The sequence below is a fragment of the Quercus lobata genome, chromosome 2 (genome assembly GCF_001633185.2).
Source record: "Quercus lobata isolate SW786 chromosome 2, ValleyOak3.0 Primary Assembly, whole genome shotgun sequence".
NCBI classification, from domain to species: Eukaryota; Viridiplantae; Streptophyta; class Magnoliopsida; order Fagales; family Fagaceae; genus Quercus; species Quercus lobata.
In genome coordinates, this window is record NC_044905.1 from 34,904,822 (window position 1) to 35,049,000 (window position 144,179).

At 35.7% G+C, this 144,179-nt stretch overlaps 3 protein-coding genes across 3 annotated transcripts; 2 read left to right on the forward strand and 1 right to left on the reverse strand.

The window, feature by feature from the left end:
* Positions 1-3,021: 3,021 nt before the first annotated feature.
* Positions 3,022-55,086, reverse strand: LOC115975447 (exocyst complex component SEC6-like). The gene is made up of 25 exons (XM_031096226.1): positions 54,896-55,086; positions 51,877-51,915; positions 51,623-51,711; positions 51,397-51,487; positions 50,890-50,979; positions 50,673-50,752; positions 48,291-48,383; positions 45,440-45,466; positions 42,942-43,049; positions 42,608-42,749; positions 42,483-42,527; positions 41,455-41,510; positions 35,582-35,690; positions 34,857-34,997; positions 34,541-34,720; positions 31,640-31,723; positions 31,425-31,511; positions 17,994-18,038; positions 15,572-15,650; positions 8,423-8,492; positions 4,991-5,078; positions 4,782-4,871; positions 4,435-4,551; positions 3,933-3,995; positions 3,022-3,434 (listed from the first exon to the last, which is right to left on the reverse strand). Exons 1-25 carry the CDS (start codon positions 55,022-55,024, stop codon positions 3,303-3,305), a joined length of 2,274 nt encoding a protein of 757 aa, XP_030952086.1. The 5' UTR covers positions 55,025-55,086; the 3' UTR covers positions 3,022-3,302.
* A 33,952-nt stretch (positions 55,087-89,038) lies between these two features.
* Positions 89,039-94,025, forward strand: LOC115963628 (laccase-14-like). Its single transcript, XM_031082715.1, has 7 exons — positions 89,039-89,143; positions 90,369-90,520; positions 91,634-91,878; positions 91,995-92,117; positions 92,462-93,092; positions 93,214-93,590; positions 93,678-94,025. Exons 1-7 carry the CDS (start codon positions 89,039-89,041, stop codon positions 93,809-93,811), a joined length of 1,767 nt encoding a protein of 588 aa, XP_030938575.1. The 3' UTR covers positions 93,812-94,025.
* Positions 94,026-123,084: 29,059 nt separating this feature from the next.
* LOC115978036 (putative laccase-9) lies at positions 123,085-129,017 on the forward strand. The gene is made up of 8 exons (XM_031100067.1): positions 123,085-123,122; positions 123,985-124,100; positions 124,456-124,610; positions 126,573-126,820; positions 126,927-127,052; positions 127,470-128,073; positions 128,182-128,555; positions 128,636-129,017. Exons 2-8 carry the CDS (start codon positions 123,999-124,001, stop codon positions 128,767-128,769), a joined length of 1,743 nt encoding a protein of 580 aa, XP_030955927.1. The 5' UTR covers positions 123,085-123,122; positions 123,985-123,998; the 3' UTR covers positions 128,770-129,017.
* Positions 129,018-144,179: the final 15,162 nt, after the last annotated feature.

Below are 144,179 nucleotides of genomic sequence, written 5' to 3' on the forward strand. Positions count from 1 at the left end.
GGGGTGTAGGAAAACGTAAACTGGTACGAACATCGCGAAAAACCCACCGCCTATCGATCAAGGCCTAGCCTTCCAAACCCACGCTCTACAAATGATGTTGTTAGGGGTCTTTTCACGTGCGAACCCGACACTGTTACGGTCCGCCACGAATCGCGTCCTTACAAAATCTGATGCAATAAAAATTATTTCCATCAGACATTTAGAGGTAAAAAATGTTATTAATATTATTATTTAAAATCTGCACTTAGTTTTCACGTTTTATGACGGTTTTATTTCCTTGCATATATATATATAAACATTTTTACCTTCTTAAATACTTATAAATTTCAAAGAAAATAACATATTAATTAGAGACAAATAATTATGATTGAGGTTGGGTTTGTATACTAGGGAATTTTCAAAATGATTGAAATACCTTTTAATCTATAAAATGACCAAAATAACCTTGAAACGTTCAAAAAAAAAAAAAAATCCTAAAAAGTTCTAATAAGACTAAAATACCCCTAAAACCAACCATAACCCCAAAATCATCGAATTAACTTAAGATAACTCATCCAAAATGACCGCATTATGCCTTAAAATTTATGGAATTTCCCTCAATTTTTAAAAACCACACAAAAACATCTTCTAGGATCCTCAAGCTATTTAAGAGGTATTTTATTTACTTTAAAGGTAGTGTTATTTTGATCATTTTGAAGTTTTGAGGAGCACATGGGTCATTGTTGGGAGGTGGGGTACTTTGGTCACTTTAGAAGTTAATAAGTATCTCGGTCATTTTAGAGCTTCATATTTTGGTCATTTGAAGCTTCGAGGGGCACTTGGGTCATTGTTGGGGGTATTTTGGTTATTTCAAAAGTTTACAAGTATTTCAGTCATATTAGTACTTTTATAATGTATTTCAATCATTTTGGAGATTTTAGAAGTCATTTACAGTCATTTGGTGATATGAAAGATTTTTCAATCATTTCGGAAGTTTAAGGTATTTCAATCATTGTGGAGTTCCAGGAGTATTTAAGTCAATTTAGATATTTCAATGGGTATTTGGGTCATATTGGGATTTTTCAAATATATTTTGATAATTTTAGGTATTTAGGGATATGTTCATCATTTTAGAGGTTTAAGAGCACTTCAATCATTTTTGGAGCTTTTAACAGTATCTTTATCATTTTAGAGATTTTGGGAGAATGTCAATGATTTTGAGGTTCAGTATTACTGGTAAATGGTGTTCCAATGTGATAATGAGTTGTGATTGTTTGAATTTATATATTTTGATGCAATTGAGATAGTCAAATTTTCTTTGAAAGTGGGTGTCTTTTATTTCAATTTTGAAAATGATGCTATTTTGAAAATGATGCTGGTGAGTGTGATCATATATATTTTTTTTATGGGATCATATTATGCAGCATGAATATTGTCTTACACCCCTATTTGGCTAATTACTATATGAACAACTTGATTTTTTCTTCATGGCACAATTGAGCTTGTTGCAATGGACGCTCGTAAATAAGGTTGTTTTTAGAAAAACTTTCAAAATTTCTATCTTAAAGCAAATACAAAACAAAAATTTCAATGCAGATCAAGACATGGAATTGTTTGTACAGTTGCAGTTGTCAAGTCACAATATGGGTGTGGGTTGTATCCCTAAACCACGAGATCTAGACCGATTATGGTACTGATGTTGTTTTCTTAAAAGACAATGAATTGGAAGTCATCCAGTATTCTACAAAAGTAGTATATGACGAAGGGTGCAACAAGCGTGAGGTGACAAAAATGTGTAGACAAATTGGCCAAGATCACACATAGATGTCGTTCTATGGGTGTCATAGAAGAGCATTAGCACGGCGCTCTTCTTCAATAGATAAGCATGTTGCTTATCTTCAATAAACAGTAGAGTATATTCCCCTAAAATCTAGTTTTAAAATCTTGTTTAGTTCCCTCTCACATGTATATAATCTATTTTGCTCTTACTCAACTTCCATGTGCGTGTGAGAGAGCATATATATATATAAGAAATTAATTACCATTTATTTAATTAATAAGCTGATCATAAACCCGAATTAACTTAAAATTGAGTTTATAAAACAGCATATAAAATCAAGTTTGCGGTTATGTGGATTCATTTTTCAAACTTGGTCTAGAAATAAACTCAAACATTTCTTTTTAACTATTGAATATCACCTATTGTGTCTAATTGCCCTGCTTGGAAGTACAATCCCAGCTTTGCCAATGCCTATATTAAAATATTTTCCAAGGTTTTGAAAAACATTTATTACACAAGAAATTAGAGATTTAAAAAAAAAAAAAAATTTATTTTCCTTTGACAAAACACAGCCATGGAAGACCTTTCTAAAATTAACCACATCTTAATTGTAAAGAGATGAACAGCAGGAATTTAGAGACCAAACAGTTCGAGTAATATCAAATAAATCCCAAACAGGGCTGCTTGAGACATATTATCTGACCAGGCTGCCTAGATAAATACCATCACTTTCGTCTTTATCTCTGATCATATGACAAACCAATTGATTAGTTCTCCCTCTTTTCGAACCTATATCAAAGAGGGCTACAGGAATCAAGAGTTAAAATAGATAAAATCTTCAGCTGCACAAAGATTCCTCACATTTTTTTTTTTTTTTGAGAAATAATTACAACATGCTGCTAACTCCACAGCTCGAATCCTTTCCCCCCCTAGACCACCAAGCACTTTATATATGATAGGGTGCCAATTCAACTACAAGGCCTTTGACCCTCACATTTTCAATCAACAGACTGATATCAATAGTTACATTTTATTATTATTATTTTTTAAAATCTCCAATTTAAAACTGATTTCATGCCTTGTGAGGTCAAAGAACAGTTGCAACAAAAGAAAACCTGGTGAACCTATGTAGCTCATGAATCTTGATAACATAATCCAGCACTTATTCTAGATGCAAAATCCAGGCATAAAATTTTCTTTCCGCCTTTGATTGAGCTCTTTAGAGAAGCTTTCGAATAGGAAGTAAATGTAAGAATATCGTTGCAAGTAATTTAATAAACTTTATACAACTTGAATTTCATTTATCAGAGAGAGACAGAGAGAACAGCATGCGCACAAGATAGCAAAGACTTCACCATTAATAAAAAATAAAAACTAATACAAATGTAACCTTTCCTTAAAAGAAAAAAGATTTACAGCTCTATAAAACTAACGCCTCTTCACTATTTATAAAAGCAATACCCTTCCATCACAAAGAGATTAAAGGTCTATACAACTGATAGCATGGTCATCCGATCCAAGCAAGGGTATTGAAATTGCATTACTAAGTCAGCTTTCGCCATATAGATCCCTTGGAAGCTGATAAGAACTTCACTTTTGGGAAAACAAACCCTGCCTTTGGGGGATTTCCATCAACAAGAGAATTCTCGTAAATCTCTTTGCACTCTTGTACTACCTGTTTGACAGAAATAACAGAAATATCAAACCTGCAGAGGACAGAACTCAAGCACTTCTCCAAAGCACCATTGGTAAATGAAACAAAAGCAAAGAAAGTTTAAATTCTGCAACACAAGAAATAATTTAGCTCCAAGTCACTCTAGGTAAAAATTTCTGTAAAACTTTGGGACACTTCCTAAATCAATGGGGGATGTAAAGTTCCCTAAAGTTATATGTTCAACATATGACAGATTAAATACATTCTACTGTGGTTTATACCCGTATAAATTAGTGAACTTGGTCCTTGTGACATTTATAAAGCAGTACACATCTCATTAGCTACTGAATTGCACCATTACTTAGGAGTTAGGACCCTCCTGTAAAGCACTATGAAGTGATTTGATTTCCATTAGACATCATAACACACCCTGAAGAAACTAATTTCACATATTTTAGCATCCAACAGTTTAGCTTTGATTTAAAGCTGAGGAAAAGAACTAAAACATTGCGCACATACCTCCTTTGCATCCTTCCTTGGTATGCCTTCCCGTAATGCAACAAGTTTCTCAACAACCTCAGGCTGCAAGAGGAAAATATCGATAATTTATTAATGGAAGAATCTGAAATCTTCAGGTACTTTAAAAGATGTCAAGATTTCTATGCCTTAACTTCTGTGGCAGAAAATTAGCAATAAACTTAAAAAGAGAGTAATGAAACACTGACCCAATATTATCTCAGGGTAATGCTTTCATTAGCAGTTGACAGATAAACCATGATTTATAAAAATACAGTAAACCAGAAGATAATTCTAGGAGCACCTTATTGTTTATTAACAATAAGTAGGGGAGAAACTAGAAGAGATGGTCACTAAATATATAATTTATTTATATCTAGATTACTTAATTATTTTATTAACCTTAAAAGATTAATTGATTTACTTAGGAGGTGCATTTTAAAATATCTAGTAACAAAACTGTGATGGAAAACTCAGAGATTTCTTCATTAACAAAAGAGATTACCGGGCAGTCAGGTTGATGTTCAAGAATATTCGTGTAAATGAGCGTGAAGGTATCCAGGCTTTCTGCTGAAGCAAGTTCTCTTAAATCACTCAGTATCCTGACTCTGTTTTCGACTTTCTGCAACCCAAGTGAGGAAAATTGGGATAAAGAAGCATTGGAAGAAATTGAAAGAAAAATCTAACCAAGAATTAAAAAAAGTTAATCTCTCTTTGATAGGAATTCCCTTCAGCAGATAAGCATACCTTTTGGAAATTCATCCAAAAAGAGAGGGGAGAGTGTGTTTGGGGGGGGGGGGTGTGGGGGTGTTGAACAAAAGATAAACTTTCCAAAACATGTATAAAACTTACAGAAACAGTTATATATTCCCTAAAAAAGTCCATCAGAACTTCTTCATCCAGCCTCATCCGTTCTATGGTTTCTTCCCTGATATAGCCTCTCTACAATCACAAGCATCATTAGGTTCATCATGTCGTAAAATACAAATAACAACATAGATATAAATTACAAGAGAGTACAAACAAAAGCATAATCAACTTTTAAATGTGAAACAAAAAACCTGTATTAAAAGATGATCGACGTAAACAATCACTGTTTCCTCCAGGCAAGCTTCAACAAATCTCCTAAATGATCTTTCTTCAATGTACCTTAAATACCCAAAATAACATGCCAAAAATAAATGTCTAATTTGTATGAGACATACAGCAGTAACATAATCACCATAATATCAAACCAAAGTATAAAACCTTTAAAAGGGGAAAAAATCTGTATTCTACAACGTCAAAATTGTTCAAAATGCATTCCTACTTAGTGATCGGCCTGCTAGTTCATGCAAATCTGAAGAAGTTACCACGGATGAGCTACATGCAGGGAAACTTGCACGTGTGGTTCTGGCCAGGCTTTCCTGAAGCCAGAGTTCCAAAATTGGTGATACTCAAACAAGTCTAAGGCAAATTAATGAGTAGTTTTTGGGTTAATTAAAAACAAAATGATCAGATAGAAGACTCAGGCACAAGCATGTTTAAAACACATAACAGAAGTTCATCTGGAATGTTCAAGGAACAGAACTATTCATTTCTTAGATTCAAGGATTTATTGAATTTTAATAGACACATTTGTTAATATCAAAACTAGTAGAAGAGAAGATCATAACATGCACCAACCATAAGGGGGTCTTGGGAAAAATCCCGCCTTTCTTCAAAATTCAGAAAGGAAAATATCCTTCAGAAATAAAAGGCACAAACCGTCACTACTATCTTGGGAAGAGAGGAAACTAAAAAAAATATCATATGATCAATGCGGTACAACACGTACAATTGTAATAACATGAAGTAACTTGCAAAAACTGGTTTTGTGATATTGAGGATCAGGCGTTCCTTACTACTGGTGTCAATAAGACAATTAGGTGGAGATAAATTCAACCTACATATTATACCCAAGCAAGAACTAGGAGACCTATATCATCCTACATTTCATCCCCTTTTCATTGGTTATCATACTAAAATTTTGTTTTCATTATTAAAAAAAAAAAAAACTCAGTTTTTTTTTTTTTGGTGATAAATAACGGAAGAACTTTTTATTAAAGGATAACCAACCCAAGTACACTGGAAATCATTTTGAGTCCTCAAAGCATCTAGCATTCCATTCCCGCCATAAACTCCAAATCAAACAATTTGGCACAAACCTCCAGAAATCTATATTTCTATGTCTTCCAAACTTGCCTTGCCATGAAGCCAACTACTCAATAACTTTATATGGCATAACCCAATGGATGCCAAACAAATTGAATACCATAGACCACAACTCATATGCTATCGAACAGTGAAGAAGAAGATGATCCATCGATTTCCCACACCTTTTGCACATAGCACCAATCATGCACTACAATATGCCTATTCTAAAGATTACCTGTAGTTAGAATCTTATGTAAAGAGGCAGTCCAAGAAAAGAATACTACTCTAGGAGGAATCTTCGATTGCCACACTATTTTCCAAGGAAACGAAATGTCAGAAGAAGGGGATAGAGCATGGTAAAAATCTCTAACCTCAAAACCTTTACTCACTGTTGGTTTCCAACAAACCTTATCAGCACCAAAGCCCTGTACATTTGTGGAATAAAGCATAACCCAACACAAATCCAACGCTTCCTCCTCCCAATCTTGCATTGGGCGACATAACCAGATGTCCCAATGAATCCTCCCATGAGAGAAACGCATGACCTCTGACACAAAAGCCTCCCTTTATTATGATTTTCTCATTAAATCACTATATTAAACTTATTAATTTATATCACTTGACTATATAATAGCAATTAGTAAAAATATTATTTTATTAATTACTATTAAATTGGTATAAGTTTACCATTATATGAAAATATATGCTTTGCAATAGATAGAATATATAAATAAAAATATATTTAATAATTTATTAATAAACGTATCCCGCCGCACCCACACCCTATTTTTTCAAAAATTGCCGAGTTGCCGCACCACACCCAAACCTAAACCCAAATCTGCAACCATGCTTCCTAGATTTCCACACACTAAAAGCATTTGTAGCAGTGGAGCTAAATAGCTATAATGCTATTTTAGCTCCACCAAAATACCAAAAAGGGCCACGCAGTTATGGAGGCATAGCAATAATTTTTAGCTGAACTGCTACAGTGCACATCTATTTATAGATGTGCATTGTAGTAGTCATCTAAAAAAAATAAAAAAAATTTTATTCAGCCCCCGGATTAAAATAATACTGGGTTGTTTATTTTTTTCATTCTTTTATTCTTCATCTCACCGTCCTCTCTCTCATCACTCTCAAGCTCCCATCTGAGAAATTTCTCTCAAGCTCTCACCTCTCTGAAACTCTCAAGCTCACTCTCACCATCTCACCTGAAACTCAACATCTCTCAAGCTCAAGCTCTTAGACCGACGCCGTCCAGCCGAAGCTCGACCCACCGTCGTCCCAGCCGCCGATCGCCTCAAACCGAGCCGTCCTAGCCGCCCATCTCTCTCAGATCACCTCAGTGCTTGCTCGCCGATCAGTGCTGCTTCACCAGACCCACGCCGGCATCAATATTGCTTCACCAGACCCATACTGCCGATCGGAGCTGCTTCACCAGACCCACGCCGGCATCAGTGCTGCTTCACCAGACCCACGCCCCCGATCGGAGTGCTTGCTCTCTGATCGGGTGGGTTTCTAGTGATTTTTTATTTTGTTTGGTTTGGGTTAAGGAAAAAAATTGAAGATTTGGGTTTTTTATTTTTTTTTTTTTTTTGCCTGCTATGTACTGGTGGTGGTGGTGGTGGTGTTGGTGTTGGTGGTGGTTGTGGGTGTGGCTAATGGTAGAGGTGGTTGTGGCCGGTTCTGTGTATGTTTTTTTTAGTGGGATATATTATTTTATTGTAGTGGTTATATTATTTTATTGTGATGTTTATATTATTTTATTGTGTTGAAAGCTAAAATAGATCCACTGCTGCAGCATGTGTGTAGGTAAAATAGATAAAATAACTTTTGGTGGAGCTAAAATGCTAAATTTTTAGCTCCACTGCTGTGGATGCTCTAACACCATATGTCCCTAATACCGGTTTAGGGAATCACTAAAGTTAGCTCCAAGCTTTCTTCTTTTTATTGAAGAAAAGAAAAGGCATGTTGAAAATCCAATCAAATATGTTGTTTAATCTGAATGTTGGTCCCTAACCACCTCAAATAGTTGCCAGTCCCATCTTATAAAGGCTATGCTCCAGAATAAAACTACTTAGAAAAATGATTAATTTAGGATGCCATCCTAATGCACACAAAACATATCAAGGATAATAGATGGCCGTAAGATAGAAGGGAGCACACTAAAGGCTGTAATCCTGTCCATGTCAAACACTACTTTAATTCAAAACAATAAAGGTACACAAATGTATGTTGAACCAACAAAAGCCTGCAGTATTGAAACCTAAAAACAGTGAAAAATAAGGTTTCCAAGGACAGAGAGGAAGAAAACTCACATCTTCACATCTGTAAAATAATCACTGAATGTTGCAACCAGGTACTCTGTAACTTGTCCTTCACACCAATCTGGAATATGCAAAAGGTGAAAACCCAACTCAGATACAAAGACAGTTGTTTGAAGAATAAGTAAGAAAATCAATGAAATCATTTCCAATTAAAACAGTTTCATCATTAACAAGTGCATAAATTGCATAAGAAAAGCAATGACTGCATGATTTAAAATCACTAATTGATTAACTTTGAAGCAATATGTATCAAGTTGTTCCATGGGATCCGTTGGGCACATACTCAAAATTTGTCAAGTTGTTGAAAAATAATAAGCATAAATTTCTTATACACTTTTTATTTACTGGGATACTTCCTGATCTAATATATAAATACTATGAAAAGCCCATGTCACTTTTTTTTCTTTTCAAAATGCATCTACTGATGGTCTGGTTGTCTCTTGTACATAATGACATCCATCATGAAATCTTTTCTTCAGTGATAGCATATGTTCCAGAGACACTGCCTTCTGCCTACCTAATCTATTTTTCCCCAAGAGACAATTTGAACTTAACTCAATGACAACTTAATTCCAATTACATGGGCTTGTCCATGCGGACACTTTTGCACAATTCTGCACTAATCACAACAATATCTGCTGTTAGGTCTTTAGCAATGTATAGTTTTTTTCTCAACGTCTCTGTCCATGTCATTTTGGACATTACATTTGTCCTTTACTCCTTTTAATCAAGGAGAAATTTCCTTAAAATTTAAGGTGAAATATAACTCAGTACACATTTAGAACCGACATATATAATCTTATAAATATGGGGACAATTAACCAAATTGAAGCCTGATATACTAAATTCACACAAAACAATAAGCATTTAGGTTTTGGTTAAGATGAAAGCGTGGTTTAGTTTAATGATCCACATGTGACAGTGGCCATTAGGCCCATTACACAACCAACCTGTGACTGTCAAGAAAATAGTCAAAGGGCCCACAGTCAGGCTGACTCCAATCAAACCATAGTTACATTCTAATGTTAGAAAAATCTTAATTGTTGATTACACATTTAATATTACATTTGATTGGCAAGAAAAAATACTGACATTTACATACTAAATTTTAGATTTTTGGAAGCTGCCACATTTATATAACCTGAAAGCTTAAGGGAATAAATTCCGTGTGTTTATTCTCTATTAACCTCTATAAATAAGAGGCTTCTCAAAAAAAAAAAAACCTCTATAAATAAGAGTATAAAAAAGATAAAAGTTTGACAAGCATGCAAAGATAACATAGTTTCACAATTTTGGTATCAAATCCCTATCGCTTATTATGAGATATTTTAATAACCTGCACAAAAACAAGCCAGGTCAAGTGAACTGCAGTAACTCATTGCTTTTCTGGTCCTACCAGTGTTTTAAATGGTTCAGAGTAAATTCAATTCAAAAAATAAATTGGAGGGTTAAACAGTTAACTCTGGTAAATATGAAGTTACACCATGGTCTAAATGGTATGTCAAAATATGCTTCCAAAAGTTTCTTTTGACTTTATCAAAACTATGATGCATGGATACGGTAAAATTGGCAAAGTACCTGTGATGCAGGATACACAAGGAGATTTCAATTTTAATTTAGTACTATTTATTTTTGAAAGTCGTTTGTATTTTTTGTTTTAGTCCTAATAGTTTATTAGGCTATTAGTATTTTAATATTTGGAAGAAAGGTTTTTTTTTTTAAGGTAATTAGGGTTTTCTCCGCCAATTAAAATTAATGTTTAGTTTATCTATATAAGCAACTATTTTTACTCCTTTTGGAGATGATTTTGATGAATGAAAAAAGTTATTTTCTTGGTTTGGTGCTGACTCCTAGTGGTTTTTTCTTCGCTTGGTGCTCACTCCAAGCAAGCCTAGTTGCCGACTCCAAGGTTTCTATCCTTTATTTTCCAGTGTACACTTGAGGCCCCAGTTTACAATCAAGGCCCTACACACTTCAAAAATAAAACCACCTCTTGCTGACCACAGATCCCACAGCCTAAAAACCACTGGACTCAGCCGCCACCCATAACCATAACTGCAAGACCCAGCCCAGAAACAACCACCAGAGTTCAAGCCTGGTTTTTGGATCTGATGACCGGCACTGAAGGGCAGCCCTGCTTCGGTTTGATCTAGGTCCTCATCCACATTGCGCTGCCACACACTGTCACTGTCTCTACACTGCACTGCCGCTATCCCTTTGGCAGGCCTCGCTTTCACACAACGTTGCTCAGTCATGCCAAACCCACCGACCAAATCTCAAAAGGTAACCCAATGGTCTCCCATCTGAGTTGTTCCCGTAACCCGGCTTCTTTAGATAGCCTTTGATACCCGACCCAGTCCATTTTAGATTACAACCCCACCTTAACGACCCCTCCCACCCCCCAAAAAAAAAAAGTGAACTCAACAACAACAACAATAATAATAATAATAAATCAATAAACCAGGTCACTCCAACCAGCACACATGCATTCATTTGAGTCACTAGTTGCAATTATTTGTTGAAGATTATTCCAGAAGAACCATTGTGGTATTGAAACCACCTATTTTTTATGGTTTTCCAAACGACAACCCATGGTTTTTCAGAATTGGTTATTCGATGTGGACCAATTATTTGCACAAGTGAGTTTATCAGATGCAAAGGAAAAGGTTTGGTATGTCAAAATGAGAGTTTCTGGTATAGATTCAGAGTGTTATGACTTAGGACCATTATGAGTGGCTTCACTTTAGTTGTCACCAGTCTCAAATTACTTGGGAAAAAATGAAAGAATACATTTGTATCGTATTTCACAAGGATCTACCTCGATCTTCTCATTGCAATTTTCAAGATCCAAGAGACATTATAAGGCAATGGAACAGACAACCAATTGCACAATTTGAAGAAAATAGGATGAATGTTTGTGCAATTTCTAATCCTAAGCCCACTCCAGTGCAGTCTACCATGGAGAAAGTCATAGAGAAATTGACAAATGGCCTCCAAAATCTTTCTGCAAACTTAATTAAAGTGTCTCAAAAGGTCAACAATAACTTCAAAGATAAAATTTCAATATGCGAAAGACAATATTGTAGAGCCTAAACAAGAAAGTGAGCAATTTAAACCATTCATAGTAGATTTAATTCAACCTATTGAAGAGTCAGATATATTGCCCATTGTTGAGAAGGACGATTCCATCATACTTGACAAAGAGAAGGTTCAACAAGAGACTACCACATTAGAGGGTGTACATGATGTGAAAGTTGAAGTTGTTGAATTTGCTATAGATCAACACTCTATAGTGCCCGAAGATCTATAACTTGGTGATGTTAAAAAGGTTGATACCACAGTGGTCCCTATGGTTCATAACGTTCAAGATAAGATTATGTTGATTTCACAAATTGATTTTGTGATTCCATATTGTGTTTAATGATGTGCTAGAATGCAAGGATTTTCTATTCTCAATGTTCCCCAAGGTGATTCCAGACTTGAAGCAAGTGTTACTTAGCAGAATTTTGATCCTTCAGCACTTCAAAAGACAAGGTTGAGTTTTCTCCAACCAGGGAGGGGAGAATGATGCAGGATACACAAGGAGATTTTTATTATAATTTAGTATTATTTAGTTTTGCAAGTCAGTTGTATTTTTATGTTTTAGTTCTTAGTAGTTTATTAGGCTATTAGTATTTTACTATTAGGAAGCAAGGTTATTTTTGTAACAAGGCAATTAGGGGTTACTATGCCAATAAAGTCAAGAAGGCCATAGCCTTTAAATACGGGAGTTATACAAGAAAAAACACCAAAGTAAAATACTAAGATCTAAAATTACAAAAGTTTTCAAATTTCAAGAAAGACAAAGATCTCTCAATTATCCTCATCCAATCAAACAACCACCTCAGAGAAAGAGTATTCAGTTTAAATATTGATAATTGAGTCCCATCAAAGGTCCTAACCTCCCTCCCTCCAGATACTTACATAAGGCATAGAGGTATAGAAATCCAAAATGATGCTAATCTGATTTTTACTAACATACCAATTACCCAACCACTGAGTCAGTAATAAAAACTCTACAAATCCCAAACAAAGAGAATACTTGTGACCATAGCTCCCAGGCAAGTTAACATCAAACAAGGCAGTTCACAGTGGCCCCTCATTATACAAGTAGCATTAATCAGTTATAATCTTTCTATTCTTCTTGAGATTATTGACTGTCAATATTTTACCGTGTTGCTGCCCAAATTAAAAGAGCCACCTTTACAGGCTTTTGCCTTCCAAATGGTGCCAAGGAAAATTAACATGCCCTCCCCTCTCTCTCTCTCTCTCTCTCTCTCTCTCTCTCTCTCTCTTCCCGGATAAGTGGGAAGAAGATTTAACTAGCAACCTCCACTTCATGAGGCATGGCCCCAGCTGATTGTGTTACCACTTGAAGTTAACCTCTGCTCCTTTTCTTATTGCCAGATAGTTGGATCCTTCCAACAATAGCATCCCATCCTATTCATCCCCACTCCAATTAACTCAGACACATAAAGCAAATCAAGGAGATGTTGAACAGATTCAAGCTCGCAGTCCAATAATGCCCACAATGCATATGGCATGCTATGGCTACACCTCAATTTTATGTCTACTGTAATTTCTAAAACCCCAGAAATAAGAGTTTCTAGGATCTTCTCCGCACCATAAACCACAAGTCATGTAAAAACAGAATTATTGCCATCCCTAAAATTAAACCTGATAAAAAGTTGAAAATTTCCCAAACAAATCTAATATTTTTTTCAAATTTCAGTCAGTGTGCTCCCCTAACTTATTTTTCTAGAGTTTTTTTATTTTTTATTTGTTTTAGTGCATCCCTAACCTCACTGGTATACCATTTACTGCAGTCCTCCCCATATTTTGCTCTTACTGCCCAAACCTTTTGAAGGAATTTGAGAGCAAGCCATCTCCCAATTCTTGAAATGATACACCACTGCATCCCTTTATCTGTTCCCACAAAAAAAGATTAAAAAAAAAGAAAAAAAAAACTCTTTTGACTTATATTCTCTTACCAACATAAAGTAGGTAAGTAAACTAGGCACTATCCTCTAACTAAATCAATGAAAATGGGACCCAATTGAGGTCTTTGCCTGACTAGCTCATAATACCCTAGCATCTAATCTCCTCTACAAGGGCACATTTCTTAACACACATGTCAACAAACTTCCTCCTTATTCCACATTTCTTAACACGCACGTCAATGAGTTTAAGTATCACTTGGTTAAGTGGAAGACCGTTTGTATAATGGTTCAATATGGGAGTTTGGGTGTGTGAAATCTGGTTTTATTTAATAAGTCTCTGTTGGGAAAATGGCTATGGAGATATGCTATGGAAAGGAATGCCCTGTGGAGAAGGGTAATAGAAGCTAAATATGGTAGCATGTTGGGGGAAGGGGTGTTCATGTAATGTGCAGTGGCCTTATGAGGTTGGTTTATGGCATTACATCAGGAAGGGGAGGAATGACTTTTATCCTGTTATCATCTTTAAGGTGGGAGATGGTTCTTGTATTAAATTTTGGCATGACCCGTGGTGTGAGGGGCTTCCTTTGAAAAATATCTTCCCAGAACTATACAATATTGCTAGCAACAAGGATGCTTTAGTGGCTAGTTGTTGACATCCTCAGAGGAAAACTACCGTTGGAATATCAAATTTACTCAATCAGTTCAAGATTGGGACTTAGAGTTGGTCGCATCATTTATGGACCTTATATATTCTGGATCTTGGAGAAGGAATGGGGGTGGATAAAATGTGTTGGAAACTCTCTCCTAGGGGTGTTTTTGATGTTCGTTCTTATTATAGGGCCTTACAACCCCCAAACCCATATTTTTTTTCCATGGAAACCGCTGTGGAAACCAAAAGTGCTTACAAATGTTAGTTCCTTTATTTGGACAACGGCTTTGGGTTAAAAGTTTTAGCTATATTGACCGCATCTTTTGGCGTGACTGGTTATTCCTTACCTTGGGACCAAATTGGTTATTGGGCAGTCAAAATTGTAACAGGTGTACCAAAAGCTATTCCTGTAATAGGATTGTCTTTGGTAGAGTTATTGCGCGGAAGTGCTAGTGTAGGACAATCCACCCTGACTCATTTTTATAGTTTTCACACTTGTATTACCTCTACTTATTGCCATATTTATGTTAATGCACTTCCCAATGATACATAAGCAATAGTATTCTGAAAATTTTAACTGTTGATTATTTGAGGGGACAAGTGGTGGTAGTAAATTGGTGTTGCATGTGTAAGAGGAACATAGAGACCACTGACCACTCACTCCTACACTACCCAATAGCTCAAGAGTTGTGGAATATGATGTGTTCACTATTTGGGGTTCATTGGGTCATATGCCACATAGTGTTGTGGGACTTTTAGCAAGTTGGTCAGGCAAGTTCAACAGACTCAGATTTATGGTGTTTTGGAGAATGATCCCTCATTGTCTTATGTGGGTCATTTGGAGGAGAGGAATACACGTGCCATTGAAAGATTGATTCATGAGTTGAAGCTTCTATTTTTTCAGACTTTGTTTGATTAGGAAAATGCTACGGGTGTTTTTACTTTTATTTCTTTACCTAATAGCTTTTTGTACTTTCTTTAGTAGTTAGATTTTTCCCCGTTGCCTCTAGCACACGGTCTGTATTTTTTTACAAATTTTTTCAATGAAGTTTATTACTTATCAAAAAGATCTAGATTCAGCCCCTTGAGCTTCCTACCTAAAAAAGAAATGGGGTCCTTTTGAAACTAATAACTACACCATTGTTGCACTCTATCCAAAAATCCTTCTGCCTGGAGACACATGGTTTGGAACCTAAAGTCTTTTCCCAAATGCATACCCCCCCCCCCCCCCCCCCCCCCCGTGTGCCCACCCTTCCCGAAATCCTAAATAATAGGAGAGTGATCTACCATGAACATACCCTTGCCAATTGCTCCCAAAGCCCTCATCTAGCCCTATCGTCACTAGGACAATGAACACATGAAAAATTCCAAACAAAACTGATCTCCATTGTATAACCGAGAAGTAACTGTAAAATTACTTGGCCTTTCTGAAAAAGCTTAATAGTTAACTCCAGCACTCCTGGATCTTCAAATGTAGTAACATAGGAACCGCAAATGGTAAAAATAATTTACCTTTCTGATAAAGCTTTACGAGTAACTCCTGCACTCCTGGATCTTCAAATATTACACGAACTGTTTGATGGACAGCTTCCTATCATCAATGCAGAATTTAAATATTAGTTCTAAAAATCTATTTCAAACACATTATACCAATCAGGATTTACAATGTATGCTAACAGCACATATAACAACTTTATCGAGTACGAAGAAATACACAAGGGCCAGTTTAGGATTGAACTGATCCAAACAGATCCCGTAAAAAACTCACTACAAAAAAATTATAGTTGCATCAAATCTATAGTACATTGGCCGAGTACAAGGCCATGGCACATATGTCATGTGAGCTTATTTGAATTAAGTACCTTCTCATGGAATTAGATTTGATATGCAATTGCCTATAGCCATGTATTGTGACAATCAAGCAGCAATTCATATTAATTCTAAGCATGTGTTTCATGAGCAGACAAAGCATATACAGGTTTATTGTCAACTTGTTTGAGAAAGAGTGGAAAGTGGAGTAATTCCCAACCATATGTCACAATATATATATATTGTGAACTAAAAAAAGAGTCACCCAAGAATCCAAGAAGTTTACCATAATGGCCAATACAATCAAACACACAAATTAGAAAAATCCATCAAATCACAAATCAAACAAAGATAATGACCTCCTACAATTGACAACCAATCCAACAAAGTTTTAAAGAAAAAAAGTTTAAAATCCGGTATAGTCCCCCTAGAGTCCTAAAGCTCTGATTATTCCTCTCCCTCCAAACACAAACCACATCAAACAATGAGGGACAGCCTTCCAAATAACACCATTACGATGATGCCCAAATCGCCCCTGCCAACAAGCTAGTAGATCAACCAGAGTCTTCAGCATTACCCAAAAAACTCCAAACATACCGAACATCATAGACCACATGATGCAGGACGTGTTAAATGAGTAACAAAAAGGATAAACAAAACAGATCCTAAGCTTCACCATCTAGAATCTGCCTAGAAACCTTAGGTATCACCACGTAAGGGTGTCTGGCATCACCACCAAACAAAAGAGGAGCTCATTCTCAACTCATTAAATTCTTATTCTAAAATATACTGCCTTTCACCATTACAATAGCCTAGTTTTATAGGGTTCAAGGATTACATCAAGAAAGACATGCTGAAACAAAATTGCTGCACATCAAGCTGCAAAATTGCCACACATCAAGCTTGCTTTGAAAAACAAGTCAACAATTTCAGCTAAGCATGCGTGTACCATGCATGCTTCCAAATTAAAATCATGCATGCTTCCAAATTAAAATCAAACATAAATGCTCTTTTGACTTTGGTGCTCCTTGCATCACCACAACTTAGTAGCAATAGGGCGATGAAGTAAAAGGTGGTCTACTGATTCCCCATTACTTTTGCACATGTAACACCAATCCAAAATCCAAACATTCCTTTCCGGTAAATTATCAATCATCAAAAATTTCCCCAAGGCAGCAATCTAGGGAAAAAAAAAAAAAAAATCTCTAGAAGGGATCTTTGGCTTCCATCTGCTTTTCCAAGGTAAAATGTGATCACTACAAGTCCAAACCCAATAATAGCCACTAACCTCAAAAGCCCTTCTCTTATCTGACTTCCAACACATCTTATCCTCCCAACCTCTCATAGAAATGCCATAAATAATATCCATAAAATTGGACAAGACTCCAACCCCAATCCTGAACAACTCTCATTAAATTCAGATTGAAATAAAGAACCCTATTACAGAACTTCATAAGATCTGCCACAAAAGCCTCCTAATCTCAGCTGATCTTGAATATCTTTGGAAAACACATATTTAAAGGCTCTCCCTGCAGCGAAAATCCTGCCAAAACTTCACTATAGACCCATCCCCAACCTCAAACGAAATGTAGTGTGAAAAGTCCTCAAACGAAATGTAGTGTGAAAAGTAAGGCCAACCCCGATATGTCACAAGATATATTATAAGAAATAACATACATTTTAAGCTTTTCAATATGCCTTCAAGTACAATTCACAAGTTTAATTATAAAGCATTTAAGTTTTGTTAAAGTATTGGATTTATGTTGACGTAATGGCCTAAGAGGCCCAGTTATGGTGTAACCCAATGTTGGGCTAACCCTAGCTTCTAGTCTCTCTATATATCCTATTAAGGGTGCAGTGTAATAGTTTACTTGAGTATACTATAAAAATGTAGCTGCTAGGGCTTTATCTTATGGCTGTAGGCCGTTGGCCGAACCACGTAATCCCTTATGTTCTTCTCTCTTTCTTACTTCCGCTTTTCTATATTATTTTATTCTTGTCTTTAACAAGTATATGATGCAATAATAGAATAATAAATATATAGTATGTAGGGTATTGTGCATGTGAAATTTGAAGGAAAATACACCAAAAAATATATAATGAAAACCTTCAAATTTGATCATACCTTTGCAAACTCTAGGAAACCCTTGCAAGTGTCTTCAAAATTAACCTATATATGAAAAAGGAAAAGCAAGCTTAAAAAAGGAAAAATTCTTGGCATATATTTTACAATTTCTAACATATAAAATTTGCATTAACACAAAAAGATAAGAAAGGCCAAACAATAAAGTCAAGGGGAGAGATTAAAATCTTTATAGCAGGAGCTCAAGTCAACTACAAAAATAAAACCAAGAAAAAATATAAATAAATACAGTAGCCGTCATTCCTTTTCAAATTTGATTATGTATATTGATTTTTTTATTGTTAGGTACACTAGTAGATTATTGGTGTACCTATTGCATATGTCCCACGTATTAGGATTGTACCCTTTGCTGCACTTTTTAAATAAATTTCTTACGTTTAAAAAAGGTTGTTCATTTTTTTGTTGGCAATTAGCAACAACGGATTTTTAGATTGGTATCACAGTAGCCATTTGGTTGGGTATTGGAGCAACATTACTGATTGATAAAACCTTAACTTTTGGTCTTTTTTTAATGCTTCAATTGTGAAATAAAATATCAAGACATGTATATCTAGGGATTAGTTGCTGCAGAGTGAATTCTCCCTAGATACATCTACACAATTAAATTTTGGATCTAATCTGAGTATATGGATTGTTCTAAAGATTCAAAACCCAATTTTTTTCCTAAAGTATTTTTAAGACATAGAAATGGTCCAATTTAGGGCATTGCCCCACTCTGCCTTATGTGAACAATTTGGACAGAGAAACAATTGTATTTTCAACAGCTCTAATTATCTACTTCTGAGTAGAAATCCATATAAATTTGTGAGTGGTCGAATGTGATTGGCAATGTCTCTTCTCTCTTTTTTAGGTTTTCTTGATGATATTCAATTCTAATTCTTTAAAACCCTTATTACAGCTTCTATTCTTAGGCTGTTCATCTTTCTAATAAAATTTTCACACTAGTTATATTAAGAAAGCATACACGTACAATTTTCTATTGGTAATCTGCACACGCACCTAGTGGATCTTGAACCCGTGACCTCACCCTCCATCTCGTTATTATGGAATAAGGAATAACTGATTGGCTATACATATACATACATACATACATACATACAGACATACATATACACACGTGTGTGTGTGTGGATGTGGAAAGGTTTGAAGTAATGATTATTGGTTTTGTGTGTTTTGAGCTTAAATTATGGAACTAGAATGAAGGTATTTTTTTTATTTTTTATAAGTAATAAGAATAGTGTTAATCATGAAGAAAGAACGAATAAAGCAAATACAAGGTGTTCATGATAGTGAACACAAGAAAAAGCAACAAAAAACAACAAAGATAGAAAAAGTAGCTTAGGGGATAATACTAAGGGAAGAAAGAAACTCAATGATGGAAGAACAAGTCGAAGAACCCCAACCCCTAGACCAATCAAACAGGGTACTCTGGCATAGAGCTTGTAACTGAACAATCGATTTCTCTTTAGCCTCAAAAGTGTGCCAATTTTTTTCCATCCAAACAACCCACATCAAACAACCAGGAACCACATTCCAAATGTCAGAAGTAAATTTCCCCAACCAAAAACCAAACTCTCCATAGAACCTGGCATGACCCATTGGATCCCAAATACCTGTAACATTTGTACCCACAACAAGTGAGCTATAGGATAGTGTAGGAGAAGATGATCCACAGATTCCTCATTACAACAACATATACAACACCGATTTGCCAAAGAGAGACCTCGGAGCATCAGATTATCCAAAGTAGGTATCTGACCATGAGCTACTGTCCACATGAAAAAAGCCACCATTTTAGGAACCTTAACCTTCCAAATACCCTTCCAAGGGAAACTAGGGATAGAACCATCCTAGATCTTATTGTAATAGGACCGAATATCAAAATTGTCATTCCAATTAAGACACCAATGAGAACTGTCACACCCAACACCCCTAGGAATCTGAGCTTGAATGAAATCAAGGAAAGAGAAGGCAGCTTCTAATTCCCTCTCGTGAAAGTCCCTATAAAATCTCAAATTCCAAAATCTATCATTTCCACCCTCCTAATGACACAATACATCAGAAATGCAAGCTTCCTTGTCATTTGAACACGCATATAACTGAGGGTAGAGCATTTTAAGTGAGATATCCCCAACCCACCTATCATGCCAAAAAAGAATACAAGAGCCATCACCCACCACTAGGGCCAAATGTTTGGAGAATCTCTCCCAACCTTCATTAATACCATGACAAAGACCACACCCATGGGCCCTTTTACATACTTTAGTATTCCACCCTTCTTGACCCTCAGCATATTTAGTGGTAACAAACCTCCGCCAGAGATGTGTTCCTTCTTGTCCAAACCTCCATAACCACTTTCCTAATAGGACTTGATTGAAATGCACTAACTTCCTAATCCCTAAACCACCCATCTCTAAAGGTGAACACACCTTCTCCCAAGCCACCAAAGAATATTTGAAACACTTCTCTGAAGACCCCCATAGAATGAAGGTATTCTTGGATTGAAATATAGTTTCCAAAAGAATTGGATGGGATGGGATAGGTTTAAGGATGAAACTTTTTAAACGGGACAGATGTGGGACTGTATTTCCAAATCTACGTTGGATTGGGACAGGTCTACGGTGGGATAACTGCCCTCAATAATGTAAGTAATGAGAAGCCAATTTCATGTTAATTTTATTTTAAGTGTAAGCTGTAATCTTTTTGTTTTTGGACGTGAGATGTATTTTTGGTTGATTGGGTCTTATTTTGGGGTTTGTTTATTTTAGTGGGATTTATTTGTGAGTTTATTCATTTAGTTTGGACTTAGGTATCAAAGCCAAAGGAGCCAAAGTCTCAGTAGGGTTAAATCTGTCATATATGACTCATTGAGCTTGATAACTAGCGCAGATTAAATAAATAAACTCACAAAGAAAACCAAATCAAATAATGATATGGGAAGCGCAAAGAATATATATATATATATATATATATATATTTTAATTTAGTTTTATTTCTTTTTGGAAGTCAACTGAATTTCTAATTTTCAATTCAATTTTAGTTTAGGTGTTTGTAGTTAATTAGGTTATTAGTATTTTAATTAATTTCCTAAAGTCAAGGTTATTTTTGTAATTCACTAATTGGCTTCCCACCAAGAGCCTTGTAGCTTAATAGCATTGTCTAGTCTCCTTTATAAGGAGAACTAGGGATCAAATCCCCCCTTCCTCCACTTGTTGTAACAATTATAAAAAAAAATTCACTAATTGGCTTTCCTAAGTCAACTAAAATTAGGGTTTAGTTCTAGCATTCTATATGAGCATGCTATTATATTGCAATGAGACAAGTGTGCCTGATTAATAACATTTCTCTTGAAAGTTTTCTTATGGTTTTATGTTAAACATATCAAACACTAGGTACTGACTTCTAGGTTTGTTCTCTCTTACTTGATGCTGATTCCAAGTAAGTCTAAGTGCTGACTCCCAAGTAATCTATCTTTTTTATTTTTTTGTTCTTCAATTAGTTTGTCACATCCATTTTATTTTTGTCCATGTCCTGTGTCAGATAGTTAAACACCAAAATAAGGCCAAGGGACCAATAGTACAACCCATGTACATAAACCAGAATGTTACAGAATTACCCATAACACAAAAAATAAATAATTAAAAATTAAAAAGAAATTGGCTTCTCACTGCTTGCGTTGTTGTAAGGTTGAATTTATTCAACCATCTTGTTGGCTTTATTCAGTGTCAAATTTGCTTGTATTTCAGCAATTAGTAACCCTGTATTTAGGTGGATTTGTTGTAAGGGTAGTGAGTGAGATAGTGTTGAATGCTCAAGAGTGTGCAAGAAAACAGAGTCTCGCGGCTGGATCTCGCGGGTGACTCATGGCTGCAAGCCGCCAGAAGCAGCACATGTGCCAAGCATGTCAGAAGTTGAAGCGTCATGCTAGCTGGAGCACTACAGGACAAAATAGGACAACTGGCCGTTCTGTTATCGCGCGGCTGGATCTCGCGACTCAGTCAAGCAGCGAGGCCAAGCCGCGAGCCAGCCCTGTTTTGAAAAACCTGACGTTTCACATTCCTTTCTCACCCTAATATATATACCCCTTATACCCACTAAAGAAAGAGAGCTTCTAGAGAGAATTTTGAGAGAGAAACCTTAGAGTAAAACAAGATTGATTCATCAACGATCTTTACATAAGAGATTCTTCAAATTCCTCAACTCTCTTCCTCTCCATTATTAAATCCTTGAGAGGCATTTTACCAAAACCGTTTCTCACCATATCCATTACTGTGAGAGGGCTGTTTGGTGTTCTGGGAAGCAGTTAGGAAGGAATCAATTTACATTGGTTGATGCTATGGTCAAGTAGCGAAATCCGGGAAGTAGAAAAGAAATAGGTTCGGCGCAACCTTGTTGAAGCAAGAAGCTTGGAGAGCTTAGGTACACTGGGTAGATTAGGCTTGGAGGGTCTATTATTGTTCATGTATCCTAACTACATTTTCTAGTGGATTGTTTACCGCTTGGAGGGCGACGAAGAGGTTTTACGTCGAGGGCTTCAGTTTCCTCTTCGATAACACATCGTGTGTTGTCCTTGTATTTGCATCTCTCTTCCCTTTATCTTTGCCTTTTATTTTCTGTTGTAGATGTGATTTTAATTGGCATAGATTGTTTACCAATTCTGTATTAAGATTTTGTTCATGTTCCGCACATTAATTGTTTGATATAAAGCCTGAATTGGTAATTTGTAAATTGAGAGTCTAAACGTTCAAGGGTGTTTTTACATTATTTGAACTTTCAATTGGTATCAGAGCAGGTACACTTTTGTTGGTTTCATTACCATAGTGTGATCCTTGACCCTTTTTAATATGGACCAGTCTCAATCCCTAAATGTACCTTCATATTTTGATGGTAGTAATTATGCTTTTTAGAAGGTTCGTATGAGAGCATTTTTATGTTCCATTGAAAAATCCATTTGGGATGCGGTTGAGATAGGTTGGACCAGACCTGAGGCAACCAAATCCACATGGGATAAGGCAGCACTCGCCGCATCTAATGATAACAGTAAAGCACTCAATGCTATTTTCTGTGGTGTGTCTCCAGATGAATTTCACAGGATCTCTCAAATTACCATTGCCAAAGAAACATGAGAGATATTGGAGACCACTTACGAAGGCACGAAAAAAGTAAAAGACACCAAGCTGCAAATGCTGACCACTCGGTTTGAGGAGCTCAAAATGGGTGAGGATGAGTCCTTTGACTCTTTCTATAGCAAGCTGAATGAGGTGGTTGTCAGCAAGTTCAATTTGGGGGAGAAAACAGAGGATTCTAAAATAGTAAGGAAAATCTTTCGATCATTACCGGAAAGCTTTCGTGCCAAAGTAACAGCAATTGAAGAGAGTAAGGACCTTGATGACATCAACGTCCAGGAGCTGGTTGGTTCTCTTCAAACTTATGAAATGTCACTGCCAAATCAACGGAGGAGCAAATCTTTTGCTCTTAAGACCATTAATGAGAAGGTAGAAATCCATGTCTCATCAGATGAAGATGTAGTTGACAAGGATGTTGCATACCTTATGAAAAATTTCCGAAAATTCTTAAAATTCAAGAATAATGGTTAATTTGGGGATAAAGGAAAATTTCAAAGTTCAGGAAGGGAGAAAAAGGAATTTAAAAAGAAAAATGGAAAAGAATCCCAATCTACACAAGGTGTCACTTGTTTTGAATGTAACGGGCATGGACACTTTAAGAAAGAATGTCCAAATTATTTGAAATCAAAAGGCAAGGTGTATGCCATGACACTGAGTGACTCGGATTCATCCAACTCTGATTCTGAGGAAAGCTGTGACGGAGAAGGGAATTACTCCACTTTTATGACTATTGCTCACGTTGATTCTTCAGACGAGTTGAATCTACTTGTACAAAGAGTTTGGAGTACATAGTGATGAAGAATCATTTGGAGCTGTTGAGGAATCAGATGCAGAAGAAGATGGAAACACAACCAATCTTCAAGACAATTATAACTCACTCCTGGAGAGGTCGGATGAGTACACAAGGGTGGCAAAGGCAGCTGTGAGAAAGATAAAGAAGGCAGAGGAGGACTATAAAAGTCTCCTAATTCGATATAAGGAGGTCAAATGTGAGATAGAAACACTGAACGGTGAGCTGTTAGAAACTTACACAAAAGTGAGATTTCTAGAGCAAGAGGTTATGCAAGCAAATGCTAAAATAGAGAGGATCACCACCAAGAAGCTAGATGATGTTATTTCATCACAAAAGAGCTTTTCAAACAAATCCGGATTGGTATATACCAAAGGGAGTAACTCATCTGGCAATATCACTAAAGAAGTGAAATTTATAAAGGCCAAAGAATCAGCTGAAGTTGGCCCTACTGCTGAGAAGCCCAAGATTGAGGAGAAAAGGAATGTGGAGAACCAACGGATGTTGAACAATCCTCGTAATCAATCTTTGGGCAAGTCTGAATCTCGAGCCAAGTCTCGTCCACGATCACAAAGAGGTCTTAGATTGAACTATGTGTGTCATCATTGCGGACTTCAAGGACATACTCGGCCAAATTGTCAAAAGTTGAGAGCAATGAATAATGCAACTGCTCTAAGGTCACGAGGACCTAGAAATGACAGGAGAAATTGGGTTGGTGAACCATAAAGAGATCAAAGTGGTGATACCGGAATGATGGACGTGATGAAGATGATTGGTGCTTTCACCAACTGCTTGGAGAGCTTCACACGAAGGTTTGAAAGCCCTAACTCTCGTACCCAATCCTATAAGGAAATCACCCCAAACGCAAGTGACGTGTGGGTGAAAAAGGGTACTCATACATAAGCATTACAATATGTCCATGCATCAATACTTCCTATGCTTTGTGACTTAGTTTGGTTGTTTGTTTTTTAATTGTGTTGGTTGAATTGTGTTTATTTATTTTTGCATTCTATCATTTATTCCTTTTTGTTGTTTTTGATCAATCTTTTCCTTCTTATATGTCAAAAAAAAAAAAAAAAAAAAACCACATAAAAAGTAGAAAATCAAAAAGTTTGATCGACATTGTTGAGTTGTCTCAAAACGTGTTTTGCCTTGTACCTTTGTGCTAATGGCTGTGTGCATTTACGAGCGTAGCTTGTTTCTTTGCACTCTTATCACTGTGGAAGAAACTTTGAAATCTATGTGACTGTTGTAAATAGATCTTCAAACTTGTCATGAATGATTAGTGAATGGTTATGTTGATCTTGAAACATGCATAGACTTGAGCCTATATATCTTCCCATTTTTTATTTTTGTTTTTGCTAAAAAGAGCTCACCAAATGTAAATCTCCAAATGAAAAGAGATATTGAGTTGCAAAAGCCTGTCGCACATACTAGTATTCGACTAAGAAAAAGGGAAAGCGACCAAAAATTAAAGTGAATGATTATTCAAAAAGTCAAAGGCTATCTCATCAAGGTGAAATATCATTTATCTCTCACAATGAGAGGTGATTGTATCGAAAAGATCAAAAAGATCAAATGTTATGATTGAAAGTGGAGTCAAATGTAAAGTTCCAAATTATGTAATCAAGTCTTGTGGGAGGTCATATATGCATACTTTTGTAATTGAGATGGGTCACATGATCTAGTGCTAATTGTGTATGTCTTGGTTGAATTGATCATTGAAGCTTCACATTAGACAAAAGACTATCTCATTGTTGATACTCACACACAACACACAAATTTATGTTCAATGAATGCCATATTTATTTGTGTGATTGTACTTGATAAAATGTGTTTTCACATGCTCAATCTTTATTGATTCAAGCACAAATTTTTTTTGAGTGTTTTAGGTGTTTTTAGAAAGTATTTTGTTCTTCAAAAACTGAAAATTTCAAAAAACAGTATTGTCCTGTTTTGGCGACTCAGTCGTGGGTAAGTCAAATCGCATGCCACAGTCGCGAGCTCGAGGGTCAATTTTGGCGACTTGTTCGTGAGTGGAAGGTCCAGTCGCGAGAGGTACACAGAGATTTTCGCGACTCAGCTCGTGACTCCCTCGCGAGTAAGACTTCCAATAGCGAAAAACACTTAGAAATTTTTTCAAAACTTTTGGCTTGAAGTGTTTTGGCGGGTGGATCTGGCGACTATCTGGCGACTTACCTCAGCCGCGAAAAACGCGTGTTTTGCACAGTGAGGGCAGTTTTTAAAATCTTTTTCAGTTTTTCCTCGAACTTTTTGTGACTGTTCATCTTTTCTCTCAACTGTCTCCTTCCCAAATGCTCCGTGTAACCCACTTCGAATTCCATTGTTGCTTCATTTCTTCTCAAAACCATCAAGAAAAGGTATGGGTCTTCTCTTCCTCACTTCATATGTTATGTTTTGAGTATTATTTTCTTGCCGTTTGAGTTGTTATTGGATTTTGTGTTCGAACATTCTACTCTTAGATTGCTGGGTTTGGAGGGTTGTGTTTGCTGCAGATTTCATCCGTTTTCATAGTATTGGTCTCATTGTGTTTTTCTTTGTTCTGTACTCTGGCTATTGTTGGATTTCATACTCATTTGGTTAATGGGTTTGGTATTTTTTTGTGTTTTACTCCGTTTGTATGTGTAAGTGTTTATGTTTGTCAAAGGCATTGGATTACTTATCTTATATTACTGTGTTTTTATGTTTGACATAACATGTGTGTGCTTATGTCTTGAGAGTATTACTTTAAATCATTTCTTTTTCAGAATGCTGTGCCTCACTGCCGTGTGCTCTATCTTGGGTGTGTGTGGTTTCCACTGTTCTTCCATATTGTTGTTTTATGCCTGTTCCTATCTTCTGTGGTCTTATTTGTGCTATCCGTCCTTATTTCACCAATATTCTTGATCTGTGCACATCATGCTCATGGTAGACTGTCTCATTGACAGTTATTTATAAATTTGTGTTTCTCTGTGTTCTCTTGCAATATCACCAATTTGATGCACCTGCCTCTTTCTGCACTTCAGTGTTGCTCATGGTTTTGTTTGGCGCTGACCTGACTTATGTTTGTATTTGTGTATGATATCTCTGGTTTACACTCATATCTGAATCTAATCAAGCTGATATCTGTCCTTTGTGGTGTTGTTTTTGGTTCTTTGCTGTGTGTCTATTCTCTTGCAGATGTCTCGTTGATCCTCTAAGGGCAAAGACATTGTTACTGATGATCCATCAACCCCAGTTGCTAAAAGGACTCAACTCTCATCCCAGTCATCTCAAGACTCCAATTTGGAGAGGTTCAGAACCTCGCTTACCTCACACATATACTCAAACATTTTTGACAGAGCATCTCCTATAGTGGAACGGGTGGTTGAATTTGATACCTTAGGGACCACTTTTATCCCTCGAATCTTTGAGCCAAGAGATTGGGCAAACTTATTTGGGAATTTTGTCGATCTAATGGATGAACTGGTTAAGGAATGCTACTCTAATTCAAGTGATCTTAGAGTTGCGCTAGTTTGCTGGGTAAGAGGAAAGGAATTTATCATCACCCCAAACTCCATAGCCGAAATTCTCCGCATCAGAAGACCTACGGATGTGGACCTAACTCCATATGATGATCGAACGCCAGAGACTCAAGACATTCTACAAGTTCTAGGACCTGATCATGAAGTATCCAGTACATGCACATCCATAAGCACCCTAAAGTTTGCACTAGAGTTGACCACACTAAAACTGATCATGTTCTCTAATCTCTACCCACTGTCCAACACTACCTTCATAAATCTTGGAAGAGCTCAATTCCTTTGTGATCTTATTATAGGAGCCCCCATTGATATCTGTGCCCACGTCTTTCAAACCATGAGGAAGACCGCGGCTCGATCTGCAGCTCGAGGATGTATTCCATTTTGCAGTCTCATCATGAAGTTCATTCTTCGTGAAGGCATTGTTCTTCCCTCAGATGGAAAAATGATGACCCGTCTGCGTCCAATTTCCATGTTCACCCTACAAGCCAACAGAAATCATTCCTCTAAAACACCAAAGAGTGCACACATCTCTCCGGTTACTCCATCTGCTCCTGAGTCAGAGACACTTGTACATACCACACCTACTTCACGTGTCATCCCTGAAGTTCAACAAACTAGCATTCCGCAAGCACAATCTGATCCTTAAACTGATAGAGTGGGTAGTTTGCTTGAAAATATTCAGAAACGCATTGAGGAAATGGTGACACTTCTCTACTCCACCAACAACCATGTTCAAATGCGACTCGAGACCATGGAGAATCAGCTAGAAGCTATTCAACAAAAGTTAGACGACAGCCTTTACCTATTTGTGCCAAAAAGGAGAAGAACATTCAGTAAGGGGGAGAAAGCTCAAAGGGAAGTGTGCATAGTAATAGGGGGAGTACACATACTTTTGTTTTAGTCTTATCCTTAATTTATAGGTTTATGTTTTTGGATATTTATTGTTACTATGGGTTTGATACACTGTGGTTTTGGTGTATTTTTGTTTCTAACTCATAACACATGGATGTTTTTTAAACTTGGTCTACTTTATATATATATATATATATATATTGTTGATGTTTTTCAGTTTATATTTGTTTTGTACTCATGTTGCTTTTGTAAGCTTTTAGGGTTTCTTGTAGGTTTTATGGTTTGTACCATGCTTTATGCAGCCTCTATGTTTTTGTTAAATCAATACTTCTATCTAAATGTCATGCATTTTCTGGTTAAGTACTGTCACTCTTGTGCTCTTGTAGGATTGTTCCTAAATGCATATACTTAGTGTATTATGCATTGGTTGAGTGTTGGGCATACAAGTAACTTGCATTATTCTTGTTAGCTTGTATGTTCAAGTGTTCATTTCAAGTGTGAATGAGCATTGTGATCACTACCTTGTAGTGATTACTTGTTTGATCAAGCCATGGTTTGTTTCTTAACTTCATCTTTGCTTGATTACTTTATACTTGTTTCATATGCATTTCATGTTTTCTGCATACAATGATCATGGTGTATTGTTGTGTTTCAGGAGTTTCATGTTCATATGATTCAAGTGCCTCACAGTTTCTAGAATTAGGTGTGAGTGAGTTTTGCTCAACTGTTCCCACCTCACATGTTAAGTCTAGAGTCTGTTTTAGGGTTTTGTCACGGAATAGCCAAAGGAGAAGATTGTAAGGTTGAATTTATTCAACCATCTTGTTGGTTTTATTCCGTGCCAAATTTGCTTGTATTTCAGCAATTAATAACCTTGTATTTAAGTAGGTTTGTTGTAAGGGTAGTGAGTAAGATAGAGTGTTGAATGCTCAAGAGTGTGCAAAAAAACAGAGTCTTGCGACTGGATCTCGCGGGTGACTCGCGGCTGCAAGCCGCCAGAAGCAGCACACGTGCCAAGCATGCCAAAAGTTGAAGTGTCATGCTAGCTGGAGCACTACAAGACAAAATAGGGCAACTAACCATTCTGTTATCGCGTGGCTGGATCTCGCGACTCAGTCAAGCTGCGAGGCCAAGTCATGAGCCAACCCTGTTTTGAAAAACCTAATGTTTTACATTCCTTTCTCACCCTAGTATAAATACCCCCTATACCCACGAAAGAAAGAGAGCTTCTAGAGAGAATTTTGAGAGAAAAACCCTAGAGTAAAACAAGATTGATTCATCAACAATCTTTACATAAGAGACTCTTCAAATTCCTCAACTCTTTTCCTCTCCATTGTTAAATCCTTGAGAGACATTTTACCAAAACCTTTTCTCACCATATCCATTACTGTGAGAGGGCTGTTTGGTGTTCTGGGAAGCAGTTAGGAAGGAACCAATTTACATTGGTTGATGCTATGGTTAAGTAGCGGAATCCGAGAAGCTAGAAAAGAAATAGGTTTGGCGCAACCTCGTTGGAGCAAGAAGTTTGGAGGGCATAGGTACACTGGGTAGATTAGGCTTGGAGGCTCTATTGCTGTTCATATATCCCAACTACATTTCCTAGTGGATTGTTTACCGCTTGGAGGGCGGCAGAGAGGTTTTACGCCGAGGGCTTCGGTTTCCTCTTCGATAACACATCGTGTGTTATCCTTGTGTTTGCATCTCTCTTCCCTTTATCTTTGCCTTTTATTTTCTGTTGTGGATGTGATTTTAATTGGCATAGATTGTTTACCAATTCTGTATTAAGCTTTTGTTCATGTTCCGCACATTAATTGTTTGATATAAAGCCTAAATTGGTAATTTGTAAATTGAGGGTCTAAACATTCAAGGGTATTTTTACATTATTTGAACTTTCAGTTGTTGTTAGGAGGGGGATTGAGGGGGACGTCACAATCTTTTCTCCAAAATGTTTATGAGACATGAATGTTTGAGAAATCTTTGAATGCTAAATTCATCACCTTGATGCCAAAGAAGATGGAAGCTAGGAATATTAAAAATTTATGCCTGGTTAGCTTGTTGAGGAGTGGCGCCAACAGTTTGTCAGAAGAAGACTCACTAAGCCGAAATAATAAGTGGCAGTAATATTATACTTTATGCCTGGTTACTCCTTGGGTTTGTTGTAACAAGGCTTTATGCAACTAATCCCTCATAAATCAGAAAACGACTAATACAAACACTTCTCTTAAAAAAAGTTACTCTAGGGATAATAGGCTGGTCTTCCCCTAGAGCTCACATCGATGGGAAAAAATGGGAAACAAAAAAAAGAAAAATGGAGGAGCCTATGATATGCTAATTACCATTCACACCAAGCACTCACACGTAAAAAGATTAAACCCAATACACAAGGCTCTCGCTTATGTTGAACCCATAACCACAACACATCACTAGGGCAAAAGCACAATAAAAACACACACACACATGAAGGAAAAAAAAAATACAAAACAAATGAACAGGGAAAAAAAACAACAAAAAATAAGGCACTCAGTTTCAATCTGTTTGGGTCAAGCAATTTGATTCATTTGAAGAGTGGGAGAACAGTCATCCATTTTTTTTTTGTATAATTTGATAGTTACAATGGGGGAGGAGGGATGTCCATCTTTTCAGCCTGTTATCTTAATTTTATTTAAAAGAAACAGAAAATTAAAAATTAAAAAGAAGATGAAAAATTGCTTCTCCTTTGCTTGGAACATATTGCTGACTCTAGAGATGATGGACAATGTTTTTTCAGGATTACCAACAGACATTCCTACCTAAATTATTGAACAAAGTATAACACTGATTAATTAATTTATATGAGACTGGCCAATAAACCCAATTAAGAAAAAAAGAAAGGCAGCAAAGTCATACATTCACATGAATTCATGACATGCTTACTCCAAAGGGATATACGTAATATGAACAAAAGTTCAGGAAATACATTAGAGTACTAAAGCTAAAGGAACCAATTGATATACGGAATGTAGCAGGGTCATGACTTATTTTAGCATTGCAGTAATCAGGAACCCGAGAGAGAGAGAGAGAGAGAGAGAGGAATAATAAAAGACGATGAGGAGAAAAGAACTTGGATCAATAAAAATATAACCTGTTCAGCATAGTTTTGTGGAAGAGCTTCCATAGTGCTATTACTTAGCTCCATTGCAAGATCATAGCAGCGCAGATTGTTGTTAATCTGTACACAATAACAATAGGAGATTTTTGTTAATATGTACACAGTCAATAGCAGAAACATATAATAAGTTAATTTCAATGCAAGTGCCAAACATTGTCCCAGGCTAAATGATCAAATAACTCACACACCATTGCACACAAAGGTTCCAGACCAACTTCAGAAGCAGGTTCTTCAAGTCTCTTCCTCTCAGCGGCTTGAAAATCAATCATGACCTGAAGCAAGAGAAACCATGAGGTCCAAAAATGGGGGAAAGCAAAAAAAAAAAAATCCACATCAAAGCTTTTAATCATATAATAATGACTTCTAGCAATATTAACTGATCAATTAACCCACTCACATAGTAAAGAACTGCATAAGAGTGAGCGAAGCAATTGAATACATTCATATTTGAAAGAAGTAACTTTTTTTTTTATAAGAATTTTATTGATGAAAGATTGTACAAGTAAATAGGGAACAAGTGGTGTATATTGGCTGTATACCCAAGAGTTCCGCTACAAAGATCATGAATACATTGAATCTATGAAATCATACAAATTTGAAGGTCTATGATTTAGGGCATGATGATGTGGCCAACCATTCACATGGCATGCTGACATGGCCGAATAATCTACATGGGCATAATAAGTTGGCCTACTATTCCTCATGGGATGATGACATGGCTGAGTAATCTACATGGCAATGGACGTTCTTTTAAAACATGTGACAAATTGTCTTTACTGTGCAGGTTATAGTTATGATTTTTGATAATTCGATAGTAACAATAGGGGAGGGGGGAATTGAATCTTAGATGTCGTGAACACACTAGGAGATGCCAATCAGTTGAGTTACAAGGCTCTTGGCAGGTTATAGTTATGATATTTAAACACGTGCTAGCTATAGTTTGTTATGATTTAAAACATGATTAATTGTTTTTGCATCTGCTAGCAATAGTTTGCTAAGGGGTTGTTATTAGGGGTGATGTCCACCTGTGGTTAGCATAACCAACTCCTTAGCGTATAAATAGCAAGGTTGGACATTGTAAACTCAACTTTGTCATTGAATAAAAATTTCCTCTAGAATCAGAATTGAGATTTGACAGAATTCCAGAAGTTTCAAGGGATGTGAACAGAATATACTTGAAATTAAAGCCTTCTTCCTTCATACTTTATTGGATTAGAGTGTTGCTTTTATTTTTCCGCCTTGTTTTTCTCTCTAAAATTGTTTGATCATTGTATTTTGAACTGATTGTACTTCTCTCTAAGTACACCGCCGGTGTACTAGGTTGTTTTCTTCCTAATAAAATTTTTCGTTCCAAAGTAGCATTCATTGTTTGGACAGCTGCTTTGGGGAAAATTTTGACAATTGATAACATACACAAGAAAATTATGGATTCTAGATTGGTGTTAAATGTGTAAATGCATTGGGGAATCAATAGATCATCTTTCATTGCATTGTCCTACTGCAATCCAGCTTTGGTCTATGGTATTCACATTGTTTGGTCTCTACTGGGTAATGCCGAAGTTTGTGGTTGAACCTCTAGCATGTTGGCAACGGAAGTTTGTTCGTCATCACAACAATATTCTCTGGATGGCTGTCCCTCCTTGTTTGTTTGATGCGGTGCATTTCACAGGAGCAGAACAACCAATGTTTTGAGTATTCTGAAAGGACAATAATGAATCTAAAACTTTTATTTTTTAAAACACTACTAGATTGGATGTCTATTGTAGAAAGCCACTCTATCTCTTCAATTTATGATTTGATGGATGCTTGTAATTTTTGTTCTTGATTATATTGATCCCCAGCTGTATACATCGTGTATACTTGGGTGACTCTTTTTTTTAATGTTTAATAAAAAATTTATTATTTATTTAAATAAAAATAAAAACTGTTACTTATGAAAAAAAAAAAAAAATCAGAATTGAGATTCGAGAATTCTCTCTCATTATGCTGCCACTTTCTTTCTCTTTCTTTGAAATTCCTAAATTTTCTTTTGTATCATTCAACTGCCATCCACTGACATCAAATAGAAGAGAGATCCATTGGAAGGTCTGCTTCCATCCAATGTTGTCAAATAGAAGAGAGATCCAACACAATGAGATTTTACTTTCTCCATAGATGGCTCTTGCCCCTCAAAAGTCCTCCTAATCCTTTCCCTCCAAATTTGCCACTTCAAACAAGATGGAACTATAATTTTCTTTATAAGTAATGAAACTTTATTGATGCCAGAAAAAATAGTCACCCAAGTATACAGGATGTATACAAATGGGGACAGTACAATCAAAGTGCACAGATTACAACGATCAATCAAATCATAAATTGAACATAAAGAATAGAAACCCACAACCAACATCCAATCCAACAAGGTTTTAAAGAAGAACAGCTTAATGTCCGGAAAAAAACAGTGTTGAACTATATTCCACACTCTAATTCTGTAAGTTTTGTAATGTCAAAGTCCAACTTGATGCAGGACAGTCTTAGAATACGTGTGGTTTAGGGGCTTTCTTTCTAGGAATGTGGTGAGAATCAAGTGGGTAAGATTTAGAATCTTAGGTTGGATATGTAGAAGGCAAAAAACTTGATTTGTTGGAAATCAGGTTAGGAAAGAATATGACATGAGAAAGCTGAGAAAAGCAAGGAGAGATAAGATTAGATACGAAGGTAGAGGGAAGACAGTTCCAAGAAAAAATTTAACCAGCTTAACTTTCAATTCATTTCATCCCCTCAACAAAGAATACCGAGCAGACATTTTTTATGGCCAAGATTACTTACCAAGGAAGTATTCGCTCTTTAAATATAATATATATATATATATATATATATAAGAAACTTACTTTATTAATGTGAGTGTATGTTGTTATGGCTGCTGCCTAGACTGTGAAAAAATCATATACATGCAGAAAATTGAAGAAGAAAAAATTGTTCCATGCACACTTTATAATTACTAAATTATGTGAACCAATTCAAAAATTATTTTGAACTTTAAGAGTTGTATTTAATTTTTGAGGGATTAATGCATATCAAATATGTCTATGAAAGTTCGGCTTAATCACCTGAATGATTGCCAAAGCAATTCTGTATAGCATGACATCAGTGCTATTATCCCGAACAATTTGCACTTGCTCTCCTAGGATTCTGAATAAATCAACTGCAGCTGGTGTATACAGCTTTCCATCCTCTGTTTTCTTTGGTGGCTGCACCTTATCAGCCTCCAAGATATTCAAGTACCATTTCTAGAAAACAGAACCAGTAAAAAGCAATAGTTACATGGGAGAAGTGGTCTGGCTCAGCAAGAGAGGTGATTTGCGCAATATCATAAATGATCAAATATGATTTGCAACAGATTGATAAGGCAGGTAAATAATTTACCCTTGTTGTAGCTTGCATTCTCTCTACATATGCATTCATGAGGGGATCCATGGCACCACTCTCAGAACAAACTTGAGCCAAAGAGTCATCAACACCAAGCCCAATCAGGTTATCTTGGTATTCAACTACCCAACCAGTTACCTAGTTGTAGGCAATAAGAAAGAGAAACAAAAAGTCAGGAATAAGAAATTCAAATGATAATATGAAACACATTATACCTAAAAAAGTCAGAAATAAAATATGCTTCAATAAGCAAAATACTGAAACCATTTTTCCACCCCCATATACTTTAACTACAGTTGCTTCTAAGAAAAGTGCCATGTCTGATGTAATTATTCAGCTGTAGGGCACTCCAGTGATGTAATTACCCAATTGTAGAGCACTATGAAAGACCTCTGGACCAATAATTACATCAATCAGCAGCATCAGAAAAAGCAAGGTGGAGCTTATCATCAACTAACCAGCAGTTTTTATGAATTTAGATCATTCATCACTTGATAAACAAAGGAAGTGCTACAATGGAAACAAAAATTGAATTTATCCAAACTAGACTCCGTCAAAATCCAAAGTCCAAGTATAGCTACAATGACACATCTTGGTATGAGAAAACTTGCAAATGGCCAAGTTGTTCCATGTGCCATAGCACATGGTCTGTTTACTTCTGTAAAGACTATTTGCAAAAATAAGATGCTTGCTTGAAAATCATAAGGAATTGAGCAAAATACCTTCAAAATCTCTATATTTGTTAATTCATTCGCCCTGTCACTGAGCAATCTAAGCATCTGAATGAACCTCTCAGTATACAGATTTACCATGAGTTGGAATATTTCATATCTGCCAGCATGGAAGACTGAATCAGTACAAATAAAACATTTACATGGAATATATCCCTCAACACAAAAAATGCTTCCTAAGTTCAACGTAAGTACAGGCAGATATGATGACGGACTCATCCATGTGAGCTCACGCACACACATACAACTGCACAAACTACAGAATGATAATGCTAGCGGAGTTAACCTTTCCAATAAACTAGAACCTTGTTCACAAAAGTTCTGACTGGGCTTTGACCATTGGCCCACACATGTAGCACCAAAGTAAACCATATAATTACCAGGAGCCTATGTAGCCCAAATATAAATTAGTAACAGTTACAAAGACAATCAGTACTACAACCAAGCCTTAATCCCAAAATTTTGGGGTCAGCTATGGATTATCAACAAACTAGTCAAGTATGGCACAAACATTCCTTTCCACCATTTTATTCTATTTAAAGGCATACTCTTGGTTACCTCCTTAATTGACGTGCTTTTTTACTTCTACTAATGCCATTCTAGGACTTTCTCTACCTATCTTCGTTCTCTCAATTTGAATCAACTCACTCATTCTCACTGGTGCATTAATCGCTCTCCTCTATCAAACTTTTTTTTTTTGATAGGACCTCTACCAAACTATATCATAGACAATCAATCTTTCCTTTTAGATTATTACATTGCAACCCACTAGAATTTGCACTCAGTAGTATTGGATTGTCTGTAAGGTGTATGGCTGTTAAGAAACCTTTTTTTTTTTAATGAAAACAACATGATAAGATGGAACAAGCTACAGAACCATTCATTCCCATATTCCTCCAGAAATTTTCAGACTGCTGCCTTTTAAGAGTTCGAGGCAAAAATTGTAATGCTTTGCTGAAGGTGAATTATAGAAAATAATGTGACTTTGGGCCTACCTCGAATTAGCCATATATTTTTTCTCTGTTATCCTGTTTTCTTTTGTGTTTTTTTTGCTTCCTTTGTTGTTTTCTTTTTCAATATGGGAGGCTCTGTGTTCTTCTTCGTTGAATCAAAAACCTTTGAGTTTACAGTTGAGGAAGGTGGTATGTTTTACCAACTTCGTATTTATGAGAGAGGTAGAGATTCTTTAAGATCAATTTTTATGGGAAAAGGATGTGCAAAGAGATTGCTGTTCAATGTGGAAGAACTGATCGCTGGACAGTCTCGTGGTTAGTTTGCGAAATCCTTCCGTGAGGGTGACAAATGTTTTATTCTTCAGTTGGGTTCCAACTCTTACTGCTTCTTCTTTGTAATTTCTGAACTCATTCATGGTCGCCGTAAGGGTTCTATAGTGGTGCCAGAAGGGAAGTTGGGAAGTGGCTGGAGAGGTTTTGCTCCACCTGAGAAAGGCGACAGACCCGGAGTCTCTAGCTCCCAAGCAAGCAATCACAGGTTTTCCCAATAGAGATGCCTCTAAATCCTTTGCGTCGGTGGTGGTGGGGAATCGGAAATACAGCGGTGGCGGAGGAGATGAAGGAAAAAAATCTGTCTTGGTTCAAAATTCAAAACTAAGAGATTTCAGCCTCAAAAACTGTGATACCTGCAAGGATAGGCTCTTGTCAAATCTTAGCCGTAATAACCGTGTACCTGCAAGGATTGTATCTCGGGACAGAGGAAGCAACCAATAGCGACGATTTTGTCAACTATAAATGGAATTGAATGTAATGATGTAATATCTGAGTTGTCCTTGGATCTTTTTATGCGTTTAGAGTGTAGGCAAGATGGGAGACGGGATATTGTGTGGTTTGAGGTTAATGAAAAGGGCCCAAAAGAACATGGGCCTAAAGGTAAGTGGGGATTAGCTGGTCCAAGGCTTTTGAGGAGGACCCTTCGGTTGGCCAAGTTCCAAACCCACACCCAAAGCCCAACAACAATTATAACCCCAAACATAAAACTCTTTTTAAGTGGCAGCCCAAACCTTCCCATCCCACTATTCCTCTCAACAATTATAATCTGACCCACCCACACTCTATGCATTCCTTGCAAGTTCCTCCCTCTCACCCAACCACTTCGGCATCTATAAGTGCTTCTCTGGTGGGTAGCGATAAGTCCGAGGCTAAGCTAACTCCGACACACATGGTTCCGACATGCACCGAGAAGCTTCTCTCAGTGGTCAACGTCTCTGACGCTTCTGTGGCTCGGTCTCTGTGTTCCGATGCTTCCGTGGATGAGCCTCTGTTTTCTGATGGTGATGTGGCCTTGCAACGTGACATCCAACAGATCATCCATGAGCATTCAGACAATGTCATCAAGAAATCAGGGAATTCTGAGCAATGGGTTCTCGAATTGCGTGATGGGAGGAGGGTGGAAGTCCTGTTTCAAATCTCTTTGCCACTGGGAGAGGTAGTTGACGGAGTACTTCTTGAGAATGTAACTAGGAGTCCCTTGAAAGTGGTAATTCTCCCACCAGGACTTCACCTTGTCTAAGAACCCCTCCGCCTTCAACCACATATTCTCAAAACGAAAAGGAATTCGCCCTCTTCAATGACTCCCACTCTCCAAAAGAATTGGAAAGTGATCAGATAACACTCTAGGCAGCCTTTTTTGGGAGAAATGTGTGAAATATTCTGCCAATACCGGAGAGAAGAGAAACCGATCTATTCTAGAAGTTGAGGTAGAGTTAGACCATGTGAAAAGACCTCCCTCCAAAGGATAATCCATTAGCCCATAAAGAGATATAAAATCTGAAAAATCATACATGCAGCAAGTAAATCTTCCCGCCCCTAACCTCTCCGATGGGAAGCGGATAACATTAAAATCACCTCCCAAACACCATGGCAAATTCCACCAACTGTTCAAGCCTGCCAATTCCTCCCACATAAATTGACGCTCTCTGTTCAAATTTGGACCATAGATGCCTATGAAAGCCCACTGAAATTGGTCATTGACGTTTTTGAACCTACAAGAAATCAAAAAATGCCCCACTGCTTCGTCTATCTTTTCAACCACCCTTCTGTCCCACATGAGCAGAATTCCACCAGAAGCACCCTCTAAACCCAAATATAACCAATCTATATAAGGACAACTCCATATACTTCTAACAAGTCCTCTTGTAACCCATTCCAATTTTGTCTCTTGCAAACAAACGATATCAGCCCTCCAAGTACGTAATAAATTACGAATCTTGAGCCGTTTTTCCTTCTCATTCAATCCTCTAACATTCCAAGATAAAATCTTCAAATTCATTGGGAAATAATTAGAGCCCTTTCCTTACCATTACCAATGTGCCTTGTTGAAATTGAACCATAATTGACAGAGCTAAATAAACCCCTTAATTCCCTTATTCCTTTCCTCCCTAAGCTCTTCACGGTTTGTTCAGTTTTTTCCTTAAAAGACCTCTACTGTAACTCAACTTCAACAGCCAACAAAAAATTGGTTGTTGGCTCTTCCAAACCTTTGAGGGATGTCCCAAGAAAGTCATCAACCCACTGAATTTTTCCTGAAACCATTCTGAGTAATTGTCCTTACCTAGCAAATTCTTCACAACCAGAGTTGCTAACCCATCACCATTATCCATAGGCAAAGAGTAAGCCAGTGGTTCAACAGTTAGAGGAAGCGAAGGTACAGTACACTGAAAGGCATCCTTGGAGCAGATATCTGAAACCCAATCCTCCACAACAACATCATCCCCTTTTTCCTACTCTAAAATCAGATCTAAAACAATGGAACGAATCAGATTTTGGCAACATCTCAGCCAAGAAACAGCAATTATGGAGTAAGTTGAATGCTTTGGATGTAAAAGAGGACAATCAACCTCTTTTAGAGGAGGAAAAATTGGAAAAAGCATCCTTTCGCGCTGATCTTGAGAAGATAGCCTTGTTAGAGGAGATTAGCTGGAGGGAAAAGTCCAGAGTGTTGTACTTAAAGGAGGGCGACTCCAATACGAGGTTTCTTCATAGGATGGCCAAGGGAGGTAGAGCTACTGAATTAAAAGCACTCTCTCTAACCTTCCTACGTATTTTCTTTCTTTATTCCCTATTCCTGCTTCGATGGCCAACCGAATTGCAAGACTTCAGAGGGACTTTCTATAGGGTGGCCTAGGGGATGAGCCCAAATTTCATCTTTTTAATTGGTCTACGGTTTGTACTCCTCTCTCTTTAGGTGGTTTAGGGATTAGGAACCTAAGAACCTTCAATGTAGCTTTATTAGGGAAGTGGTTATGGAGATTTGGGCAAGAAAAGTGAGGCTCTATGGCGTTAAGTGATAGAGGCGAAGTATGGTTGTGATTGGGATGGTTGATGTTCTAGCTCTTTCTTTGGTCCTTATGGAGTTAGTTTGTGAAAAAATATTAGAAGGGGGTGGCCCTCATTATCTCGGTTTTTTCTTTATGAAATTGGAGATGGATCAAAAGTGCGGTTTTGGCTAGATAGATGGTGTGGATCATCTCCTCTCGCTGACTGCTATTCTAATTTATATAGGATTTGTCGAAACAAAGAGACAAGTGTGGTTGATCTAATGAGGTACTCCAATGGAATCCTTCATTGGGAGATGCATTTTTGTAGGGATGTTCATAATTGGGAACTGGAAGCTTTCTGGAGCTTCATAGATACCATTTATAGCACTCCTGTAAGGGGGATTGGAGAGGACAAGAGATGTTGGCTACCTTGTAAGAGTAAGGGGTTTATGGTTAGTGCGTACTACCATCTTCTAGTTGGCCACAGTAATCAGTTTTTCCCTTGGAAAAGCATTTGGAAGCAAAAGATTCCCTCTAGAGTGGCTTTCTTTGTTTGGACCGTTGCCTTGGGGAAATGTTTGACAATTGACAATTTAAGGAAAAGAAAGGTTTGCATTTTGGATTGGTTTTATATGTGCAAGTGTAACAGTGAAACCGTTGACCATCTATTCCTTCATTGTCCAATTGCTCTAGAGTTGTGGGATATGGATTTTGGTTTATTTGGAGTTTGTTGGGTTATGTCAATGTCTATTGTTGAGCTTTTTGCTTGCTGGCAAGGTCAATTTAGTCGCCATCGCAATGGAGATATATGGATGGTTGTTCCTCATTGTTTGATGTGGTGTATTTGGAAGGAAAGAAATAGTAGGTGTTTTGAAGGCAATGAGCGTTCTATGCCTAATCTCAAGCTTCTTTTTTTCAGAACCTTATTGGACTAGTTCTCAATGTGGAGAAACCATCCTTTTTCTTCTTTTTTGGATTTTCTTGATTTATGTAATTTTTGTATTTGATTTGTACACCCCTGTATACTTCCTCTGTACTTGGGTGTCTCTCTTTCGTTATCAATAAATCCTTATTACTTATAAAAAAAAATGTGACTTTGGGTCTCCATTGGTAAAATGTTGTGAATTGAAGTTTGCATAGACTTGGAATTTGGATCAGCAAAAGAGGGATATAGACTCAAATTGACCCAAAAAACATTTCTTAAGCCCTGGAAGAACAGAATTACATTTGGAGGGCTGAGCCTTCAATACCAGATTAACAAACAGGGAAGCCAATTGTTTGGCATCTAACTAGTACCAACACCAACAAACAAAACCTTTAGTAGAAGGTAACAACAGGTGTAAAATCAAGCATATTTAGGTCAAAAGACTGAGACATCCAACAGTACACCATAAGGGAATAATTAAGGAGTAAAAAGATGAGAAAGAGAAAAGCTAATCTTAATGACAAACCTCAAATCAAGAGAAAGATGGATGCATTAACTGAAAGCTCACTAAGAAAACAGATAAAGTTTAAAAAATAAAAAATAAAATTTAAAAAAAAAAGGAAGAAAAAGACGAAAGAAAGAGGCAAATTTTGACACAGTGCAAACCTTGGAGGAAAACAAGGGGCAACATAGTCATAAATATCTCCGAGCTCTTCTCCAATCTGAATGTCAAAAAAGAAACAACCAACATTATGAATGAAACAAAAATCTAAATCAGGTTTTTTTAAGGCTCATAATAGTAATTGAATACTGTAATCATTATTTCTAATGCTACCTAGCATGAAAAGAATGAAACAAAAATCTAAATCAGATTTTCTACAAGCTCATAATAGTAATTGAATAGTGCAATCATTATTTCTAATGCTACCTACCATGAAAAGAGCAAAGTCATGTGTTGTATGTTCCCTAATGATGCTAATTTGTTATTCATTGCCTACTGTTCATTTGAAGAAAAATTCACAAGTTCAAGTTTTTTTATGCATAAAAATCTGATCAACTTATTGAAGCTAAGGAGCTTGCTCTATATTGAGCAAGGTGACAAAGAAAGAAAGGACAGCAAGGATTATTCAGAATTCCAATAGACAGCAGGATATTGAAAACAAACTCGAGTACAAGTTGTCTTCCAACATGCGGAGAAATAATGTGGAACACAATCTGAAAATGTATAACAAAGAAATAATGTTTGTATAGCTATATTGTTCAAGTGGAGATATGGCAGCCTACTTTATTTTTAAATTATTTAAGGATATTTGCTTCTGAATTATTTTTATTACATACAACTAGGATTAGTCTAAATCAAGGGACATGATTATTTATTTTTAGGGATGAAAAATTTTATGTTCTTATCAATAAGAGATTATGATATCTTTGTAAGACAACTTATCTTATAACTAACTTAAAACTCTCTGACATAATAATTTACATGCACAAACACACACACACGTGCACACGCGCACGCATATATATCTAAACAAACACACACACACACAGGAATGTGTGTCCACTCAATAGTACATACACTAGTACTTTGGTTTGATAAAGAAAAAAAAAATACAGAAAAATTCTTTTCTTCAGTCTCCACCTAGAAGTAGAGCACAAAAAATATAAATATTGTAAAGTTAAGTTGTACTTACTGTTCGAGCTTCCTCCAACGCTGCTTTAAGGTCCTCAATAACAAGCTAATGCACATATTACTGTCAGAATAAGAGATACTTAACATTTCAATTTTTATATAACAGAGCAACCATTAAAAGAATACCTCTGTCAGAAGTTTGTTAAATCGTCCTTCAACAGTCTTCCTTATTTGCTCATAACATTTATCCTTATAGCCTTTTTCCTGAACCTTCAATTTCTGCTGTGGTGTTATATTTTTTGAAGCAACTTTTACATTGGTTGACTTCCTGCAGGAAATAAGAAAAAAGTAACAAAAGTATATGTGCACCTTAAAAAATAAGGTTGTGATATAAAGTTTAAGAAAGCTTCTGTGACAGACTATACACAATATGAATATAAGGAACCGTGACTTGAAATCACAATCAAACTTCAAGGTGAAAAAAAGTAACCGAAATAGAAAATTAATTCAAAATATTTACTTGGCAGTTCTACGAGGATTTGCAATTGATGCCAGTGCCCCAACTCCCTCGGCCTCAGCGGCTTCCTCAGCAAGTTGTTGATCAAGGATTTCTTGCATTTCAACAACCCTAGAAGGGATAGAAACAGAAGAGGAAGATGATTATACACTACAAGACTAGCACAAGAGTGAAATGAACCAAAATGACCTAAATAAAAACTCCTTCCATCCCAAATTCTAATTTCTTTATTCCACTTTTGGACATCCCAAAATGTAGTCCTCTTTGAAAAATCAATAGATAAATTTCCTAACTTACCCTTTACTTTATTTAAAAAGTCAATATACTTCCTTCACTAGTATTAAATTAATGAGGGTTGTTTTGAAAATTTGTTCCTTTTATATAAAAAAGACAACGCATTAAATGATGTTCACTTACACCCTCCAATTGTTACATACAAGAAAAGAGGGAATCGATAAAATCTGCAACAGAACTCAGGCAAAAATAAAGATGGCCAACAAATGAATACATCTATGACTCTTAGGCGTTACCACCATACCCCGAACAGCAAAAATAAAGCGAACAACTCATAAGAAACTGTGCAATAAATTAGCATATGGTCCACTGTTGCAATAACAATAGTGATACCTCTTTTAATTACATTATGCCCCATCAAAATCTTCCCCAAAGCCATTTTCTCTAAGAAAACAACTTTTTTCTTAGGAACCTTTGTACACCCTACACTCTTACATGGAAATTGCATGTCAATGGTGGTTGACCGGTACTTGTGCAACTTTCTGGGCATCTCCCATTCCTGTTTTCGTGTGGCATCTTTTTTTTGATAAGTAACAAAATTTTATTGATAAAAAAGAGAGGAAGCCCCTGTTTACCGAGGTGTACTTGGGGAGCAAAACGATCAAGTTTTCAAATTACAATTCCCAAGCAAATCTAAAAGGTTAGAACAGGGAAGAGTTGCAAAGGCTACACTACAATCCCCAAAAAAAAAAAAAAAAGAGAGAGAGAATTAATTTCAAGGATGGACCGTTCACAACCCTCGAAACATCTCGTATCCCATTTTCGCATGGCATCATATGGATGGCCTGATACCCATCAAAAGAAAAAGATATGCAGGGTGAGTCTATTACGTTGAAAGCCCATGAGGCAATGACTCACAAGAGGGTGCATTTAACAAAGGAAAAAGTTTGACTCCAAACATGTTTAGAGCCTTGGACTCCAACCACCAATAGAAATATGACGTGTACCATTATATGCAATGCACAAGACTCACTTGGTTGGTTGGGTTAAGTGAGTCATGTGCATTGCACATGACAAGGACTAATGCCATCTTTGCATTGGTGATTGAAGCCAAACTATGTCCTTTAAAAAATAAAATAAAAAACCTGGGTCAAAAAGTCAAAATCCCAAATGATAACTCTAGGGTTGCAAAGTCCCCACTCTGGACCAAATCATCCCAAAATCTAAGTGAGACCCACTCTACTAACATAAGCCAGTTTCCTAAATTGGGGTTTCAGATAGGGGCATAATAGTTTAATTGGTTTTTCAGATAGAGGTATAATAGTTTAATTATGATGTGAGGAGCAAAAGGGAAGGAAGAAAAGGGAAATCAGAAATGATGAGGGGTTGGGGAGGAAGAAGAGGGACATCTAGAAGTAATGAAGGGTTTTATGCATGTTGAAGGAGTCCAGAGCATTTTTCTGGTGTTTCTGGGTTTAGGGGTTTTTTTTTTTTGGGGGGGGGGGGGGGGGTATGGAATATACAGGGCCTCTCAAGGGGATTGATATGGAATTTTTTTAAAAAAAATTGATAGGTAATAAGACATTTATTGAAAAAAATTGAACATCATGTTCACAATGATGAACACTCTGAACAAGAAACAAATACAATCTAATCAAGAACTAAAGGAAATAGAGACTAAGAATTCATATAAAGAAATATAATTCGTACACCCCCAAATACAAGCTCAATGAAACAAAGTACCAAAGAGGAGGGATTTTAGGTGATCTAATGTTCTCTCCTTTTCTTCAAAAATGCGGGTATTGCATTCCTGCCAAACTAACCACATTAAATATGCCGGGACCATATTCCAAATGGTTGAAAGACGCTTTCCAAACCAATTTCTCTAGATAAAGAAAAAAGAACTAACTGACCTCGGCATTACCCACTGGATCCCAAACACTGCAAAACTTTAAATTATTTTCTATTACCTATAAAAAAAAAATGCACATGTCATTCTCCAAAGGGGATTGATACCTAATTTTCAACTGGTATATAATTTTATATTATTTTTCTATTTTTTAATAAAATCATCTATGATTCTTAAAAACAAAAGGCACATCATTTTTTTAATTAAAAAAAAAATTAGTATTACCAAATTAACCCCACAAAACTAGTTTAGGAAGAATGAGAGGAAAGAAAGAAAGCAAGTCAAAACAAAATCCAAAAATAATATACAAGATTATATATAAGAAGATAAAGACTAAGGATGTTCATCGCGGACATACCTTAAAGCACGAACCAAAGTTTGTGGGCTGCAAAAAAGATCAAACATAAAACAATTAAATGATCATCAAAAGAATCACAAAGCAAATTCCATATGTAACTTAAGCAATAATGATTTTGAAGCATGTGTACCAAAAAGAGAGGAAAATAAATCCATAACAAAATGATACCCTTCAACTCCGAAGACGCATGGCATGGGGTGGGGGGGGAAGAAGGCAATTATTAGAAGGCAGGGCCTTTTTTGGTTGGACCACTACTCAGAGAATAGATTTTGGTCATACTGGTGCAGCATGCCTAACAAAGATGCTAAAGCAGTTACAATTCACGTATCTATAGGAGATTAAACATGTGACATAACCATCCAACCCTTCTTTATGAAGGAAATGCCATTTGATCAAAAGAACATTAACAAGCTTACTCTATCCCAAAATAAATGTCTTCGTTTGAAATGACACAAAGTCTAATGACCAAGAAAGAGACCATTAACAACCTTAATCCTCTATTCCAATTTAAATGTCATAGTTTGAAATGAAACAATGTCTAATAACCAAGAAAGAGGATAATAACCTTACCAAAAGGCCTGAAGGTGAAATGAATTTTGTTTTTAATAAGGGAAAATATGGGAGTCTTAAGTTAAAAATGCTTTTTATTTTTGGAAGTGAACATTCCTTTTAGAGAGGCATGTAAAGACCTTAATATGGTTTTGATTGAACTAGAGAAAGCATATGATAGGGTCCCTAAAGGGGTTATGGGGTGGATTTTGGAAAAGAAATGAGTCCCTCTGAAATATATTAAGTTGATTAAGGATATGTATGACGGAGCTATAACTAGTGTGAGAACAAGTGGAGGAATCACAAGTGAGTTCCTATCACTCTAGGTTTGCATCAAGGATCAACACTAAGTCCATGTCTCTTTGCACTAGTGATGGATGAGCTCACTAAATCAACACAATAAGAAGTCCTTTGGTGTATGCTTTTTGTAAATGATATAGTTTTAGTGGATGAAACTAGAAGTGGAGTTAATACCAAGTTACAAATTTAGTGAGAAGCTCTAAAATATAAAGGCTTTCAATTAAGTAGGACTAAAACAGGGTACACGGAATGTAAATTTAGTAAAAATAGAAACAAAAACGAAGAGGCAAAAAGACTTGATGGTCAAGTGATACCAAAGAGTGACAACTTTCAATATCTTGGATCAATAATTCATAAAGATGGAGAAATTGAAGAGGATGTGATGTGAATCATAGGATAAGAGTAGGGTGGATGAAGTGGAAAAGTGCATCACGAATATTGTGCAATCATAGAATACCTTTTAAGTTAAAGGGAAAATTTTATAAGACTGTTATATGACCAGCTATGCTCTATAGAGCTGAATGTTGGGTTGTTAAGATGCAACATATTGATAAAATGAGTATAGTTGAAATGAGAATGTTAAAATGGATAAATGGATATACACAGAACGATAGAATTCGAAATGAGGAAATTCACTTAAAGATACGGATAGCCCCTATTGATGAAAAGATGAGGGAGAGTTGTTTAGGATGGTTTGGTCATGTTCAGAGGAGAGCACCTAATGCACTGATAACAAAGAGTGAGTTAATCCAAGTTGTGGGAATTTTTTTTTTTAAAAATGTAGAAGACGACCAAAAATCACATTAATAGAATTAATAAAAAATGACATGTTAATTAAGGAAGTAACAAAGAGTATGACTTTAGATGGAATAGAATGGTGAAAAAGATAGATGTAGCCAACCCTAACTAATTTGTTGAGAATCCATAGCTGACCCCCAAAATTCAGGACTAAGGCTTTGGTGTTACTGTTTGTTTTTATTAATGGAAGCAAACACTACTTTTAGTGCATCCCAAAATGGAAAGCAAGATCCTCAATATGGGACAGAGGAAGCAATTAATAATTTCGTTAAAAATAATATATATTTTTAGATTAATTATGATTAAATGGTTGCCTATATGAGTTAGTTAATACAATCATTACAATGGGCATGAGGGACTGCAGCAGTTGTACATGAAGTATACGAAATGCTAGTAATTCATCTAAGCTAAGCATATTCTTCTGCTTAGAAAATCTAGCCCAAATAAACATGAAATCACAAAAATGATCAACAGCCTAAACCAGGAAAAATAAAATAAAAATAAAAGCCAATCAGTCTCCACGCCAAATATCAACCCAAAACTGTATCACAGCCATCGACTTTCACATTTTTAAAGCTTAAGCAACAAAAGCTTTAGTATTCGGCTACTTGCTGCACAAAATTGCGAGATCAAACAGATCTCTCACTACGTTGGGCCTAATTTTGGTCATCAATGCAGTGTGCCATTCTCAATGGTCTCCCTAAAAAATTAGTTGCCTGTATATCAAATGTACGCCACCTTCAAGCAGAGAAATTTAAAATAATATATATGTTTACCACCTCTGGCCCCGCATGCATCTCAATTTTACTTTTTTCTTCCTTGGGTGGGGCAATGATGGAAGAGAAAGATAGAGATGACTCTTAGCAAGCCAGAGATAATTGCTAACATGCTTATCATACTAATTTCTCAGCACATTTTTACTTTGTGGCATTTGCAAGTAAGATAAACTAGAAGGCAAGTAAATACCAATAAGCATTTCCAAAAACGTGGATCAAAGCCAAATCTCAGGCCAGTTCAAACCACCAAACACAAAGTATTATATCAAATCCCAAGTATTACATAATTTATAAAGGTTGAATAAGTACAAAATCAATATCAGAAAGAACCTCATTAAAGTTTGGTGCAAGAAATAAAAGGAATTTCATATGGCAAAAGGTACTATCACAAATTCCAGGTTTTTCCAGATTAGAAAAAAAAAATGTACCTTTCCTTAGAAAGTTTATAGAAGTTGGAAATATGACCCCATAATATCTTCTCAAATGTCTCCCAAGTCTGATCTACATCTTCAAAATATTCTCTGGTTCATGTTCCAAATAAGAAAGAGAGAGAGAAGTCACTAAGCCTCAGAGTAGCATTAACCAAAAAAAATCATGGAAATAAAATTATTGAAGTTAAAGGTTAATATTAAAGGCATCATCATCAAAGCCAATTTCTACTTTCTACACTAAGGTTGTTCTTGCAGCCAAAAAAAAATCATTCACATTTTCAAAGTAATTAAATGCTGACTACATCGAAGACAGATAACTTGAACTTTAATTTATAAAAATAAAAGCACCAATGCTGCTTTGAACCAAGAATTAAAAACCACCAATCATCAGCAACTCTAGATTAAACTAGCCACTCAATTGCATCTTTAACGTCAAGCTCATTGATACAATCATTAAAAAAAAATTAATTCGGATGTAGAGTCATAGTAATTGCCACAACAAGAATTTTCCCAATCCTCATAAATAGGCTATAGTATTAAAATTGAAAAATATCAAAGAATTGCTGGAAAACTGGCAAGTACTGACAGCTTACAATTAACTTAACATTTTTTTCCCCTGTTCTGCTAAATAGTACCCAATAAGTATAAGTAACTTTTTGTCTAGGACAAAAGTTATATACAGTAACTTGGATCATGTTCCTTAGGTACCCCTTTTAAGTTTTAGACATCTGTCAATTTTAAACATCTCACCAAACGTTGTTTAAAACATAATCTTTTTCCATTTTCTTTCTCTCTGGTTCACATCAGTTCTCTCTCTCTATGTGAAAACCCAATGGCTTCAGATCTCTCCACATCTCAAACTGAATAAGAAATTTGGCTTCAATAGTCAACAATCCTTTTGTAATCCTTCAGATTTGGTCCATTGCAAGCTTGAAATCTGCCAGGCCTTCCAACTTGTTAACTGCATTGGTCATTCCTTCAATTCTTTTTTTTTTTTTTTTGATAGGTAAGAAAAATTTTATTAAAAGAGAAAAAGCAAGAAAACAATACAAGATTCACGATAGTGAACAAATAGAAAGGAGGGAAAAGAGCAGCAAACAGGCATTAAGTTAGACTAAGAGACAAAAGAAAATCCGTGGAAGTAGAACAATCCGAAAGGCCCCAACACCGAGACCAATCGAAGAGGGTCCATTTGCATAAATCTAGCAACTGATCCAATGATATCGCCCTATCCTCAAAAGAACGCCGATTCCGTTCAACCCAAATATTCCACATTAAACAACCCGGAACCAAATTCCAAATATCAGTATTATGTTTCCCAAGCCACTAATACCAACAAAAAAGTAAGTCTATAACAGAACCTGGAATGACCCAATCAATCCCAAACAGCCGAAGCATATACATCCACAGATAATGAGCAACGGGACAAGAAATCAGCAGGTGATCCACAGATTCCTCATTACAGAAACACATACAACAACGATTTACCAAAGTTTGGCCTCAGAGCATAAGATTATCCAAAGTAAGGATCTTACTCCGCAAATATAATAAATTGGCCAGTGAAAGACATCCATTAGAGGTGGTAAGGCAATTTTTGTGATAGTTTCTCTAGTGCCGTCAATGGGAGCTTCTAGAGTTGAAATTGTCAGTCCAATGAGAGAATTAGAAACAGAGTTCAAGGAACCATGAAGTTTTTGTACAGCAAAGCTCATCTCTCCAACCAAGAAATATATTTTGGATAAAAATTGAAGTCAAAGCGTTTCATAATTTCAAAAACAAACCATGGGTGGATTTTACTGAAGCGATTTCTTCTTCAGATGAGTGTGAGAAGTCTGAATAAATCTAAAGTCATTGGATTTTTATGTGCTAGGGAGCAAAATAAAAGTAAAAGAGAGGGGATGTTTAAAATAGACAAATGTCTAAAATTTAAGAGGGGTACCTAAAGAACAATACCCAAGGTATTGTATCTAAGTTTTTCCCTTTTGTCTACTAATGTCGAATGATAATTGTTGGAGCTGTTTCTTTCTTATTCTTCTACAAATTAAACTAACTTTGGCTTGACATATATAATCTCCTATAATTGTATTTATCAATATTAACATGTGAAGGAAATACAAATGAAAATAAATCACCTAGTTTTGAAACTTTTGATTTTCTGTTACCGTTCACTTATTAGAATCACCCCAAGCTTTAAACAGATTGTGAGCTTGTAGGAAAGTATCATTGTAGTTGGGTGAATATGACAAATAAATAGAAGTTGACGGAAGGGTGGGAGGGATGCATAGAGCCTCTGTTGATAGGAATGACAAAAAGGGATCCCCTGGCCCCTACTAGCACCAGTCAAGAATGTGACAAAGAACTTTACAAGACAATACAGACCTTAGTCTGCCAACCTCTTCCTTGTGAGATGCTGCAGCTGCTAATGCAAACCTCCGCTTCCCATCAAGAGCTGTTAACCTCTAAGACAAATTTAAGGACGAAATCCAAAGAAAGTGTACATAAGATAAATATAATAAGAAAGAAAGTGTACTCATACACTATAGTATTTGAATTTAGTTCCAAGCAATGATAAGTACATAAGAAAGATAACTATTACCTCATAAGTGTTAACAAGTTCCTTATCATCGCTCAAAGAATCCCGTGCTTCGGCTGCTTCAACAGAAATGGACATCATGCCCTCAACATCCTATCAAAAGATCAAGACGTCAGCTAGCAGCAACCACACCGCAAAGTAGAAAAAAACAAACCATTAGATTCTAAAGCTTCATGCCTCTAGATTTAAAACATAAATAGGCATGCTTCACAAAAAATCAAAAACATGAATAGTCAATGGCCTCTTGGTCCACTGGCTATTCCAATTCCACTTGATTGCTGATTAGTTGCATGGGACTGGTGGGGTTTGAACACAAGTGCTGAAACACCACAGGAGTTACTGGAACCACTAGGGTTTTTCTTGAGCCCCAAGATAGAGGGGAAATTTTGAAAATGGAACAATATAACTCCTTTTCCAGAGTGTACAAATTGTATAGATAAACTAACACACACACACACAGACATAATAGTCAGGAAAAAAAGCTTATTCAACTCAGCCGAACATACCCACCTTCAAGGTTGTATTTAAGTTGTTCCTTGCATTGCTAAGGAGCTTTATTTGATCATGGTTTTCAATTAAGTTTTGGCATTCTTGACAAAGCCTGATGCACAAGGCAATAATATTAACCACAAAGTCAGATACGTAAATATTGCAATGGAAGTTTACAAATAGGATGCCAAATTAAACCCCTTATAATGTTAGAACACCCCCTCAATATATCTCATCAACAACGTACTTTTCAATAGAAACAAAGTTTTCACGGAGATGGTCTATTGTCTTCTCAGATGAGGAAAGAGATTCCAGCCCAGCTTGTGCCTGTTCAACCTGCAGAGTCAAAGAAGTATCATGTAAGTGCATTGAAATATGAGACTTGTTAAGCTTCCTCAACTCTGTAAATGTCTCTGTATAGAACATAAGAGAAAAGACATGGTTGAAAATAATTATGACAGCAACTTTCCCCATGAAAAGGAATGGAATTTGTGTATAAACCTGCTCTGCAACCATTGTACTAAGCTGTGCATCATTTGCCTGTCAATAAAAACAATAGCAACATTCAGAGTTGACAATCTAAAGGTTAATAAAGAAAGTCATTGAAATAAAAGCCAATATAATACCTTTTCTAACTACGATTATACTTTAACCAACTTTTTAAAACATCTCTTTTCCAAGTACAACTGTATCTTGACCAAATTTCACAAATAAGCAAATAAACTTCCAACAAAAACTATGTCCAAACTATAACAAACTAAGAAAAGCGCTAGCCAAATTTGCGGTTACACCCCAAAAGAAATAGTCAAGTTGCAATTGAGCTTCTTGTAATCACTTATAAATCCAAGATCCACCTAGTAAACACCCAATGTAGGACTCAGCACATGCCCGCACAACACACACTCATACAATCCAATTCGATTAAAAATATACACAAAATGGGGTATCACAATCTCTCCCACTTAAATTTCTAACGTCCTCATCAGTGCTCACGTTGTGCTATAGTGCTTTTGAGCCACATGGCATTACCATTTGCTCTAATACAATTTATAATGACATGAGGAAAGTGCTAACCACATCTACGCTTATACCCCAAAAGGACTAATCAAGTTAAAATTTGGGCTCCTTGTAGTTGTTACCCATTCTATGCCCGATGTGGGACTCATCATACACCCACACAACACACTCAAACAATTCATTCCAATTAAATCCACACAATTTAGGGTATCCCAAAAACGTGCTCTAATCAGCTTTTTTTAAATAAACAAATAAAATTCGATCCCAATGTTTTTCCATAAACCCACTCCATAGGCACCTCCTACACCAGCAATATTAATCACTGTCCATCCTACCTGCCTTCATAGATGATATCATTCATTCAAATATCCCCCACAACCTTTTATCCAATAACAATAATGCTTGATTGAAAACATGACGGTTTCCGATACCCGAAATCCATTTTGTAAAATGGGAAGACACCTTTACCAGTTCACCAAATGATATTTGAATTCATATCCTAGGTAAGCTCAAGAAAATATCTTTGTAATTTCTCGATTCTATTTTCAATAGGATAGGTATAGAAAAGAGGTGAGAAATGTGTGGGCCAACTCAATAAACTGCCCTTGATCAAAAGTCACCCTTTAATCTTTCAACAAATACAGTTTCTTTCAACTCAATATCTTTTTGCTTTTCAATCACCCTATCCCCTGGATATGTTGTTACTAGTAATGAACACCTTGTTTGTCAACTTTGAAAGGCTTTGTATGGTTTGAGGCAACCTCCTCATGTATGGTTTGACCTATTTTCTACCCTTGATAGCAGATTTCTCCCATCCAGCCCTTATAACCTTCCATAGGCTACACCCATAAGGCCTTACCACCAAGCATGTGGTCCAACCACCCCATGCTTACCCATATCTTATACCAATTAGACATCTTTGAAAGCTTTACCTTTCCTCAACAAACCTCCATAAACACCTAATAAGAAAAGCTTGATTAAAGGTTATCAAGTTCCTCACTCCCAGAACACCAAATTTTATAGGTGAAATCAACCTAATGAAAATTGAACTCCTTTATTTGAACCTTCTCCATCCTATTAAGTTATTAACTACATGCATGGGAATATTACTTGCAAAAAAGTAACAAAGCATTGCTCAAAATCTCACAGTTGACATACAAAATGCTATTCACTTCTTCCATTTCTCACCAACCAATCAAAAAATTCATTTGCTATTAAAGAAATGAATTTCCTTTCTTGAACTAGTCATTAAGGAAACAACCTCACCAATTCCAGATATAGAGAAATTTGAAGAGAAGTATTATTGACCAATATTTTCTGGGAAAAAGTGTCCCAAAAAACATTTACCGGAAAATGTTCTGATAATATTTTCCAAGGAAAAACCACAAACTAAGTGCCTCAAACATAAAAAAAAATTAAGTTGTGAAAGTGGGTGTGTTTGCCTTAAAACTCTGCAAGACTAAAAAAACTGTAAAAGTTGCTAGGATCACCATCAATCCAAATAGAAACTATACATGTTGAAATACAAAGTAAATCTGTAATCTCTAATGGTCTCCAAAACTTAAGACACCACACAATTGACTTAATCAGCTCTTTAAGATCCACCCCACACAAATCTCCAAACACAACTTCAATCTACTATTCAAACACCTATTACCCACTAACACCAAATCCATAATTTGACTACATCTCCAAGTAGCTTTTGCAATTTACTAGCAGGTACTTCAGCAAGAAATTTGTAAACACTACTAGCCAAATTTTTGTTAATTGACAAGTTTTGAACCTGCAACCTTACTTTCCACCTATACTTGTGGGAAGAGGAAGTGTCATTTGAGTCAGAGCACACTAGCAACACTACCCACCAAACTAGTAGGCCTAAAATCCTTAATATCTAAGGCAACAACTATCTTCAGAATAAGTCGGATTAAAGAAGCATTTAACGTAGTGCTACGCTCTTGATTTCAATAGACATCATATAGGCATCCCATTCCCACCCAAAGCAGGCAAATATATTTGTGAAATCAACCTATTTCTTCGTTCACCTGCTATCGCTATGAAGGACAGACACTTCATTTGGAGTGTCATACCAATGTCATACCAGCCGTGTCATGTTATAATTTTTCAGAATTTGCTCGTGTCGTACCCATACCCATACCCATACCCATAACCATGTCTGTGCTTCCTAGGCCTATCATTTGATAAAAGATATACCATCAACAGACAAATATTCCCAATGAAGACCCAACAAATATTCTCCAATGAGAGAATTTGCAAACCAATGCAAGAACATCACATATCAATCAAACACATCTTATCTCTTCCATCATAACTAATTTCTCTCTGACTACAGTGATTGAATTTCATCAATTAAGTTGCAAAATCAGATTTCAACGCCTTCAATTTATGAACAAACAATAAACTAGGAAACCGTAGAATTAACCAAATTGTAACGCGATAGCTAGATAGATAGATAGATAGATAGATAGAGGAATGGAAATGGGACCTGCTGGCGAGTAATGTAATCGGCTTTGATGGATGCGATGGACTGAAGAAGCTCCGGCAGCGGCAATAGCTTCGCGACCTCGCGCACCGCCGACTCCTTCGCTTCCACACCCAGATCCTCCGCCATCATTTTTCCTATCTGGTGTCTACACACAAATCCGGTCTGTTTGTTTCTTCAAACATAAAAAAATATATTGATGTCGTTTGAATTTTTTTTTTTTTTTTTAACATAAATATATTGACTTTTTAAAGAGTTTTATTTATTATTTTTTCAATAATTTAGGATCCAAACTCCAAAATAAAATTTTAAAAAATTAAAATTAAAAATTTAAAGATGAAAAAAAAGTCTTTTAATAGGAAAATAGGTGTGGGTACCTAAGGCATGCTTGGCAACATCCTCGGCATGCTTTGCAACATCCTCGGCATGCTTTGCAACGTTCTCGGCATGCTTGGCAATGTCCTTGGCTGACCTCGGCATGCATGCAAAGTCCTAATCGTCCCACATCGAATAGAAATCCCCCTACTTTCTACCTTATAACCTTTGAAGCGAATGAGTAGTGTTGCAAAGCATGCCGAGGACGTTGCAAAGCATGCCTTAGGTACCCACAATAGGTATATATTTCTTTTCTAATAAAAAAAAAAGGCATATGTTTCTTTAGTTATTGGGATGAAAAAAACTCTTTTTAAGTTTAAGGACAAAAATATAATACTTTTTATAACTAGGAATAGAAAACAAACTTTTTGAAATTTGAAAATGAAAAAAGAATTTCATGTAAGGCATGGTTAAATTAAGAATTACATATATAAGTTAAATAAATATTTGTAATAATATAAATATAATTTAATAATTTAATAAATAGTAAAAATGAAAGAACATAAATCATTAAATAATATAAAAGAAACAGAAAAACCTATTTTAAAATTTAAAAACTCTTATTGTAGTAGAATTTTATTGAGTGTAATTGTTTTATACTTTTTGAAACTTTGGGAGTAAAGAGAAAATATTTTAATTAATTTGAAATCCTTGGAATGATCTAATGAAGAAAAAAAAATTGAAAAATTTTAATAATGAAAAAATAAAAAAGGGCATTCACTTTTTTTTTTTAGAAGGGCATTCACTTTGTGTAATGATAACATGCACAGAAGTGCGACGTCCATAATATTTTCACAATAAATCATAAGTGGTTAGTTGTTATTGATTCAAATTTGAACCTACCACTAAAATTACTTTTTTCTCCCAACAACAACAACCTTCCACTTAGAATTTATTGAAAAAATGTTATGAAAATGTTGTATGCATTTTTTATTATTATATAATATATGATATTTCATTGCATTTAACTTGTATTGCATTGTATATCATCACCATATCATGTCATAAGGGCAGAATTGTAATTTTTGCCATTTGATCTCCAAATTCATTTCATGAAAATAAATCTTGAAGTTATAAAGATCAAAATAATAGTTCAAGGGTCTTAATTGGACAACTGAATTAAAAGATATCAAGAAGACAAGTTTTAACGGTAATGTGCACTTGCATAAATTAAGTTCCAATCACACATGATTATAAACTCTTAATTCTAATTGGTCTAATTTTAGTTTAATTTAAATTAAATAATGTGTCATAACACTATTGGCTGAGGATAGGGTTTATGGTATTACATGTACCCAATTTAATCCGAAGACAAAACATTTATTGATTACTTGCAAAATTGGTAAAAATTTATTAATTAATTGGACACGTTTGAAATGAATTTACTAAGCTTGTAGATTAAGAAATCTAGAAAATAGACTTGAAATTAGGAAGGAATCAAATTAAAAACTGAAATGGAAACAGACGAAAGGTTGGGCCGGAGGCTATAACATCAATGGAACCTCTACCCTTGAGAGGCATTAACACAACTCCACCACTTCATGTGGATAATGATAAGCCTTTTAATTTCAAAAGGTTGGGCCGGAGGCGTAGTCTCTCATAAATACCAATTGATTTTTTATGTAGGGGTTTGAATCACAAATTTCTTATTCGACAATAAAAAACTTTACCAATTGAGCTAATTAGAACCGATATCGTAATATAATATTTGAACCTATTAATCCTGATTCCTAATCGTGGACAATATTCTTTGAATGTCAATATTTATATTCATATATTATTGACACGTCAAAGATAAATTGAAATTTTATATACAAATTAGTAAAAAGGCTAGCCTTATTGTGCACAATATTCTAAATAGAAAAAAATTGACTCCAATCACTAATAGGAAGATGACATGCATCATGTGTAATGTACACGATTTATTTATTTATTTATTTATTTTGATAAACATGTACACAATTTATTTGGTTGAATGTGTTAAGTGAGTTATGTATATTGTATATGACAAAAATTAATGTCATTTTCTTATTAGTGGTTGGAGCCCAACTTTGCCCTTCTAAATATGTGGATAATAACATCCTCAATATATGGACATGTCATAGGTAATGTGCATTTCTTATCCGCTCATTTGCTTCCCTTCTAGAGGGTCAATCCAGAGGGCGGCTATCTCAATTTGGTCTGACAAGTGTTATGTTATTGGACAACCATTCTTGGTTCGTTGAGCGTGATAAGCCATTTTGCAAAGTTGGGCTCTGATCTTGAAATTTTCAAAAACTCAGTTCTCTCTCTCTCTCTCTCTCTCTCTCTCTCTCTGTTTTTATTTTATTTTATTATTTTTATAAGTGATTTTATTGTTTCTTCCTTTTTCTCATATGGGTATTTGCTTTTAATTTTAAAATTTATATTGTTTGCTCCTTTTCTTTTTCCGAGTAGATCATTTGAATAGGAGTAATGTTTGGGACATCTTTTCCCATACCTAAATTTATACTTTATTTATGTGTCAATTATTGAATGAATTTTAGCATCTTCAAGTATATGTGATTGATACATGTAAAAGTGCTAAAATCTAATTAAAAGTTGCCGCACAAATAGGGTGTGTCTTAGCATTACTTTTTAAGTAGATAAAGTTTTTGTATTTGTGGTGATTTTTATTTGGTATTTTGTGGCAAATATTTGGAGATATTAGAATATCTTTTTCCTCCAATAATTGGTGATGAAACAAGAAAGAGTAGTCAATGGCTTGTAGCTTACGCCAAGGAGGAGATTTGTCGACATGGGCCCGTGTGACTTGAATTGCCAAGCCCAAGTCAGCCACAATATTGACTGAACTCTCTCTCTCTCTTTTTTTTTTTTTTTTTTTTTGCTCTGATATATTGACCGAAAGTTACACAATAACCCGAAGCGGTTCGAGTCGGGTTCGGGTATTAGGCATACCCGGCCCGAACCCGACCCGTATATATAATATTAAAAAATAAAAAATAAAACCCTGACTATAAATGCTCACTTTTCCCCTAAATCCCTTAGACCCATTCTCTCACCCTCTCATTCTCTCCCAAGCCGCCTCCCATTCTCTCCCTCACCCTCACTCTCACTCTCACTCTCACTCTCACTTGAGCAAGATCGCTGGTGCCGCTGCTTCGCCTCCCATGCTCACATTGCTGGTGTCGCTGCTTTGCCTCCCATGCTCACATTGACGGCACCGCTTCTCACTTCGTCGACGTCGCTGCTCCTTGCATACCTCACCTCACCGGCGTCACTCCATTCTCCACCTCGCTAGTCTTTCCTCCTTGCCTCCTTCACCTTGCCGCAGCCTGCAGACGCCGCTGCTCCTCCCTCACCTCGCTAGGCCCTCCTCCTCCACCTCACAAGGCTGCAACTCTCTCATCTCCCTCACCTCGTGAACTCAAGCTTTTGTTCTTTTTGTTCTTTTAGTGAAAATCGTTCTTTTTGTTCAAAGAATCAAATTTGTAATTTCTAGTTTTAGTGCTATTTTGGTTGAATAGATCGGCTCGTTTGATTTGATTTTATGGGGTCTTATTGTTCAGACCTAGGGTTTGTATGTTAATTCTTGTTTTTGCTTTTGATGTGGGAAAATATTGTAATGAAAAAAAAAAAGGGTTTCCGATCTGTTGGTTGCTGAGAAAATAATGGGTTTTCTTGAGTATTCTTTTTCCCTTTCTGTTTGGTGGCTGAGAAAATCAATATTAGGCAAACATTTTTTTTTTTTTTTGATTGGGCCACAGAATGGGCCCTGAAGTACCACGGCCCAACGGGGCCCGTGGAGCTCGTAGGGCCCGGCAGGGCGGGTCCGGGCCCCGGAAAAAAAAAAAATCCGTTTAGTAAACGGGCCGGGTCCGGGCCGTGGGTCTTGGCCCGCGGGTCGGGTCTGGGTATGGAAAAACCTAGCCCGAACCCGACCCGTTGCCATTCCTATCTACAATACCCGAACCACATCCCTTCAAACCCATCTCCCTTTTCTTCTCTTCTCTCACTCAACCTCACCTCCGAGATCACGCCGCCAAGATCGTTGCCCATGATCCACCCATGACCGATCTCTCTCTTTCTCGATCTACCTATCCCTTTCCCTCAATTTTTGATCACTTTCTCTTCCTCCCTCTCTCAGTTTGACCGAATTGTTTGAGTTTAACGAATGATTTTGTTTTGATTTTTGTTTTTTTAAGTTTATCTATTGAAATTTTCTATTGTAAAATTTGTTTGGAAGCTGAGAAAATGACTGAGAAAATGTGAGAAACTAGTAGAAAAATAGCATTTTCAGAATGCAACCAAACACATGAAAACATTTTTTAGAACAATTTTCATAATGCAGCCAAACACTTGAAAATATTTTCCTTTCTCGAAAATATTTTCACCTGAAAATATTTTACACTCGGAAAATATTTTACATTCAACCAAACGCAGCCTTAGCAACATGTGTGGGAGAAACAAGAGAGGCAGTCGCTTTCTAGTTTTGTGAATTATGTGTGAGAGAGAGCAGGGGTGTATTTATGGGGTTTGAGTTTCTTGAAAGTGCTTTTATGCATCTTTTATAATGAAATTTTTGCCACCCGTAGATGTAGGTAGTTTGCGAAACCACATAATTGTGTGTGCTTATTTAATTTTGTCTTTTTATTGTTATTGAATTGAGTAATGGGTACTATTTGCACAGCAATTAGGATTTATCTTAATATTTATAAATGTCATGATTGGCATTCTAGCATTTCATGCATATTCACATGTTGAGTGAATCAAGTACACAACAAAGGATTTCCATCAATCTCCAGAAGACTAATCTACGGAATGGGTGGAATAGGTGATTAACACATTCTCACTTCCATATATAACCTAGCCTGCGACTTTGAATATCAAGTTTGTCAACCATTTCCTTATCATTTTTTGTTTACTTTTCCATATTGTAACTAGGAAACAATTAATACTGAATTTCTTGTCATAGAATACTAGGATGAAAAGCAGGGGCTGGCTACCCAAAAAAAAAATTATATATAAAATTTTTATTTTAATTTTTTTGATAACCCCTAAAATAAAAATTTAAACACTTTAACCCTAAATTTTGTTTAGATCCAGCTAAAATATGATTATCTTAGTGCTACTTTTACAATATTTTTACAATAATTTTATAATAAAGGTTAAGTGGCAAGTTGTAATTGGTTTTTATTGAGACTCACAATTGACATCACTTTCTTACATACCTTTAACAACTTGCCATGGCAAGTTGTTAAAGGTATATTAAAAAAAAAAAAAAAAAATCTAAGTGGCCACTTAGATTTTTTTTTTTAATTATTATTTATCTAATCAAATAGTTTGATAAGTGCTCTATGGATTTCCAAGTCTAAGAAGTCATTTGGTGTTAGCTATAATTCCAAGAGAGTGACCATGTGTTAAAATTGTATTTAGGATACTATTATAGATTATTTTATATAATATGAAAGTTGTACATACAGGGAAAAAAATTAATCATTTTATGTTTTACTCTCTCTACACCAAAACACTATTGATCCCTTAGAAAAAAAATCCTAGAGACGCCATTGATAAAAAACATTGTAATTTTATATTTTATAGATTGTATCTAGGAACAAAGTATTGGAAAACACATGCATCTCATGAAATATGAAGTGGAATTTAAACAAGATCTACTCCACTTGTTGCATAACCACATGTTTCTCATGAATATGAAATTAGAGTTAAACTTACCTTGATGCTTTAAAATCTGAAATTATATTTATAAATGGTTTTCTTTTTTTTCTCTGAATAAAATACGTGGCAACTCTGTACACATACACACACAACAAGCATTGTCTAGACTCTAGAGTTTGTTAAAGAGAGAAAAACATAGTGTTCAGTTTGCTAGGTGCGAGTAGTGAGATTAATTTGTCTTAAGAACATAGTGTCAAAGGCTTATCAGTTGTTGTTTTCATTATTTATTTATATTAAATTAGTTCTATTTGTAAGTTGTAGGGACACGATTTTTAACGGCCCGGGAATGACCTTGGGCTCGTATGTAAAGGGCCCCACACAATATGATTTGTAGAGAGTGAGCTTGGAAAGGCTGGACCTTGATCATTGGGCGGCGGTTTGGTCGGGATTTTCGTGGAAGCCCATATGAAGATGGGTTCGGCCTGTATGGCTTAGCCTTACGCGGATGTGATGTGAAGATCTACCTCCTCGGAATTAGTCCGAGGAGCGTCTCATCCTCGCCATCCTCCTTTTTTGAGTTCGTGCTCCCCCTTTTCTCTGGTTCCTGGGGAGATCCCCTCCTTTTTTCTCTGCAACGAGCTTCCCTTTTATACTAGTATTTCCTTCCCATTCTTCACTTACGTGTCCGTTTCTCCTTGTTCGGGGTGGTTACTTGTCTTGTAAATCCTCACATCAGAGTGGTGGGGAAAAGCTGGATAGCATGGTATGAGTATGGGTTTGTCAGGCGCTGGGCTCCACATTAAGGTATTGGCAGCCTTCTCCCTCGTGCTGCTCTTGTACTAAGTCTGTCCTTTTCTTCAGGCGTTTTTGTGAGATGTTTGGACGTAAAGTCGTCCTCGGCCACATCCTTGGGCTTTCAAAAGAGTTTTCATTGTGCGTCCTTGACAGTAGGGCTCCTCGGCCTGGGTTTTGGGCTCTTAATACAAAGTGGGCTGGGACCCCAGATTTCGGGCCCCACATAAGTCATTAGTTATATTTTGTTATTAACATTGATTAATATTCATAGAATTAATTTTGCAAAAACTCACAAGTTGCAATAGTGGGTTCTTGTAATCACCTATAAACCTAATATCTTAATGTTCACCTAGTAAACACCCAATGTGGGACTTACACGTGCTTGCAGAATACACACTCAAAGAAACCAACCAAATCAAATCTATAAAATTTTGAGGTATCACAACCTCTCCTACTTAAATTCGGACAAAATGGGCTTCTGCCCTTTTTGGGCAAATTAATTAGCCTTTTGCCCTTCTTCCCAAACTAAATAGGAAAATGCCCCTCTTTTGAAAATCTAGTTTCTCAAAATCGAGTTAAAAAAAAAAAAAAATTCTTGAGCCCTATAGTGACGTTTTTAAGGATCTATAGTGACATTTTAAGAACCTATAGTGACGTTTTATAACTTGATATCCATAAAATCGAGTTATAGGCAATTTATAAGTCTTTATAAACGTCACTATAGGTCCTTGAAAACGTTACTATAGGGTTTAAATCGATTTTGAAAAACTCGATTTTCAAAAGAGGGGTATTTCCCTATTTAGTTTGGGAAGAAGGGTAAAAGGCTAATTAATTTGCCCGAAAAGGGCAAAAGCCCATTTTGTCCACTTAAATTCATAACTTCTTTGTCAGAAATAACGGGATTACTAAATATGTTTGGAAAGCTCCAATTATATTTGCGCTATACCTAAAAGAACTAGTCAAATTATAATTGGAGTTTCTTGTAATTGCTTATAAACCCAAGTCTACCTAGTAAACACTCAATGTGAGACTACAAGCTTGAACAACACACACTCAAACAATCCAATCATATAAAGTCCACAAAATTTCAAGATATTACAAATTTATTTTCAATTTTGTCTCTTTATCTTTTCATTCATAAACTGAATCTTGTGTTTATCATTATATATGATGCTTGGATTATAAGATGTACCATTATAAATCACCATATGATTGTGTAACTAAAAACAATAAACTTTATAATAATTCTATTATAGATGAAATGAGGTGAGGAATGTAAGGTGGCATCATTTTTTTCTTGATTTTGGATAAAAACAAGTGGGGTACCCAATTAATGTTTCATAGTCACATAACCGATGAAGTACATGCTTTGTACTTCATTTTCTGTACTACAAGGAGACGATACCCGTAAGAATCATGCAAACCACGGCCTCACCTACGTACAATGATTTCAATGCTCGTGATTGGTTGTCCTTCAATTGCTTTCAATTTCCAAAATCTTTCTCTTTCGTCCTGAGTTTAGTTTCACATCGCATACATACGTGCCAAAATGGTGGAGTCATCCACCCCAATTTTTTTTATTTTATTTTATTATATACATTTATTTTGTTCAGTTTGTATATCATTCCTTTTTATTTTGTTTTAATTTACATAGTAATACAAATTTATGGTTTATTAAATTATATACACTGTTTACAAAATTAATTACAAAGGGTAAGATTCAAGTTATATATAGTGTAATTCTAAACTATGTTACACCATTTAATAATATTTTGTTGGATTGATATTTCAAAAATTCAATCGTTGGATTATATGTTTACTATATTCTTAGTACGCATATAAAGTTTCGTGCCAATCAGATGTTATTTATTATTTGATCTAAAAACCCATATTTTATGCACAATTTTAAATATAAAAATATGAAATTTAAACATTTGATTGATAACATGGTTATTGATTTTAGATCATCTTATAATTTTGCAAGAATGTAGAGTGTAAGAATAAAATCTAATCCAATGGTAGATTTATAAAAATTCGCATCAAATAAAAAAAAATTGAGTGATGTAATATAGTTTAGAGGTATACTAAGTGTAACTTGAATCAATTCCAATTACAAATAGTAGTTTCATTTATCTAAAAATTTCAAAATATAAAAAATTGCCGGGGGCATCAAAAGAAATTAACATAGGTATGAAAAATAAATTACGTTTTTATTTGTTTATATTGCAATTTGTATAACAATTATATTATTATATAATGTTTATTATATATTAAGATTAAGCAGCACTCAAACCAATGGTGGCTCCAAGATTTTTTTTTCCTAGAAGGGTAAAAAAGAAACGTAAATTGTACAAAATCTAAAACAAAAGACAACTTAAATATATCAACATCACAAAAAAAAAAAAAAATGCAAATATATGAAATTTTACAATTGTCTTCTACAATATTTCATATTTTAAAATCATTTCATGATATCTTCATTGTCAATCTTATGAGCTATATGTCTTTTAATGTACATAGCCAAACAATCATTCATCCACTAATTTTCCATTTGATTGATTATAATTATTTCAATTTTAAGATCTAAATGGACTTTTTCTAAGGTTTAAGATCAACAAATTTCTACTTTTGTTATTGTTTACTATTTTTTTTTTTTTTGCAAGGTTTTTATGCAATTTGGGTTGCAAGAATTTTTGTTGCAACCCACTACATGGCGGTAAAAAAACCATTAATGTGTATTTATAGTCACATGATATTTTTAATGATTTTTAATAAGTCATGTGACTTGCTTAAATAATATATGTAAAAGGTTTTTTTTTTTTTTTTTTAACTGCCACGTAGTGGGTTGCATAAAAATTTCTAGGTTACATAAAAAGCTTGTAATTTTTCCCCCAAATTTTAGACCAAATTGGTTTGTTGTTGGGGTTTACTTTTGTGTGTGTTTAAAAATGCCAGTTAAGATGATCATATTCAAGTGTATTTTAGATGAGCTTAAAAGAAAATAGGGTCAAGACATTCAAAATTCTATTTTAGGGGTCAAAACAATATGTATAACTGAAGAATTTGTGAATTGATAAAACCAGGTGGTTGAAATTTTCCATCTCCAAGGAAAACCACTATGATCCCTTATTAGAAAAATTCCCAATTCCCCTTTAGGGGCTTCTACTCTCACATAAAGTTCTTGTTTCAACAATTCAAGAGTGGGGGAGAGTTTTTTACTAATGAATTGATATTCAAAATCATGCCATTATGTATACCTTTTTCTATCAAAGTATTGTATTTCTAAATTCTCGTAGGTGCCCCTGGAAACTAATAACTATCAAACTAATAACCAACTCATCGTTTCATATTATATTTTAGGGGTCAAAACAATATCTCTCTCTCTCTCTCTCTCTCTCTCTCTCTCTCTCTCTTTTGAGAAAGTTTCAACCTATGGCGTCCACTCATGATGATAGCTTTTTATTATCAGACCAAGATACCAATCAGTTTTTGGTGTAGGTGGGAATTGAACTCTAAATATCTTATATAACCATCAGAGATTTTATCAGTTGAGCCAACTAAAACTCACACACACACACACACACACATATACAACTCTTTTATTTTTGGCCAGTTCAGGGGATTCATTTGAACCCCTGGGCTGAATGTGGCGCTCGCCATGACCCAAACAATCCAATCTTATCAAGTCCACACAACTTTAAGGTATCAAAAATTTGCTTTCAATTTTTTCCTGTAATCTTATCATTCATAAATTGAAATCTTGGATTTATAAGTATATTTGATATGTGGAGTGTATGATGTATCATCATAAATGACCGTATGATTATGTCACTAAAAATAGTAAACTCTATATAATAATTTTTTTTTTTTAGAGTTTCAACTTATGACATTCGTTTCTAATGATTGCATTCTTTATCATTAAACCAAAATATCAATCGGTTTTTGGTATAGGCAGTAATTGAATTCCAAATCTCTTATTCAACCATTAAAAACTTTACTAGTTGAGTTAATTCTAACCCACCTCTATGTAATAATCCTATTATAAAAGAAATGAGCTAAGGTGATAACATTACTTTTCTTGACTTTGAATAAAAACAAATGGGGTGCCCAGTTAATATTTCATAGGCACAGAAGCGATGTATTACATGCTTTTGTACTTCATTTCCTGTACTACAAGAGACGATATACTATAAAAATTGTAAGGTTGAATTTATTCAATCATTTTGTTGACTTTATTCCGTGCCAAATTTGTTTGTAATTCAGCATTTAGAAACCTTGTATTTAGGTGGGAATCATGTAAGGGTGGCGTGTGAGAAAGTGTGAAGAAAAGCTTAAAAGTGTCTTGCGACTAGCGAGTCACCAAATGTGGAACACGTGTGAAGCATGCAGGGGAGCCAAAGGGTCACGCTAGCTGGAGCACTACGGGACAAAACTTATAAACTGGTTAGGCAGTTAGCTCGTGACTCAAACTTGCGATTCATTCCAGTCACAAGCCTGAGTTGCTAAAATGCTCTGTTTGTTAGAAACCTGACTATTCGCATTCCTCACTCACCATACTATAAATACTCTTATACTTACGAAATGTAGAGAGCTTCCAGAGAGAATTTTGAGAGAGAAACTCTAGAGAAAAACAAGATTGACTCATCCACAATCTTCATCATTTGATTCTCTAAATTCCTCTACTCTCACCTTCTCCATTGTTACATCCTTGAGAGGTACATTAGCCAAATCCTTATCTCACCATACCTATATCTGTGAGGAGACATTTTGGTATTTGGGAAGCAGTTTGGAAGGGACCAATTCATTTTGGTTGATGTAATGGGCTATTGCGGGATCCAGTAAACTAGAGAAGATAAGGTTTGGCGTAATCTTGTTGGTGCAAGAAGCTTAGAGGGCTTAGGTGCACTGGGTAGATTAGGCTTAGAGGGTCTTCTACTATTCATGTATCCCAACTTTATTCTCTAGTGGATTATTGATCGCTTGGAGGGCGGCGGAGAGGTTTTTCGCCAAGGACTTCGGTTTTCTCTTCGATAACACATCGCTGTATTGTCTTTGTGTTTGCATCTCTTTTCCCTTAATCTTTGCCTTTTAATTACTACTGTGGTTGTGATTAATTTTGGTTTAAATTGTTTTACCAATTCTGTTTTAGCTTATTTTCATATTCCGCACATACATTGTTTGATTATAAGCTTGTGTTGGTAATTTGTAAATTGGGGGTCTAAACGTTTATAGGCGTTTTACACACTATTTGAACTTTCAAAAATCATGCAAGCCATGACCTCCCTACAATGTTTTCAATGCTCTTGATTTATTGAAGTGCTTTCAATGTCCAAAATCTTTCTCTTTCGTCTTGAGTCTAGTTTCACATCACATGATACCAAAATGGTTATCATATTTAGAGTCATCCACCCCATTTCCCTTTTCTTTTATTATTATTATTATTATTATTTTGAATTTGTTCAATTTGTAAATCATTCCTTTTTATTTTTCATTTTTAATTTACATAGTAATACAATTTTCTGGTTTATTGAATTATATATTGTTGACAAAATTACAGATAGTAGTTTAATTTATCTTAAAATTTCAAAATATAACATATCATCAAGGGCATTACAACAAAATAAAATAGGTATGAAAAAAATACATTACAATTTATATTTAAATTTTGTATGACAAATGATTTACTTTTTATTAACGTCAATTAATATTTTTTGGATTAATTTTATGTTCGATTTTGTCTTTTAATTTTAATATTCTTGAAATGAAATTCCCAGCTTTGTCATGGCATATGATGTTTGGAGTGTAAGATGCATATATCATCATAAATCACCATATTATTGCTCCCCCCCCCCCCTCCCCCAAAAAAAAAAAACATATTATCATGTGTTACTAAATTATAGTAAAACTAGTATTATGCCCGTGCGATGTACAACTTAATAAAAGAATTATATATAAATTTTTAAAAATATATATTTTTGATAATATAATTAAATTTAATAACAAATAAAATAGTAAAAATATTTTAAAGATTATGGCAAGTTTTAAATTTTTAAAAGCTTTTAGTAGTAAACGGGCTGGACTTTGCACAGTTTTGGTCATAAACTTATAACATGAATAATTTTATTAAGAAACACTAATTAATGATTGAAGAGAAACAATTAAGGTGAAGTAAGGTGAGGAACAACAAATGATAATTATAACATACCAGTATAATAATATTTATATTTAATTATAAGGAAGTGCTTGCATCTCAAAGTGTCAAATTAATATCAACACTAAACATGCTAAGATGTTTATGTTAATTAATGTAAATAAGCATAAAATTAATATCAACATCTAACACCCTACTATTGCATGAATTATGAATAAAATTGACATAATATTTTTACTTTAACCCCAAGCAATCATCCTGAATTTAAAAATTAAAACTACCTAAATTTATAAAATTAAAAAAAAAATGAAAGCAAAATTCACAATAACACACACATAAATATATAGACACAAAGAAACTCTGAATTCAATAATTACAAACAATATTAATTTCTAAACATTAAAAAAAAAATCTGGAAATAGAGTTAAAAGTAAAGATACTCACATGAAAATTGAATTAACTTTGACAAAAGGGGGAGGCGGCGAAGTCATGGAGATTTCACATCAACTTAAATATCCATTATTTTTACATCACCTTATTTATATTTAATCAATTTTCTGTTTCCATTATTTATGGAGTGATGTTCATTATCATGGTTTTGGATGCTAAAATCTTGGTCTCATGGCTACCTGTGGGATCTACACATATTGGAAAACAGATCTTTCAAAAAGTGAATAAAATTTTTGTTAAAATTATTTTGTTAGTTTTCATGGAAGATATACAATTGATTCTGAAGACCATAATAAGCATATAAATTAGATCAAATGGTCCATTTGGATACAACTTATTTTGCTGAAAACTGAAAACACTGTAGCAAAATAATTTTTAAATGTGTGAAAAATTACTGTTCATTCTTTTTTTACTGTTCATATGCCTTGGTGCACTGTTCATGTCCCATGAACAGTGCACCAGGCGCTGGTCTTAAAAAAAAAAAAGCTGAAAACGCGCAAGCCTGTAAAATGTGAACGTGTATCCAAACCGGCACAAAGTTAACAAAAATAACTTAAACAAAAGGCAACCTGCACACAAAACATATTCAATTTGATGAAAAAAAAAAATAAAGAAGGAAATTTTATGAAAAAACAAAAAAGAAGAAGGCAAATATATACATGCAAGTTTCATAGGTAAGGTAAGTATAAGAAGCGAAGAATACATAAAGAAAATGTACGGTAGGAAAAGGGAAAAATATACCAAACTGTATATATACCCCTACTTTTATATTAACTTGATATGAACAGAAAGAAAAAGGAGTTTACGTAATTAAGAAGTTTATGTTAATTACATATTAGGTTGTTTTTTTTTTTTTTTTAATTTTTTTTTTATAACTTTGTGGGGATCGTTCGATTAATGGGCCCGTAGGGTTCAGAATTGGTTCAGAATTGTTGGGCCCGTGGCCCATCCGAGGCCGTATACCCGTTCGAGGACACCATGCTCCTCGGCAGTACGCGTCCGAGGACGATCGCGTCCGAGGACGATCAGGACGTGATCTCACTGCGATTAGATCTCAGAATTAGGTCATCGCAAAGGATAGAGTGGCCGACTAAAGATGAAAGAGATAAGGCAAACAAATATCTGAAACTACAGCTGCCTCCGCATTAATGACCTCTCAACCAACTCTCTGGCCGCATTAATGTGGAGGTGATACCTGAACAGTAGGGAAACAGCCTTACAGCTGCCCATAGGAATTTCCAGGAGGAGCCAGATGGGACAGAAAGAAATCCTCCGGACAGAAAGAAATCCTCCGGACACAACCTACACGTGTGCGGCAAGGATGGAGCGCAAAGGGGAGTATATAAACTAAAAGAAGAACATGAAGAAGAGGATCGGGACAGAAAAAGAGGAAGAAGAAGAACAGACATAAACTGGAAAGAAGAAAGTAAGAGAATAAAGAGAGAGTTGCGCTAGTCACTAGAAGAACAAGATTGATAGACCAACTTTGAAACTTGAACGGGCTGAAGAGCAAATCTTTGGAGGAGATACCGCAGTTAACCTAGTTCTTTACACCCACGCTCTACAAATCATATTGTCTGGGCCTTTTACGTGCGAACCCAATACTGTTTAGGTTCGTTACAAAATCGTGTCCTTACAATTGGCGCCGTCTGTGGGAAGAGCTTGTGTTAGCTTGTACAATCTTTGATACAACGTTTCCGATGGAAGGAGTGGAATTACCTCATCCTGCAGCGGGGCTGCATTAAGATGATGTCAACCTGCATCAGGCGGAGTCAAGGGGCTCTCAGCATGGTGGTCCTCGAAGGAGTCCAGAACAGAGGGAAGTCCGGGAGGGGAGTATACATACCACTCATACCACAAGGAGCCATACATGCGGGAAGAGTCACGTTTCCCACGCGAAGCATGGTGGGGATCTGCAACGTGAGATCGCGGACTTGAAGAGAGAGTTGCGCCATGCACGACGGGAACGTTCCCCACTTCGCTCTGAACCATCATCCGGGGAGTCGGATGGAACTAGCTACAGGCGGAGGTCGAGGACTCCGCGAAGCGAGACTTTCTCCTACGAAGAGGAGCGTCGCCGTAGGCGTAGGCGTAAAAGTCCAACTAGCAGAGGCTTGGGAAACGACGCCATGAACAAAGCCTTGAGTCAAATTTCCAGGTCACCCTTTACAAGAAGCATAGATGATGCTACCCATCCTCGGCGGTTCAATCAACCTACGTTCTCTCTGTATGATGGCCATTCGGATCCGGTGGAACATGTAAGCTATTACAGCCAGAAGATGGCTATTCATTCCAGGGATGATGCTCTGATGTGCAAGATCTTTCCGTCGAGTTTGGGTCCAACGGCGATGAGGTGGTTCAATGGCTTAAGGGCCAATTCTGTTGGATCTTTCAAAGCACTGACCCAGGCTTTTGGTGCTCGTTTTATTACATGCAGCCGGACCCCTTTGCCTCTGGGATCCTTGTTGACCTTGTCTATGCGAGAGGGCGAGACTCTCAAGAGCTATTCGGATAGGTATTGGGAGATGTTTAATGAAATAGGGGGGAAGAATGACGCTGTAGCTATAACCACTTTCAAAGCCGGTCTCCCAGCTGATCACGACTTGAGGAAATCCTTGACGGGTAAACCTGTTACCAGTGTGCGCCAGCTGATGGACAGAATAGAGAAGTACAAAAGGATAGAGGAAGATCAACTTCAGGGGAAAGGAAAAGCCAAGATGATCCCTCAGGAGAGGAGGGATTTCAGGTCGGATCGTTATAATAATAACCGACCGAGGAGGGACTTTGTTGGGCAGTCGGCCTCGGCGGACGCCCAGGTTGTTAATGCAGTATTTCGGGAGCCTGTTCAGCAGGTTTTGGAGAAGATAAAGGACGAGCCATTTTTCAAATGGCCGAACAGGATGGCGGGAGAGCCTGCAAAACGCAACCCGAGTTTGTATTGCCATTACCATCAGGACCATGGTCACACGACGGACAACTGCAGGAATTTATGGGACCATTTGGAGTAGTTGGTCCGGGAAGGGAAATTAAGGCAACTCTTGCATCACTCCAGCGGAAGGGCGAGCTAAGCAGGTTCCGAGGTGCGTGGGGATGCTTCATCAAGGCTCCCTCGGGGTACGATCAACGTCATCTTTGCGGCCCCGGGAAGGACTGGATCTTGCCCCACCAGAGTGTTGTCGTTGACCAGATCCCCGGCCGAGGATCGTTCTTAAGCATCGAAGAGAGCCAAGAGGCCTGTCCCCTTGATTTTGGGTTTTTCAGACGAAGATTTGGTTGGACCCATACAACCCCATGAAGATGCCTTGGTGGTAACACTGAGGATTAGTGGGTACGATGTCCGAAGAGTGATGGTTGATCAGGGAAGCGCAACGGATGTGATGTATCCGGATTTGTACAAGGGGCTGGGTCTGAAACAGCAGGACTTGACAACCTATAATTCCCCTCTAGTCAGTTTTGAGGGAAGGTTGGTCATTCCTATGGGGCTAATCAGGCTGCCCGTGCAGTCAGGCACGGAGGTGGTGGAGGTGGATTTTATTGTCGTAGATGTTTATTCTCCGTATACGGCCATCTTGGGCAGACCTTGGCTTCACACACTTAAAGCGGTTTCATCCACCCTACATCAGAAGGTGAAGTACCCATCCGGAGACCAGGTGCTGGAGATAGTAGGGAACTAAACGGCTGCTCGGCAATGCCAAGTAGCGGCTATTCAGCATCGGCCAGAGGCAGAGACCTCGGCTACAGCCGATAATGAGTCATAGCAATTAAAGTCCCCAGCATCAGGTTTGGACGTACCAACCAATGGGGTAGAGTGTGAAGATCTGGAAAAGGCGACTGTTGCTGGTGATTTAGAGAAATTCTTCCGGGTTGGGGCCAAGTTGCCTTTGCAAGAGAAAGCGAGTTTGCTGGAGTTCCTTCGAGCCAATGTGGATGTCTTTGCATGGGACCCGTATGAGGCCCCAGGAGTAGACCCAAGTTTCATTTGTCACCGACTCAACGTAAACCCTGCCGTTCCCCCCAGGAGGCAAATTCCTCGGCGACCATCGAAAGAGCATGCCGAGGCAGTCAGAAGTGAAGTTGCCAAGCTAAAACAGGCTGGGGCTATCAAAGAAGTCTTTTACCCCCAATGGCTGGCCAACACGGTGGTAGTAAAGAAGAAAACAGGGAAATGGCGAGTGTGCGTGGATTTCACGGATCTTAATAAGGCATGCCCTAAGGACCCATTTCCTATGTCGAAGATTGACCAGTTGGTGGATGCGACCATGGGCCACCCTAGGATGAGTTTCTTGGATGCCTTTCAAGGGTATCACCAAATACCGTTGGCTGCCGATGATCAAGAAAAGACCGCTTTCGTGACCCCGGTTGGGAACTACCATTACAAGGTGATACCTTTCGGTTTGAAAAATGCTGGATCTACCTACCAACGCATGATGACAAAAATGTTTGAGCCACAGCTGGGCAGAAGTATTGAAGTTTATATTGATGACATGGTGGTGAAAAGCAAGGTAGTAACTGAACATGTGGGGGACCTCACTAGCATCTTCGAGATACTGAGAGAACACAAGTTGCGCCTGAATGCTTCGAAGTGCTCTTTTGGTGTAGGTTCCGGGAAATTCTTGGGATACATGGTGACCCATAGAGGAATTGAGGTGAATCCAGACCAGATTAAGGCTATTAACGATTTGCAAGCGCCTCGGAATCCAAAAGAGGTGCAGAAGCTGACTGGGATGACTGCCGCGTTGAACCGGTTCATCTCAAGGTCGGCTGAGAGGTGTCGTCCTTTTTTTCGCCTGTTGCATAAGTGGCAAGGATTTGAATGGACCGAGGAGTGCGCTGAGGCGTTCCAGCAGCTGAAAGACTATTTATCCAAACCGCCGATCATGTCTAGCCCTGAGGTGGATGAGGTGTTGTATGCCTATCTGGCGGTAGCTCCTCACGCAGTCAGTTTCGTCTTGATGCGAGAAGACGGTGGTGTCCAGAGGCTAGTTTATTATGTAAGTAAATCCCTCCATGAAGCTGAGGTGAGATATCTGTCATTGGAGAAGGCCATACTAGCGGTGGTCCATGCAACGCGTAAACTTCCGCACTATTTTCAAGCTCACACTGTAGTTGTTTTGACCCAATTGCCTCTTAAATCCATACTTAGAAGTGCTGACTACACCGGCAGAATTGCCAAGTGGGGTACGATCCTGGGTGCTTTTGATATCAAATACCTGCCCCGCACCTCTGTAAAGGGTCAAGTTCTCGCCGATCTGGTAGCTGAATTCGCTGAGAGCCCTGAGGAGGTTAGTAGGAATCAAGATCACATGGGTGAAAAATCGGTTGGTGTGATATCCGCACAAGGAGGGTCTGTATGGAAAGTCTATGTGGATGGGGCCGCAAATCAACGGGGAGCTGGATTGGGATTGGTTTTGATATCCCCTGAAGAGGTCATCATCGAGAAGTCGCTAAGACTAGGGTTCTCGGCTACTAATAATGAATCAGAGTACGAAGCTCTGATAATGGGAATGAGCATGGTCCATAAAATGGGTGGAAAGGCGGTGAAACTGTTCTCGGACTCGAGGTTGGTCGTTGGCCAGGTGATTGGAGAGTTGGAGGCCAGAGACCCAAGGATGCAAGGGTATCTGGACCGGGTTAGGCGTATACGAACAAAGTTCGAATCTTTCGACGTATTACATATTCCACGAGGTGAAAATACCCATGTTGACTCCTTAGCGACCCTTGCCACCTCTTTAGTACGAAATTTCCCTCGGGTGATTATCGTCGAAGACTTGCGTACTCCCACTTCACCAGAAAAGGAGGTTTGCCAAATTCGTCAAGCTAGTTTGCTGCCATGCTGGATTGACCCTATATTAAAATTTCTCGACAGTGACGTGTTGCCCGAAGATAAGGTGGAAGCTGAGAAAATACGAAGGAGAGCACCTCGGTACTGGTTATCCGAGGATAAAAAGCTATACAGACGGTCCTTCTCTGGGCCATACTTGCTCTGCGTGCCTCCTGAGACAGCAGAGTCAGTCCTGGAAGAGTTGCATGAGGGCATTTGTGGAAGCCATACAGGGGGAAGGTCCCTGTCATGCCGAGCACTAACGCAAGGTTATTGGTGGCCGAATATGCAGAAAGAAGCGTAGGAGTACGTTAAGAAATGCGATCAATGTCAAAGATATGCTCTGAATATCCACCAACCGGGAGGAGTTCTTAACCCTCTCTCAAGCCCTTGGCCCTTTGCACAATGGGGGCTGGACATTGTCGGCCCTTTTCCTAAAGCTATAGGAAACAAGAAGTACCTGCTGGTCGGCACAGACTACTTTACTAAATGGGTTGAAGCTGAACCCTTGGCGAACATCAGGGACGTAGATGTGAAGAAGTTTGTCTGGAAGAACATTGTTACGCGATTTGGAATCCCACGAGCTCTTGTTTCGGACAACGGGCTCCAGTTCGATAGCAATGCCTTTAGGAAATACTGTTCAGAACTGGGGATAAGAAACAGATATTCCATTCCGGCTTATCCGCAAGGCAATGGGCAGGCTGAAGCTGTTAACAAAGTCATTGTCAATGGGCTTAAGAAGAGACTAGACGATGCGAAAGGAAAATGGGTGGAAGAACTACCACATGTACTTTGGACGTATCGGACAACACCCCGACGTTCGACGGGGGAAACTCCCTTCTCCATGACCTATGGGGCCGAGGCCGTTATTCCTTTGGAAACTGGATTCCCAACGCTGAAGACCAGTGCATTCTCTTTGAGTAATAATGATGCGATGTTGGAAAAAAGTTTAGACCTGATTGAAGAACGAAGGGAGAGCACGATGGTTCGGCTAGCTTACTATCAGCACAAACTCAAGCAGGGCTACGATAGCAATGTGAGGATGAGGCCGTTAGCCATAGGAGATCTGGTGCTGAGAAAAGTCCTGGGCGCTACTAAGAATCCAAATTGGGGAAAACTGGGGCCCAATTGGGAGGGACCATATCGGATTACTTCTGTAGCAGGAATAGAGGTTTACTATCTAGAGGACCTAGATGAAAAACCTGTACTCCATCCTTGGAATGTAAACAATCTCAGAAGGTATTATTATTAGTAAATAAGTTTCAATTCAAGTATTCTCTTTTAACTTACGTCTATTATGCATCCTGTAAATCTTGCATCCTATCATATCATACTGAATTGTTAAATAGAAACTAAGTTATGCCAGGTCCTTGGATCGCAAACCTAGTGGAAATTAACATCCTATCATACTGAATTGTTAAACAGAAACTAAGTTATGCCAGGTCCTCGGATCGCAAACCTAGTGGAAGTTAACATCCTATCATACTGAATTGTTAAACAGAAACTAAGTTATGCCAGGTCCTCGGATCACAAACCTAGTGGAAATTAACATCCTATCATACTGAATTGTTAAACAGAAACTAAGTTATGCCAGGTCCTCGGATCGCAAACCTAGTGGAAATTAACATCCTATCATACTGAATTGTTAAACAGAAACTAAGTTATGCCAGGTCCTCGGTTCGCAAATTTAGTGAAAATTAACATCCTATCATACTGAATTGTTAAACAGAAACTAAGTTATGCCAGGTCCTCGGATCGCAAACCTAGTGGAAATTAACATCCTATCATACTGAATTGTTAAACAGAAGCTAAGTTATGCCAGGTCCTCGGATCACAAACCTAGTGGAAATTAACATCCTATCATACTGAATTGTTAAACAGAAACTAAGTTATGCCAGGTCCTCGGATCGCAAACCTAGTGGAAATTAACATCCTATCATACTGAATTGTTAAACAGAAACTAAGTTATGCCAGGTCCTCGGATCGTGAACTTGGTGGAAATTGACATCCTATCATTCATACTGTGTTGTTAAATAGAAACTATGTTATGCCAGGTCCTTGGACCGCAAACTTAGTAGAAATTAACGTCTTGTGATTTATATTAATACGTGGAACAGAGGCTAAGTTATGCCAAATCCGCGGACCACAAATTCGGTAGAAATTGACCTTCTAAGTTGTGTATTGAATTATTAAATGATAAATAGAGTGGTGATGAGTTTTCTAAACCATAAACTTGGTGAAAGTAATGCCCTATGAACATTCGTTAAGGAGTTAGAACGAGAAAGCTTCGAATGCAAGATTGGCGTACAATGAAAAAGGTGGTTGAAATAAACCCATACAAAATTACGACGACAAAGTAAATAAGTATGAAGCTAACTTGGAGCCGTCAGAATGATAAGAAAGTAAGCGAAAAAGTCCCCTATTCGGTGTCTATTTAAAATTACAAAACAATTTCTACTCTTTTACTTTTAATTGGTAATGCCCCCAGTTGATAGAACTGTGGAGTCTAATTCTTGTTGAAAACCCTGTGAGGCCGTCTCCGCCTTCGAAGCAGGGGTGGATTTGTTTGGGGAAGCTCCTGGAGGGGAATTACGAGGCAAAACCTCCTCGTTAGGGTTAATAGCTGGAGAAGGAGTATCAGCCTGGTCTGGTTGAGGAGCTGAGGAGCGTATCGCTTCGGGGTAATATACGTTCTCTGGCTTGCGTAGTTCCGATGAGGCTTCAACCCCAGCACGGTTAAGAGCCTCGCTCCACGTTCTCGCGCAGAAGATGCGGCACACCTCTGGAACTTCGGCTCTTAAAGCTTTCTCAGTTTTAGCTATCCCAATTTCGTAGCCCCTCTGCTCGGCTTCATTCATTGCCTGTTCGGACTTGATTTTCGCTTTCTCGGCTTGTTCTTTGAGCTTTTCAGCTTTCTCCCTTAGCCTCTGAGTTTCTTCTAGATGCTTCTTGAGAACAAGAACTTGCTCCTGAGTCTTCTTCAGCTCGGCATTCGCCTCGCGCAGAAGCTTGGCTTGTTCCTCGGCCTGCTTCTGGTAGCCTTCTGATGTCGATTCAGCACTCTTGCGAGCTTCTTCTTCGACCTGTAGTTTTTTCCTTGCGTCGATTAGATCCTGTTCAGATTTGGACAAGGTCTGTACAATCATTACCCTTCTTTTCCTTTCACCATCTAGCTGGTTGGAGCAAGCATTGAGCATCTCATCTAGCTTGAAAGTATTTTGGATGATCTGTAAGAAATGGGGAGGGTGAGTTAGCGTTATAGTTAACGAAAAGTGCGCATTAGTAAAGTAACCGTTACAGAATGAAACAGTGTAAAAGACAGCTTCTCACCATGCCCAAGTATCGTTTGTTGTCAAGGATGATGTGATTCTTCCTTACATTCTTTATCTCAGCCATATCTTTTGGGAGCAGTAAGGCCTCCTCTATGGCCGAGGCTACATGACACCCAATGCCGCCATTAAAGTCCCTTATAGAGGCATCGTCTCGCAGGGGCTCCCCACCGAGCATAGGAGCTGGCAGCCACGCTTGTGAATCAGGATGTGGGGAGTCGGATTTCTCTTGGCCCCACGTAGCGGGGTGCCTAGTTTTCTGCTGCTTTGCAGCTCGCTGGACATCCTCCTCTTGAGTGGGACGAGATTTGCTCGCATCTGCCACCTCCTTACCCTTCTGTTCCCTGCGTTTTTCTTGCTCGGCAGTGCTGGGCGGCGCTGGTTGTGGAGATGATCGAGGAGAGTGGCGAGGAATTGGAGGAGGAGACCTGGCTGGAAGAGATGAAGCTTGGGATGGTGTTGTTTGGGCAGGTGCAGACTTTCCCTGTTGACTTTCCACCAGCTCCATCAAGCTTTTCTGGGGCTTCCTTTGCTTCCCCATCTCGTCAGGACTTTCCTCGGGGCTTGTGGGCTGATCGAAAATCCCGAAGTCGTCCGCAGATCCAGATACCGTTACAACGGTTTCCTTGTCTTTTCCCCTTTTCCTTGCCCTATTGGTTCCCTTTTTCTTGAGGGAAGGTGAGGGTGAAGAAGGTCCCGCCAAGACGCTGGCCACGAAAAGAGGCTCTGTGCGAGGTGTGTATTTGGGAAGTGGAATGCCCTCTGGAACAATAAACCCTTCGTAGGCAACACTGATACGGCGAAACCGAGGATCGCGTGCCCTAATCATGCACTTCGGCGCCTGGAAACCAAAAGAAAGGGGGGCATAGCCCAGAATTAAATGTGCTGCCCGTAGCTGACCATCAGCCTCGTTCACGTATATTTCAGCTTTCAATAATATGTCTAGGCTCGTTTTATTGACTAATCTGAGATTGGGCTTCGTGTAGCGTCTATCTGCAAAACCGTAGATTCTGAAGTTAAAAGTTGTAGGACACGAAAATAATAAAGGTAAATAAAATATGTGCGCAAGCTAAATAGCATAGAACTATAACTCCGCACCCACCTGGTGTTCCTTCTACTGTCGGGCAAGGTAGACCATCATGCCATTCCCTAGAAAAAATAAGAAAATCCTCTTTTAGGTTCTTATTTGAAGTGGGGAGGCACTGAATTAGCCTTACTTCAGGATATCTCGACTTGAGATAATAATCCTGGTCAGCTAGGCGGTGAAGACTGTACACCCAATTCACGTCGTGATGAGTTAGCTTTAGATCCATTCTCTGATTCAGAGCGTCTACACTTCCCAGGACCCTAAACATATTGGGAGCACATTGGGTGGGGGATAACCTAAAGAAGCTGAGGTAACCCCTGGTGATACTACCCATAGGGATAGTCATCCCGCCCTCAATAAAGGCGATCATGGGGATAACTACTTCCCCAGTTTGCCTGGCATGAGCCCACTCCCCTTGGGCTGCATACCTCATCCCTACCGATGGGGGGATCTTGTACTTAGAGCGGAAGTTTCTAATACCCTCCTCGGAGTCAACGAGACATCGAAAGGGATTCCTCTGTTTCCCCATTTTTCTAAAAAAAAAAACTTAGCAGAAAAGAATTTTTTGGCTTTAAACAAAAATGGTAAAAACTTCAAGAGGACTTACAGGTTCAAAGGAAGGACCTCGGACAACGTACAATTATTTGTAGTCGCTAGGAGAACAGCGAAGACTGGAAGAAGGCAGATTCAATGTATAAAGCTCTGGAACCACGTAACCATCAAGGATAAGGTGCAGGTTCAATTAGGGAGCGCCTTTATAGTCATGTGAAGATTGTGAGCGGTAAAATTCCCGCTCACAAAACAAGAGAAGTCCCCTACCATTTGATTTGGATCTCACCGTCGAACGTGGGAGACAAGGGAGTTGTCAGAATTTAATGCTGCCAAAATCAGGGTGCTGAAGCGTCAGGGGCATGCCCCAAAATGCGCACAGGTGCAGGCTTATGACGTCAAAATCCACCTTTTCTCCCGAGGAGTCGAAAAGTAGGATTTTGAGGGGCTATTGTGGGGATCGTTCGATTAATGGGCTCGTAGGGTTCAGAATTTGTTCAGAATTGTTGGGCTCGTGGCCCATCCGAGGCCGTAAACCCGTCCGAGGACACCATGCTCCTCGGCAGTACGCGTCCGAGGACGATCAGGACGTGATCTCACTGCGATTAGATCTCAGAATTAGGTCATCGCAAAGGATAGAGTGGCCGACTAAAGATGAAAGAGATAAGGCAAACAAATATCTGAAACTACAGCTGCCTCCGCATTAATGACCTCTCAACCAACTCTCTGGCCGCATTAATGTGGAGGTGATACCTGAACAGTAGGGAAGCAGCCTTACAGCTGCCCATAGGAATTTCCAAGAGGAGCCAGATGGGACAGAAAGAAATCCTCCGGACACAACCTACACGTGTGCGGCAAGGATGGAGCGCAAATGGGAGTATATAAACTAAAAGAAGAACATGAAGAAGAGGATCGGGACAGAAAAAGAGGAAGAAGAAGAACAGACATAAACTGGAAAGAAGAAAGTAAGAGAATAAAGAGAGAGTTGCGCTAGTCACTAGAAGAACAAGATTGATAGACCAACTTTGAAACTTGAACGGGCTGAAGAGCAAATCTTTGGAGGAGATACCGCAGTTAACCTAGTTCTTTACACCCACGCTCTACAAATCATATTGTCTGGGCCTTTTACGTGCGAACCCAATACTGTTTAGGTTCGTTACAAAATCGTGTCCTTACAAACTTTATCCCAAAAAAATAGTTAATGTTTTTAGATTGTTATTAGATTTTTTTTTTTTTTTTTAGTTTACGTTAAAGTTAATAAATATTAGCTTTTTTTTGTTATTTATTCCAAAAGAAAAAAAATGAGAAGAAAAAATAATACTTTTAAATTTGTTACTTTATTATTAGGAAATAGATGATGTAGGATAAATGTTTATCCCAAAAAAAAAAAAAATACTAGTCTAAGCTAGTAAAATTGTTACTTTATAAAATTATAAAAATAAAAAAGGAGAAGTTCATTAGAACACTTATTGTTACTTTATCCAAAGAAGTTGATAAAGATCAAAAACTTTTTGTTTTTATCTAAAACTTAAGTGAATGAATTTATTGAAAAATCTAAAAATCTAAAAAAATTTCTGCAATTTGGTAAAGCTAATTGGCACAACCATGGTTTCTAAGTCCAACTTTTATTATATAGTATATGATTTATATAATTAATTCTACCATAGATTAAATGAGCTAAAGTACTGGACAACATTTCTTTTCTTAACTTTGAATAAAATCAAATAGGGAAACCAATTATATATATATATATATATATATATATTGATTTAACCAATTAATATCTCATAGTCACATAAACAATGAAGTACATGCTTTCATTGTACTTCATTTTCTGTACTACAAGGAAACGATATACTATAAAAATCATGCAAGCCACGATCTCACATTCTCACTACAATGTTTTCAATCCTCCTGATTGTTTGTCCTTGATCAAGTGTTTTCAATGTCTAAAATATTTCTCTTGCATCCTGAGTTTTGTTTCCTATCGCATTCATACCAAAATGTTATCATCATTTTTGGAGTCGACCCCACAATTTCGGCATCTTCGATGTAGAAAGCAAGTGGACGGATGAAACCTAGAAAGGTGTCAAGGTAAATATTGGTGCATGCAAATTAAATTGATTTTATTGAAGGTAATGCCAGAGTTCATTGATTGCTAATAAAATTCTTGTGTGCCATACAAATCCTTTTCGATGTGAAACCTGCAGGCATGAAAAAGAAGTTCATTATACTAGCTCAGTAGCTCCCAAGAGGTTATATTATACACACACATATATATATATATATATATATATATCAAATCTCACAAATTAGGTTGATTACCTTTTAACACGAGTTAAAGGCGTCTCACAAAGAGTCAGTTGAGCTTATTTGAAAATTTAAAGTATAGGAGAAAAGGCAGTGTTGTTGTAGTGCTTATCTGTTATCTCTTTCTTAGGCATATAAATAAATGTCTTTAAAACTTAGGTTCCCTGCTAGGTTTGGCTAAGTGATGCAATAAACTAAGGCAACTAGTCTAACAGCACGTTTCAATGTTTTTTTTTTTTGGTTTTTCTCAAGTAAAAGATACTACAAAAGATTGGTATATTCTGATGCCCCTTCGATATTCACAAACTAATTGCCCACCGAAGAAATAAAAAATAATGCCATTTGCTTGGCATCTTATTATTCATTACCACAGAAATATATATTATATTTAAGGGATTGTCCATTTTGTCATAATTCACATGGTTTGCTAGAGAAATCAATTAATACCCCTCCCGATAAAGACAAAGTCGTTGTCCATGTATTATCATAATTCACAATATTTATTTCCTTACTACTCAATATGAGCTTTTTTTTGTCTTCTTGTGCATTGTTCATATAAACGAACTTTCATAAGCTCTTAATGTGAAAATGTGTTGTTTTATAAGTATTCTATTGGATCATACAGATTGATAGATATTTAGGAAAAAATTGGCTTTTGTCCATTTCAAAAAAACAATCCAGCATTTTGCCCTCTTTTCCAAATTAATTAGGGAAATGCCCCTCTTTTGAAACTTGATTTTCTCAAAATCGAGCTAAGCCCTATAGTGACATTTTTAAGGATCCTATAGTGACATTTTTAAGGAACTATAGTGGCGTTTTGTAATCCGATTTTCATGAAGTCGAGTTATAGGTAAAAAAAAAAGAAAAAAAATTGCATGTAACTCGACTTCATGGAAATTAGATTACAAAACACCACTATAGGTCCTTAAAACGTTACTATAGGCTCCTTAAAACACTATAGGCTCCTTAAAACTATAAGGGCTCAAGAATTTTTTTTTTTTTTTTTTTTTTTTTTTTTTTTTTATAACTCGATTTTGAGAAAATCGAGTTTCAAAAGAGAGACATTTCCTAATTAGTTTGGAAAAAGGGGCAAAATGCTAGATTTTTTTTTTTGAAAGGGGCATTTGCCCATTTTCTCCTAGATATTTATAATAGCGTCAGGCTGAATATATAATTTAGTCAAAAAAACATCAGCGTCTATACTAAATGATGGTATAATTTATTTGATTTTAAGACTAAGCAGCACCTGTGACTTTTTTATTTTTTTTATATTTAATTTTTTTTTATATCTAAGCTAAGAAAGATTAGATAAACTAAACTACATGAAAGTTATTAGATTATTATTCACCTTCAGTGGTTAAGCATCTGTAATGTTGAATATGCATGTGCATTATTCGTTACTAGATATATTACTCCCATAGGCCACAGGAACTTAGTGTTTGGTGAGGTACCAACTTGCACAAATAAATTAATGCGGTGGTATGCCTATTCAGTATTTAATATAATATAAACATAGTTTATATATATATATATATCGATTACAAGTATTTTTTTTCCTGCCATTCTATTATAATCGAAACCATTTTTTTATTCTAAAAAGTTAAGAAAAGCTTTGACGAAGGTGTTTCAGTACAAATTAAGCTACAACCACTTAAAAATAAAAAGGGCACCCAACATCACTTTTAATTATCATTTATTTTAATTTTAATTTAAAAAAGAAAAGAAAAGAAAGGGTGAGCCAGCAAGTTTGCACTGGCCTTACATGTGTGCCAAGCGAAAACAATATATATAGTTCGGGGCCAATGGTTAGCATGATTTTGAAAAAACTTTATCAACGTGTAGTTCGGGGCCAATGGTTAGCATGATTTTGAAAAAACTTTATCAACGTGATTTTCAACATGCAGCCTGATGAACTGCCTTTATCAAAAGCAACATCTAGGATCTGGCTAGCTAGATTGAATACCATGTTTTACTTGGAAAAGATAACGATGACCATTCTTAATTACACCTAAAATAGTGTTAAGATGTACAAATGCTTAATAGTTAATACCAATTATCCAGGGTTATATAATAACATTATCCACTACTTTGCCTGTAGTTTGCTTTTTAAAGAGCCTTGGATGACATGAAAGCATTTTAAATTTCAAAATGTGGTCAATCACGGTTGTATTGTAAAAATGGTTATGCTTCTCTTATTATTATGGTATATTCATATTTATTTATTTGTTTTATAGGCGTGGAGATTCGTGCCGTTCACATGTAACCTTTCCCTAACATTAATATATCTTGATTTAATAATAAAAAAGGGCAAGCACGTTTGAATCCAACAGTGCTTTAAGGTTCTGAGAAAAAGACTTTTTTTTATTGATAAAATGAACTAAACTTCTGGGAATGGATGCTTATGGGGTGTTTGGTGAGTGTTTTTAAACAATAATTTTCAGTTTTTAAACAATATTTTATATATTTTTATACATTTTTTTACCTACACGTATTTTCACAAAAATTTTTAAATAATAATTTTTAATTTTTAAACACATATACTAAACGGGTCTTATATATTTTATATTAGATGCTTAATTATGAGCTTTAAATGCAAGATGGTATCTTTTAGCGGTGGTACCGACTTGGCGTGCTAGATAACAATGAAAAGTGACACGACGTGGATTCTGATTCCATTAGAAATATCTTACGTATCACTTCCTTTAATTAAAGGGGTTACTCTCTTTTACTCTCAGCACATGATTCATAAATTTTATTATATTTACCAATAGGCAGGTGATTTTGTTTGACCACTCCACTGAAATCAATCTCTATCTTTTTTAACATCCTTTTAGGCCGCCGGATTGGTAAAAAGTTTGAATAGAAATGTCTCAATTTCCATATTCAACTGGAGAAATATTATATTTACCAAAAATTGTTCAAAGTAAACCATTATTACTAAGTAAAAAAGTAATATAAGTTATGAGCCTAGATTGGAATTAGTATTAATTTATTCTCTAAAATTTGTTGTGAAATTATTATAAAAATATTATTGATGTAACATTACTAAAATGAAGTCATTAATAAAGTAAAACAAGATATTTTTTATCTCACTAAGAATAGAGAGAATCTATTTTACCGTTGAAATTTTATTTTTTAGGACTATCACATAAAAATTTTAGCAAAAAAAAGGACTATCACATAAAATAAATAGAATTCATTTTACACTTTAAATTTTATAATTGGACCTAATATTCAAGTGAGAAAAGGAAATATATTATTATTATACTCCTAGAATATCATATAATTTTTCTTATAATATAAGAATTATCATGTCATTCAAAATTTTAAATGAGGTGACATTAACTTTTTTTTTTTTTTTTAATTTGTAATATCGATCTAATATGAACTATGAAATAGAATTACTTGAAATGAAGAAGAACTTAAGAGTCTCTTTTGATCTTCCCCACAAAATCGGATTACTGAACTTTGATGTCCTTGGAGTGCCTCTAACAGTCTCTTTTTTGATGTATTTCCATTAAAAAATCATAGCAAAATATGTCTCCAAGAAGTCTCCAATTTACTTCTGGAGTTCTTATTCGTTGTCTGTATGCTTGGTTATTTTAAAGAATTATAACAGGTGAAAAGTTACCAAGTTTGGTCTAAAGAGTAAATTTATAGGATAGTAAGTTTTAAGTAAATTTTATCATAATTCTATTTTTTTATTGAATTTTTATCATAATTCTAGAAGTACAGTAATATTACAGTATTCATTTTTCCTTTTTTGGATAAGGTATTCATCTTTAAGCAATAAAATATCATCAAATCCAGCCGAAATCTAGTCCTAATGATGACATTCTCCAGCTACTGTGTTCAACTATAGCAGAACCCTCAGCCATTCGATGGGCTCTCCACTTAGCCAATTAGGAAAGAACTTTCCAGGTTATTATCCAATGAGAGTCACGGGCATGCCTGGATCCTCTTAAGGACTATTTAGATTAAGTAGTTTGTAATATACTAACAATATATGTTAAAATGCTTATTCCATAGTACTCTATTTTAACTAAGTTCCAATGAAAATTTTCGTTTGTTAGTATGTATTTTTTGTTATTTATTTGGAAAACTTAACATCAATATTTCATATAAAATTATCACTCTATACGGTGCTTAACCTTTAGGCAAAAAGGTTCAGCAATGTGTAAAATTAGATAGTTTAAAAGTATCTATTTGGAAAACAATAAATTAGATAATCTTAAGTCTAAATTCCAAAACATGATAAAAAAAATAGGGACCAATAAACTAGAAGAGAGTGCATTAAAAAAAAGAACTAAAAGAACATTCATGTGCTAAAACCACTTAAAAAAACTATTTCTAGCTCTTCAAACAAATATTGTAAAGTGAGGTATTAAAATAGATAACATAGTTTTTTACGATACTAAAAGCTAAATTTTTAGCACTTTTGATGTGAATGCTCTAAATGAATTACACATTACTACGCGTATGCAAAATGCAGCTCTTTACCTTAAAAACCCTCAAATAATCATTTATTTGAAATCCACATATTCTCTTTTATTATAATAGTTATTTACAGTTAACTTCCTTTCTTTTGCTGAGTAGTGAGTAATTGTAAAGTTGTAATTTTCAATTATGTTTTGTTGGCATTAATTCCTTGTCAAATTTGATTATATTTCTTCAATCATTTTCCTGTATGTTTGTGGGATTCAATGTAAGGATTGAGTGTGTGAAATTGGTGAAGAATAGGACAACTTGTGACTTACTTGCGATTGGCTCGTGAGTGGACAACTTGCAACTTGCTTGCGATTGGCACACGAGTGGACAATTCGTGAAAGGTCACATGAGAAGTACATGCTAGAAACTGAAGAGTTAAGTGCCAAAAGGCATCTCGCGACTCATCTTGCGACTTGGCCAACCCGCAAGATGATCTGCGAGATCCACTGTCAACCTGTTTTAGTGTGCTTTTCTCGTTTCTTTACCCACACTATAAAAGCTTACATTACCCATGAAATTGTAAGGAGACTTTTAGAGAGAAAACCCTAGAAATCCATTTGAAAGTTAGAGATTGTAAACCCACAATCATCTACACATTTCCCTTAGTTTTCCTTTACTCCGACCTCTCTAATTACATACCCTTGAGAGGTTCTTAGCCCAAACACATACCTCTCTCAATTTGAGTGTTGAGAGTTGTTTTGGTGCCTATGGGCTATGGGAAGCATTAGATGAAGCCATTCTTTGGAGCTAATTGTGGGATCCGGATAACTAGTAAAGACAAGAATACACTTTGTTAGTTTTTAGGACTGCAATGCTAACCATTGCTCATAAAACCAATTGGTGTTAGAAAGAGGCTTGTTTTAGTCTTTAAAAGCACAAAGTCTCGCATCTGTACGTTCTATGAGTGGGCATAAGGGGCTTCGCGGTGTGTTGTACTAGCAGGTTGGGGTATCAAGCACCGATGCCACGCTTGCACATGACAACAAATATAGGGTGCTGGTTGCCCATAAGGTCAACACCCCATAGGGTCCATAAGGCCAACAATCACCCCCAAGCGACACCTCGAACCTGTACCCTTGCTTTGATTCCACTTTTAACTTCAGCTAGAACCCTCTTGAACCCAATACAAAGAAAATCTCATTTCAAGTATTGAAATACAAATCAATTGATGAAAAATACATGGCAAATTGTCATGGAATTAGCTAACAATCTAAAGATCCTAACATTATGTAAAGATATTTTTAGGTTGTCAACCATGAACAAATTGTAACTTTTAGAACTTAGTTTTTATCTAGTGTTTAGTCAAGAAATATTTTGAAACAAGACAAATGAAGTTTTGCACAGATGAAGACTTAAAAAATCAGAAAAACATGTGCAGATAAGTTTCACTTATCTCAACCAATCGAGATGCACATCTTGACCAATCGAGTTTCGGACCAGATTTCAGATCTTGCTTTTTTCTCAGCCATTGGATCTAGGGTTTTAATGGAAATTAAGTATATATATAAATACAAACCCTAGAGCACATTTTTATACATTCAAGAGGACAGTGTTTTTTACACAAATCTGGAGTTTTCCAAACATTTTTGAAGTTACAGCTGGAGACCTTGTGCAAACAACAGATCCAGTCATAAAGCAAAGTTGTTGCTTTCAGTCAACCACAGTTGATGATCTAAATCTTTGAGTGGAGATCTCAAAGCCACAAATAGAAGAGTTTGTATGCAATAGTTTCACAGTAGAAGAGCTCATAGATTCGGAGCTACACTGGTCACGCCAATAAGTACATGAGGTAGTAGTAGATTTAGGGTTAAGTCTATCGTATAATTAAACTCTGATTCTATTAGTGAAATGTTACCTTGATGATTGTTTAGGTTAAATCTTCTCCAGTTTTTTTACTTTGAAACCACAGTTTCAAAAGTTTTCCCAAGTCATCATTCTTGGTGTTCATGTGATTTGTGCTTGTTTGATGTTTAATTGATTCAGATCTATTGCATATTTATTCTAATTAATTATTTGGTTAATCTTTGATAAAATCTGAGACAATTGGGGTCTAAAACCTTAACACATTAGTATAGATATAGAGTGAGATCATGGATTTAGAAGAGTAACTCCATTTTCTCAATGAATAGCGAATCTCATCATTAATAGAATATATTATTATTTCAAAGGATAGATACCATGATGTTATATTCTCCAATTACTAAATAAGTACTCTTAGGATTATTCATTTGTGGATTGAGCTTGGTAAGACTTGAGTTCAAATTCGTAAGGAAAATTTGTAATTTCCTTCATGCTTAACCTCTAAAGGTTGGATGTTGAATGCTTTTTGTCTCTTCAGGCAACTGACATGATTGGGGAAGGAAGAGAGAATCATAGAACAGGAATACAGCCAAAAAGGAGGGACAAAAAAAAAAAAAAAAAAAATCAAATAACATGGTTTTTGATAAGCCATGAAATCAGCTAAGAATAATAACGTGGCTTGTTTAATTTGATCCTAGAAGACGGAGCTTACTCCAGGTGAGCCAAAAAGTATATGGGTAAATTAAATATACAGTAATACTTTTTAAGCTAAATGAAGAAAAAAAAAAAAAAAAAACTGAAATTGATCATGTACAAGCCGACCATCAATTTAATTGGTGGCATGACCGGTTTGTCCACAACTACAATCTTTAAATTTCTGTACTTTATTTTTTTGAGAGTATAAATATTGACCTCATTATTAATTACTAATAATTAATCCCAGAGAGTCAAAATCATGCATAGCGTTATTAACGTAGTAGGAGAAAATCGATGTGCTTTCTAGTAAACTAGCCAGTACGCTGATGAGGGGTAGAATCTAAGGTTGTGTGTTTCGGTTATAGGAAAAGTTGTCGAGGAACAAAACAGGCTGGTTATTGAAAAAATAAATAAATAAAAAGACAAGGATCGGGCACAAGAGGAACAGAATAGTTAATTATCCCATGTTTTTCACATTTGTTTTCAACATTATTTAATGTTATATATATAGTAGATTATTAAGTTTTTTTGGTTTCAAGACATTCAGTCTATAAATAGCTCTTAAAAGACATGGTGAGGGTCACAAGAGAAAGCGACTATAAGAGAGTCTTTGCTTTGATTGGTAAGAAGTTCAGCAGATATGGGAATAAAGAATATTGGTTTGGTCCTAGCATTATTCCTAGCATTTTTGTTTCTGGATGGGCCGTTTCTTTGCATGGCTGATCACCACGAAATCACCTTTGATGTAAGTTTTCTTGCACTATACTGCTTGCTCCTTGTAAAAAACAAAGACACTAGTTGAAAACTTTATAGTTTAATTGTATTCTAACAAGTACATTTACGATTCAAATTTTCTTATCTTTCATTAGTGTCGGCTCAATGGGTGAGTCAAATAGGCAACCGCTTAAGGTCCCAAATGAAAAAAGACCTCTAAATTTTTACCAATAGAGATATTCTTATACTAATAAAATTATTAATTAAGCCCTAAATATTCACCAGTAAAAAAAAAATTGTTGTTTTTTATCAAAGAAAAACCAGTTAAAGAAAAATATTTTCATTGGATTTAATCTCTCATACATAAATGTTAAAAGAACTCATTAATCTTGTACTAGTAAATAAATTTATACTCAAATTCTATTTAGAAATATCAAATATATAACTTTATTAAAATTTTCATTCATAATTTTTTAGTATTTGGTTACTTCATTCAATAAATAGTGTTTATTTTAGTTGTATAGTCATTGAATAATGTGATGGGTTTGTTTTAACTTGTAATTTTTTTCTAAAAAAATAGATTTTAAATTAAAAAAAACCAAAAGTTAAATAAATATTCTATTAATATTCAAAGTATAAAAATAGACCTCACTTAAAGTTAAATAAATTGTTGTTTTTTATCAGAGAAAAACCATTTAAAGAAAAATATTTTCATTGGATTTAATCTCTCACACATAAATGTTAAAAGAACTCATTAATCTTGTACTAGTAAATAAATTTATACTCAAATTCTATTTAGAAATATCAAATATATAACTTTATTAAAATTTTCATTCATAATTTTTTAGTATTTGGTTACTTCATTCAATAAATAGTGTTTATTTTAGTTGTATAGTCATTGAATAATGTGATGGGTTTGTTTTAACTTGTAATTTTTTTCTAAAAAAATAGATTTTAAATTAAAAAAAACCAAAAGTTAAATAAATATTCTATTAATATTCAAAGTATAAAAATAGACCTCACTTAAAGTTGTTGCCTTAGCCCCCACAATACCTTAAGCCAACCCTGTCTTTCACTATGGCATTTTTGTTTTTGTTTTTGTTTTTTTTGTTTTTTTGTTTTTTTCATGTAAACTAAAGGATCCAATTGTGAAGGGCCTGAATGATCTTGATGAATTTTCGTTTTTAAAATTATTTTTTCCTCCTTCTAATAGTGTATCATTTAAATATAAATATAAATATAAATCGTTTTTGCAGCTGGAGATGAAACCTTTTAACAAGCTGTGTAACGGGACCATCAACAAATTGGTTGTGGGCGACTTCCCTGGCCCACAAATTAATGTCAGCAGAGGCGATACGGCTTCTATTACCGTTAGGAATAACGAAGACTATAATGTTACCATTCACTGGTAATAACCTCTCTCTCTCTCTCTCTCATATTGAAGACTGTTGGTGATAATGCATTAAAAATTATAAGAAAATTTAAAATTAGAATACAACTATTCAGATGAGACCAGCAAATCTTTCTCTGGTTTAAAAGATGTTCGAGCCATTTTATGATTGGCAAAGTTCATAATCCAGTACAAATGCAACATTGCTTTTATCTGATTTAATTGATCTTTCAGGACATAACAACTTGATTGAATTGTCATTAACTTAAGAAAATTATAAATTTACTACTAAAGCGAAAAGGCTTCCAAATAAATATATTTTCTTTATCCAAATACATTAAATTTTCACATATATAATATTATTTGCAATATATTCGACAATTACACAGTATATTTTTATATATTGCTTTAATTAAGGGATTATGCCAATGTGTTTATTTGTATGAATGAGAAATATAACCAATTTTTTTTCATATAAATTTTATTGTTCACTTCTAATGATTGTTCTTTATCATAGACACCAATCGGTTTTTGATATAAGCGGGAATTAAATTTCAGATCTCTTATTCAACTATTATAGATTTTAACAGTTGAACTAACTGAAACCCACAAGTTAAAACTCTTAAAAAAAAAGTTCTAATCTCTTGAATGTTGGATCAAACCAACATTTGAAAGTTGAAGTTCTTAGCAACACCCCCCTCCCCCCACCCAAAAAAAAATAATAATAAAGAAAGTGATCATGATTTACCGGTAAACCGATGGAAGCTTTAATTTTGGTTCATCATACCATAGAATTCCTTAGATAGAGTGCATTAGTTTTCCAACTGATTTCAAATAAATAGTTGTATTGACCATTAAAACATAAACAATATTATTTTTTATAAGAGCAATTATATTCAATACGGTTGTGTGTTAGAATTCATTTAGGAAACATAACGCAATAGGTCTAAGAAACAGTAATTAAAATTTACAAAAATAAAAATAAAAAACAAGAAAAAAAAGCTCTTTTTCTAAACATTACCATATTGGTTTCAAAATGGCACCCTAGCTAGCTAGCCATTAACAAATCAGCATTATGAAGTAAAGATGATATAAAAATTGATGAATGTCAACTCATACATTTCTTTACAGGCATGGATTATCGCAACGAAAAAATCCATGGTCAGATGGTCCTGAGTATATTACACAATGTCCTATCCAACCAAAAAGTGAGTTCACTTATGAGATTAAATTTGAGGATGAAGAGGGAACTCTATGGTGGCATGCCCATAGTGACTGGGTACGTGCCACAGTACATGGTGCCATTGTTGTTAAACCTGCTGAGGGAACAACTTATCCATTTGATGAGCCAGCAGACGATTTTGTAGTCATACTCGGTAAATTAATTTCTGTCTGGAAATTTTGGGTCCAATATAGGATTGCGTTGAACATATACACGTAGAAAATAAAAACATATTAACATTAATCTAAATCTTAACCTTACTTGCTGCAGGGGAATGGTACAAGAGAGACATGAACTCAACGGTCATTGATACCTTGGAAATAGGAGGTGATCCAGACAAATCAGATTCTTACACTATCAATGGTTTTCCAGGACCTCAAGACAACTGCCCCAGTGGTATGAAAGATTATATAAATATATAATTCCTATAAGAATCAACGTTTTACCAGTCATATCATCATCAACTATTGCTAAGATAATCGAATGATAATTTTGCATAATATAGAATTAACATGACCCTTCAAGCACAGCACATGTTAGCTCCCTTTTTCGCTTATACTTGTTGTTGGAGATCGGTTTTGAGAAATAGCAAAAGATGTAGAGCTAACTAGAGATCTATGATTTGATATATTGTAGTTAGTACAATAGATCGATACCCATTTAACTAGGAGCATACAAAATTAATTTAAATTTTGTGTGACGACGACTCATCATAATTAATTAATTTGATGTTGCAGAAAGTGCATATAGTATTATGGTTATACATGGCAAGACATATCTTCTCCGCATAGTGAATGCGGCGATGAATGAAGAAATGTTCTTTGGAATCCAAGACCACAACATCACGGTGGTGGGTCAAGATGGCGCATACATAAAGCCCATAGACACCAGTTACATCATGATTACCCCAGGACAAACAATGGACGTGTTGCTCAAAGCAGACCGTCCGTTTGGTTCCTATTACATGGTTGCTAGCCCTTTTTTTGATTCATCGGCTCCGTACGATGCAAACGTAACTTCAGGAATTGTGCATTACGGTGTGGAATCAGCTGTGAGTCCTAGTCCTAGTCCTAGTCCTGCAACAGACAACTTCCCTGTCTATCCATCATTCCTTCCTCGTGTCAAAGCTAGGGAAGCCGCAGACGACTTCACAAAAAGAATAAGGTTTCGGGAAACTCCACAACTACCGATGGATGTCCCAAAAGAAATTGATGAAAGAATCTTCATCACAGTTTCTGTAAATGAGTTGCCTTGTGAAAAACTTAATTCCTGTGGAGCTGGGGCAGATGGTAATAGCAGGCACTATGCAAGCTTAAACAACATAAGTTTGCTGACCCCAACAAGGGATATATTGGATGCATACTACGAGTATTAAATTTCTGCCTTTATTTCTACTCTTGTCATAAATTATTACAAATAATAATTAGTCGAGCTCATATATACATGATTATGGACACTAAGTACTATTTCCACCACTGATATTTTGCAGCAACTTTATCGCCAATGCCCCTTCTCCTGCTCCTCTTCCTTTTGACACTGATTTTCCGGCTTTTCCTCCTACTACTTTTGACTACACAGGAGCTAATCTGCCCGAACCAACCATGTTAGGGACCAAGGTATTGATGATAGAGTATGGTAAAAATGTGGAAATAGTGTTCCAAGGGACTAATATTGGGAATCCAGAGAACCATCCAATGCATCTTCATGGTTATAGCTTCTACTTGGTTGGGACGGGTTGTGGGAACTTTTACACGGACGACCCTAATTACCATCATGATTACAATTTAGTTGATCCACCCAAAGTTAACACAATTGGAGTTCCCAAAGGTGGTTGGGCTGCGATTAGATTTAAAGCTGATAATCCTGGTAATCTCTCTCTCTTTCTAAATATGTTTCTGTGCGCGCCTGCATAATTCATTTTCACTGACATGGATGCATGATTTATATTTTCAGGGGTTTGGTTTATGCATTGTCATTTGGAAAGGCACGCCAGTTGGGGTATGGCCGGAGTCCTCATTGTGAAGAATGGAGAACAAGAAGATGAAAAAATGAATAGTCCTCCATCTGGTGGTATGCCTAAATGTTGAGTCTTTTAGAAAATGATTCGGTCCAATCTCTATGTGCCACCTCCAACTGTTTTGCTTGTTACTGTTTAGTTTGTTTTAGAAAAATGTTTCGGTTCAATCTCTAAGGGGCACCTCTAATTGGTTTGCCTGTTTGTTTAGTGTGTTTTAGAAAATGTTTCAGTGTGATCTCATAAGGACTCGAAGAATGGAAAGCGTATTGAATTAGGTCTTTTAAGACACTTTCATTTTTTGATATAATTCTCCTAATAGTATTTCATTTAAATACAAATATTCATCCTAATTGCAGCCGAGAGAGAGTTGTTACAATTCTGTGTAACAAAAGCAAGGAGTTCAAATCTTCTGTCCCACATTTTCTTCTTCACTCTATACTCCACCAATAAAAACTTACTACGTGTTCACCTAATTAATTAAATACTACTATTGATTAATAACGGCAGTATTAATAAGTCAATAATGATAGTATTTAATTAATTAGGTGAACATGTGTCAAGTTTTTATTCGTGGAGTATAGAGTGGAGTAGGAAAAGTGAGATAGAAGATTTGAACTCCAAAAGCAAGAGCTTGCTCCTTGGAAACGAAAGCTCCTCGTGAGGGCAATACAACTTGAAAGCTCAATTAATGTGAAAACACTAAAATTTGTTTAGACTCTCAAATTTAAATTACGGATAGATTGCTTTTACTCTAATTTATTAAAGTGTGAAACAAGAGTAAATGAAGCGCAATAAACTGGTAACACTACTCTAAGCCATAAGCAACCACAATGAGCAATAAAAGTAAAGTTTAAAAAGTAGAGAAGAGATACAAACACAAGATAATACCGAGACGTGTTATTAAAGAGGAAATCGAAGAACTCGGCAAAAAACCTCTCTGCAACCCTCCAAGTCAAAATCGATCCACTAGTGAATAAGTTGGAGTACATGAATATCAAAAAGACCCTCTAAGCCTAATCTACCCAATGTACTTGAACCCTCCAAGCTTCTGCTACTAACAAACTTCTCGGAATCTTGTCTTCACTAGTTTTCCGGATCCCGCAATTCTGCCTAATTGCATCTGCCACTCAATGGATTCTTCCACTCAATGGCTTCTTCCAATACTTCCCAAAGACACCAAAACTTCTCTTAACACTCAGAATGGGTGAGGTAAGTGTTTGAGCTAGAGGAAAATCAAGAAAAATTGTGTAGATGATTGTGGGTATGACAATCTCTAACTCTTAAGTGTTTTGCTAGGGTTTTCTCTCTGAAAAGCACTCCTTACAATTTCGTGGGTAATGAGGGTATATATAGTGTATATATAGTGCGTGTAAAGAATATGGTAAAACACTTTTCATTTTTGCCAAACAGAGAGTTTTGTGGGTACCTCGCGACATGGCCTTTCTCGTAAAATACTCATGAAATGACAGGCTGGCATGACTCTTTAGCTTCTATTCATGTGCTTCACACATGGCCTTTTCACGAGTTACTTTACTTGTGAGCTAGTCGCGAATCTGCACTTATTTTCATTGCATGCTTGATTCTTCACCAATCTCTCATACTCATCTCTTACAATTAAACCCATATAAATACAGGGAAAAAATTGATTGAATTACAATCAAATTTGACATGGAATTAAAGCCAACAAAGTCTAATTGGAAATCACAACTTTACAATCTCTTTCTTTGGCTATTCCGTGACAAAACCTCTAAATAGATTCTAGACTTAAACGTGAGTTTGGGAACAGAGGCAAAACTCATTCACACCTAAATCTAAAACCTGTGATGCACTTGAATCATATACACTTGTATTCTGAAACACTTGCACATAACAAATAACTTCATTAAGCACAAGACAAGTAGATTACAAGGCATGTATAAAGAACAAGTAAAATGTGATCAAGATAAACAAGATATATGAGAACATGTAGCATAACTTGATCATATAGGAACAATCATTAAGAAATGACCACAATGAACATTTAACTGGAAAATGATCATCCGGACACGCAAACAATTAAGAGCAGTGCAAAAATTAATTGCATATCCAACAAGCACATGATGCATTAAAGAAATTAAAGCAAAAAGCTATAGATAACTAAAAGCATCAAGAAATGGCTATAAAAACCAAGGTAGACAAAGTACTAAAGAAAAACTAAGTTTTAAACTAAAGTATTGAAAGCTTTAAAATAAAACACTGTAAATGAAACATAAAGCACCAAAAATAAACCAATGAACCAATGGTTCCCTACTCCTTCTTAAGCTGTACTCCCCCTCAAGCTAATCTATTCCCCCTTTTTGACCGGAATGGCCAAAGATCCTAGAATGTATCGAATTTTGAGTTTGATTTCTCCAAGTCTTGGATCTAAGAAGATAGGGCGGTGATTTTCCCTTGGAGGTATGCAAACTGGCTCTTGGAGTAGGCAATGTGCTTACTCAATAGACTATGCATTTGTTCTACCCTTTCTGGAAGAAAATCAAGATAGTCGGGAGCTAGAGCTGGTGATTGAGTAGATGACTGTGGAATGTCCTTTGGTCCACGTGTGAACTAATCAATCTCATCTTCGGTGTTGCCACCTTCAGTTTCAGCTTCTTCCCTTTGAACTTGTGTTGCACCAACTTCTCTTTCTTGACTCGGAATGTGAGCTTTACTCCTGTTAATAGTGTGCTCACTAATTGGATATTCCTTTGACATCACAGGAAGCCCACTAGGAAGTTTCACTCTTGCCTTTGAAAGTAGAGACATGATAAGGCTTGGGAATGATAGAGTCATCGTTGACTTTCTCCTCTGAACGCACTTGACAAGAAGATGGTAGATGTGACCACATATATCAATCTCCTTGTGAGTGAAGAGATCATAAAGAAAAATGGTCCTTGGCTGTGACAATGTTATCAAATTCTTCATCGGATAGTGGTTGAAGATCATGATGTAAGCCAATGCTCCCATCTCAGGAGAGAAGTCAGTTGTGTGCAAGGACTTCTTCTTGAGCTGGCCTCTAAAGATTGGCGCAAGAGGATCAAGCTTATCCTTTTCCTCATCATAGTATAGAAAGGAATCTGGAGTCATTGGAAGAATCTCTAAAAGCTCTTGGATTGACTCCCTAGATATGGTGTACTCTTTCCCCCGGACCCAGCAGTTAAGATGGTCACCTTCCACAAAGGCATTTGCAAAGAACTCCTTGATGATGTTGTCATACACACCTCCGGATGGATTAAGCAATTTGGTCCATGTCCTTTCCTTGGACACCTCTGGAATGAATGTGTTCTCCAAGGATTCAAGGTCCACACCCCTCTCCATAATGATCACAACATTCTTGTAGTATTCTATGTAGACGATATTAACACCTTCATTTCTGAATGAATCAAGGGAATGACGAGGACGCTTTGCTAATTTCTTGGTAGCTGTCTTACGAGGAGACATTTACAATAATGAACAAACACACAAACCATACACAAACATGGTAACAAACTTGATTAGATACAAGTTAGTTAAAAAACAAGGACAAATAGTGAAAAGTGCCCTAAAGAAGAAACAAATGAGCATAACATAGACACAAGAGCATTTTATATGTGCTAAAAGGTTAAAAATGACTTAACTAGCATGAATGAATGTAAAACATGTCAAGTGATAGAGTGTGTGCATTAAGGGTGCATTAAGTGTGCATGTGAGATGCATGATCAATGCATGAGCAAGCACTCATGGGGCAAAGTGTGTAAACACACAACCAATGATCAAAACATGATAAACATAAATAATTATGGTAATTTCCAAAAATTGTTACTCATCGGAGTCCAAAAGAGTGAAAAAAAATAGCATAGAGGCATTTTATCAGACACTTAGAGTGCACACACTACACATGTATGATAAACAATGCATGAACATATGAAAAACTTGCCTAAATACATGTTAAAATGCCACATGGGGCCAACAAAAACATCAACAAGACAAATGGGGCATAGCCTAATCAAGAAAAAAATGGAAAAATTTGACAAAAATGAAATTTTCTCAACTCCATTCAAAATAAACCCAACCTTAGAAATTTTAGGAATCTAACACTTAATCTATGGATTTTAAAAGACAAAGAGTGTTAAAAAAAATACCTTAGAGAAGTCTTCGAGATGAAATCCAAGAAGTTTTGGTTGAGTTTTGAGAGAAAATTGTGTTTTGGGCTGAGAGAGGCACGAGGGGGGCAAAACAAAACATTTGAAAAACTATCACTGTGAGCCCTATAAAAATTGAATTTTCGTCATTTCGCGGGATAGTGACTTGCGTAGGACTTGAGGGTTACTCGCGAAAATCCTCATTTGCATAGGGCAAATTTCGCGAGTAGCCATATCTTGCGAATGACTCGCGAAGGAGTTGTGAGACTCTTTGTGTAAAATTTTGGAAGAATTGAAAATTCACTTCCACATTTTCGCAACTTGGTTGTAAGAAACCTTACTTGCGAAGCACTTGCGAAAATACTTACAAAGGAGTTTTTCAACAAAACAGATTTGGTTTTTTGGAAAAACTTTCAAAACACAAGTGACAAACACAAACACTTACAAAAACAAATAAAATACTCAAAAATATTTTTGGGTTTGATCATCAAGCGATTGAGCATACACACATCACATTTGAACACGTACAATCACATAAATGAAATAGGCATTCATTGAACATTAGACTTGTGTGTTATGTGTGTGAATCAAGTATGAACTAGTCCATAGTCTAGTATGAAATTTCAATGATCAATTCAATTTAGTCATACACAAATAGCATGAAGTCAAGTGACATATCTCACTAGTAGAAATGAACATATATGACCCCTCACCAAAGTGTTTACATTGATTGAAAACTTTTCATTTGGCTTCTATTTTTCATACTTTTTTATAAATACAACTCAATTTTTGAGCATTGATGCATGAAATTTTTGATATTTCTTTGAAGAATAAGTCTTTGGCCTTGACATCATACATTTTGAATACATTTTGCTCCACATTTTCCTAGTCAAACTAGTTTTTGAAGCAAGGTTTTTTTTCAGCTCTTTCTCTTTTTAGAGATTGACGTTTGAAGAGCTTTTTGACATAAAAAATAAATGTGAGGAGATATATAGGATCAAGTCTACACATGTATCAAGATCAAACAAGACTATTGACTAATCATTCATGACAAGCTTGAAGATCTATTTACAACAATCAAACTTAGATTTCTAAATTTTGCTCACACTTAAAAATGTGCATACATAACAAGTTAAGCTCATAAATGCACTACGCCATTAGTATAGAGGTACTAGGCCAAACTTAACATGTGATGACACAACACAAGTGATCAAACATTTTGAGATTTGATATTTTTTATGAGTTTTTGAATTTTTACTCACTCAAAACAAAACAATAAAGTAAGATTAACAAAACAAAGCAAACAAAGCAAAGACCAATAAAAGAAACCTGCTAGGAAGGAAATAACGAAGCAAGAAGAATACATATGACATGATGCATTAAACTATGACCTTAATACATTGGAAGTATTAATTCATGGACATAATGAATAATCATGCATGAGTATCCTTCTTCACCCATACTGCACGGGTGCTTTGGGTGAGGTGCTTAGAAGGAGGAGTACGACCAACATAACTCTCAAAACTCGGAGTAAAGCTAGCTAGGCAAGATGAAATGTTCTTAAGCATTTCCATGACATCTCCAATGAGTTGACTCTCATTTTCTCCCTTAGCTTGCTTTCCTCTTGGCATTCTTCTTGTATTTCCTTGATCATGCAAAGAGTTAGCCTTCTTGAGAGCATGAAGTTTGAAGCAGTTTGGTCTTGTGTGCCCTTGAATGCCACAATGATGACAAAAATGCTTCACTTGAGGTCCCCTTTGATTCTTAGGCAATGACTTCCCTTTTGCCTTTGGTTTTGGTTTAATGTCCTTCTTCTCCACGGTTGGGATCTCAATCTTGGGCTTCTCTGCATTTTTTGCTAAAACAAACTTCATCTCCCTTCTTGGTTCACTACTCGAACTTCCTTCATCGGTGTAGCCCAATCCGGTTTTGTCCTTGGTAGGTTTTTGAGATGAAAGCACACAATCAAGTTTCTTGGTTGTAATGCACTCCACTTTGACATTGGCTTGAATCCCTTCAAGTTTGAGAAACTTGATCTTAGAATAGGCATTTAGTGGCTTTTCTTTCAACTCTTCAACTTCACACTTGGCATCTTTAAGTTGTACAAGAGTAGATTTATGATCTTCTTCAGTTTTCTTCATCTTCTTGACTACACTTTTAGCAACTCTAGCATATTTGCCACAATCTTCAAGCAATGCATTGTACACTTCTTGAAGATTCTTATTACCTTCATTGAGGTACACATCCTCATCATTCGAAACTTCAACTTCTTCACCTTCAGAGTGAACACCAAGTTCTTCAACCAAATCACTCAATTCATCTTTGGAATCAACCGAGGTAATTGCCATAAATGCGGAATGATTGCCATCACCATCACATTCTCCTTTCGAATTGGAATTTGAGCTCTCCAAGTCACTAAGGGTAGTTGTTAGCACTTTACCCTTTCCTTTCAAATAATTCAAACAATCTTTTTTCAAATGCTCATGACCATTGCATTCATAGCACACAATCCCTTGGGATGATGATGAGTCTTTTGCATCCTTCTTCTTGAAGACTTTTTTGTCACTCATGGAGGATGAGAATTTTCCTTTGCCAAATGACTCCCCTTTGTTCATCTTTAGAAACTTTCGGAAGTTCTTTGCAAGATATGCCACCTCTTTTTCAACATTATCCTCATCCAAGGAATCACTAGTTCTCTCATTTATGGTTTTGAGAGCAAGTGATTTGCTAGACTTGGGAGAGGGCAGTCCAAGATCATAAGTTTGAAGAGAGCCAACAAGCTCTTGAATCTTGATCTCATCCAAATCTTTGCTCTCCTTAATGCGGTGACTTTAGCTCGGAAGCTTTTGGGTAAAGATCTCAAGACTTTCCTTGCAACTTTCGCATCTTCAATCTTCTCTCCAAGATTGAGTTTGGCAATAACTATCTCATTGAGTCTCCCATAAAATGAGTCAAATGACTCATCGTCACTCATCTTCACTTCCTCAAATCGAGTAGTGGACATTTGTAATTTGGTGTCCTTGACCTTCTTGGTTCCCTTGTAGGTGGTCTCGAGGATGGTCCACGCCTCTTTGGCGGTCTTCACATGAGAAATCTTGTGAAATTTGTCAGTAGAAACACCACAAAAGATAGCATTAATAGTTTTGCTATTGGCATTTTCCAAAGCAAGTGCAGCCTTGTCCCATTCGGCCTTGGGTGTTGCCAAACTCTCTGTTTGGCAAACCTGTTAAGTTTGCCAAACAGAGAGTTTTGCGGGTACCTTGCGAGATGGCCTTTCTCGCAAAGTACTCATGAAATGATAGGCTAGTATGACTGTTCAGTTTCTAGTCATGTGCTTCACATGTGGCCTTTTCACGAGTTACTTTACTTGCAAGCTTCTCGCGAGCTAGTCGCGAATTTGTACTGATCTTCATTGCATGCTTGATTTTTCACTAATCTCTCACACTTATCCCTTACAATTAAACCCACATAAATACAGGGAAAATATTGACTGAATTACAATCAAATTTGACATGGAATTGAAGCCAATAAAGGCTAGTTGGAAATCACAACTTTACACAACTTATATTATTGTTAATCAGAGTTGTCAAAAAGTGAATTATATTGTGAATCAAGTTTTTATTTTTCTGTATCATGTATCATAAGATACATAAACACTTAATTAAATTTATAAAAGAATTAAAAATATACATATAAAATGTATATTCAACTATAAATTCAAAATATATTTAACAAATGACTAATTTAATCAATATTTATGTAATAATATATAATAAAAATAACTAAATAAATCAAATTAATATTTGTTTATAATGTACACATTCAAATTGATTAAATTTAAAAATAAAGATATGAGCGAAAATAATCATTTCTTTTCTTCATTTTCATCATCTTGCCAAATCAACTCCATCTAAGTCAATGTTATCATCATATTCAAAAGTAAAAACTATTGCTAAAGCCTATATTAAAAAAAAAAGACCTTTAGCGGTAGTTTCAAACTGTCGAGATAGCTTGCTCAGGACTGTTTTAGTAACCATTGTTATAACTTCACAAAATCTGAAAGCTCGAATTTTTGTGAAAATACAAAAGCTGTTTAGACCCCCAAATTAAAGAATACGGCTTGGTTGATTTTACTTTAACTTAAACTAAGTGCGGGATAGAGTAAATGTGAGCGAACAAAAAATATAACTACTTTAAGCCATATTCATCAAATATCAACAATAAAATGAAAGCTAAAAGAGTAGGGAAGAAGAATGCAAACACAAGATAACATCCCGATGTGTTATTGAAGAGAAAACCGAAGAACTCGACTAAAAACCCCTCCACCGCCCTCCAAGCGGTAAATTGATCCACTAGAGAATGAGTTGGAGTACATGAATAACAAAAGACCCTCCAAGCCTAGTCTACCCCATGTACTTGAGCCCTCCAAGCTCTTGCTACTAATTGACTTGATGAAATCTTGTCTTTTCTAGCTCTCCGGATCACGCAATTCAGCCTAATTGCATCCACCAAAAAAATGGCTTCTTCCAATGCTTCCTAGTAGTACCAAAACCTCACTTTACACTCATGATGGGTGTAGTAAGTGTTTGGGCTATCAACCTCCCAAGGATTTGGATATGGAGAGGTAGGAGTTGAGGAAAACCACAATGAATTGTGTAGAGGATTATGGGTATGACAATCTCTAACTCTCAAGGGTTATGGCTAGGATTTTCTCTCTAAAAAGAACTCGTCTCAATATGTGGGTAATGTGGGTATATATAGTATGGGTAAAGAGATGGTGTATCAGATATGACAAAAAGAAAAACAGAATGTTTTGCGGGTATCTCGCGGGAAGACCTTACCTGCGAAATACTTGCAAAAAAATAGTTGTTATTCCAGTCATGTGCTGAGCACATTGCTTCACTTCGCGGGAAGGCTTCTTAAGAGCTACCCACAAAAACTCCTTTAATCTTCAATTAGTCTTGAGTCTTCACACTCTTTTTCACACATAACCAATACAATGAAGTCCCAAATAAAATATTAGGTACATAAGATTGAACAAAATTATAATCAAATTTGGCACAGAATTAAAGCCAACACAAAATAGTTGTAAATCATAACTTTACAATCTCCCCTATTGGCTATTCCGTGACAAAACTCCTAAAACAGACTCTTGACTTAAACGTGAGTTTGGGAACAGTGGTAAAACTCACTTACACCTAATTTAGAAGTTGTGAAGCACTTGCTCGTATACACCTGTAACTTGAAACACTCGCACACAAACAAGACTTTCATTAAGCTTATGACAAATTGAATACACGGTACATATATGAGAAAGTAAAATGCGATCAAGGTAATAAATAGGATATAAACTATGAAGCTTAACCTGATCAAACAAGAGTAGTCATTAAAAGATGACTACAATGATCATTTAACTAGTGAATGATCATCCGGACATGCAATGCAATGAAGAGCAATGCAAAAATCAATTGCATGTCCAACACACAACCAATGTGAAATGCTAGAAGTATTTGCATCAAGGATACAAGATTCAATAAGGGCACAAGTGTGTAGTACTAAAGATAATGCAACAAAATCTAAAAGTACTTAAAAACGCTACAAAGCAAGGATACAAAAACAAAGTATTGAATATAAGTTGAAATTTTTAAACCAAAGTACTTAAAGGCTTTAAAAGAAAGCAATGTAAATAACCAAGAGTTAAAAAAACTATAAAGGAAAATGAACTAGTAAAACCACTAAGCTACCAAAATGAACCAATATCTACGATATGCTATGCTATGCTCCCCCTCAAACTGTGCATCTCCCCCTCAAAACTTTCTCCCCCTTTTTGATCGAAATGGCCAACGGAGTTAGAACTGCTCAAATTTTGAGTCAGATCCCTCTTGTTGCCCATCATCATGTCTTCTATTTGAGACGATAGCGCAGTAATCTCGCCTTCGACATAGGTAAATTGATCTGAGTAGAGCCTTTCGGGGCTGATGTGAACCTGTCAATCTCTTCCTTCGTGTCCCCACCTTCTTCCTCAACATCATCCCTTGGGATTTAAGAAATGTTGGTTTTTGGTTTAGTGAAGTGGGCTCTGCTTCGAGTCACCGTTTGAGCACCAACCAGATAGTCCTTTGCATGATGGTAAGATCGCTTGGAATCTTCAATCTTGTCTTTGCTATGAGAGCCATAATGAGACTTGGGAATGGCGATATTGTTCTTGAGTTCCTCTTGGTGATGCTTTTGATCAGAAGGTAGTATATATGACCACATATGTCGATCTCCTTATGTGTGTAAAGATCATACAAAAACATAGTTCTTGCTCCGGACAATGTGGTTAAGTTCATCATCGGGTAAAGGTTGTGGATCATTATATAAGCCAATGTCCTCATCTCCGCAGTGAAAGGAATGGTGTTCATTGACTTCTTTTTGAGAGAGCCATCGAGGAGATCCACATTGGTTCAAGAGAATCCAATCTATCATCATATTGTATAGAAATTTGTTGAGATGGTGGATGAACTTCTAATACCTCTTGAATGGACTCCCTTGTGATAATGAATTCTTTTTTGCCGCACCTAACAATTTATGCGCTCCCCTTCTATAAAGGCATTTGCAAAGAATTACCTTATGATTTCGGCAAAGACATTCCCACTTGGTTTCAGCAACCTTGTCCATGTCCTCTCCTTTAATACCTCAGGAATGGAAGTGTTTTCAAGGGTCTCCATTCTTACAACCCTTTCCATGATGATCATTGCCTTTTTGTAGAAGTCGTTGTAGGCCATGCCTGCCTCAATGTTTCGGAAATTCTCTAAGTCCGAGTGTGGATGCTTTGATGATTTCTTTGTGGCAGAATGCTTAGTAGGAGAAATCTGCAAAAGAACAGTCGTACAACAAAGAAACAATTGCAACAACACAAAGACAGGAACACAAACTTGATCAGTACCAAGTTAGTCAATAAAATAAACACAAAAGTCCTAAAAAGAACATAAACAATGTCACAAAATCATGTTGTATGAGCTAAACATATAATAACATAAATCTAGCATGATTGAAATGCAAAAACATGACAAGTGAACAAGTGCGTGCGTCAAATGTGCATGTGGTGTGCATATGTGATGCATATGCAAGGCATGATTAAGCACATTTAGGTCAAAGTGTGTAAAACACACAACCAAAGATCAAAACATGATGAACATATCCAATCATGGTAATCCCCAAAGTTTGGTACTCATTAGAGTCCAAAACAACACCAAAATGCCATTTAGGCATTTTATCAAACACTTGGTGTGCACCAACACAACTAGTATGTAAACAATGCATGAACATGTGTGCATCTTGTCTAAATACATGTTGAAATGCCACAAGGGGCCAACATAAACACAAACAAAACAAATGGGAGAGAGCCCAATTGAAAAATTGAAAAAATTTTCACAGAATTTAAAGTTTTCTAACCCTTTTTCAAAAATGAACCCAACTCAAGCAAAACCTAGAATTTTCTGTATAATCTAAGGAAATAAAGAGAAAAGATTGAATAAACATACCTTAGAGATGATTTTGAGAAGATTATCCTTGAGATTTGGTTGGGTTTTTGAGTGAAAATAGGATTAGGGTAGAGAGAGGCTCGAGGGAGGCAAAGTGAGGGAAAAATGATTGAGTTTGAAAAACATTCTAAATCAGCCCTTTAAAACTAAAAACACGCGTTTTTCACGAGTTAGCTTTTCACGAAGTTACTCTCGAAAAATGCCTCTGAAGCACAAAAAACTTCGTTGGTAGTCTTTACTCACGAAACAATCGCGAGACAGTCGCGAAAGTTTCTGTCTGAAATTTAGTGTTTTCATTCTTTGCCTAACACATTTTCACGGGAAGAGCTTAGTCACGAGCTTCTCGCAAAATTGCCTCTGAAGGAGTTTTTGATGAAAAACATGAAAAATGCAATTTGAACAAAAACTCAAAACACAAAAGCATAAAAACACTTTCAAAAACATATAAAATACTCAAAAATATTTTTGGGTTTGATCGACAAACAATTGAGTATACACATCACATTTGAACATGTACAATCATACAAATGAAATAGGCATTCATGGAACAAAAGTTTTGTGTGTTGTGTGTGTGTATCAAATGTGGAATAGTCCTTAGTCTAGAGTGAAGTTTCAATGATCAATTCAATCAAGACAACTACCACTAAGTCAAATGGTCTATCTCAATTATAGAAATGAACATATATGACATTCCACAAGAAAATGATTACATATCTTGGAAGCTTTACTTTTGGCTTTTTTCAACTCATAACTTTTTGATCATTTATGAACAATACATCTCATTTTGAGATTGATGCCTAAAATTTTTGATATTTCATTTTTGAGAATAAGCCTTTGGCTTTTTGGGCACCATACATTCAATATAAGTCGCTTTCCCTTTTTCCTAGTCTAATACTAGTATGTGCGATGGCTTTTGCAGCTCATTATCTCTTTTCGAGATTTGACATTTGTTGAGCTATATAGCAAAAACATAAAGGAGTGAGAAGATATATAGGCACAAGTCTATGCATGTATCAAAACCATCAAGACCATTGACTAATCATTCATAACAAGCTTGAAGATCGATTTACAACAGTCACACATAGATGTCAAGATTTTTCTCACAAAGATTGATGTGCATACATGACAAGCTTAGCTCGAAAATGCACTATGCCATTAGTACGAAGGTACTAGGCCAAACTCACATGTGAAATACATAACATAAGCGATCAAATTTTGTAGAGATTTTTCAATTTTTATGGGTTTTTAAATTTTTCAACACACTCAAAAGCAGAATATGAAAAGTAAGATCAACAAAAACAACAAGTACAAAACAAACTTGAAAAGAAACATGCCAAAATGAGAAACATGAGAAACATGAGCAAACAACCTACCAAAGTCACATCATATAGGAAGAATTGATGCATGGACATGGTCTAATGCTTATGCATGTGTACCCTTCTTTACCCACAAGGCACGTGCATTTGGGGTGATATCCCTAGAGGATTGGGTACTAGAGTTGTGATTCTCAAACCTTTGGCTGAAGCTTGCCAAACACGAAGTTATGGTATCTATTATCTTCATCACATCACTAAAATCAGAATCAGCTTCTCGCCCTTTTGATTGCTTGGCGTTTCAATTCCCCTTTGCTTGTCCTCTTAGCCTTTGAGAGTCTGCTTTCTTCAATGCGTGAAGTCTATAGTAGTTAGGTCTTGTGTGTCCTCAAACTCCACAATGGTGGCAGAAGTGTTGAACTTGAGGACCTCTTTGAGGCTTTGGGAGAGACTTCCCTTTAGCCTTGGGTTTAGCCACAAATGGATTTTGAGGTTTTGTTAAAACCTTTTGATCAGTTCATTTGGCTTCTTCTCCACTTTTACATTCTCAACACTTGGAGTCGCTACCATTGTTTCCTTAGCTTTAACAAATTTCATCTCTTTGGATACATTGGCACTTGAACTACTCCTTCCGAAATATCCTAAGCCACTTTTGTTAGAAAAAAGGCTTTCGATGTGCAAGCACTTCGTCAAGTTTCTTGGAGGCAATGCACTCCACTTTGGCATTAGATTGAATCATTTCAAGCTCAAGAAACTTGATCTTGGAGTAGGCCTTGGTTAGTTCTCCATTCAGTGCCTCAACTTCAGACTTCATTTCTTTGTACCTCACAAGTATACTCTTGTAGTCTTGTTCAGCTTTCTTTATTTTTCTGATGGCTGCCTTAGCCACTCTAGCATACTCTCCGATTTTCTCAAGAAAAGAATTATAAGATTCTTGCAATTCCTTGGTTCCTTCATCTTCATCATCAGATTCTTCCCCAATTCCCATAGACTCTACTTCGGTGTGCTCATCGAGTTCTTCCACTAGAAGACTCAAATCTTCCGATGAGTCCATGTGTGCAATGGCCATAAATGCGGAGTAATTTCCTTCTCCATCACAACTTTCTTCCGAATCAGAATTGGAACCATCCAAGTCACTAAGGGTGGTTGCAAAGACTTTACCATTTGCTTTCAAATACGTGGGGCATTCTTTCTTCACATGCCCATGCCCTTTGCACTCAAAGCACATGACCATTTGTGATAGTGAGGAATCTTTTGAATCCTTCTTCTTGAAGTCTTTCTTGTCCTTGAAATTTGAGAATTTGCCCTTCTCAAAAGACTTTCCATCTCTCTTGAACTTTAGGAACTTACGGAAGTTCTTAGCAAGATACGCCACATCCTTTTCAACCTCATCCTCATCTGAGGAGTCTTGAGCTTCCAATTTTTCATTGATTGTCTTGAGAGCAAGAGATTTGCTTTTCCTTTGATATGGTAGAGGTAGCTCATAGGTTTGAAGAGAACTGATGAGTTCTTGAATTTTAATCTCATCAAGGTCTTTGCTCTCTTCAATGGCAGTGACCTTTGCATGAAAACTCTTCGGCAATGATCGTAGAATCTTCCTCACAATCTTGGAGTCCTTCATCTTTTCTCCCAAGTTGAATTTCCCAATCACCACTTCATTTAGCTTCCCATAAAATGAGTCGAATGACTCGTCTTCACTCATCTTCAGCTCTTCGAAGCGTGTGGTAAGCATTTACAACTTGGTGTCCTTCACCTTTTTGGTGCCTTCATAGGTCGTCTCCAAGATTTGCCATGCCTCCTTGGCAATTGTAACATGAGAGATCTTGTGAAATTCGTCAGGAGAAACACCACAGAAAATAGCATTTAAAGCCTTGTTATTAGCATTAGCTGCCGCAAGAGCTGCCTTATCCCATGTGGATTGGCGGCCTCCAGCCTAGTCCATCCTATCTCGATAGCGTCCCAAACACTATCATCAATGGAACATAGAAATTCCCTTATACAGACTTTCCAAAAAGCATAATTGCTTCCATCAAAGTATGGAGGAGCATTAAGCGATTGAGATTGATCCATCTTAAAAAGGGTCTAGGATCACACTTAGGTAATGAAACCATAGCATGTGCACCCGCTCTGATACCAATTGAAAGCTTGAATTTGTGTGAAAACACAAAAGCTGTTTAGACCCCCAAATTAAAGATTACGGCTCGGTTGATTTTACTCTAACTTAAACTAAGTGCGAAATAGAGTAAATGTGAGTGAATAAACAATATAACTACTCTAAGCCATATTCATCAAATATCAACAATAAAATGAAAGTTAAAAGAGTAGGCAAGAAGAATGCAAACACAAGATAACACCCCTATGTGTTATTGAAGAGGAAACCGAAGAACTCGGCGAAAAACCTTTCTGCCGCCCTCCAAGCGGTAAATCGATCCACTAGAGAATGAGTTAGAGTACACGAATAACAAAAGACCCTCCAAGCTTAGTCTACCCTATGTACTTAAGCCCTCCAAGCTTTTGCTACCAACTGACTTGACGAATCCTTGCCTTCTCTAGCTCTCCAGATCACGCAATTCAGCTCGATTGTATCCACCAAACAAATGGCTTCTTCCAATACTTCACAGCAGCACCAAAACCTCACTTTACACTCAGGATGAGTGTGATAAATGTTTGGGCTATCAACCTCTCAAGGATTTGGATATGGAGAGGTAGGAGTTGAGGAAAACCACTGATAATGCCTTAAAATGTATACTTGTTATATATTTATGTGGACGTTATCTCCTTATTACTATGCTTAATTTGTATAATTAAGCCTTGATTTGCATTAGTCCCTATTATTTATCTTTACATAATTTCTTGAATAAGATGCCATTCATTGTGTGTAATTTTCTACTTTTAGGAAATCATGTGGGAAAGATGAGTTTACAGGAATTTGTGAGAAAATGGAGGCCAAACTAGAATTAAAGTGGAGCTAAAGGACCATGCTTAAATGTCTAAGGAGGTGTAGCTAGAGTGCTTGGATTGTCTACCATGATTGGAAGCTTCAAATAAGGAAAGAAATCAAAGAGGCAGAATCTAAAAAGGAAAAATCTGATTTAAGCACTGATCAGTATTTTGGACATATCTCTCTCCTCAAAAATCTAATTGACACAAGGCTAGATGGGTTGGACTGTGACTTAAATATATACAACTTTCCAGTTTTGAGTTTTTCGAAATTCTCAATTTCTGAAGGCCGAAATTAACTCACAAGTTACTGCTGTAAACCTGGACGGAAATTAAAATAGTAAAAGTTTTATTTTCTTTGGACACTTAGACATTAGGGTTTTGAAGTGAGGCTGGTAGAACGAATTTTGGCAGAGAAAACCTTGAATTTTTCTTTCTCTAATGGCAGCCTAAACTCTTTGCTAGGGCTAGGGGTTATGTTTCTTCTATACGGTATGAATATTTAATGTAATTCTTTCTAGGATTTTATCAACAACATATTTGATTGTTCAATTAGATTTCTTTTGATGTATTAGTTCTTCCATGCTTTCAATAAGTTCAATCATGTTTTTCTTATTATTTAGATGAATTTCTAATAGTTTCAAATAGAAATTAGGTTTTAAATTGAATGGATTTTTCTGAAAATTTTTCTAACCGCATTATTAATTGAGGTTATCATGCGTTCTTGAATTGTCTCAGTTCAATCAAATCATAAGTTTTTAATTGTATAAGAATAATCAATTATGAAATAGATATTTTCTTAGATCACAAAGAATTTCATATCGATATAGGGAAACACCCCGATGCCCTAGTATTTACATTATTGATTTAAATCAGTTTTTATTATTATTCTTGTTAACAATCACCAAGCAAAAATATTTTTCTTCTTCACCCAAATTGTTATTTAATTATATTGTCTTTGAATTTACCCTGCTCCTTGTGGTTCGACCTCGGTATTCTGAGAATTATATTTCTACGATCTCCTGCACTTGGGAGTGAGCAAGCAACCACAATGGATTGTGTAGAGGATTGTGAGTATGACATTCTCTAACTCTCAAGGGTTATGACTAGGGTTTTCTTTCTGAAAAGCCTCCTCTCAATTTGTGGGTAATGTGGGTATATATAGTGTGGGTAAAGAGATGGTGTATAAAATATGACAAAATAGCAAAATAGAATGTTTCGCGGGTATCTCACGGGAAGGCCTTACTTGCGAAATACTCGCGAAAACCAGTTGTCATGACTATTAGCATTCCAGTCATGTGCTGAGCACATGGCTTCACTTCGCAGGAAGGCTTCTCGCGAGCTACCCGTGAAAACTCCTTTGATCTTCAATTTGTTTTGAGTCTTCACACTCTCTCTCACATACAACCCATACAATGAAGTCCTATATAAAATATAGGGTACATAAGATTGAATAAAATTATAATAAAATTTGGCAAGGAATTAAAGCCAACACAAAATGGTTGTAAATCACAACTTTACAAAATTGCTAGGACCTATACTAGTAGTTTTAAAAGCACTAGTATAGCCCACTTGGTTCTATTGTATCACTTCTTAGTCAACGCTAGAAAGCATTGGAACAGAAAGCGCTATAACTCAACTGAACCTATTGCGGCGGTTTTGAGACCTATAACGGCTGTTTTGAAACACCACTATTGTCCCCATTTTTTTGTAGTGTGCAATATATTTCTTCAACATCATCAAAATTTACCATCTTTTCTTGTTCTTTTATTTTAATACTCTTTTCTTCACATTTCTTCTTGGCATTCTTACTTAGATTTATAACAATAATAGCAAAAATAAAAATAATTATATAATACCTTATTCTTAATTTATTCTTAATTAGTATAGAAAGAAATTTGCAAATATGGGTTCCTTAATCTCTATTATTTCATTGGTTTGATGAGAGTTTTTGGGTTCTAAGGGTTGCTACTTGCTTTGTATTTATTAAGTTTAAATTTTTGGTTGTACATTGGCATAATTTTTTTAAAAAATTTATATATATATATATATATTTGGATTTGGTTAAACTCCTCAAGAGAAAATTTGGTTTGTTCATCATTAGGGATGGCAAAATCCCCCTGACCCACGGGTACCCGACCTGACTTACAAAACATTAGGGTCTAGTTTGGGTTTTAATTATCCAACTCGAAGCGGGTTCGGGTTGGGTGCGGGTATTAGTAATATCCGCCCTGAATCTGAACTTGAACTTGACCTGTGTAGACTAAAAGTAAAATTACAAAAAAAAAAAAACCTAACTAACTAACTAACTAACTAACTATATATATATATATATCACTTTATAACAAACCCTAACTCTATCAATTCTCTCTTAACCCATTCAACCACCCCTCACCTTACCCTCACTCTCATTTTCTCTCAATCCTTTTCTCTTAACCGTCCCTCACCCAGTCACCCTCACCCTCACTCTCAATAACTCACCGACCCACCCTTACCCTTACCCTCACTCTCATCACGTGGTGGTTGTTGTTTGTCACAGAGAAATACAGAGGCTAGATCGTAGAGAGATGTGCAAGGTTTAGATCGTGGTCATGGAGTTCCAGAGCAAGAGAAAGGTTTAGATCAAAGAAGAGGAGTGGAGGTCAGGCTTGGGCTTCAGCCTATAGGTGGGATTAATGGCTGAAACCACCGCCGATCGTGGCGATAGTGATTGAAGATAGAGCCTTGGTGGTCTGAGATAGAGAGAGGCCGAGTAGGAGAAAGGGATAGAGCTTAGAGAGGGAGAGCTTAGGCTGATAGTTCTCCATTTTTTTGGGGGTTCATTTCCTCTCTCATTGCCAAAGCTGTGAATCTCAAGGTTTTATTTATTTTAATTTTAATTTCATTAATGAATGTTTATTATTTACAACTTATTTCATTGTTAAATTTGAGTTTGTGTTTATGTGTGTGTTTGTGATAGGATTTGTGTTTGTGTTTGTGATAGGATTTGTGTTTGTGTTTGTGATTTTGAAAGGGAAAATCAGAAATCAGAAATTATTGTATGAGATATCAGGATAACATGAAATTGATTTTTTTTTTTTTTTAATATAAAAAGATTGGGTCATGGATTGGGCCACGAATTAGGGCTTTAGATTAGGCCCTAAAGTGGAGGGTCAGGACCCACGGGGGCCCTGGGGCGGGTTTGGGGGTTAGAAAAAAACCCATTTAGTTAATGGGGCGGGTTCGGGTTTCGAGGGTGGGTGGCGGGTCGGGTTCGGGCATAAAGAAACTCGCCCTAAACTCGACTTGTTGTCATTCCTATTCATCATGTTCATTAGATTAAATGGAAAAAAATAAATTATTTTATTTTAGATTTTGGGATTTATTTAAAGTATTTTAAAATAATTTAATTACATTTAATAGGAAAATCCATGTGTCACAATTTTATTAGTCCATCTAGTCACAAATGACATGCTTACGTGGCATTTAACGAACACGTTAGGACAAAACTAATGGAGGGGCCAACTATTAAAACGGTATGAAATTTCATGGTGTAAAATTCAAATTCTGAAATTTTAGGGTGTAAAATCAAAATTTTGAAATTTTAAGGTGTAAAATCCAATGAACCCTAAACTTAAAGGTGTGGTGCAATTTACCCTATATATTTTAATTGAGTTTCAATTATATTCTCTATTTAACCCACATCATTAAAAAAAAAAAAAAAAGAATAGATACGTCCATATACATACACAACCATATAATACCTATTAATAATTACCATAATTATATACATAATAATTTCATATAAAAATACAATCATAATAAATACTTATTAATAACTACCATAAATAACAAATTTCATATTTAATATTTAATTTGCAAATAAAATAATAACAAATTCTTATTAATGACTACCATAATTATCGTTTCTCAAAAAAAGACTACCATAATTATCAAATTTCATTTGTATATAATAAATAAGAGAAATGCTATGTCCATAACATTTTTATAATATTTTCACAACAAAATTTTATGTGTCAGGTCGTTACTGGCTATCAGTGTTGGGCAAAAAGTAATTTTAATGGTGTGTTCAAATTAAAACTAGTAACAAATTATTACCTAGAATTTGTTGTGAAAGTGTAGTGAATATTTGTGTAAGTAACACTTTTGATAAATAAACAATAGAGATGTATGACTTGGATGACCTCATAATATTTCATCATATAAGTTTGTTTTTGAAGTCTCACAATTTTACACGTCAATATATATATATATATATATATATATATATAATTGTGTTTAAATTATATTTTGTATTTAAACCCTCAATTATAATCTTGACATATCATGTTTATTTAATTAAATAGGGTAGTTATAAAATATTATGGGATTATAATAAATGTATATTCCCTCCATCTTTTATGGTGGGATCCATTATTAGGTCCACTGGGAGGATTGTTGACATGGACCTCCTTGGTCTCCCAACTAATAAAATGTTGTTATTTATGCAAATGTGACATCACCTGATAATTTATGTTTTTTATTCCTTGTGCTGATTAGGAAGCTTATTCATACATTTGCATAAATGATATCATTTCATTAGTTGGGAGGACCACATCAATAGTCCTCCTGGTGTACCAAATAATTTCTCCCACCATTCACGAAGGAGAGAGAGATGTACACATTTTGATAATTAAGGTGGTTATTAATAGGTATATAAATATTTATGATTTTATTTTTATATGGAACTATAAAATATATAATTATAATAATTATTAATAGATTTTCATTTTGGTTGTGTTTGTATATGTAAATATCTATTTTATTATTTAATGGGAAAGTTACATAATACGTTTGATAGACCCACATGTAATTTAGCAAATAAAAAAGAAGAAGATAGACCCACCTGTATGAGTATGGAAGTGGGGATGCTTCCTATGAGAATAGGACTAATCCTCTAATTTGGTAATGAAATGTGCTGCTTAGAATCTCGTTACAGAGTACTTGAATATTTTGTGGGTTATCCAATTCCTTACTTTCCATGTAAAAAGTCATAATTAAGACACTATTCACCATTGACATTGGAACAAAATTGCTAAAACACTACGAGGGTTCAACCCAATGGCACCTTTATTATGCATAAATTTTATCTTTAACTAAAAAAGTTATATATTTACTTATAATTTTATAAAAACAAGTGGTGGATTGTTGAAGTATTTTTATAAAAATTATAGTATTTTACTTTGAATATTCATTTAAGTGAAAAAATGAAATCAGTTTTACTTTCAATGATAGCAGATCAATTTCAAACTTGGGACATGTTTGGTAAACTAAATGGATATTACAATAGAAGTGGTAATATTTATTACTAGTAATAACAAAATTTGTAATGTAACAACTATTATCATTGATATGTTTGGTTGTAAAATTAAAATAAAATTAATTTTTATGTTCAAATGGAAAGAGGAATATTTTTATAATTGGGTAAATTGCAAATAACACTCCTAAAGTTTGGGAGTGTTTGGATTTTACACCCTGAAGATTCAGAATTTGGATTTTACCCTTTGATTTTACACCCTGACGTTTCAGAATTTAGATTTTACCCCCTAAAGTTTGGGGGTGCTTGGATTTTACACTCTCAAATTTTGAAACCCAATGTATAAAATTCAAATACTCCCAAACTTTAGGAAGTAAAATTCAAAAACCTCTAAAAGTTAGGGGGTAAAATCCAAATTCCAAAACGTTAAGATGTAAAATCCAAACACCTCCAAACTTTAGGAGGTAAAATCCAAATTCTAAAATTTCAGGATATAAAATCTAAATTCTCCCAAACTTTAGGGGTGTAATTTGCAATTTACCCTTTATAATTTTATTTTTATTTTTATAGTTGAAATGGCATATGAAAGGTTTATATTTTTAGAAATATATTAATTTTAAAAGTTATAATGAATGACTATTACTAAGAAATAACTATTGATTTATTGCACAATAATTATTACTAAGGAATAATCATTCCCAATAATGAAGACGCATCCAAAAAACCGAATAGGCATTCTAGGTGTGTGTTAAAAATATTTAATATTCTCAAAAAAAGAAAAGAAAAAAGATCTATTACAGCAAATCAAATGTGCCCATAAAATTGAAATTCATATCTAAGTAATAACAGTTATTAATAACTGGCTTGTAACCCCATGCAAATGCATTGATACACTTAAAGATATACAATATGATGCATAATATAATTCCTATATATATATATATATATATAATTTAAATACTATTGATAGTCCTTTTTATATTTTGTTAACTCTTTAAAACATTTTGTAAGAATATTATTAGGTATAAAATGTAAATTGTCCAATTTTTTTTTTTTTAATTATTGTGAAGCACTTTTTTTTTTAATTTTTTTATATATATTCTAGACTCTTTGGTTTTTGTACTTAATAACTCACTTAGATAAATATTTAGGATGTGGTTACACATTTGATTCTAAAATTAAGAAATAAAACTCTTTGAGAATAAATAATTTAGGATACATGGTGCAAAATTAGAATTCTAATTTGAGTTTCTCTCAGTTTCACCTATTATTATATATATAAATTAATATGCATCAGTCTTCTTTCTACTAATTTCAAAACAAAGACAAAGAAAAAAAAAACACATTTAGTTTCGTATCAATAGTTAATGAGTAGCCTCCTCTCATATAGTGCCCGTTTGGATTCAGCGTTTTCCGCTGAATCCTAGGCTGCGTTTTCTGATTTATTTATTTTTCCCAGCTGCACTATTTGACCAAGTCAACCGTGAACAGTGCACTCGTGCACTATTCACGGACCCACAAATTCCACTTTTCAGTAACTTTTTCATTAAAAATGGGTCTCACGATACTATTTACACATTTAAAAATTATTTTGCTACAGTGTTTTCAGTTTCAGTTTTCAGTTTCAGCAAAAATAAGCTCAATTCAAACGGACCCATAATGCATAACTCAAGTTGTCAATAAACTTAAATGACTTAGCATGAATTTGGTTCAATTTTTTGAAATTCTGCATTCTGAAAAAGTTGTAGATTTAAAAAGTGCAGTATGAAGCGCCTTTTTTAATTTATTTTGTTATTTATTAACAACATGTTTGGTAAAAGTTGTCAAAAAGTGTTTTTTTTTTGGAAAAAACTGAGTATTTGGTATGCAATTATCAAAATCACGGTTTGAGGTGTAAATTACTGAAAATGAAAAAAGAAGAAGAAGAAGAAGAAGAGGAAGAAGGAATTCTTCGTAATTAAAAAAGAAAAAAGAATTCATACTTGTGGTTTTACCTTCTTAATAATAATAATAATAATAATTAATGAATTCATGTTAATAATAAATGACTTTTAATAAAAAAATTCCTGGGCTGCGTTTTCTGATTTATTTATTTTTCCCAGCTGCACTATTTGACCAAGTCAACCGTGAACAGTGCACTCGTGCACTATTCACGGACCCACAAATTCCACTTTTCAGTAACTTTTTCATTAAAAATGGGTCTCACGATACTATTCACACATTTAAAAATTATTTTGCTATAGTGTTTTCAGTTTCAGTTTTAGCAAAAATAAGCTCAATTCAAACGGACCCATAATGCATAACTCAAGTTGTCAATAAACTTAAATGACTTAGCATGAATTTGGTTCAATTTTTTGAAATTCTGCATTCTGAAAAAGTTGTAGATTTAAAAAGTGCAGTATGAAGCGCCTTTTTTAATTTATTTTGTTATTTATTAACAACATGTTTGGTAAAAGTTGTCAAAAAGTGTTTTTTTTGGAAAAAACTGAGTATTTGGTAAGCAATTATCAAAATCACGGTTTGAGGTGTAAATTACTGAAAATGAAAAAAGAAGAAGAAGAAGAAGAAGGAATTCTTCGTAATTAAAAAAGAAAAAAGAATTCATACTTGTGGTTTTACCTTCTTAATAATAATAATAATAATAATTAATGAATTCATGTTAATAATAAATGACTTTTAATAAAAAAATTTGTGGCTTTATAATGAGAAGCGTATGTCCACAACATTTTCACAACAAATTTTAGATGGTAAATTGTTATTAATTATAATTTAAATACCATTGAAATTACTTTTTTGCCTTCTAGTAACAACCTATCACTTAAGATTTGTTATGAAAGTATTGTAAAAATATTGCGAACATAACATTTCTCTCTCTATAGTAAATACAAAATTATTATCTCAAAAGTTTTTTTTTTGAATAAATATTATCTTAAAAGTTAAAACCTAGTAATTTTGGTAGAATGAATCTCTACAAAATAAAATTTTGTTAACACTTAAATTTTAAATTTTGTAATTATCTATACTACTATTTAAGGGGCTTCCCCTATTTGGATTCCTCAATTTTGATGCCCAAAATACCCTCAAATTTATCAGTTTATAAAACTTAAAAATGATAGGGTTATAAATGTAAAAAAAAAAAAAAAAAAAACCCACATTCAAACCCACGTTCAAATGTTTCTCAAAAAAAAAAAACCACTTTCAATTTTTTTTTAAACCACTTTCAATTCTATAACAAAAGTTTCGGATAACTCCCATAAAAATAAAAAGTTTCAGATAAAAAATAAAAACCACGTTCAAATTTTCCCTAACAAAACCCCACGTTCAATTAAAAAAAAAAAAAACCCACTTTTATTCTATAACAAAAGTTTCGGATAACTCCCCCCCCCTCACAAAAAAAAAGTTTCGGATAAAAAATAAAAACCACAGTAAAATTTTCCCTAAAAAAACCCCACGTTCAAATATATTTTTATTTAAAAAAAAAAACCACTTTCAATTCTATAACAAAAGTTTCGGATAACTACTCAGATAAAAAACTGAAAGTTAAAAAATAAAAATAAAAATTCCAAAAAATTTCAAATACCACGTCCAAACCCAACCCATGTTTAGATTCTTAAAAAAAAAAGTTATCTTTGACAAGAGTTTCGAATAACTACTCTACTAAAAAAAATTGAAGTTAAAAACAAATCCAAAAAATTTCAAATACCACATCCTAACCCAATCCACGTTCAGTCCTATTAAAAAGAAAAAGAAAAAAGAAAACCATGTTATTTTTTATAAGAGTTTCAGATAACTACGACTAAAATAACTGAAGGAAGTTAAAAATATGTAACACATGTATATACTTTGAAATTGAGATTCTTATTAAAAAAAAAAAAAAAACCACATCTCTAACAACTACTACTATAAAAAATGAAGGAAGTTAAAAATCTACAACACATCTTGGTTGGTGCTCATAGCAAGCCTTTAATGAAGGTTGCTTCGGGATTACATCATTGTACAATTATGAGAGCAGAATTTGAGTTCCAGCCGAGAGGGTTAATTGGTGAGTTGAGTGTTTGGAGGTATGGGTTTTAATTTAGAGATTTTGTGAGTGTGTGCTTGTGTTTTTTGTTTGAACTTTCATTTTGTTGCTGGCTTTGATTTCAAGTATATACATTTTGTTTTTTGTTATTTGTGTCATGTATTACATATTCCAAAATCGAAAATTTCAAGTTCTAGAGAAAACGAATTTGTTTGAGATTGAGAGGTTTGGTGATTTTTCTGTGTACAACCTTCAGTTTTTAGACAACAAAATCTTATTGCTATTAATTTGGTTTACAATGAATACTTACCATTACTTTGGTTTTATAGGCATTTATTAACTTTATAAAACTTAAAGGAATCCAAATCTTCTGTCCCACTTTTTCTGCTCCACTCTATACTCCACCAATAAAAACTTGCCACGTGTTAACATAATTAATTAAATACTATAATTATTGACTTATTAATATTACCATTATTAATTAATGATAGTATTTAATTAATTATGTTAACACGTGGTAAGCTTTTATTGGTGGAGTATCGAGTGGAGCAGGAAAAGTGAGACAGAAGATTTGGACTCAACTTAAAGACTTAACTATTCACAAACACAACTACTAGTATTTCCCCCCAAAATTTTTTTTTTCCCTTACATCTACACGTCTATACACACGTTTAAAAACTTGAAAGTTAATAATTTGCATTAATTATAATTTTGGATTACTATATTTTCCTCTTACAAAAATACTTAGGAGTGTGATGAGTATTATGCGTTTGTAGGTGAAATAATTTTTCATCACACCCCTATGTTTTTTTTATGATTGGAAAATGTAGTAATATCAAATTATAATAAATGCTCTAAATTAACCCTTACCCAAAAAATAGAAAAGCCTCTGAACACGCGCGTGAGTGCATGCTAAGAGGCTAGTTATACTAAAAAAAAAAAAAAAATGCTAAAAGTGCCACAATTTTCCAAATTGAGCACAAGGTGCATGTCTTCCACCTGTCGCTTAACCCAGACCTGGCCAAAACCTCTTCTCTTTTTCTTTTTTCCTTCTTTTTTTTTTTCCCACATCCACATTGCAATTTCAAAAATCCCGATTAGAAAATCTTTATCAAATGCCCAAAAATGAAAAAAAAAAAAAAAAATCATAATCGCAAAGATGCTTTTTTGCTATAAAACATTGAACCAAATGGGCACTTATGGTATGTTTGGATAACGCTTATTTTGCTGAAAACTGAAAATATTGTAACAAATAATTTTAAAATAACGCTAAACAGTGCACACGTGGGTCCCAGCAAAGATAGATAAACTGTTTACGCAACTAAATGTTGAGACGTGCACAATGCACAGTGGCTGAACTGCGTGAATGGACAAACTGCACAGTATACGTGGGTCCTAACAAGGATGGACAAATTGCGTAAATGCGTGAATGGCTGAACGTGCTCAGTGTAAGTGGGTCCCACTTCAAACGAAGAAACGCAGACATGAGGGTGAGACACTGTATCCAAATGTTACCTTAGTGGTGAAATTTTTTTTCAAACCTTAAAATTCATTTATGTGCATTGCTATGTTTGCTTAGTCGTAATATATTTATAAATGTAAAATATTTTACATGTAAAATATTTTAGTCAAATATTTTCAAGTGTTTAGTGTAACATGTAAAATTTTTTAGGCACAAACCACCTAAATTGGTAACTCATTAGCTACCAGAGGCTGGAGCTAACTAGTGTCAAGGCGGTCCTATGGCCAGATCAGTGGTTTTGGCAAACTGACAGCTGGCACTAGCCAACAGATCGGTGGTTCTGGTGATCCGACCACGAGATGAGGACGGAGAGAGCAACTATGCGATTTTGTAAAATATTTTACCAAGTTTTTAAAAGTTGAATGTTTACAGCACTTTGCAAAGAATTTTACTGTCAATGAAAAATATTTTCAAATTGACCAAACTTTATAATAAAAGAATACGGTAAAATGTTAAAAATATTTTCCGTAAAATAGCAAAACAAATGGGGCCTAAATGACAAACAATTTGGAAGTTGTACAGCCATGTACGTAGTTAGTGTTGATATACTACGTTACCATATTCATTTGAAAAGAGATAAGATATTCTTATCACAGGAAAAATCATGAAACAAATACATCCAAAGAGAGTTGTTGGATATCAGATACAAACTGAGAATGTCTATCCATATTTGATTCAATAAAATTATTACATTACCATTTATATATTATCCATTTGATAGGATAGTCAAAGCTAATTTTTTTTTTTTTTTTTTTTAAATGTTCTTCATTGGATTCATTGGCCTATATACAGGCCTACTTGTCAGGCCTAAGAAAAAGAGTGAAAAAACAAATAAATTTCAAAAACCTTTTTTTTGGTCTTCTCCCTTGATGCAACAAAAACGTTTTCTTGGTTATTTTTCTCTTTTGTTGAAGAAAATATATTTCTTCTATACACAGTATTCTATGTTTAAGAAAGTAAAATTTGAGAGCCTTCCCCTCAAGATTTGTAGACTTACAAGAGAATACTGTTAGATTGCTATGCTTGTTGTATTCTGGGGATAGCTGTGAAAGTTGTTGGTCTTCAACACTAGGAAATTTTCTAAAAAATACGTATTGTCTTAAGAGAGCAATTTACTCCGTGCAACTCTACCACCTCTTATTGGTAAACTTCAAGAGAGCAATTTACTCTGTGCAACTCTACCACCTCTTATTGGTAAACTTATTTTGTACAAATATCAAGAAGATTCAGGTAATATTTCTCATTTTTATTTTAAAAAATTATTAGATATTATCAAAGTGCAATAACTCAATTTTCTTTTAATTTAGAGTCAGCTAAATGTATTTTTGGGCATAAAATTTTTTAACCATGCATTTACTTATATTTAAATATTAATTAGTTTTTTATATCATTTTATTTCAAATCTATTTTATATATGAAGAGTGACGCTCTTAAATTGCAGTAGATAGAGTGAACATTGCACAATATTCAAAGAGTTTGTAATTTTTTTAGAATAACTTCTATTGGTTAAATTTTTTTTTTTTCTGGTGACAATGCATTCTACGAACTTTTATTTATTTAATTTTTCAAAAAGGTAAGAAGTCCTAAATTATATTCTATTGGGTAATGGAGGGGGCTTATTTAATTTGAAGGCTTAGGCTACTGTCTTAGAGCATCTCCAACAGGCTTCTCAAATTTTTGTACTGTTTGGAGTGTGAACAGTTCATTTTATCTTTTGCTTACTTACTTTTTCATATACACTTTCTAACAGACTCTCTATCATTTTCTCTATCCCATTTAAATATTATTTCTTCATTCTTTCTTTAATATTTTTTTTCAATCTTCTTTCATTTATCTAATTTTAATGAGAAGTATTACGTCCTTAATATTTTACAATATTCTCACAATAATTCATATGCGGTAAGTTATTACTTATTTTAATTTGAACACATCACTTAAATAATTTTTTTTTTCAATCAGTATTAGTTAGTAACAACCCACTACCTAAACTTTATTGTGAAAGTATTATGAAAATATTGTAGTGACATTTCTCAATTTTAATTTCTTATTCTTTATTTTATTTTTCCCTTATTTATTTATTTTTTCATCCACACGTTTCTTTTCTTTTTCTTTTTTTCCTCTCTTTTTCTCCTCCACACCTTTCCCTTATCTCTATCTTCACTTTTCTTTTTTCTTTTGTTCTCTGGCACTTCGTTTGAGCTCTCTTCACTTTACTTTTTTTCTTCTCTTCTCTTCGTCTACTCCACTGGAGCTCTCTTCACTTTTCTTTTTTATTTTTTCTTTTCTTCTCTTCGTCTACTCTAGAGCATTCAAGAAGCTCTCTCTTTCTTTTCTTTTTCTTGTTTTTCTCCTCCACACAAGTGTTCAGCCCCCCTTCTTTTATTTTCTTTTTCACCTCAAGAACATTCCAACAACCTCACATTTGCTTCACATCAGAGAAGAGAGAGAGAGAGAGGGAGAGAGAGAGAGGGGAGAAAGACTGGGTTAGATCGTCCGCCGCCCCACCGCCAGTGGAGATCTAGGTTGCTGAAAGGACAAAGCCGATGGAGATCGACGTTCACCATGCAGCACTACCACGTTCGCCGCCCCACCGCCACTCGTCCTCCTCCCCACCACCAGGCTGGGTCAGATTGGCTTGTTCTTTTTTTTTTTTTTTTTTTTTTTCATATTTGCTTGTTCTGATTCAACTTTATTTTAAGAATTGGATTTTGCTTTTATTGTTATGGTTTGATTAATTTTAAGATTATGTTTTTGAGTTTGTATTTTGATTATGCTTGAGTTTAAGAGATGTTTGAGAGAAAGATGGTAGTGTTTGTAGCTGTTGTGTTTGTAGCCGTGAGAGGAGAGAGAAAGGGAAGAAAGAGAAAAAAGTCTTTCTTTTTTTTTAAAATTCAATCAATACTATTTTAAGGGGAAATATTCTTTGCATAAGCTACAGTAGCTCTCCAAGCTACTGTAGCAAATCTAAAAAAAATTTGGAGATGGAGAGGCTGTTGGAGGGTTTTTTTTTGTGTGAACAGTGACTTTTTTGGAGAAAAAATAGAGATAGCTTGACTGTTGGAGATGCTCTTAGCAGCTTATAGGCTATAACCAAGTTTGTTGCTAAATTCTGTTCAATTAAAAAAGATAAAAGACCACTACTATGCATCATTGGCGACCATCGCACAAGTATAAAAGTCCTTGTGGGGGTGGGGTGGGAGCAAAAGCTGGGTTCAACATATAATTTCCTTTTTGCTAGAAGGGCACATGTAATTAATGAAGGGCTTGTTTGGCAATATTGTTCTAGTAATGTTGTTTAAGTGTGTGAAAAAGTGTTTTGAAAATACGTGTTGTGTGTTATTTAAACGTGATAGATTTTTAAACACCTTTTAACTTTACAGATTTTTAAAATAATTTTGATGGCAAGACGTTTGGTCTTATAAATAGCTCTTAAAACTGTTGGCGAATGTCAAACATCTGTAAGTATTTTTCTTTATTTGGTACCAGATTCAGCAAGGTATATGGGATTAAAGAATATGGATTTGGGCCTAGCGTTCCTAGGATATTTGTTTCTAGATGGGCTGTTCCTTTGCATGGCTGCGGAGCACGAGATCACCTTTGATGTAAGTTTCAATGCGATATATATATATTTGCTCCTCGTACAAAATGGAATGGATTTGGGTCGAATAGTCCAATCTTCTTATGCTTTTGATCCGTTGACATATAGATATGTATCAAACAATTGTTACATGTCCACGTCTCAACAAGTAATTCAATGCATAGAGACCAAGTTTGCATGAAATGCATGCAAGCGAAAGTGTCTCATATTCATTATGTAAAAACAATCTTGATTGTTTACATGTTTTCTATGTCAATTGCCCACCAGTAATGAAACTTTTCTTTTCTTTTACTTTTTTTTCTTCTAATTCTCCTTCTAATTGTATTTCATTTAAATATAAATATTCATCCTAATTGCAGCTGAGAGAGAAAGTTGTTACAAGTCTGTGTAACAAAAGCGAGAGCTTGCTCCTTGTAAACGAATCGTACCCGGGCCCTACACTTCGTGTTCGCAAAGGCGATACAACTTATATTACTGTCAACAATAATGGTTTATATGGTCTTACCGTTCACTGGTGATGAAGCCTCTCTCTCTCTCTCTCAATGACACTTGTTATTGATAATATAATATAATCTTATATTATATATAAAATTAAAGACATTTGATTTTTGTTTGATCTTGTAATGTTATGCCGCATAAGTTTTTGTAAACACACAATTTAAGATTTTAATATATATTTCAAACAAAATCATAATAGATACCTATTAATAATTACCATAATTATATATATTTAATAATCTCATATAAAAACACAATCATAATAAATACTTATTAATAACTACCATAGATATCAAGTTTCATATCTAATATTTCATGTACAAATACAATAATAATAAATATTTATTATTTACTACTATAATTATCTAATATATCATATAAAGACGTTTTTTGAATATCAAAAAAAAAAAAAGACGTTTGATTTTTGGATGACCTTGTGTTATTTTATCATATAAACAATTTTACATGTCAATATTATATTCTAATATATATATATATACAATTCTTCTATAATATATATATATATATATATAAATATATATATATATATATATTTATTTAATTGATTTTAAACTCTTTCCTATATTAAAACTTTTTAGAATCTTGAAATTCACGTTTCTTTAGATAGGGTAATTATAGATATTATGAGATTATAGTATATGTATATTTTCTCATTTTGCGTAATAGTGTGTTCTATTAATTAAATTAATGGTGAGATTCCAAGAGGAAGTTTCACACACACGTATACACTTAGATTAGGATAGATTAGAATTTCTATCTTATATAAAAAAAAAAAAAAATTAATGTTAAAGTTCGTGTCAATCAGATGTAAATTACTATTTGATTTATAAACTTATTTTTTATGTATAGTTTTAGATTACAAAAAAATTGATATGTAAACATTTGATTGATGATATAGTTATTGATCTTTGATTTATTAGAAATTTTGTAAGCATGAAAGATATATGAAGAAAATATAATCAAATGATGGATTTGTCAAAATTCAAATAAAAAAAAAAATATTAAGTAGAGTTGTAACCTTAGATTACAATTAAGTTTGTTGCCAAATTTTGTTATTTGGAAAAAAAAAAAATCAATATTTTTTTTTAAATTTTTCTATAAAAAATTCAAAAAATAGTTATACCAATACTCTTAGGGTATCTCTTAACTTTTCCCCTAATAGATTTTTTAATAAGATCCATTACTAATGTGATAAGGGGGAGCACTGAATAATTATACTATAAACACAATCATAAAAAAAATCATATTAATGACTACCAAAGGATCAAATTTCATATTTAGACAAAAATTAAATGGAAAGAAAATTACATTTTACTAAAATTTTCCACTGACTAGTATATATACACGGATGGTGCAAACGAGTTTGTTTATTGGTTTTTAGCACATTTCTCGATCAACGAGAAATATAACTTTTTAACAACCTACTAACTCTATATTAGCAAATTGTTTTCAACCAGTCGACACACCTAAGTTAGAGCAAAACTAGTTGGGTCACTGCCCGGCTGCCCCAAGAATAAATATCAATTAACAAATTGAAAACTCTAATACATTAATGCGATGTATTATACCATGTTGTATACACTAGCATAAATGCGAAAAGGGAAGTATAGAATAAGAACACTGAGAACACAAGGATTACGTAGTTTAGCCTTGTCAGCCTACATCCATAGAGGAACATGGGCAACCAATGGCAATCTTCAGCTCACCATATTATAGATAATGATGATGTTTAGTGCAACTTTAAATAATGTTACATCACTAAATTTTTTTTATTGGATGCCAACTTTGAAAATTCTATTGTTAGATTAAATTTTCATTTTATTCCCTCTATAGTTGCAAAATTTCAAAATAATCTAAAGATCAATTATGAAACAGAACACCTGACTATTCACAAATCAACAATAGGGAGCAAAGATTATGAAAATTGATTGATGTCAACTTTTACCTTTAATTACAGGCATGGAGTAAAGCAACCAAAAAATCCATGGTCAGATGGTCCTGAATACATTACACAATGTCCCATTCAGCCAGGAAATAGCTTCACTTATAAGGTCATATTTTCTGATGAAGAAGGAACTTTATGGTGGCATGCCCATAGTGACTGGACACGTGCCACAGTATATGGGGCCATCGTTGTTGAACCTGCTGAGGGAAAATTATATCCATTTGACAAGCAGCCAGATGGTGAACACATAATTATACTTGGTAAATTTCTTTATTTCGAAAAATTTGGGTTTAATAACACTGCATTGAACATATTAACTTAGAAAAGTAATAATATACTATCTTAACCCTTACTTACTGCATGCAGGGGAATGGTACAATGGATTCTTGAGGACAATGCTCGAAGCTGCCATGAGAATCGGAGCTGATGTAGCACCATCAGATGCTTACACTATCAATGGTCAACCTGGATTTTCAAATGATTGCTATATTGGTATGAAAGATGTATATCCATATGTAATTCTTTCATGAACTAACCTTGTCCTAGACTACTAGTCAGTTCATCATCAGGTTATATATTGCGCCATATTTCTTGCACATGCTAGCTCTTTGGGTTGTTTTTTCCCCCTTGTAGTTGGAGATTGATTTTGAGAAATAATATTAATTAAAAGAGGTATACAAGTCGAGATCAATGATTTAAATGTACTTAGTACAAGTGATTGGTGCTCATTTATCCTAGCTATAAACATGGCTAGTGGCATATAATTTTGATATATTGAAAGTTGGGGTGGAGGGATTTCAATTTAGGATGAATTTGTTGAAAAATCGATAAGGTGCCAACCAGTTGACTAGACTAGTAGCATATAATTAATTTAGACTTTGTTGGACTTATCATAATTTCATGTTGCAGAAAATATAACAATATTTGAGGTTGCTCGTGGCAATACATATCTTCTCCGAATAGTAAGTGCAGTGATGAATGAAGAAATGTTCTTTGGAATTGCTGGACACAATATCACAGTAGTGGGTCAAGATGGTGCATACTTAAAGCCCATACCCACCAGCTACATCATGATTTCCCCTGGACAAACAATGGATGTCTTGGTCACAGCAAACAATTCCATTGATGGGCACACTTCCTATTACATGGTTGCTACGCCTTATTCAGACTCAGGAGGGGCTCCGTTCAATGAAAAAAACACTTCAGCAGTTCTCAACTACGGTGGTTTAATATATAATCCTCTCTATCCAGAATTCCTTCCTGATCCTAAAAATACAGACGCCGCAGATGCCTTTACAAAACAAATAAAGGCATTGGCAACTGAAGAGCACCCAATTGATGTCCCACAAGAAATTGATGAAAGAATATTCATTACAATATCTGTGAATCAATTGCCTTGTAATCTACCTGAAGGTGAGAAATGTGGAGGGCCAGGTGGTAACATGCATGCTTCAACCTTAAACAACATAAGTTTCCAGAACCCATCGGTTGATATATTGCAAGCATACTATTGGTATTGTCTTTATACTCTTGGTATTGTTACAAAGAAGAGACAATTAGTCAAGCTCATATATACATATATGTATACATACATGAACATGTACTACTTCTCATTTTGCAGGAACTTAACCGCTTCTACTGCTCCTCCTCTTCCTTTTGACACTGATTTTCCGGCTTTCCCTCCTGTTCCTTTTAACTACACTGCAGGTGACAATGCCCAATATCAATTTCCCAGCCTAGGAACGAAGGTAAGGATGATAGAGTATGGTCAAAGAGTGGAAATCGTGTTCCAAGGGACTAATATAGGGAATCCGGAGAACCATCCAATTCATCTTCATGGTTATAGCTTCTACGTGGTTGGAAGGGGTCATGGAAACTTTGACACCGACCCCAATTACAAACATGATTACAATTTGGTTGATCCTCCTAGAGTTAACACCATTGGAGTTCCTAAAAACGGCTGGGTTGCCATTAGATTTAAAGCTGATAATCCCGGTAATCTCTCTGTTTCTCTCAATCTGTTTGTATGCGTGTAATAAATTTTCATTGACATGGATGCATGATTTATATTTTAGGGGTTTGGTTTATGCACTGTCATTTGGAAAAGCACGCCATCTACGGTATGGCTGGGGTCCTCATTGTGAAGGATGGAGACAACGATCAGGAAAAAATGCTGCCACCTCCTAAAGATGGTATGCCTAAATGTTGATTGTTTTAGAAATTTTTTCTGTTGGATCTGTGTGTTTTAGAAAATGTTTCAGCTCGATCTCAAAATGGCACCTTCAACTATAGTTCGCCTATTTGTTTAGTGTATTTTCGTAAATGTTTCAGTTCGATCTCTAAGTGGCACCTCCAACTGGTTTGCTTGTATGTTCAGTTTGTATTTTAGAAAATGTTTTGGTTTGATCTCTATGGACTCATAGAATGGAAAATAATTTGAATTGGGACTTTTGAGAAGTTTTCATTTGTTTGTGTAAAGATGCTTTGAAATTTGAATCGTATCCTTTGCGATTTGTTTGGTTGGAATAGCGGAAAAGTGGGAGGACAGAAAATAGTGGGAAGATGAAAAAATGGAAGGATAGATTTTTTTTTTTTTTTTTTAATTTCTCTCATTTTTGTTTGGTTGGGAGTGGAAAAGTGGAGAAATGGAAAAAGTGTGCTTGTATAAATTTACTTATACACCTTTATTTAAAAATGATGGCTAATTAAAACAAAAAAGTGACAAACAACCAAAAAAAAGAAAAAAAACAGTCACCCAATTTATTAAAAAATAAAAATCATGTCCAAAAAAAATTCATATCTAGTTAAAAAAAAAAGAAAAAAAGAAAAAAAAAAAAAGAAAAACAAAACAACTATCACACCCACAGCCCAGGAAATAAAAAAAAAAAAAAAGAGGAAAAGGCAATGTCAAAAAAAAAGAAAAAGAAAAAAAAAAGAAAAAAGAAGAGGCAACATGCCCACTGCCAAGGAAAGCACAAAAAAACAAAGGAAAAAGAAAAAAAAAAAGAAAAAGAAGAAGAAAGGAACTAGACAATTGTTCATGAGTAAGTGCACATGAGCATTTTTGTCTATTAAATAATTTCATTTTTTCTCTTCAGTTTTCTCTCTATTTTGGAGAGAACATTTTGGTGGGTTCGGGCCAGGTAGAAAACATCCAAGCTCTACCATTTATTTTCCTTTCTCTCCGCCTGACAAAACACACTCCAAAAAAGTTCTCCTTCCCATTTTCTCTCCAAAATTTTTCATCCACCTTATTTTACCTTCAAACAAACACACCCTTAGATATTTTCATTTGGAAATCTCTCTTTCTCATTTTTTAGAATAATGAGAGAGAGAGAGATTGCTACGTGTCTGGAGGACTACTATATGCAACGCCATAATTGTGACAATTCTACTCTCCTTTGCCAGTATGTAGTCCTATGCGTGGTGTTTGCACTCCACAATACCATATTAATTTGTAAGTTTCTAATAAAATTTACAATAATTTTATTATTATTTATAAATAACTAAATAAGTAACGTTTCAAATTCAAGTCAAGCATGATTCATGACATTTGTAGAATTATAAAGGAAATGATGATGATATTACAAATTTTACTACATATTTTTTACAAACTGGCAATGAAACGAATAGTTGATGTTAACAATATAATAAATAAATGCCAGAATTATTTTTTTGTGATTGGAGACACATTAATTTTTAAATATTATATTGAAAATTTTGTAGTAAAACTTTTGTTTTTTCTTACAAGCCGTTTGTAAGACCTTTGAACTCTGAATTGTAAGTAGTTTGTAGTGCTCCCGACCGATAGGGAGTATGTTCGATCTCTATACATAACGTTATGTTCGATCTGTTAATAAAAGAATAGTTTATAAGCTTTGGAATGATTATATGGATATTATACAAAATATTTGAATCATTAGTTTGATCCTATTCCGGTGTGTATTATAGATATGTGCTCACTAAGCTGTCAAGCTTACCTCATTTCAATAGTTTTTAGATTGAGATTTAAAGCTGTGTGGGAAGATTCAACTGTAACCAGATATTTGTGGAATTGTGGAGACGCACATAGATTGAATGTTTAAATACGTTTTGCTGTGTTTTTAAGATTACATGTTGTTACTGGAACAATTTAAGGTGTCACTGTAGACATCAAAATTTTATGATGTATTCACAACCGTCCGATTGTTCATGATAAAATATTTGTGATCGAATTAATCTCCAATTGATGAGGTGGACGATTAGCAAATGAAATCAAGCCATGTGGCAACATCAAATAAGAAAGCCATATGGCAATGTCAGAAGAAAAGACCTATATGGAAAGTTCTTATTAAATGGGAGATTAAATTAAATCCATAATAGTTCTCAATAAATGCTGAGAGAAAATTCCAAATTAGATATGATTGAGTTGCCAATAAATAGGGGCTTCTCATATGAGAAAGGGAGAACACTTGGAGAGAAAACACTATTGACACTCTGCAAAAATAGAGAGTCATCTCCAAAGTTCACAAGAATTCTATTGTTCATCAAGGCCTATTCCTACTTCTTCAAATCAAAGTGGGGATTCTCCTTTAATCTAGTTCGAGATCAAGCCAACGGCCCTCGCATCAAATCAAGCACGTTCAACTATTCATTCAATTTGGAGACATCAAAGCATGATTCAAGATCAAGCTTCATAGCCCCTTCGGATTGTAACGTTTCTTGGAGATCGAATCCTCACATATATACAAATCAAATACAAATTGATTATTTGTTACACTATTTCGTCATCGTGTGATTTATCCTTTACTAAAATTATGTGTACAGTCACCTACTGGTTAGAATTTTCAAAGTTAGATTTATATATTTGAGACCTCATTATGGAGATTTTTTAATATTGATTTTAATAAGGTTTAGCTATGTATTGTATTTTTCTATGCAGAATAGTATTGTATATAGGTTAGCATCAGTGCATTATTTTAATCCTCTCTTGCGAAAACTGGAGAGCACTTTCCTCTCTTACGAGAGCTCAACTTTCATCAATCCGCAACCTTAATCATAGATCAATAGATCTGCTTATAACGCTCTATATCCTCAAATCCACTCTCATAATCCATATTGTCCCAATCTTCTCTTCTTTCCAATCATTAACACGGCACTGAGTTCTGGAGTTTCACAATTCTACTTTTCTTGGTTTTCCCCACACGACCCTTCTCCTTCTTCTCTAATTACTTTTGTTCTTACCCCTATACCCTACCAAATCACCGCTAGTTGTTATCCGGAGGTAATTTTCCAACTAGCATAATTGTGGGAGTCAGTATAATAAGTTAGCATACAGTGGAAACAAAACTGGAAACTAGCATCTCGAGTCTGTGAAGCTCAAGTTCGGTGACAAATTTGAGCTTCAAAGACTTGAGTTTTGGTGCTGAGCTAGAGCAATATATCCATGTGGAACTTGAGTTTCTCAAACTCGAGTTCTAGAGAAGTATCTGCAGATGACGATGAAGAAGAATCGAAGAATCATATTGGAAGCCAGAACTGAAGGAAGAAAAAACAGAGATCTGGAAAAGCAGAGAAAGAGTTTGGAGAAGCAGATCCGAAAAAGCAAATGATCTGAAAAACAAATGAAGTGATCTGGAATGAAGAAGTGCAGAAGTAGATGAGAAAGAACGTGGGAAGAAGAAGAAGACTCACGAACAGTTTGATCTAAAAGAAAATGGTGGAACTCAAGTCTTAAAAACTCGAGTTCCACACGTACAGACTGCTGGGAGAGAAAATGGTGTAATTGGATTCTTAAAAACTCGAGTTCCACGTGGATTTTTTTCCACATCGGATGCCACCACTTGCAAATCAAGTCTTAAAAACTCGAGTTTTATCTTGGAACTCTAGTTTGCTGAATAGTTTTGCAAACTAGACAAATAACTAAAATATTAAAAAAAAAAGTTAAATGCAAAAGAAATTCTTGTTATCCATTTATCATCCCTGAGCCGTGTGATCAAATTAATTTTGACATTTTTCTCATATCCCCACTTAATCCTAACCAAGCGTTCTCTTTTTCAACCCAAACCCTAAAATCTCAATTTCGTTAGGAGCTTATCTTAAGTCTGTCCTCAATCATGACACCTGATTTCTATTAGCTAAATTTTATAGAGCTCTTAATTCATCTTTGCAATAATTGATTGGCTCAGTAAGGCATGAGTAGCCCGTAAATTTGTGTATTCTTATTTACCAAAATCATATGCTGTTTCATAACTGAGTATATCGCCTTGTTCCTATTCCGTAGGACTCCCAAAACCCTAAGTCAGCTTTGTCTTGGAAACTCAAGCATCCCTCCCAATCAATCTGCTCTCCCACTTGATCCTGAACCACTGCACGCCTGCCTGCCCCTCTCCACCTCCACCTTAACCGCCATAATTTAATCCTATGGGTCTACTAGACTGAGCAACATCACCGCTTAAAGAACCAATGATCTTTCAGAAAAAATCGTTGCATTAACCTCCATATATGGATGAGCACCACCCTTCAAAATTCACTAAATTATCATTCAATCCTAAAAACAGACTACCATCCCATCCCCCCCCCCCCCAAAAACAAAAAACCAAAATAAGAATCCACCTCTTAACCCTCTCCCACATACCAAACACTTCGACCTTGTTAAAAAAAATCCTCGTATTCAAATGGAACCAAGTCAAAATAATAAAAAGATGGGCTGGAGTGACACTAGTGTCTCTGAAGCTTGGCAAGATGATGAAGAGATGGGAGAGTCTTTGAATCTTGATGAAGATAACATCCTTTCCAATGCCATTCTTCGAAGAGGTCTAGTTTTTCAGTTAGATGGCAATACCTTGGAGAGGAACAGAGCTTTTTGGAGGCAATGCGTTGTTGGTTATCTCTTAGACAAAAGGCATTTTTTAGTTCGAAGAATGCAATCCATCCTGAGCTTTGCTTGGAGACTTCAAGGCAACATACGTATAGTGGGGAGGCAAGAAAATTTCTATATCATCCACTTTGAATTCCCAACAGACAAAGAATACATCCTTTTGTGAGGGACCTTGGTCTGTTGATGGTGCATTGCTAGCAGTTGAGCAATGGGCCCCAAATCTTGCCCTCAACCGAGTACAGTTGGCATTCTTGACAGTCTGGGTCCAAGTACACAATCTACCCTTGGAGTACCACGACATTGAACTAGCACATTTTCTGGGAGATTTGATTGGCGAGTATGTCACCAAGGACTGGCAGCCCACTTTTCCTCTAAACATCCGATTCTTGAGAATTCAAGTGAAGATTAATCAATGGCTTCCCCTAGTGGCTGGTTTTATTCTAAAATGTGATGATGGCCAATACATGTTGATTGAGTGCCAATATGAGCGCATTTTCAAAATCAACAAGAAATGTGGTACAATAGGGCATTCTTAGAACCAATGTCATATGGACCTTATAGATGTGAAGGAGCTTTTAAGAGACCAAGCTTACCACATTTGAACTCGTCACCCTGTTGAATTTGCTTTGGACATAACATAAATTATGTACACTGATGATATAAGAGCATTCAGGCGCCACCCCAGCAGAAGAATAACTTAAGTGAGATATGATCTAGGTTCATAACAAAGTCCAGTGGAACAACCAGGCAACCAACAACAAGCAAACAATCAACCACATTCGACCCACGACCATCCCAGTCCAAGTGAAAACAATGGAAGCTAACCCTACAGCCATAGATTCGCCAATCCCATGCCTGGGCCATCGAGCTTTGACAGGTTTATGGTAAGAGACTTACGTGACTTGGATATACACCCATTTGGACAGCAGCCCATCTGACACAGCCCCACAGATGATAACTTATTATTGATACCGTATTTTTTCCACCATTGATTTGCGTGCCGGACCCTGAAAAATCCCAAAATATTATTTTCTCTCCATGGGACCCCGAGTGCATCTTTTAGCTAAAAGTGCATCTTTCAGCTAAAATGACCAAAATGCCCCTAGTTAACCCTAGGTTTGACCAAAGGTCAAACTATGTCAAAACCCTCACAAAACAACATTTTTCATAGTTTTACATCAAACCTGAGCTTCTCGGAGATTTTTAACAATTTCGACCAAGTTTGATCCGAAGTTGATCCCAAATGGGCCCAAAAACCCTAATTTTGATCCGGTTGTTAGAACGGGTTGAAACCAACACCATTGCAAAGATTATCAAATTCTAATTCCAATGACTATTCATGGGTCAAATTTGGAGTTAGAACGGTCGAGATGTCACGAAAATCGGGATAACACACTGATCGATGCACCACTAACTTCCGAGAGTCATAACTTTTGATCCGACCGTTGGATTTTCAAGATCTATACCTTCTTAGAAATAGGAAGTGAAGACCTTTCTAGACATGTCAAGATCAACCCGATTAGAGGAGGTTTGAGGCTTACGGCCCTACAAGGGCTGCCTATTCAAAATTTTTGCTGTGGCTATAAAAAGCCCCAGGCACCATTAAGACCAGGGAGGGTCATTTTTTTTTGAGTTTTGCTCTCTGCCTGGTTTTTTTACACGTTTTTCCCCTCTTCCAAACATAAAAAAAACACACAAAACACCCAAAAACACATCAAAGCTTCTTGATTCTTCTCTCTTCACCGAAAACACAAGGTATTGTTTTTATACCCAATCTTCTTTTCCTTGGTTCTACACTTTGGATTTAGGGTTTAAGGGTGTGGATGTAGCTTTTTAGCTACCATCCACACCCCTAATCATATAAATCTTTTTCTAGCATTTATTTTGCTCTTTTATACCTTGATAACATGATTTATTGTTTTCTCTAGCATGTTTCTTGCTTTATTTGTGTTTCTAGCTTAAATCTCTTTGCTTTTATGCTTTTTTCCATGTTTCATGCTTAGATCTACATCCTTACATGCTTATATGTTTAGATCTACATGCTCTAGGCCTTATGCCACGTTTTCCTATGTTTTGTGCCTCTTTTTGTTCTAGGTTGACGTTAGGGTTACATGCTCATATGCTTGTATGATGTTGTTGGCTATACCTTGCTTGGATCTATGTGTTTCATGTGTTTATTTCCATGCTATATGGTTAGATCCTTGTCATCACATGCTTATATGCTTGGATCCATGTTCTTCCATGTCTATGTGTTAAGTTTCTACATGTTCACATGCGTGTTTCTATGCCTATATGTTTAGATCTATGTTTCCATATGCTTGTGTGCTTGGATCTATTTTCTCTACACGCTTTACATTATCTTCCATGTGCTTGTGCGCTCTATGCCATGTTTGTGCACCTAGATCGAGGCTATGTTTGTCATGCCATGTGCTATTGTAGTCTTTTTTATCACTTTGTCTTTCTTTCTTGTGTTTTGGCCTATTGGTTTGGACCCGACCCTATGGTCTTTGTCATTGTCTATACACCTTGGCCCACATCAAAGGGTTTGGATCATCCTTATTAGTATGTCTATGCTTGCTTGCCTTTATGCTTTATGCTTGTGCTAGCTTCTTTTGTTCTAGGCTTTGCCACACTTGATGCCCTTAGCGGGTTTGTGGTTGTGTGGTAACACCCAACACCCATGAGGCCTTGTTCGGATGTAACCATTTGGGATGCATCACCATGATGCCAGTTGCTCCGTGCGTACCCTTCCCTTTTTTCGCTCTGTGCGATGCTTTGCTCACCATGCTTGTTTGTGCCGCTCGTTGGCTTTCTATTCATCTTTACACGCTTGCTCATATGTCCATGCATGAGTCTTGCTATCTAGTGTGTCGTCCATGCTTCAACACAATGAAACTATGGACATCCAATCCAAACCAACATTTGTCTCTCACCGACACCACCTTTTGTTTGCTTTCTCGCTTGTTTGCCTTTCTGCTTGTTTGCTTGCTTTCTTGCTTCTTTGCTTGCCTTACCTATCATGTTTATCCGCTTTATGCCTCTTTCATATGCTCTTTTCATCTTTTCATTTCATTGCTTGTCTGTTGGTTTCTTGTCTTTGCCTTTGCATGTATACATATGGAGCGAGGAGGCTTGGAGCTAGGGTACAGTTTCCCAAGCACAAGCAAAAAGGGCACGGATGCAAGCATGTAGATATAAGCCAAGCAGCAATGTTCTTTAGCTTTAGGGGGTCTAGCCTTTCCCATTTGGTTATGTACTCTTTTAAAACCCCTTCCTTCCTCCTCCATTTCTCTCTTAGATGGGTTGTATTAGGTATATCATGCCATGTACCATTCTTCCTTGTCTCTAGAGTATGGTGACCCCTGTTTACTTTCCTGCACTTATATTTTAGGCCATGCTCTAGGGATGTAGACATTTACTTTCCTGCACTATGTGCTAGCATTGTGCATGACATATATATATACCTGCTCCCCCATTCCGGTGTGATTGTCACAGTCCATTTCACCTAAGGTAAAGTGATGCCTAATTTTCGCCATGAAAGTAAGGTGACGTGTCGCCGGATTTTCACTACGGAAATTTGGCACTTTGCTTGAATGTCTTAAGAAAGCATAGATTAGGACCACACCCATTCAAAAGCCAAACCTCAAAGCCCCCATGCATGCAAAGCCCCGAAAGCCAATGCCAAAATCATGTTTTTTATTGCCAATCTCCGAAAATTAAGATTTTATCAAAACAAAGGACTGTCCTTAGACAGGCGTTGTGGGGTGCCTAACACTTTCCCCACACGTAACCAAATTTTCGGACTCAAGAATCAAGATTTTTTACCATCCACATTAGATTAGGAAAAATGTTCTTTTTCTTAGCCTAGGATTGATAATAAAATCAACTAGAAACATGTGACCAATCACACCTTAGAAAAACTCAATGATTGGTGGTGACTGTACTTACCTTTGGTAATCCCCTAAAATTTGGCCCAGATTCCTGCCATAACACCAAAGGTACACCTACCTTCCTCCATTGAGAGAGAGAGCACCCGAAGCCCCGCGCAAACCACGCCACACACCACACACATGCACATTGCAGCATCATTCACTTGGGAGGGACCTCTAACGGGCCCCCGTGTGCGTAGGAGCATCGGCACAGTAGGTGGTCAAACAAAGGCCCACGATGGCGGCGGCAGTTTTCCGCTACCATTTTTCGAGGCCGGGCATCGACACTTATGGGAAATAACTTTTTTGGGATGACACAGATGATGAAATTATCCTTCCAGCTACACCTACAAGTGATACACCCCAATCACCTAGCCAAACCCAACAATAGGTACCTTCGGATGGGTCAAATATCAGAATGGTGGAAATAGAAGAAGGATGTTGTGGATGGACCAATGTTGAACTAGTGGATATGGACTGGGAAACATCTCACTCAAATTACCCACCAAGAACACGCAATGAATTCTCAGATTTTAACTTTGAAGTGATATTGCAGAAAATCCAGAGGCCAACAATCCCTCAAACCCAACAAGAAATCCAATGTTCTCAAACTTCCACTTTGTAGAGAGCTATGGAACATCAAAAGACTTGGAGGAAGCCCAAGTGATTGGGGGAACCCTCACAAGAGTCGAGCTTATGGAAAATCAACCTGAGGGAAATGACCTAGCCCTATTGTGAGGGACCGCTGGGGTTCTCTCAAAAAAGAGATTCGGGTGCTTAAGGCGCCTATCTTTTGGTATATTTGTGTGGAGTCGCCAATTATTTTTTATACAAAAAAAAGAAAAAAGAAAATACAATTACATGTCCAAAAATACCTCGAATGTCATTAATTGATAAAAAAAGGTACAAATTGGTAGAATAACCTTACAAGGCTTTAGTCCTAGTTACAATCTATGCAAAAGTTACAAAGTTTTGATCCTAGTTAAAATCTACCAACACTAAAGACAAAACACTAATCTGCTAACCAAAATCCTAAGTTTGGGGGCTAGGTTATGGAATGGGAAGGTGTTAGGCACCCATCCCACCCAGACAAAGTTTGGTCTTCTAGACTCTAATGACCATTATACACCATTTTGTATGATGTTGATTGATATGCTATGATACGTGTAACAAACACTTTACTTGACAAAATTAAACAAATTCGTCTTATGAATATGTCCTATTCTCAAAGAAAAATTAGATCTATTTTGTAAGATTAAAAAATGGGGTTTGATGCATAAGAATCAGATCTGTTTTAGTAGAGAAAAAAATGAAATTTGATTTGTAAAAAAAAATCAGACCTGTTTTGGTAAAGAAAAAAAAATGAAAATTGATTTGTAAAAAATTAGATTTGTTTTGTAAAGTGTGAAAAGAAGGATTTTATTAAAAAAATTAGATCTGTTTTTGTAAAGTGTGAAAAAAAATTCATATTCATAATTCAAATTTATTATGCATGTATCACATATTCATGGAATGACATATAAAACAAACTTTAACCTAACTCTTAATTCCTTCTTTGAAACTTCAAAATCTGCAATTTTATTTAAGAAGAAAAATATTTTAGAAAAATTTTCAGATTTGTATTTAGTGAAAAAATAGATTAGTTTTGTGACTAGGGGAAAAAAATTCAGATCTGTATTTAATGAAAATACAGGTCAGTTTTGACTCGAAAAATTTTTAGATTTGTATTTAGTGAAAATACAGATCTATTTTTATTTTTTTTTAAAAATGTTTTGGTGAGTATGAGCAGATTTTGAAATCAAAGAAAAAAAAATTAAAACAGGCTATCAACTAAAGAACATGTCAAAGAAAATTCCAACTAAGTATATAAGCATGGCAAATATGAATTAAAAACAAGACATAATAAAATCAAACATATTAACCAAATTCATGCAATGAACAATCACAACATATTAATTAATGGAAAAGAAAAACAGATAGAAGAATGAAACTAAATACCTTTTGCATGAGCGTGCTCTTCAATAGAGGAATATTTTAGAAATCAAAGAAATTTTCACTTCTTTGAGGTCAAAAATACATTACTTAAAAAGAAGAAGTTCTTAAAGCCAAGGCTTCTAGAACGTCTTTAACGTAAGGGGAGCAAAAAAGTCAGAAAAAGAGGGCCCTAAATTCTGATCTTTTTCCTCTAATTATAGAGGTTGGGATGCTTAAAAAATAAGCTGAATGAGATTAGATATGAATTGGAACGCGTCCTTATCTCTAAAAATCTGAAAAAGATAAGTTTTATTTTAATTAGGAGGTTCCCAGGCCAGGCCACACATTTGGGCCAATCGGCACTTAGGAAGTGCCGATCGACACTTAGGAAGTGCCAACAGGCCCTCTTGGGTACCAGGCCCACTTTTTAGTTTTGGTTCGATTTGGACTCATATTTTGAGGATTTTTGAGTTGGGAATTGCACCTAGACACATTTTTAATCCGTATTCTAAAAATGATTTTTTTTTTTTTTTTTGTTGATATTTAGGTCTTTAAAGTGATAATTATCTGATAGATAAATATTCTAAAAACACTTAATTATCCACAACTTCTTTGTTATTTGATTATTCACTTTATTCCCATGCAAGCAGACTTATTTTTTACACTAACCAACAACCAATCACAAAATTATTTAATTAATTTTAATTGTTTAAACAATTAGAATTAATTTTAATTAATCATGCGTGGTTAGTTCCACCCAAACAAAATACATGCGGACCGTGAAAACTTGATCATGTGATATCTTTCAATTCGACGGTCCGATTTGGGAATCGGACATACTGTTGCGACTGTTAGAATCTCAAGATCATTTTTATGATATGCAATGAATGAATTAATGCATGTAATGCAACTCTAAATTTTGGGTATATGAATGCTCACTCTAGCCATCGCCCAAGATTAAATTATGGGTGCAAAATCGAGTGTCTACACCCATCATTCATAATCCACCATTGTAAGGTTGAATTTAATCAACCATGTGTTGGCTTTATTCTGTGACAAATTTACTTGTAATACAGCACTTAGAAACCCTGTATTTAGGTGGGAATCATGTAAGGGTAGTGTGTGAGAGAGTGTGAAGAAATGCTCAAGACAGTGCAGTGAAGCAGAGGCTCGCGGCTAGGACTCGCGGGAGGCTCGCGGCTTGCAAGCCGCCAAAAGTTGCACACGCGTAGAGTATGCAGGGGAGCTGAACAATCATGCCACCTGGAGCACTATAGGACAAAAATCTAGACTGGCCATTAAGTTAGCTCGCGGCTTGAACTCGCGACTCAGTCAAGTCGCGAGGTCAAGTCGCCAGCCGGCCTTGTTTTGGAAAAACTGACTCTTCGCATTCCATTCTCACACCAGTATAAATACCCCTCATTCCCACAAAATATGTGTGGCTATTAAGAAAGAAAAACCCTAAGAGTGGTTTCTTCAAAACACCCACCCAACTAGAGAGAGCTACTCATTCTTAGAGAGAAATCTTTGTAGTCTCTTCTCATTCCCTCTCTCAGTGTCATACCTATTGAGAGGAGATTTCTATCCAAACACTACCCACACCTATTTAGAGTGTTGAATGTTTTTTGGAGTTTTGGGAAGCATTGGAAGATGCCAAGGATGGTGGATGCTATGGATTATAGCGGAATCCGGTAAGCTAGAAAAGAAAAAGGTTCGGCGCAACCTCGTTAGAGCAAGAAGCTTGGAGGGCTTAGGTACATCGGGTAGATTAGGCTTGGAGGGTCTATTGTTTTTGATGTATCCCAACTACATTTTCTAGTGGATTATTGACCGTTTGGAGGGTGGTGGAGAGGTTTTACGCCGAGGGCTTCGGTTTCCTCTTCGATAACACATCGTGTGTTGTCCTTGTGTTTGCATCTCTCTTCCATTTTATCTTTGCCTTTTATTATCTGCTGTGGGTTGTGATTTTAAATTGGCTTAGATTGTTTTCCAATTCTGTTTTATAGTTTTTGTTCATTTTCCGCATACTAGTTGTTTGACATAAAGCTTGAATTGGTTATTTTGTGAATTGGGGGTCTAAACGTTCAAGGGTGTTTTATACACATATTTGAACTTTCAACCATGCAGTGAACCAAGATGGCTCCTTCTACCCTACCACACCAACTATAGTGGAAAGCTTACAACTGGCAGCCTCTGTCATCATTACGTAGTGCTATAATACCCAAAACCTAACCTGCTTACTCAATTTTATTCAAAAGGTGATGTAATGAGTATTTTGGCACTATGGTGCGGTCCTCAAGCAGCCCATTATCTTTGAGCCTTCATTCCCCCCACCCTCACAAACCCCTCTAGTCATCTCACAACATTTCAAAATCAATCTCAAGCCCTAACAAATCCTTTACCCCCAACCCAACCCAACAAACAAACATGGAAATGATAGTTCATGACCCCAAGTAGATTGATGAGTCTCCCCAACCAGATCACTTGCAACACAATCAGCCAAACCCTTCCTCCCCTAAGTGGTAAAGAATTGAAGATACTCTTGAACACAATAGTCTACATTGAAGAAGACTTGACCAAGAACATTGGATAGCTAGCTCTATCTCCAAGTTAAAAACCATAACTCTAAGGAGCCAATGTCATATGTTATGGCCTCACTCCAACACATCAGCTTTGAAAACAATGAAGTGATCATAAAAGTCAAAGTTCTTGGAAATTTCATCTCAAGCAGGGAACCAAACTTCTTTTGGACCAGACCACACCCACACCAGTACCAAGCAAGCACATTGATTTCCCAAATCTTAATCCTACTGTCTTAACTTAAGGCTTTCAGAGGCAGCCTAGGAAAGGCCTCCACTCCAACCATGATTCATGAAGATCCTCGCATGGAACTAAAGAGGTCTTGGCAATCCCTTTGCAGTCTAGTTGTGCTTAAAGATTGTCTCATCACAAAAACCATCTATTATTTTTTTAATGGAAACAAAACAAAAGCATGGTAGAGGAAAATATTGGACTCATAGCTGGTCTTTTGAGAATTTTGAAGAAGTAGGTAGGATTGGAATGTCTGGTGGTCTTTTGTTATGTTGGAAAAACATCCATTTAGTTGTACTGGAAGCAACAAAAAATATTATCCATACTAGAATAAAATTGCCAATTATGGGTTATGTCTTTTGTACTTTTATTTATGGTCATCCAACCACACACAAACGAAAAATTGTATGGGACAAACTCTTTTCCCTACATAGCACAGTAACAGGCCTTTGGGTTTGGATGGGGGATTTCAACCAAGTCCTATCAAATGAAGACAAATTATCTGTAAGGTTGAATTTAATCAACCATCTTGTTAGCTTTATTCAGTATCAAATTTGCTTGTATTTCAGCAATTAGTAACCCTGTATTTAGGTGGGATTCTTGTAAGGGTAGTGAGTAAGATAGTGTGAAAACATGCTCAAGAGTGTGCAAGAAAAATAGGGACTCGCAACTGAATCTCGCGGGTGACTCGCGGTTGCAAGCCGCCAGAAGCTGCACACATGCCAGGCATGCCAGAAGTTGAAGCGTCATGCTAGCTGGAGCACTACAGGACAAAATAAGACAACTGACTGTTCAGTTACCTCGTGGCTAGAACTCGCAACTCAGTCAAGCCACGAGCCAGTCCTGTTTTGAAAAAACTTAACTCTTCACATTCCATTCTCACCCTAGTATAAATACCCTTTATACCCATGAAAAAATGTGAGCTTCCAGAGAGAATTTTGAGAGAGAAACCCAAGAGAAAAACAAGATTGATTCATCTACAATTTTCACATAAGAGACTCTTCAAATTCCTCTACTCTCTTCCTCTCCATTGTTAAATCTTTGAGAGGCTTATTACTAAAACCTTTTCTCACCATATCCATTTCTGTGAGAGGGTTGTTTGGTACTTTGGGAAGCAGTTAGGAAGGAACCAATTTCACATTGGTTGATGCTATGGTCAAGTAGCGGAATCTAGAAAGCTAGAAAAGAAATAGGTTCGGCGCAACCTCGTTGGAGCAAGAAACTTGGAGGGCTTAAGTACACTGGATAGATTAGGTTTGGAGGGTTTATTGCTGTTCATGTATCCCAACTACATTTTCTAGTGGATTATTTACCGCTTGGAGGGCGGCGGAGAGGTTTTAAGCCGAGGGCTTCGGTTTCCTCTTCGATAACACATTGTGTGTTGTCCTTGTGTTTGCATCTCTCTTCCCTTAATCTTTACTTTTTATTTTCTGCTGTGGATGTGATTTTAATTGGCTTAGATTGTTTACCAATTCTGTTTATAGCTTGTGTTCATTTTCCACACATTTATTGTTTGTCATAAAGCTTGAATTGGTAATTTTGCTATTGGAGGTCTAAATGTTCATAGTGTTTTATACACTATTTGAACTTTCATTATCATTTAGCACACAAGCATGCCCAGGAGCAAATGATTTACATAATTGTCTCCAAGAAGCAAGCATGATCCCCATGAATGCTACTAGGGTTAAGTTTACTTGGAATATCAATAGAGATGATGAAGATTTAGTGCTTGAACGGCTTGAAAGAGCCTCTGTGAATCTGGAATGGCTAAACTCTTTTGGACACAGTAGTCTGGAAGCCTAGCCTATAACAATTTCTGACCATGCTCCAATAATACTTGATACCTATAGAATGCAAACTTTCATGAAAAGACCATAAAGATTTGAAGCCATGTGGCTATTACACCCAAGTTGTAGGAAGGTCATTGAAGATACATGGAGACAAAGTACATCTGGTTCAGCAGCGAAAATATTGACAACAAAAATCAAGAGAGTTCAAAGGGCTTGTTATGAATGGAACAAATGATTTGGGAAACATCCACAAAAA

Bases quoted from the DNA above. Each gene is read 5' to 3' on its own strand.
- LOC115975447 (XM_031096226.1), bottom strand. From the start codon at position 55,024: ATGATGGCGGAGGATCTGGGTGTGGAAGCGAAGGAGTCGGCGGTGCGC. The intron at 50,753-50,889 runs GTAATAGTTATC...AATTTGTCTTAG, and splicing joins AACTTGTTAACACTTATGAG to AGGTTAACAGCTCTTGATGG. The intron at 31,512-31,639 runs GTGTGTGAGTTA...TATTGTGTACAG, and splicing joins TGGAACCTTTGTGTGCAATG to ATTAACAACAATCTGCGCTG.
- LOC115963628 (XM_031082715.1), top strand. From the start codon at position 89,039: ATGGGAATAAAGAATATTGGTTTGGTCCTAGCATTATTCCTAGCATTT. The intron at 89,144-90,368 runs GTAAGTTTTCTT...TCGTTTTTGCAG, and splicing joins ACCACGAAATCACCTTTGAT to CTGGAGATGAAACCTTTTAA. The intron at 93,093-93,213 runs GTATTAAATTTC...GATATTTTGCAG, and splicing joins ATATTGGATGCATACTACGA to CAACTTTATCGCCAATGCCC.
- LOC115978036 (XM_031100067.1), top strand. From the start codon at position 123,999: ATGGGATTAAAGAATATGGATTTGGGCCTAGCGTTCCTAGGATATTTG. The intron at 126,821-126,926 runs GTAAATTTCTTT...TACTGCATGCAG, and splicing joins TGAACACATAATTATACTTG to GGGAATGGTACAATGGATTC. The intron at 128,074-128,181 runs GTATTGTCTTTA...CTCATTTTGCAG, and splicing joins ATATTGCAAGCATACTATTG to GAACTTAACCGCTTCTACTG.